The sequence below is a fragment of the Candoia aspera genome, chromosome 10, assembly GCF_035149785.1.
Source record: "Candoia aspera isolate rCanAsp1 chromosome 10, rCanAsp1.hap2, whole genome shotgun sequence".
Taxonomy (NCBI): domain Eukaryota; kingdom Metazoa; phylum Chordata; class Lepidosauria; order Squamata; family Boidae; genus Candoia; species Candoia aspera.
This window is the reverse complement of record NC_086162.1, coordinates 11015120-11134052: the sequence shown is the minus strand read 5'-3', so window position 1 is coordinate 11134052 and position 118933 is coordinate 11015120. Positions and strand designations below refer to the sequence as shown.

The 118933-nt window shown below is 42.1% G+C and overlaps 4 protein-coding genes across 6 annotated transcripts; 1 reads left to right on the top strand and 3 right to left on the bottom strand.

Moving 5' to 3' along the window:
* Nucleotides 1-10717: 10717 nt before the first annotated feature.
* CEP85 (centrosomal protein 85) lies at nucleotides 10718-64176 on the bottom strand. Of its 2 annotated transcripts, XM_063312110.1 has the most exons (12): nucleotides 64088-64176; nucleotides 62411-63096; nucleotides 60708-60841; nucleotides 59911-60028; nucleotides 59280-59465; nucleotides 58380-58532; nucleotides 58056-58210; nucleotides 56446-56563; nucleotides 55329-55379; nucleotides 55130-55237; nucleotides 53164-53389; nucleotides 51527-52536 (listed from the first exon to the last, which is right to left on the bottom strand). In XM_063312110.1, exons 1-12 carry the CDS (start codon nucleotides 64137-64139, stop codon nucleotides 52376-52378), a joined length of 2148 nt encoding a protein of 715 aa, XP_063168180.1. In that variant the 5' UTR covers nucleotides 64140-64176; the 3' UTR covers nucleotides 51527-52375. The 2 variants fall into 2 exon arrangements, 1 of the variants encoding a protein (XP_063168180.1); XR_010068531.1 differs by lacking the exons at nucleotides 58056-58210; nucleotides 58380-58532; nucleotides 59280-59465; ... (2 more) ...; nucleotides 62411-63096; nucleotides 64088-64176 and adding an exon at nucleotides 10718-10732 and having other exon boundaries at nucleotides 51950-52536; nucleotides 56446-56577.
* On the top strand, nucleotides 16063-42113 carry UBXN11 (UBX domain protein 11). The gene is made up of 14 exons (XM_063311816.1): nucleotides 16063-16154; nucleotides 16653-16690; nucleotides 17479-17589; nucleotides 19532-19632; nucleotides 20597-20651; nucleotides 20997-21079; nucleotides 22165-22279; nucleotides 23224-23441; nucleotides 28685-28762; nucleotides 38064-38184; nucleotides 38909-39012; nucleotides 39265-39335; nucleotides 39992-40138; nucleotides 41847-42113. Exons 1-14 carry the CDS (start codon nucleotides 16090-16092, stop codon nucleotides 42013-42015), a joined length of 1476 nt encoding a protein of 491 aa, XP_063167886.1. The 5' UTR covers nucleotides 16063-16089; the 3' UTR covers nucleotides 42016-42113.
* SH3BGRL3 (SH3 domain binding glutamate rich protein like 3) lies at nucleotides 45107-85753 on the bottom strand. Of its 2 annotated transcripts, XM_063312112.1 has the most exons (4): nucleotides 85749-85753; nucleotides 48634-48689; nucleotides 47692-47859; nucleotides 45107-46031 (listed from the first exon to the last, which is right to left on the bottom strand). In XM_063312112.1, exons 2-4 carry the CDS (start codon nucleotides 48679-48681, stop codon nucleotides 45966-45968), a joined length of 282 nt encoding a protein of 93 aa, XP_063168182.1. In that variant the 5' UTR covers nucleotides 48682-48689; nucleotides 85749-85753; the 3' UTR covers nucleotides 45107-45965. The 2 variants fall into 2 exon arrangements, with proteins under 2 accessions (XP_063168182.1, XP_063168181.1); XM_063312111.1 differs by lacking the exon at nucleotides 85749-85753 and having other exon boundaries at nucleotides 48634-48747.
* CNKSR1 (connector enhancer of kinase suppressor of Ras 1) lies at nucleotides 72847-102791 on the bottom strand. Its single transcript, XM_063312109.1, has 21 exons — nucleotides 102671-102791; nucleotides 99341-99498; nucleotides 99021-99223; nucleotides 98002-98086; nucleotides 95099-95140; nucleotides 94185-94304; nucleotides 92839-92898; nucleotides 92229-92297; nucleotides 89931-90062; nucleotides 88973-89049; nucleotides 86020-86153; nucleotides 85439-85623; nucleotides 84131-84161; nucleotides 82088-82260; nucleotides 80183-80256; nucleotides 79298-79369; nucleotides 77888-77961; nucleotides 77399-77463; nucleotides 76918-77044; nucleotides 75572-75753; nucleotides 72847-73630 (listed from the first exon to the last, which is right to left on the bottom strand). The coding sequence occupies exons 1-21, from the start codon at nucleotides 102720-102722 to the stop codon at nucleotides 73430-73432; spliced, it is 2316 nt and encodes a 771-aa protein (XP_063168179.1). The 5' UTR covers nucleotides 102723-102791; the 3' UTR covers nucleotides 72847-73429.
* Nucleotides 102792-118933: the final 16142 nt, after the last annotated feature.

Here is a 118933-nt window from a genome sequence, read left to right as displayed (position 1 = left end):
AAGGAGTTCCTTCCTTAAATCCAGGTAGGGTTGATGGACCTTCATGGTTGATGGACCTTCATGTTCTCCCTTCCCAAAAGTGAAGCACCAGGTTTAATACATGTGAAGGAGATGGATCACCATCAACACAAGTGGCACCAAAAAGAAAATTGGGCCCTCCAACACCATTATGTGACTAGAATTATAAGTACTATTTTCCTGCTGAAAGAGAAATTGAGAAAGATATTTTATATTGGGTCAAATAGGGTGTCAACAACCTGAAGAGACAAACTGTTATTTTATCCACTGACATATGTCCCCATTCAGGGATCTGGAGCAGGTGTTTAGCCTGTATCTACACATGATTTTGACATCTGTTTATCTCTTCAGGGTAGAGAGGTAGACCTTTGGATGATATATGCAAAATAGAAAAACATGGAGCTTATTCCCAAATACTGTTAACATCTCTTCCTCCTCCCCTCCTGGCAATACCTATAAAATTCTAATACAGTTAGAGATGCAAAAGTCTAAAAAGAAAAAAAACAGACAAGAATTTTTAAAAGGAATTATTTGGAAAGGATACTTTTTAGGGTTCCCTTTAATCTGTTTCTCTAAAGCTAAAGGTCTAGGCAGGCATTTGACTGCAGGATGGATGGATCCAAACCACAAAGAGCAGATGGGTATGCCAATCAGCTCAGAGTTCATTGTGCATTTTAAGTGAGGTCTGAAAAAGAATGTCTACGTGTATTCAGGCTTCAAAAATCCCTGTGCTTGGCACTCTCCAAATCTCTAGAAAATGCATAAAGTCTTCAATGCAGTTGGATGCATGAAAAAGTTGTGAAAAAAGCAGATAGTTGTGCATAGCCCTTACCCTGGGGCAAATGGCTCCATGAATTGTAACTGGAAGCTGAAAACACACATGGTTCTTTTGGGAAGAAATTCTTAATGGCAGTGTTTCTCAACCTTGGCAGCTTGAAGATGTGTGGACTTCAACTCCCAGAATTCCCCAGCCTGCCATGCTGGCTGGGGAATTCTAGACGTTGAAGTCCACACATCTTCAAGCTGCCAAGGTTGAGAAACACTGCTTTATGGTGAAGAAGCTGCAAGGGAGATGCCTGCTTAAGCCATCCTTTGTCCCCATTGTGACCATGCCATTTTCCCCCAGACCTCTTAACTTTGTCTCATTGGGTTCCAGGGGGAAATTAAACTTTTGTCTATACTTTAATGTGTTGTCCCGTTCCCCCTCCCCCCACACCAGCTGCTTAAGTTATCAGTTAAACCAATACAACCTTTGCAACTGACAAATTAGAAACTTTAAGAAATCTGTTGTCTGTGCTTAAGAAAGAATGGTTTCCTGTTCCTGCAGGAGCTCTTATTTTAATGCACTGAAAAGAAAATGCAGAAATAGCTAAAAGCAGTGTTTTAAGACCTGTATCTGCAAGGAAAGGAACGTCACCCTAAACCCAGTAGAATTGTTTGGTTCAAAGGAACTGGACTGTGAATTAATTTGAACGGACCTTCTCTAAAACGTTAAAAGATGCTCTCAGGTGAAAAAGAAATGCGGAAATCTCAGACCACACTGAAATTAATGAGATTTTGGGAGAGCAAGAGGTATCTTGAGGTGGTGGGAGGTTGCACAATTGAGCCTGAATTCCAAAGATGTTGGCCAAACTCTTATAGATTATATAATCTTGGATCTGAGCATGTATATGATTAAATGTTTAGAAGTTTTAGATTTGGATTCAATTTAAGTGTTAGGTTAGGTGTCCCACACTCAAATCTCTACAGTCAGAAAGTCCAGCTGGAGTGATCCCTACTGTTGAGTGGGTTTGGATTCAGCCCAAAGTACCTCACAAGGTTGTTTGACAATAACACAGAGGGACATAAAGGTAATAATCATGACGATAATGATGATTTTAAAAAATAGGCAACATTCTGGTGCAGGGCAGCAGAACAGCTAGGATTTAAGACCTTATAAATGTGTCCTTTGGGGCATCCACATGGTTTGGTTTATTTGTACACAAGTAACATTTATCTCCTCAGTTATCACTCCATGCTTTCCCGATGTGGAGGAACTCTGCATTGATTAGACTTAACCTCTAGAATGGTAGCATTTGGTCATATTGGTAGAATTCTAGGAGTTGAAATTCAGCAGATCTGGAAGGTCCCACATTGAGAAAGCTGCTCTGCAGCTGCTCCTTCCTTCCCAATATTTTAGGGCAAAACACAACAAAATCATGCTAATTCTGATAAATTAAATACTGCAAGCATGTTGACTTTCGAATTTATAACTTAACAATAACAGCAATGGCATTAGCTTCTGCTCTCCTGATGCTAAAGGGCTGTTTCTGAAGAACCCAAGGGAATAAACACATTGGCTTGTACAAAAAGGAAGAAAAACCCACCAACTATAACCATGACTGCTGTGTTTAGCTGATTCTAAAGGAAATTTAACGAATTAAAAACATTTGAATTATTTAAAGAGGTACCTCTGATTTTAAAAGAGAACTTTATAAAGAACTTTTCTTTTTTTATTCAAGTACTCACAAAAGTAATTTTGCTCAGAACAGATAACTGTGTCATGGGTAAGAAAGTATGGACGTGGGTGTGAGTTGTGTATTCTTAGATATTGCCTATCATGGTTTGTAGTTTTTAATGTTTAGACCAGTGTTTCTCAACCTGGACAATTTTAAGATATGTGGACTTTAACTCCCAGAATTCCCCAGCCAATTCTGGGAGTCGAAGTCTACACATCTTAAAATTGCCAAGGTTGAGAAACACTGGTCTAAACCTTTTTTATTAAATAATCTCAGTAGCTTACAAAAAAGGTAGAAATAATACACATCCGTTTAAAATAATTGCTCCAAAGTAAAATTCATTCTTAGTAGATGACCAATGCTTGGCTGTCTTAAGACAGCCAAGGCACGTCAAGAGAGGACAACTTTAACCTCATGGATGAATAATAATAATGATAAGGAAATCATACAATTACATAAGATCCACAATGCAAAAATCAAAAAGAGAACGATAAAGAAGGGTGTTTTAGAAGCTGTGCAACCTTAATACACAAACACACGTATATGAACCAGTGTGGCCTCTGTTGCCTCACATGCTTTTAGACAGCAACAGGTAAATAATCCGAGAGAGAGCACATGAGGAACTGGGAGCTGGGTGGGTTTGTTGCACAAGGGAACAGAGAATCCTTCACAATTTTAACCGAAATAATGCAGGAAAGGAAGCCGATATACCTTGAATCTATCTGTCTAAGATGAAAATGGGAACTGGTGGAAATGGGTGGGGGCACGTGCCTCCACCTGAAGGTCTAACAGTGCAGTTGTGAAAGAAAGCAAATAGCTGCAGCAATGACAGCAACTGTCTCCAGTTTTTATCCTTCTGTGAGTTTGAAACTTTATGTTATCATAGCTAGTTTGAGAAATTTTTAATTGGGCATTTATTTTTACTTTAACATAGCATAGCTGCCAATACAATAGTTTTTAATAGAAGACAGGGTGGGACACAAACTTTTCACCTTACACAGGATGCCCCTCTGCCTTTAATGACCTAATTTCTAATTTTTTTTTTTAAATCCAGGCCAAGGGGTTCCTCTCTCTCTCTCTCTCTCTTTTCTTTAATGGGATCAAAACAACTTCAGAGGTTAAAATAAAATTACAGTAAAATGAACAGAAGGGAAAATCTTGTGAAGCCCACCTGTTTATCACACCGGCCTTCCACCTGAAATTTAATTTAACGAATTACATTAAGAATGGGTGAGAGCTAGTTTGGTGCCGTGGCTAAAGGCACCAGGCTAGAAACCAGAAGATCATGAGTTCTAGTCCCATCTTAGGTATGAAGCCAGCTGGAAGACTTTGGGCCAGTCCCTCTCTTTCAGCCCTTACTGGAGAAGGCTCTTCCAAAAATCTCACCAAGAAAACTGCAGGGACTTGTCCAGGCAGTTGCCAGGAGTCAAGACTGACTTGAAGGCATCATCATCATCATCATCATCTTGCAGCCCAAATCATAAAGTCCTGTTCTCTAATTTGAACAGTCCTCTGCAAGGGGCTAATGCAAGCCAAGGACCAGCAGCCATAAACTGCTACTTCTCAGTCAGTGTGCTAAGCAGAAGAAGGTGAGAGAGAGCAGAAGACAAACATGCCTTCCTCTTACTTTGGGTTCTGGTCTCACCTCCACAGGATTCAACCCCACCCAAGTAATCAGGCAGTCTGGTCTAGTGGTTAAGGTGCTGGGCTAGCAACCAGGAGGCTGTGAGTTCTAGTCCCGCCTTAGGCACGAAAGCCGGCTGGGTGAGCTTGGGCCAGCCACTCTTTCTCAGCCCAAAGCCAATCAGGCGTGGTATGAGAGTTCTAGTCCCGCCTTAGGCACGAAAGCCGGCTGGGTGACCTTGGGCCAGTCACCTTCTCTCAGCCCAACTTACCTCACAGGGTTGTTGTTGTGGGGAAAATAGGAGGAGGAAGGAGTAATACGTCTGTTCGCTGCCTTGAGTTATTTATAAAAATAATAAAGGCAGGATAGAAAATAAATAAATAGATAAATAATCCCTGACACTTGAAGGGAATGTGGTTAATAATAATAATAATAATAATAATAATAATACAACATTCCTGACTTAGGTTTGGCTCCCCTAAAGGCCCCCTAAGTAATTTTACAGCATGAATGTAATATTTTGATGACAACTAAAGAACTGATGAAAGCCAGTTTGGTGTACTGGTGAATGAATCAGGCTAGAAACTGGGAGGCCATGAGTTCTAGTCCCGCCTTAGGCATGAAGCCAGCTGGGTAACCTTGGGCCAGTCCCTCTGCCTCAGCCCCAGGAAGGAGGCAATGGCAAACCACTTCCAAAGTCTTGCCAAGAAAACTGCAGAGAGAGGCAGTCTGTGAGAATTGGACATGACTGAACGGATTAAAAAAAACACGATAAAAGTGCTTTCAAGTGTACAGTTATTCCATCATTGGATTCTTAATGCTTTTTTACAGAAAGATGGTGATGGAAAGAGGGCAACAAGTGGAAAATGACGTAAAATCCTGTGAATCAGCACAATATGAAAGCCTTGTCTGAAATAAGACAAAACAAGCCCATCAGGTGAATGATTAGTACTTAATATTGTGTATTCCACACTGAACTGCTATAGAATAGAACAGAAGAATGGAATAGAATGGAAACCAGATTAAATAAAATAACCTTTAAAATCTTGTGAGATGATGCGATCAAGGTAATGCATGCTATATGCCAGCAAATTTGGAAAACACAAGAATGGCCATCAGACTGGAAAAAATCAACTTACATCCCCATACCAAAAAAGGGAAACACTAAAGAATGTTCAAACTATCGAACAGTGGCACTCATTTCACATGCCAGTAAGGCAATGCTCAAGATCCTGCAAGGTAGACTTCAGCAGTTCATGGAGCGAGAATTGCCAGATGTACAAGCTGGGTTTAGAAAAGGCAGAGCAACTAGGGACCAAATTGCCAATATCCAATGGATAATGGAAAAGGCCAGGGAGTTTCAGAAAAACATCTATTTCTGTTTTATTGACTATTCTAAAGCCTTTGACTGTGTGGACCATAACAAATTGTGGCAAGTTCTTAGCGGTATGGGGATACCAAGTCATCTTGTCTGCCTCCTGAAGAATCTGTATAACGACCAAGCAGCAACAGTAAGAACAGACCACGGAACAACGGACTGGTTTAAGATTGGGAAAGGAGTACGGCAGGGCTGTATACTCTCACCCTACCTATTCAACTTGTACGCAGAACACATCATGCGACATGCTGGGTTTGAGGAATCCAAGGCTGGAGTTAAAATCACTGGAAGAAACATTAACAATCTCAGATATGCAGATGATACCACTTTGATGGCTGAAAGCAAAGAGGAACTGAGGAGCCTTATGATGAAGGTGAAAGAAGAAAGTGCAAAAGCTGGCTTGCAGCTAAACCTCAAAAAAACCAAGATTATGGCAACCCGCTTGATTGATAACTGGCAAATAGAGGGAGAAAATGTAGAAGCAGTGAAAGACTTTGTATTTCTAGGTGCAAAGATTACTGCAGATGCTGACTGCAGTCAGGAAATCAGAAGACGCTTAATCCTTGGGAGAAGAGCAATGACAAATCTCAATAAAATAGTTAAGAGCAGAGACATCACACTGACAACAAAGGTCCGCATAGTTAAAGCAATGGTGTTCCCCGTAGTAACATATGGCTGCGAGAGCTGGACCATAAGGAAGGCTGAGCGAAGGAAGATCGATGCTTTTGAACTGTGGTGTTGGAGGAAAATTCTGAGAGTGCCTTGGACTGCAAGAAGATCAAACTAGTCCATCCTCCAGGAAATTAAGCCAGCCTGCTCACTTGAGGGAATGATATTAAAGGCCAAACTGAAATACTTTGGCCACATAATGAGAAGACAGGACACCCTGGAAGAGGTGCTGATGCTAGGGAGAGTGGAGGGCAAAAGGAAGAGCGGCAGACCAAGGGCAAGGTGGATGGATGATATTCTAGAGGTGACGAACTCGTCCCTGGGGGAGCTGGGGGTGTTGACGACCGAAAGAAAGCTCTGGCGTGGGCTGGTCCATGAAGTCATGAAGAGTCGGAAGCGACTGAACGAATAAACAACAAAAACCTTTAAAAATGACTTTAGCTGCAGTGTGTGTAAAGGTAATAAAAAAAGACAGGCATTGCATGCAATAAATCTTGAACATTTAGAATAAAAATGAAGAACTTGTAGGTTGGAGCCAAGTGAGTCAAATGAATAAATTGTTAACACTGGGAGATTAGTGTTTTCTCAGGGTGTGATCTAGTGGGTTAAGCCTGGGGAACTGAAACTGAGTGAGGCCAATGGGGGTTTAAAAGCTTCAACTTCTTGTTCCTCTCTAAAAGTTAAATGCAAACCATATATAAGTTTGTGTATATCAGAATAGGAAGTAGAAGGCCATTTTTGTTTCTGTTTTATTGTTCATGAATGCCTCTTCTTCCTTCCCCAATCTTGCCACACAACACAGTAAACCATGATTCATATTTTATAAATTACTACGGCTTAGCCAAACCCAAATGATCACATTATGTCTTAGCATAATGGTTATATAACCCTGTGACTCAGGACTCTGCCTTCAGCTGTAAGAGAGCTTATTTCGGCTGAGTGTGCTATCGGAACACAGCCAGTGTGATTTTTTTTTAAACCACGGCACATTGTGCAAGTAAAATAATTATCAAGACAAAGTGATTTCCAGTGTGCTGTAGATACTGCATTCAGTTGCTGGAAAAACAGTGCACTAGAAGGACATTTTGGTACAGGTTTCTCTGAGGAATGAACTTTGCGTCAGGATGAGTTTCTAAGAAGAGTTTATTTGCAGTCAGCTGAGCGGGCATACTTTTTAAATAGGAATGTGTGGCTGAGAAAGAGTTGGGTGATGTTTTATACATCTTTACATCCTACCACACATGCGCACTTCCAGCCAGCACTTTTACAACCCTCTGGAATGTTTCTTACCAGTTTCTTTTTCCAGATATATATAGTCACCCCCTCTTTCTAAGCCCTGCTGAGTATGTGCCTCTCACACTTAGGAGAGACTTAGGAGATTTCTGTGCAAGTGTATTTACAAAAGCACGTGGCATTTAGCAGATTTAAAAATTTCCTCCTTCAAGGGCAATAGTGTCCCCAGTACTGTGACCTCTTCATGTACCTTCCATGTTTTGCATGTAGAAAATCTAGTGCATTGTCAACTCAGAAAGATGTAGACGACTGCTATCTCAAGGCACTGTAATTTTTAAAGGAAGGACCCTTTCTAAGCCTTGGCCTCTACAGTGCCTGCAAGGTTCAACTTTGCAGAAAATGACTGTCTGCTTCCAAAAAAGGTTTGGTTCCAGATTTAGTCAAATCTAAGAACAAAATTATGTAAATCAATATGGTATATATAAATATAAATATTTTAAGACAGAAGATAAAAACTAGCAAGAACTAATATTTGGAATAAAGAGAGAAGGCAAAAGGAAGAAATAAGAAAAGAACAAAGACAAAAGTACAGAAAATGGAGGAAAAAAAGAATATAAAGAAACAACTTCTGATTTTCTTTTTATAGCAGTTATAAGTATAAATGTAAATTAACCTCTTACTCTATGGTTACAACATTGCTTACATTTTTCCTATAATCTCTGTATTTTTTTCCTAATCATCAAACCCATGCATCATAATTTCATTTTCTTCTGTTTCATGCAAAAATAAGGGGTAATAAGGGATAAGTCAATATGCTTTATATGAGTTATGGCTGACTTTAGGCACAGAGGCTTAAGGGGGCAACTCTTAAAATATGACCATTTCTGGAAACCGCCTGTTGTAATGTTGTCGGAGGATGATTTGGATCCAAAGGAATCTGCATTAAAAATTGGTTAGGATGATGGTAGATATTCCTTTATAAGCAGCGCGGAGTGAGAAAGTTATCATGGTTGGGCGGCCCTCCAGCGTTCCCTGCTAAGCACCATGTATTCTATGTAACTCCTTGTGCAGTTATGTATATTTGGGCAGACTGAGAACAAGGCAAGACACATGCTATATTTATCAGCTATGTTAACCCAGAAAAAAAGAGGAAGAGGGAACGTGGTTAGCTAGTTCCAGCATGTTGCTGTCTTAGTCCACATTGCACACAGAATTTTAACCAAAGGTTGACCGTGTCAGCTAGCCTCCAAAAGGCCAGCATTTGGAGTTTATAGAAACCGGAGTACAATATGAGGCATTAAAATGGCAAGGCACCTATGGTCAGTGCTTTAACTTGGATGGGATGTGAAACAGCCCTAGATAGCTAAGTCTGAGCTCAGTAAGTCAAAACTGAGTACTAAGTACTAAGTACTAAGTACTAAGTAGTAAGTCAAGTACTAAGACTCCCACCATTGGAATGACCACTAGGTGGCAGCAAGAAATAGAGAAAACCCCTCTGCTGTAGCGCGTTTCTGTGCCCAGCCTTGCTAGACTCCTTGTAAAAACCCACTAGGGAGGATGCTCCCAACAGCCCATAGAGGACAGATATAGAAAACTGGAAGTAGGAGCAGAAACTGGGGCAAGGAAGAATGGAATAATCCGATGGGAGAATACAATGTGGTTGTATATATTCTGTAAATATTAAATATTAAATATTTAATATTCTGTAAATATTAAATTTGCAGAAATTTAATATTACTCACTTTAGAATGAAAGGGTTAAGGTTGCCAATTTTTTCAACTGACTATGGTAATTATCTTAATTACCATAAACGTACTCTTATTTAGAGTACGTTTCAGAGGATTATACTAGTTTATCTGCAAACCTTGAACAGTTTTACAGGCTTATTTTTTCCTGAAAGACATAAAAGAAGGAGGAGGAGTTCTGTCTATATATCTATATCTATATAATCTTAAATAAAAGTACAATTTATGTCAGTACAAACCACATCGTGGCACATGTTGGAGAAGCTGCTTGGGTTAGCAGCGTTTTTGGATGCTGATGTTCTCTGAAGTCAGTTTTGAAGCATGTGTCCTTTCAACTACATTCCTATACTTTGTTTTTATCAGCAGGTAAGTTCTGTGTAATTTAGGGAGTCTTAGTTACAAGTACAAACCCAAGGATACCAATTACAAGGCATAAACCAGTTAATTCTCATGGATTATTACTTAGAAATAAGCACTTCCATGTTTAGTAGAACTTCTAAGAAATATATCCCTCATTGAAAACCTGCACCCAGTTCACAAACATATATTTCCTTCAATAAAAGCCAGGCGTTACTGTTCTTTGAAGTAACCAAAGACATTAATTTGACTCACCAGTGGATGTTGATTAACATCAGGTGGAGGATTACCATCAGCCATCACCAGGCTCATCAAGAGAATGGCACCAATAAGCAAACTGGCCTTCATGGTTAAGCTTGCTACAGCTCTTGAGGTTGGAGCGTCTAGGAAAAGCAACTTCTTTCTTAGAAGAATGCAAAGGGTTTTCTGCTAAGGCTGGCAAAAGCAGAAGGAACTCACCCATCACAGTCAACCTCTTCTGATTTGCTTTTGTAGAGGGAGTGGGTGATGATGGGTGGGGATTGTGGTGACTGGGCCTCTGACACCTCCAGAGTTTATCTGCTCGCCTAGAAGAATACAGTGGCAATAGATGTGTTTGCTGAAGTGCATCCAAGGGACAGCAACCCTTTGATGAGTCACAGGACAGATACCCATCTTGTAAACCTTACTGCCCTGAAAGGAGGGATCTGCATGCATGACAACTGTGGATTACTCAAGTAGACCCCTTTTTTGGAAACATGACCTCCTCCTCCTCCCTCTTTTCCTCCAAGTGAATGTCACAGTCTAATGGGGTTGGACGCCAGTGATTTTGGCTCTATGTTATTCCAGTCATGCTTTGCAAAACTAGTGGGGTCAAGTCCAGTAAGTTTAAAATTCCTAATATTTGGCAAGTTGTTTTGGTACGCACCAAAAGCTCCAATTCCAATCCATGTGACAATTAATTATTTTCCTCCATAACCTTTTTACCTCAGTTTGTAAATCTTGGTATGGAGTCCTTGGTGCTTTCTGAGCCTTGTTGTTTTCTTGCAGATGTTTCATTGCCAGACTAGGTAACATCTTCAGTGCGAAGAGGGAGTGGGCCTTGCTCTCAGTTTATATACCCTGGTTTGCCCTGCTTGTGTTGGTAGGAAGATGTTGCCTAGTTTGGCAATGAAACGTCTGCAAGAAAACAACCAAGTTCAGAGAGCACCAAGGACTCCACAGTTCAACCCTGAGCTACAAATATTCACTTCGAAATCTTGGTATTTTGTTTCTTTCTCTGGTGGTTTTTCATCAGTTTGACTATCTCTAGAGCAGTGTTTCTCAACCTTGGTGACTTTAAGATGTGCGGACATCAACTCCTAGAATTCCCCAGCACATCACTGAACTACACTTTGATTATAATTTTCTCTTCTGAAGGCTGATTTGGCTGTAATTTTTTTCTCTGAAAGTCAAGTTGGATTTTGTTTGCCTGAGCTGCTATGTTTTAAGTACTCAGCCATCAGTGACAGTATGAATGCTGCCACAGGGCTGGTCTCATCATTTGGCAGACTGAGGCAGCTACTGAAGGAGCAGAAGTTACAGGACAGCAGCTGCGATGCCCAGCTTTTTCTCTGTTTGGAAGGCAGAGATGCACATGATATACAGCACGGTCTGTTTTCATCCCCTGAACTGGCCTGTTGACCTCAAATATGGTAGAAGCTATCAAATGACAACCCGGTTAGGTTTTGTAGGCAGAATGAGGAAGGGACTCCATCTTGCTCTTGGCTTTAGGCTGCAAAGTATCTAGGGAGGATCCTGAATGCTTTGAGTTTGCATATTGGTGAGATGGAGCATCCAGTGTCGATTGCCTTGGGCAGCAGTAAGAGCTGCTTGATGATTATAGAAAAAATGTGAGTCACATATATCAAAGTAGCAGTCTGCTTTATATATAGATTTGAGAAATGGAAACTGAGTACATTCATCTCAAAAAGGCGAACCAAAACAACTTCTCCCCATTCTCTATTGAGCACATTTACCAGGAAGGACATTCTACCAATCCTCTGCCTTCTTGATGGAACTAATCTTTGAAACAGGACATCAGTTGCTAGTTTGAACATTTCAAGATGTTTTTATTGAAAATTATGTTTTAAGATACATCTGATTGGAGTCACTAAATATATACATTGATGCTTCGATGCATATACTAAATTATTACATTTTAAATGCTTATCCCAGTGGGTTGTTAATGAACTGTTGCTTGTTCCCAGTTCTCTATGATTTTGCTATAAGTTTTTAAAAATATATCTAATGATTTTAGGCTGTGTCCATGGTGGTGATCAATTTAAGTAACCTGACAATATATTAAAGGAATCACCTCCATGGACACAGCCTAAAACCATTTGGATGGGGGATAGGATTTATGGAAACCCCCTATTTGTTTGCAGAGTCCTCTGATGGGAGGAGATGGGCGGGGACAAATTGGATAAATAAATAAATAAATAAATAAATAAATAAATAAATAAATCTGCTGGTTGCTGTTGTTTCTGGTATTCAGGGTACATGTGCTAATGCTCATACTGCCCAAATAGCAGAGTATGAACCAGGAGACTGAGAGTTCTAGTCCTGCCTTAGGCATGAAAGCTGGCTGGGTGACTTTGGGCCAGTCCCTTTCTCTCAGCCCAATCCACTTCACAGGGTTGTTGTTGTGGAGAAAATAGGAGGAGGAAGGAATATTTGGTATGTTTGCTGCCTTGAGTTATTTATAAAAATAATAATAAAGGCAGGATATAAATTAAATTTAATTAAATAATAAAATAAAATAAAATAAATACAGAAAAGTTGCTTCAGAATGCCAGGGAGTGTGAATATAGAACCTCTTCTGAAAAATCTTGCCAAGAAAACTGCAGGGACTTGTCCAGGCCAGGGCTGCAACTAGGGGGGGCAACTGGGGCATGTGCCCCGGGTGCTGCGCTGGGGGGGGTGCCAAAATGAGTGCTGGGGGGGCGCCAAAATGGGCGCGGAATCCATGTTTGCCCCGGGTGACACAGACCCTAGTTGCGGCCCTGGTCCAGGCAGTCTCAGAGAATCAGACACAATTGAATGGGAAAAAAAACTACCCTCCAAAGTCAGTGTGTCCAGAGCAGCAGCCTAAATCTTCCTTGAAAGAAAACCCCTTGTTTACAGCATTGCAGAGAAAACACATAGGTTTGCACAATGTCAGTCTAAGGAAGAGGGAAGAAGGATTTTCCCCCCAGGCTGTCATGTAAATCCCTCCTCACTCCATCACACTGTGGCTAGTTAAGCCACACAAGCTTAACAACCAAACACTAAGCCATTGCAAATCATAATGCCCAGATTTATATAAAGCCAGAATTAAACTGTTTATGGCATAGTACAGTGAGTGAATATACATCAAGCAATTGGCTTTTAGGGCTGTCATCAGGGATTGGCAGCTTGGCACTTTCCAGATGTTTGGCACTGCATGGTGCGAGCTGACTGAGACTTATGTGAATTGGAGTCCACCAAATACTGTAGACAGCCAAGAAAACAAACCGATGGATCATCGGACAAATCAACCCAGAGTTCTCACTTGAGGCACAAATGACCAGGCTCTATTTATTTATTTATTCAATTTCCATCTCAGCAAGTGACTCTGGGCGGCGTAGAACAATAAAAACCATAAAACAGTTAAAACAATTATAATTAAAACAATTAAAATACAAAATAAATATACATGGCCGCCAAGTAAGCAATGTATGGATGTTAATATAGCCAAGAAATGGGGCCATTCCCACGCTCAGGACCCCAGGCCTGGGCACATGACCAGGTCTTCACAGCCTAACCCTAACCCTTACAAAAGGCCAACAGGTTCAGGGACACCCTGATCTCTGAAGGGAGAATATTCCAGAGGGCAGGGGCTATGGCAGAGAAGGCACGTCTTCTAGTTCCTGCCAACCAACATTCCTTGGCTGACGGGACCCGTAGCATACCCAACCTACCAGATTGAATTGGGTCAATAGAAACAACTGGGAGAAGACAGTCTCATTATGTGAACACCCAGCACTCTGGGAAAAGCTCTAATACTGGGAAAGGTGGAAGGAAAGAGCAGAGGTTGATCAGCAGCAAGATGGAGGGATTCAGTTACAGTGGTGATGAGTGAAGTACCAGGTTAGGGATGGATTGTCATGAAAAAGGTGTAGCCATGTAGTCTCCAATTCATGGTACATCTTTATCTATCCATCCATCCATCCATCCATCCATCCATCATCTATCTGGAAGGGGACAGATCGCATTCGAGGTTGCATTGATACCTCTCTTTTCTGAGAGGACAACGCAAAACAGCCACAGAGCTGCAAGCGACGCGAGAGACGGAGATCCCATTCGCGGAACTCTGCCCGGGCTCTCTGCAAAAAACAACAACCCAGAGAAGTCCAACCGAAGAGGGAACAGATTGGGCGGCTGGCCGGGCGTGGAATGTTGGGAAATGTAGTCTCGGGAGCTCGGGCTGAGGCGGTAGCCTAGGCAACCGCCGGTAAACAAGATGGCGGCGCCTGCCTGAAGCGTCCGGAGGGGCCGGTGAGTCCAGGCTGGGCGCGGGTGGCCTTCCTCGCTTCCCGCCTGTTCTCCTTAACGAGGCCGCCTCATTCCGGCGGGGGGCCGTCAGAAAAACCCGCGGCGCCCCCCAAGACTAACAGGCACGTTGGCTCTGGTCCCCGCGAGGGGCTTCCCCTGGGCTCCGTGGGGCTGCGCCTCAGGCCACGGAGTGCGGGGGAGGCTGCAGCTGCGTGGGGCTTCCCCTTCGGCCTACAGGCCGTGGGTGCCCCCCCCCCGCAAGCTTGTTTGGCAAGGTAGGGCTAGCTTCACACCATACACTGAACTGTAAACCTGGGTTAACAAAACCTGGGTTAACTGTAAACCTGGGTTAATGAAAACTGGGTGAACTTTGTTTATTCGATTTATATAGCTGCCCCTCTCACTTTTACGTGACTCTAGGTGGTTTACAATAAAATACAGGTAGGTCTTGATTAGTGTGGTCAGTGAATTCCCCAAAATGGTCATATCATTTGAAGTCGCACGATTCAAAGTGATACTTCTATGGAGAGTGGGGTAAGTGGTTCCAGTTGGATGGACATAGGCAATGAAAATTGTTAAACAGAAGTGTTTATATGTTTATGAATGAAATGCTTGTAACAGTAAAAGAGGATAATCCCATATCCAGAGTGTACCTGCTATCCTGTATTCTGCTGTAGTTCATGAGCCTCTTTTTTTTGAGCTTCCTTAGAAAGGAACCTTCCTTTTCTCTGTTTTGCACACACGATTAGTGTCTAAAACCCCAACGGCAATTGCGTGCACACTAGCCTCGCACTAACTGAATCTTGGCTCACATTAAATATGATCTGGTATCAATTTATAGATCACACTAAATTGAATTTTGCACTATTCGAACTTGCACAAATCGCGACCTACCTGTAAGTAAAATACATAAAATAAAAATAAAACATAGTAGCCGGGCATTATCCAACCAATCGTCCACACATCCAGGAGATGGGCTCTGTCCTGCGCCCAGGGCCCCAGGCTTGGGCACAAAACCAAGTTTTCAAGACCTTGTGAAAGGTCAACAGAGACAGGTCCAATCTAATCTCAGAGGGATGATGTTCCAAAGGGCCATGGCAGAAAAGGCTCTCCTTCTGGGCCCCGTCAGCTGACACACCTTAGCCAACGTTACCCGGAGTTGCTGGGTTTGCACAATGTGGTCTGCTCCCATAAAACATCATGGCTTCACGAGGCTCAGGCCATGGCTGGGTTCCTAGAAACACTTGCTGAAGCTTGAATTCCTCCATGGCTTTCTCGCCTAGCCTAAGAGGTTGTCTGAACCCAGCCAAGGAGTTTCCCTGGTCTTAATGGAGAGCTTTGTCTCAGGAGATATTTTGAATAGGGCTGATCTGGTCTTCCCCTCCAGGAGTTCTTTAGAGGTGTTGGAGCATGGGAACCTATGGAAGTTGAGGTCCCACATTTGGTGAGTGCAAGGGGGGAGGGTTGCATTCACCTGCAGTCCTACGCAAGAGCAAGTCCTAATGTCTTCAAGGAACCAAGCAGCTTTCCCCAGTTTGGTGCTGATGGGATAAAGCTAACTTCTGAATATGTGGATGGATTGCACTGTAATAGATTTCTTATGTGGACTGGAATGGCCTTCCACAGTCCAGTGCTATCCAAATGTGTTGGAATTCAGCATCCATCATCTGCAGCCAGCATAGCCAATGATGACCTGAGGGATGATGGGAGCTGTCATTTCACACATCTAGTAGTTGCCCATTTGGCAAAGGCTGGAGTCAAGTCTGCTTCTCAGTAGGCAGACACTGCATCAGAGAGAACATGTCTCATGTTTGTCGTCTGCAGAGTCAATTATACTTCAGGATTGCTTGGCACTTCTGTATTCTCCTTTGCATTCCAGTGTGTGTTCATGTGTTATAATCACGATATAGTTCACTTGGGGATATTTTGTCGTTAGAGCAAATGGGCTATAATTTTGCACGATGGTCTCCAAAAATAAAGCATTTTTATTTGCTCTTTTCTCCACCTAGGAATTAAAACTGTTCAAGAAAAACCATGTCATCTCCTTTCTCCTCTCTCAGCAAGGTTCGCAGAATGCCACTTCAGTTGCAGCCAACAGAGTAAGTGAGAGCTTATGGAGGAAACCATCTGGACCTCTGGTAGGAAAATATCCCATGTTTTTGCTTCCAGCTGTAACAACAGATGGACAATCCTGCCTCTTTTGAATGAACAAAATGTCCCTTAAGCTTCTTCCAGCAGTGAAACCGTTACATAGCAGAGGTTAAATGGTTCTTATGTTTCTGATACAAATAGACTGGGGCCCTTGACCTTTCAGTTATATTATAGTTTGAAACCACTAGCCATGACTTTTGCTATCACTTTCTTTATTTCTTCCTATTTTAATGTTCCTCGTTCATACCAGAAATCCTAAGTTCTCGTTTGATGTATGCATATGGGCTAACTTCCTCAAAACAAACAAACAAACTAACTAAAACGTTCCAAGGAATAATTTATATTGTAACATTGCAAGCATGTGATATATTTTAGACCCCAGTGTGGTGAACGAATATCCTCTTTATTTTTTGTTTCTGTTTCTCCGATTTGTTTCTGAACTTTAGGAAAAAGGCAGTACCACTCCAGATAAATATCCAGAATGGTAGGCCTCACACCTTTTATTCTAACTATTGATTTATATAACATTGTAAGCTCTTCTTATAGCTTAATGATCCATAGGAATATTTTCAGATCCCAGTTACTCATAAAGATTGCTTGTGTTTAAATACCATATCATTAATGTTACATCTGCTGGAAAATAAACTATAGAATGCTATGGAAAATAGCCTTTGGGGCACATATAGGAAATATGAAACTAAGGAGGGTCTGCTTGATCTGACCAAAGGCTTGTCTATTCCAGCCATATAGATGACTATTTATTTATTTATGTATTAATCAAATTTACCATCAGAAGGGACACTGGAATGAGTTTGATGGAACTAAAGGAAGCTGTAAGAGATAGAAAGGCATGGAGAGCATTGATCCACAAAGTGACCGAGAGTTGGACACGACTGAACAGATAGACAACAACAAATTTATATGGCTGCCCATCTCATGAAAAGTGACTCTGGGAGGCATACAACAATCAGATAAAACAACACATATGTAAAACAATCATTTGAAAAATATAAAAATCAGTATTAAAGATTAAATTTTATTACAAACATGATAGATGCAGTTAGTAAATGTAGTTTTAGTGTATAGTACAGCTGCCCTGGGAAAAATCTGCTTTGAACCAATCTTCCACTTCGTTATGATAGTCTACATGGAAAAATGATACAACTGATATCTCGTGGCAATGGGTATTTCTCTCTAAACACTCAGAATGAAGATGGCAAGAGGAAATCCTAGGCTTGCTCTTGATAATAGGTTTATCCCTTTGGTTCACAGAAGATGAAGCTGCTATGATGGATGAAATTCTGGGGCCAGGAGCTCAAATGCCAGTACAAATTAACTTGCCTTCTTGCTCAAATGGAGCTACAGCACAATCAGCTATACCTGGTACGAGGGAAAGGATTGGCGATAGAATTATGTTACTGAGTAATGCCAGGCATTTACATTAGGCACACACAGTCTCGGTCTGCAGGGAATAAGAGCCCAGTCATAATTCACTATATAGTTTAAGTATTGACCCAGACTTAATGTGTCCTATGTTCTTTTGCTAAGAATTCTTTGTGGTTCCTCATATATAATCAGTATTTGGATCAGAATTTGGATTCCTAAAAACCTCAATTTTGGGTATAGAACACACCCAATAAACAGCCCCTCTCCCCACAAACCAAATTGCTTCTTCTCAAGGAAGTGGAGATACATACCCAGGCCCTGAATAGGATCCAAAGAATTGTGCCTCAAGATTCTTCAGGATTTTTCTTTTTCTCATGTAGCAGAACCCAAACCAAATAGCAACCTATTTTTGAAGTGAGTACAGGTAGTCCTCGACTTGCAACCACAACTGGGACTGGAACTTCTGTTGCTAAGCGAGGTGGTTGTTTAAGGGAGTCATGCCTGGTTTTACAACCTTTTTTGCTGTGCTCATTGTAAATCATGCAGTCAATAAGCAAATCACCATGGTCATTAAACAAATCTGGCTTCCCCCATTGACTTTGCTTGTCGGAAGCCGTCTGGGAAGGTTGCAGATGGTAATCATGTGACCCTGGAATGCTGCAACCATTGTAAGTGTGAGCTGGTTGCCAAGCGCCTGAATTTTGGTCATGTGACCGCAGGGACTCTGCTACCGTTGTAAGTGTGACAACCAGTCATAAGTCACCTTTTTCAGCACTGTTGTAACAGTTTGAACAGTTGCTAAATGAATGGTCGTAAGTCAAGGACTACCTGTACAGAGGAGAGAATAACTGTTCATAGGTGGGAAATATTCACCTTGGTTGACCCAAACCTTTAGGTGAATTTAAAGTCTTTTTTTTTGAAACCTAATCATTTTATGTATGTTCTGCACATTGGGGATTTTGGAATAACAGCTTGCGTAATACTTGTTTCCTGTATGTAGTCCTTAATGAATCCTTCTCTATGAATCTGCAGCCATCAACCTCACTTTTTGAGTTTTTGTCTCTTTTTGCTCCTAAACCATCCTTAGTAAAAAGAAAAAAACCCAAACCCTCCATACACTACACAGACTGTGGGCTTGTTCAGAAGTATGAGCTCCTCTCTTTCCTGATTCATCTGATGCTCCACAAGCATCCTACCTTAAGGGAGAACAGCCAGAATTTTAAGGACTTTTGGAATGTCATCGGGGTGGGAGCCCAACAGATCTCTAGGGAAATAACATTCCAGAGGGTGGGCACCATAATAGAGAAGGCACGCTTCCAGGGTCCCAGGGGATGACATTGCTTCATCGATAGGATCCAAAGGCACCAGCTCCACCTGCTCTTACTGGATGGGGAAAAAGAATGGGAGTTAGGCCATCCCTCAGATAACCAGGCCCTCTGCCAGGGAGGTTATTAGGGATTACCTGGCAACTCACTGACAACCAGTGTGGCTCACGGAGCAATGGTGTCACATGCTCACACTGCTGCATTCTGAACCAGCTGTAGCTTCTGAGTATAAAATCCTGAATTTGATTTAAGTTCATTGAAATGTAATGAAAATTAAGTACAGTAACATCATCACTCTCCAGCCAGATATTGAAGAATTTTCCTTTGAGTCACATTTTGGAGGTCTCTTAGTGCCATACTGGAGGGTTTAGGGGGTCTGCATGTGGCCCCAGATCTCAGTTGAGCTCCTTGACTTACGCACTCTTCCTGTGCTGGTGCTCTACCCATTGGCTTCTCTTACTGCTATAGATAAAGAGCCAATGCAGACAACATTGCAAGTCTTCTGGAAGTATGTCTCATTTTTGAGCAATACAAAGTGTTCTTGTGGAACCAGTTGCTGGCATGAAGGTTTACATCCAAATTGTCCTCATGTTCTGTTGATTTCATATCTTCAGGAAATGCTCCTACAGATATGGAGTTGATGACTTCCATGATGCAGAAGATTGCTTTTTTGGAGCAGAAAGTCAAGAGCCAAGCACAAGCCATCCAGCAGAAGGTGACAACACAAGCAGTGCAGGAATTGCCGTTGAACTGTTTGTAACAGTTCAGATTGGAAGCTGTTGAAATTTTGTTAAGGCTTTAAAATTTTTGTTTGCTATTTATAATTTCTTTATACTATTTTTTAGGCCAGCTTTAAGTAGGTAGCTCATTTGGAGCCTATAGGATAAAACAGCAAAATTAAATAGAATCATAATTACAATAAAAATAGTATAAAACAAGTAATATAATAAGATCAAAACAATACATTAAGAGAGAGCAGAGGACAATAAATATAGAGAGTTGAACACAAGATGTGCAAGGAAATTTAAAAGATTTAAGAAAAAAAAACCTGTTCTAAAAGGGCATTATAGTTGCTGTTACACAGGCATGTTTGGAGAAGATACCCAGAAAGACACATTTCCTTTGACAGGGCACTCAGAGAAGGTTGCAGTCTTAAAACTTGAATAGATACACATGAAAAGAGGAATTTCTTCAGGTACTAAACTCCGATATCTTGAAAGGCTTTTGAGAGTGAAACTGAATTAGGACTGGAAAACAATTGGGACCATAAAGATGGAAAATAATATATGCATAATATATTCAGCCCCAATTTGCACATCTTCAGCTTTATTCTCTACGAGTTGAGATTTCTGGACAGTTTTCAGAGGCAACCCCGTTTACAGTACATTTGGGAATAGAAATAGCCAAGGCCAGGAGCATTTTCCCAGTCCAGATAATGAAGTTGTGTATGAATGGAACCAGATGAGCCTAAAGACAGGGGATTAATATGCTTTCCAAGTTTCAGAAAATTGTCTGGCTCAATTCCTATAATAATCAAGTTGGCTTCACCTACAAATGATTGCTAACAATGCTAACAAATGATTGCTTATACAAGAGGATAACTGTGCTTGTTTTATAGAATGTATTTTATTGGTCAATGACCGAATAATTTTATTGCTTTGTCTTTTGCTTTTGGGCAGAATAAGAAGATCAGAGAATTTGAGGAGCAGATCAAAACCCTTCAGAAAGGAACAGGTAACATCGTACCATCCTTCCTTTTATTTCAGTCCTCAACATTAGGCAGTGACAATGTCTTGGTAAAGATGGGAAATGCAAAAACAAAAGACCATATTTCACCCTAACCATTAATAGAGAGATGGATCTTTATGAAGTTCTAGAGTATTAATATCTGAAACTGATGAAATGTGAAAAAATGATTTGAGGGAGGTATATCCCGAAGTAAAATCTGTCTCTTTTGTGTTCTGAATCAGAACATGTATTGATAGCAGAGAGCTCATCTTCTTTCTTTTGGTATAGTTTGATATATATTTATATTTTAAAAGAGGAACTCCAAATTCTTTTTTTTCCCCTTTCCTATAGAAAAAACTTCATCAGAGATGACCCAGGTTGAGGAACTGGAAATGATATGCCTTCGGCTGCAACGTCAGGTTTGGGAAATGGAGGTTAGCTATTTAATGGAAAGAAATAAGTATTTCCTTTTTCCCTCCAGGAATCTGCGCTTTTCCATTAACTCAAAGATAACCACCCAGAGTTGCTCTCTGAGTGAGATGGGCGGTGACTAAATTTGACAAATAAATAAATAAAAAACTGAACTGGAAAACTGGTGTGCCTAATGCAGGCAATAATGGAAAGAAGATGAGCAGCAGACAGACACACCCTTTTTGCCTTTCAGGGTTGTTGCTGTTAAGAAGGGAAGGGAGGGAATAGGCTTTGCATCTGTAGAGATGGCTCTGTATCAGGACTTCCTTCCCAAACATGTATTTTAAAGTTTGGGATTCCAGTTTCTGTTCCATTGGGGTTTGCCTTGCAGAATTCATGGTGAAAGGTGAAAGGTCCCCTGTGCTAGCACCGAGTCATATCTGACCCTTGACGCTGCTTTCGTGACATTTTCTTGGCAGACTGTAGCAGGGTGGCTTGCCATTGCCTTCCCCAGTTGTCACCTTCCCCAGCAAGCTGGGGACTCATTTTACTAACCTCGAAAGGTTGGAGGGCAGAATTCATACCCGTACTTGAAATGGCTTTAGCTGACTTGCAGAAAAATTAATAATTTCAATCTTATCTTTCCTATTCCATCTTATAGAGCCTCATGTGGCGCAGAGGGGTAGGCGGCAGTATTGCAACTGAAACTCTCCCCACGACCTGAGTTCGATCCCAACGGAAGCCGGATTCTCGGGTAGCCAACTCAGGTCGACCCAGCCTTCCATCCTTCCGAGGTCAGCAGAATGAGTCCCCAGCTTGCTGGGGAAGGTGACGACTGGGGAAGGCAATGACAAACCACTCTGTTACAGTCTGCCAAGAAAACGTCGCAAAAGCAGCGTCCCCCCAAAGGGTCAGACATGACTCGGTGCTTGCACAGGGGGCCTTTCACCTTTCACTTTCAAATTCCATTTTAGCAGTCTTAGCTTTCCTATTCTATCTTAGAATGTACACTATTTTGCACTGGAGATAAAGAGTAATATACAAATTAATAAATATTATTAATTTTCTTGCCACTCCCTCTAAATTTTCTATTCCCTCTCCCATATAGCAGTTTCTGAACGACTATGGATTGATCTGGGTTGGAGAAGACCCAGTTTCTCTGAGAGTTCTGGAGTCACTAAAGGAAGAAGGGAGTCCAACGTCAAGGGCTTTCTGGAAACCAGGTTAGCTGGGAAGAATGACTGCCTTTTTAAGAAGCATGAAAATATACTGTATCTTTTATTTTAGTCTCGTCTTTTTCTCCCCTTTCTCTGTTGCTTTTATGAATATTGGAAGGTATATTATCAGCTTTGAAGAGGAAACAGTCTTTTTTTCTTTGCAAAACTTCTTAGAATAGCTAAGTATTTTGATAGCGCTATATATATATGTCCTCCCTGTCAATGTTCATTATATAATTCTGCTAATAGTCAGACCAGTGAACAAAGTTTTTATTAACTGCTCCTATCAAGCTGAGTTTTTTTCTTTTAGGACACAAAAATTTGGCCTTTTTAGTCCTCAGGGAAATTGTTCTACTCATTCTTCTATTCAGGCAAGCTCTGGAAATTCTTCTCCTGGACTCCTGCATATTAAATATTTTGTTTTTATTGTTTATGATTTAATTGAATGTTGTGATTATTTTACTTAAATAATTTTAATTATATTGCAGATCCTTTGGAGCAGACTTTACAGTGAGAATTACTGTATAAATTACTGTATAAAATATTTTAAAAAGCCATAAACATATCTTAGTTTTCAGTCTGTGCTAATCAGTATATTATGTATCTCTCTCTAGGGGAAAAATACACTTGCAGCATAAGATGAGAAATCAGATAAAGCAATGCCTTTATTATAGAAATGCAGATAATACCATTCCATTCATTTGCCACTGTCCACCAGAGCAGTCTTCCTCAAACCAGTGCCCTCCAGGTTTATTTAGACTACAACTCCCAGAATTCTGGCATCTGGAGGATATCATAATTGGGATTGGGAAGGCTGCACTGGAATGCTGGTGTTGCTTCAGCAAAGATGCAGTTCAAATAGAGAGTTGCACTGAAATTCAGAGCTAAGCAGTTTGGGCTGGAAGGTGCCTAACCCTTGCCCTCCCATCGTAATTTCTCCTTTCACATAGGTGATGCCATTGTTTCAGAAACCCCAGTCAGTTTTGATTTGGTTTTTGAGAATCTGAAAGATTTGAATGTGCTGGCTGGAGAAGGTGTGTCCCAAATCAAACACACTACAGGTGGAGCTCGGTTGAAGCGGTTGGATTCCGTTCCTATCACCTTCTATCAGAATGGGATTGTCATGTTCAGTGGACCTTTCCGGTCATACAAAGATCCTTCCACACAGGTAGGGATCAAGTTCTGAAGAAATGAAATCACTGACCGGCATCTAATCTGGAAGTTATTACTACATGTACAAAATAAGCCTTTTGTGGCAGTAACGTTCTCCCACAACCACCGCCAAGCCCCTCCCATTCCTTTATACTGTGGCAGAGAATGGCAAGAATCTTACCTTTTTAGGGGGTCACAGGGCATCTTGACCATTGCTTTTGAAAAGACTGATAAGAAACCACAAATACGCACTATGCAGTTGTCCGACTGCTGTGGAACTGCACTTACTCCATTTTGGGCAAAGACATACAACTGAAAGTTCAGCCTTGGAGTAAGCAGTTCTATTTGTTTCCAGCATAAATTGTGTATGGTGTGAATTATGTAATTTCTTGTTTCTCAGAAAACATGATTTTAAACAAGGGAATTGTAATATTGATGATGATGATGACAACGACGACTGGTTGTGCTTGAGTATTGTGGGGGAAGAAAAACCAAATGAGAATATGGAACTTGGCAGGGCAGAGATGAAACAAAGGAAGCAGTGGAGGTTCAAGGTAGCAGCACATAAGTGGACGGGGAAATGGCTACTGGATGTAGTATTTCATAGGGATAATAAGATGTGGGGAACTTAATCAAGAAGAACATTTAACTAGGTACCTGTCCAGTTAGAGAAAAGAAAGAAGAATGATTCCATCTCAAGTGGCCTGGATAACAGAGATATTCTGGAATCGAAACCAGAATATGCCATTGGCCTAGCTTCCAGGAGACAGTTTCCAAATGTCTGGTAATGTCTGGTTGTGAAATTCCAGGAAAAACTCTTGGACTAGAGGCTTTCAAGATTGATGTCAGTCCTTCAAGGTAGGCAAGGTCAAGAAACAGAAGCAGCAGAGATTCCACAAATGTTCTTCATTTTGAGTAGAAAAACAGAATCTTGATAGCTTGTCAGTTTCTGCCCCATCTTATACCAAACAAAATCAAGGCAGGGTTATTTTGAGGTCCTTTCCTATACTTTCCATTTTTTCAGGACTGAAAAGTCTGTTCTCCTCTCAATGGTTTATTGCTCCCTTCCCTCTTCTCAAGGCCAGATCTATGTTCTTTTACAGCTAGCAAGCTGACCCAGAGCTAACTTAGATCTAGCCATAGGCTGTTTGAATGCATTACAAATCATGAAAGAACTGCGGCTGTGGTACTGATTTTAAAGGGGCAAGGTGGGAAAAAAGCACAATCTTTCCCTTCCACCTGTGGCTTATTTCTCACAGTCTTTCTCTCCAGTGACTTTTCTGAAAACAGGGATTCAAATATTGGGATGTTGAGTCTGACTGAGAGAAGAGTGGGCTTTATTTCTCTGGTAAAGAACTTGACTTGCAAGAAGAAAAGCTGTGGCAAAACAAAATGTTTTAGCACTTCTCATCTGTTTTCTCCTTTTAGCTAGAAAGTGTGTTGGGTGTTTTTTTGTGTGTGTTTAAATAGCCACGTCCTGTTGTCACTTTGGAAGGGAGTTACAAGTTGGAGGAAGTGAAAATGAGCAGTTAGGTGCTTCCTCTCTGATGGCAAAAGTCATTTGGCTTCCATTTTCAAACAAGCACAAGATTCTGTGTGTTGCCTCTATAGCATTTCAAGGTCACTTTTTGCATATCTGCCATGAATGGAAGCTGCTTCTTATTTCGGCCTGTTGCAGTTCCCCACGCACAATGACCCAGCTGTCTAGAGCCTTTACCACATGCAAATCCTGGAATTTGGTGTGACCTTTTAAATCCCCCACATATTATAGCAACATATGCAAATGAACACTTCTCTTATGGTGAACAAGTCGCACAACTATTGGCTGAAAATTGTAGTTAAGATGTTTGCTTGAATACTCCATTTGATAGCTTCCCAGATTTTGCAGTTTTATACAGAGAAAATATATTCTGTGCTCCTAGTCCTCTCATCCTATATTCACCAAATTTATTAAAGAGCCTTGGAACATTTTTGAAAATCTAAGTATACAGTGTTGACAGAGACACCTCCATCCATGTTCCCGTTGACTCTCAATAAACTAAAAAAATTGATGAGGCAGGAGTTTCCTTTGTGTTCTGATTTTCCTTCGGCAAGGCTTGGTCTTCTGTATGCTTAGTTTTTGTTTTTTTTTAATTATTACCACTTCTGCCAATTTACCTGGAATGGATGTTAGGCTGACTGGCCTATACTTTCCTGGATCTCCACTTAATCACTTTTTAAAAAGTGATGTGACACTGACCTCTGGCACTGACGCTGATTTGAGTGAAAAGTGATAATTTTTGCTAGTAAGTCAGAAATTTCTCAAATTTAAGACCTCTTAAGTGGATGCCATCAGGACCCAGTGATTTGCTACTACATAGTCTCTCCAGACCTCCTAGAAGAGATTTTCTTGATACCCCAATTTGCTTCAGTTGTTTCAGTTCCCATCCTGAGAAAGTCAATGCAAGCTCATTTATCTAGTCTATATTTTCTGTGACAGACAGATGAAATAATTCAGTTTCTCTGTAATCGCTATATCTTTCCTTAGGATCTCGTTCACACCTTGGTTGTCTAATGGCCCCTGAGTAGTTTTCTGCTTTAAATATAAAGCTTTTGCATTCCTTATTATCAAGACTTTGTGTTCTGCTTTATTCTCCTAATTAGGATAGTCTTCTCATTTCTTGAAGGGGTGGGATAGTACCTGGAAGGGGGGTTATATACTTAGGCCTACTCTTTTTGAGACTTGCCTAAGATTCTCAAGGTCGACTCACTGACTACCTGGTTTCTTTGTATGTTCTTGATCTTTGAATTGAGATACTATACATTAATCTTGTCTTACTTTATGCCTTTCAGGCAGTAATGGACTTTAGTACTTTAGCTATCATGGCCAATGGATAAAATCCAAAGTGTCCAAGAGCATGAAATTGGGGAAAGGTTCCTGTCTACCTCCCCCCCAGATTGCTGTTTCATTGGCTTCTTTTGGGCTCTGTAGTGAGCTTATCTTTGCCAGGAATAAACATGAAGCCTCCCCTCCCCTTTCCTCCTTTCCTCTCCTGCTTTCCCCTCCCCAGATTATAAACTTGTTCTACAATTCTACATATTCAGTTGAAGCTATGGTTTCACATTTAAATCTTGGGATTAACATTTCACTGTTAGAATAATTGAGAGCCACTTCGGTGCAGTGGTTAAGACACCATGCTAGAAACTGGGAGACCGGGAGTTCTAGTCCCACTTTAGGCATGAAACGAGCTAGGTGACTATGGGCCAGTCACTCTCTTTCAGCCCTAGGAAGAAGGCAGTGGCAAGCCACTTCTGAAAATCTTGCCAAGAAAACTGCAGGGATTTCTCCAGGCATCACCAGGTGGCAAACAATAGATAGACAGATAGAAAAACTATAATCAGTCTGTCTTCCTTGCACCACCCATTGAGGCACATGTAACCCTGTCCCCACTTGCAATGCTCTGTGGCTCAGAAACAGCCAGGAATGGACATTCTGAGATTGCTGGAGATGCAGGCTTGATCAATGGTGGGAAGTTTATGCAGGGAACGCACTTGCACAACTTTTGGGGATATATCAACTCACCGAGTCAGCAAGGGATTCACACTAAATGACACAGAGGATGCAAACAATTCTATGTTAACCTCTTAGCTTTGTTGAATACAGCGAATTTTGCAATATTGTGGGTATACAGTAGCATATCCCTATTGGGCATACCACACCCACCCACCCTTTTCATTCTCACAAAATCAACAAACCTCAACAGAATAACCAATGAAAAAACCTGAAAAGATGAATTATAGTCAAGATAGTTGATGGAGTATCTTCCAAGCAGGTCCCTGTCTAGCCCTCCTTTTTATGTACTTCTTTTCCTCTTGGCCTCAGCTGTGCTGTCATCGGTTGCTGTCACTGCTCGGCCAGGTAGGTTTCACTACGTGATGTGCAGTTTTCACCAGGTGGTCAGCATCCAGTCTGGTCTAATTTGAACCTGGGCCACTCCTTGGTCTTCGCATGTCCAAGTCTGCATTCTTTAGATTGCTTGGTTGCTTGGTTTTGTTTTTCTCAGGCCATTGCCTACCTTCCATGTTACTAAGTTTAGATGGAGTCCATAAATTTTACACTAGAAAATGTTGGCCCATTTAATTTAATTCTTTTTTTTTATGGTTGTTGTTTATTCGTTTAGTCGCTTCCAACTCTTCGTGACTTCATGGACCAGCCCACGCCAGAGCTTCCTGTCAGTCGTCAACACCCCCAGCTCCCCCAGGGACGAATCCGTCACCTCTAGAATATCATCCATCCACCTTGCCCTTGGTTGGCCCTTCTTCCTTTTGCCCTCCACTCTCCCTAGCATCAGCACCTCTTCCAGGGTGTCCTGTCTTCTCATTATGTGGCCAAAGTATTTCAGTTTGGCCTTTAATATCATTTCCTCAAGTGAGCAGTCTGGCTTAATTTCCTGGAGGATGGACTGGTTTGATCTTCTTGCAGTCCAAGGCACTCTCAGAATTCTCCAACATTACAGTTCAAAAGCATCGATCTTCCTTCTCTCAGCCTTCCTTATAGTCCAGCTCTCGCAGCCATATGTTACTACGGGGAACACCATTGCTTTAACTATGCGGACCTTTGTTGTCAGTGTGATGTCTCTGCTCTTAACTACTTTTTCGAGATTGGTCATTGCTCTTCTCCCAAGGATTAAGCGTCTCCTGATTTCCTGACTGCAGTCAGCATCTGCAGTAATCTTCGCACCTAGAAATACAAAGTCTTTCACTGCCTCTACGCTTTCTCCCTCTATTTGCCAATCAAGCTGGTTGCCATAATCTTGGTTTTTTTGAGGTTTAGCTGCAAGCCAGCTTTTGCACTTTCTTCTTTCACCTTGATCATAAGGCTCCTCGGTTCCTCTTCGCTTTCAGCCATCAAAGTGGTATCATCTGCATATCTGAGATTGTTAATGTTTCTTCCAGCGATTTTAACTCCAGCCTTGGATTCCTCAAGCCCAGCACGTTGCATGATGTGTTCTGCATACAAGTTGAATAAGTAGGGTGAGAGTATACAGCCCTGCCGTACTCCTTTCCCAATCTTAAACCAGTCTGTTGTTCCGTGGTCTGTTCTTACTGTTGCTACTTGGTCATTATACAGATTTCTCGGGAGGCAAAGCCCTAATAAAAGGGGAATACATAAACAGAAATAGGTAAGGTGCCAACAGCCAAATATTGAGTTTCTCTCCATTGTGGTTGCTTTGTCAATGTGAGGGAAATCTAATGAGTTGGCTCTGCTTGTGGTTTCAGCGTTGCCTGCAAGATATCATGGATGGCTTCTTTCCTTCTGAACTGCAGAGGCGTTACCCCGATGGTGTTCCATTTCAGGTACGCCACTACTGCTGCTTTACAGCTTCCTGTTTTTGCATTCTTGGTTTGTTGAAATGCCAGAATTGAAAATAATGCCTAAAAAAAGATATTCTAGTACAACTAAATGTATTGGCCCTGTGGGTTTATGATTTTGGATCCTTACTCATAATCAGCACAGCTTCTATGAGGTTTCTTGAAGTGTCACTGGCCTGTGGATGGAATAGCTTTCTGTTCAAGTTATTGTACTTAACTTCTGTTTAATTCAAATAACTGAGAATTGACTTTTATAAGCAGTTAGAGTTTTTTTTTCCTTCTCAATCTGAGGAACTGAGAATGCTTGTTGCATTGGAAACTGGAACAATTTTTCTCCTAAAACCTTCCTTCATCCTCATTTCTGTATTTCTGCTTTAAAGTAACTATACTAGTGATAGATTTTTTTTCTTTTCCTGCTTAGTTTGTGTTTTTATTTTTAAGTTTCCTTTTTTTAAAAATTGTTTTGTTACAAAAATAAAGATAGTAAAATAAAAAAACTCTACTAGCAATAGCAGTTTCCACTAATGAAAATTAAAAGGTGTTTTTAGTGGGTAATATGATTTTTAAGAATGCCACTGGATGTATGGATAAAATTCTCTTGGAAAAATTAGTTCATATTTCTATTATGTGACTCATGAAAGCAAAATGGAAAAATAATAGTGGAAAAATGAAATTTACTGATGTTTTTATTTAGCATTCCAGCTTTCAAAAAAAGAGCTTTACCAGGGCAGCTTACAACACTTGAAGATCAGAATGTAAGTTAAAAAAAAACCCTAGAGCAGCGAATAAAAATACAGTTTTAACTAGAGGGTATTAGGACAGTTTCTTTAAGAAGTATGGGAAAAAGGTAAATCCACAAGCTGGAAATAGAAAAAGTTAAATGACAAATAGAATTTTTTAAAAAATGAGAAAAGACAAATTTAATTGAATTGTAGGAATTTATATACATTAAGCCTTCAGTTTCTTAATGTAGGAAATCTTGGGATTTTCTGATGGTCTCTCATCCAAATGTTATCCAGGTTTACTCCTGCTTAATTTTTTTTTTTTAAGATCAGCCAAGATTGACAAAGTGCTACTGTCTAGCTAGATATTTGCCAATTTAGTGATGAGTAAAGCAAGCAGCATGAAATGTAGTTTCCTTGTTTTACAATGATATCCACAAGGTAGATAAAATATAATTTTATTATAAGAGATTGGAATCAAACCCAAAACAGAAGTAAAATGACATTTGGATACAAATGGTTTTAAAAATGCCTAAAGAGACCCATTGGAGGCTGTTCATCACATGACACCAAAGTCAACAGCTTACAAATATTAAGTGCTGTTGCCCTACAAAGGCAAGAATTTGTCAGACTGACCTGGGACAGGTAATAACAAAAAATATGAAGCTGTTTTGCCTGTCGGTATTAAAGGAGTAACATAGCAACATGAATAGGATGAATTCAGCAGAACTGGAGCCACAAGGGCAAAATTGGCAAGCTATATGGATTTTATTACATTTCCTATATAGAGCTGCTGAGGATAAGATGTTAAACTGGCTCTAAAGAAGAAACTTTGTTGGAATGGCAGAGTGATGTAATACAACTAGTTCCTCTTCTTCTGTGGTGGGCTCTGAGAACAGGCTACAGTAAGTCTCATTTTGATATTCAGCGTCTCAGAGCCTTCTGCTGATGACTGTCTTAAGCCTCAGTAAATTCTGAGAGAGAGAAAATCTACAGAGGCCACACAATAAGGACTTTTCCCAGAATTGCTTGGGACCATGGAGACAAAGGATCGCTTCAGCAAAGGATCGTTACCTTGTCGTGGTGCTGGAGCTAAACTGTGAAGGGACACCCAAGAAGGGAAGGTCATGACAGAGAGGTCAGACTAAACGCGATCCCTGGGGAAGGTAATGGCAACCCACCCCAGTATTCTTGCCGTGAAAACTAAATGGATCAGTACAACCAGAGATATGTCAGTATACCACTGGAAGATGAGACCCCCATGTCAGAAGATGGTCAAAATGCTACTGGGGAGGAACAGAGGATGAGTTCAACTAGCCCCAGATGTGATGACACAGCTAGCTCAAAGCCGAAAGGACGGCTAGCGGCCGACGGTGCTGGTGGTGAACGGCGAATCCGATGTTCTAAGGATCAACACACCATTGGAACCTGGAATGTAAGATCTATGAACCAGGGCAAATTGGATGTGGTTATTGGTGAGATGTCAAGATTAAAGATAGACATTTTGGGCGTCAGTGAACTGAAATGGACTGGAATGGGCCACTTCACATCAAATGACCACCAGATCTACTACTGTGGACAAGAGGACCACAGAAGAAATGGAGTAGCCTTCATAATTAATATTAAAGTGGCTAAAGCAGTGCTTGGATACAATCCAAAAAAATGATAGAATGATCTCAATTCGAATTCAGGGCAAGCCATCTAACATCACAGTGATCCAAATATACGCCCCAACCACAGATGCTGAAGAAGCTGAAGTAGAGCAGTTCTATGAGGATCTGCAGCACCTACTGGACGACACGCCTAAAAGAGATGTTATTTTCATCACGGGAGACTGGAATGCTAAGGTGGGCAGTCAAATGACACCTGGAATTACAGGTAAGCATGGCCTGGGAGAACAAAACGAAGCAAGACACAGGCTGATAGAATTTTGCCAAGACAACTCAATGTGCATAACAAACACCCTCTTCCAGCAACCTAAGAGACGGCTTTATACATGGACTTCCCCAGATGGACAACACCGAAATCAGATTGACTACATCCTTTGCAGCCAAAGGTGGCGGACATCTATACAGTGGGTAAAAACAAGGCCTGGAGCTGACTGTAGTTCCGATCACAAACTTCTTGCACAATTTAGGATCAGACTAAAGAGATTAGGGAAGACCCACAGATCAGCTAGATATGAGCTCACTAATATTCCTAAGGAATATGCAGTGGAGGTGAAGAATAGATTTAAGGGATTGGACTTAGTAGATAGGGTCCCGGAAGAACTATGGACAGAAGTCCTCAACATTGTTCAGGAGGCGGCAACAAAATACATCCCAATGAAAGAGAAAACCAAGAAGGCAAAATGGCTGTCTGCTGAGACACTAGAAGTAGCCCAAGAAAGAAGGAAAGCAAAAGGCAACAGTGATAGGGGGAGATATGCCCAATTAAATGCAAAATTCCAGAGGTTAGCCAGAAGAGATAAGGAATTATTTTTAAACAAGCAATGTGTGGAAGTGGAAGAAGACAATAGAATAGGAAGGACAAGAGACCTCTTCCAGAAAATTAGAAACATCGGAGGTGAATTCCAGGCCAAAATGGGTATGATCAAAAACAAAGATGGCAAGGACCTAACAGAAGAAGAAGAGATCAAGAAAAGGTGGCAAGAATATACAGAAGACCTGTATAGGAAGGATAACAATATCTGGGATAGCTTTGATGGTGTGGTCAGTGAGCTAGAGCCAGACATCCTGAAGAGTGAGGTTGAATGGGCCTTAAGAAGCATTGCTAATAACAAGGCAGCAGAAGATGACAGCATCCCAGCTGAACTGTTCAAAATCTTGCGAGATGATGTGGTCAAGGTAATGCATGCTATATGCCAGCAAATTTGGAAAACACAAGAATGGCCATCAGATTGGAAAAAATCGACTTATATCCCCATACCAAAAAAAGGGAAACACTAAAGAATGTTCAAACTATCGAACAGTGGCACTCATTTCACATGCCAGGAAGGTAATGCTCAAGATCCTGCAAGGTAGACTTCAGCAATTCATGGAGCGAGAATTGCCAGATGTACAAGCTGGGTTTAGAAAAGGCAGAGGAACTAGGGACCAAATTGCCAATATCCAATGGATAATGGAAAAGGCCAGGGAGTTTCAGAAAAACATCTATTTCTGTTTTATTGACTATTCTAAAGCCTTTGACTGTGTGGACCATAACAAATTGTGGCAAGTTCTTAGCGGTATGGGGATACCAAGTCATCTTGTATGCCTCCTGAAGAATCTGTATAACGACCAAGCAGCAACAGTAAGAACAGACCACGGAACAATGGACTGGTTTAAGATTGGGAAAGGAGTACGGCAGGGCTGTATACTCTCACCCTACCTATTCAAATTGTATGCAGAACACATCATGCGACATGCTGGGCTTGAGGAATCCAAGGCTGAAGTTAAAATCTCTGGAAGAAACATTAACAATCTCAGATATGCAGATGATACCACTCTGATGGCTGAAAGCGAAGAGGAACTGAGGAGCCTTATGATGAAGGTGAAAGAAGAAAGTGCAAAAGCTGGCTTGCAGCTAAACCTCAAAAAAACCAAGATTATGGCAACCCGCTTGATTGATAACTGGCAAATAGAGGGAGAAAATGTAGAAGCAGTGAAAGACTTTGTATTTCTAGGTGCAAAGATTACTGCAGATGCTGACTGCAGTCAGGAAATCAGAAGACGCTTAATCCTTGGGAGAAGAGCAATGACCAATCTCGAAAAAGTAGTTAAGAGCAGAGACATCACACTGACAACAAAGGCCCGCATAGTTAAAGCAATGGTGTTCCCCGTAGTAACATATGGCTGCGAGAGCTGGACCATAAGGAAGGCTGAGCGAAGGAAGATCAATGCTTTTGAACTGTAGTGTTGGAGGAAAATTCTGAGAGTGCCTTGGACTGCAAGAAGATCAAACCAGTCCATCCTCCAGGAAATTAAGCCAGACTGCTCACTTGAGGGAATGATATTAAAGGCCAAACTGAAATACTCTGGCCACATAATGAGAAGACAGGACACCCTGGAGAAGATGCTGTTGCTAGGGAGAGTGGAGGGCAAAAGGAAGAGGGCCGACCAAAGGCAAGGTGGATGGATGATATTCTAGAGGTGACGGACTCGTCCCTGGGGAGCTGGGGGTGTTGGCGACCGACAGGAAGCTCTGGCGTGGGCTGGTCCATGAAGTCACAAAGAGTTGGAAGCAACTGAACGAATAAACAACAACAATGGAGACTGAAATTGGTTGGCCTGGATAAGAGGCCCTGTAGGAAAATAATGGCATAATGACAATAGTTAAATGCCCTGCTCTTACCTTGATTGTCAACTGACCAGCCTCTACTCTTAGTATTGTCCTGGAGATGCATTTAGGTATTCAAAACACCACTGTTAGAAAGTTACAGTATTTCGGATTATTTCTAGCGACTTATAGTTAGGATAAGAAGGGGACATCTGTGAACAATAGAGCAACTGAGCTGCAGTCTAATGGCAAATAACTTCAAAACTGCAGGAATACAGGTAGTCCTCGCTTAACAATGAGGGACTGGAATTTCCATCACTAAGCAATGCGATCATAAAGCGTGATGTCACATGACCACACACCGCTTACTTATGGCAGTCCATGGTTACTGTCATTAAGTGAGGACTGTGTGGGTTGTTAAGTGAGGATCTCATGACCGCAACTTCCAACTTCCTGCCAGCTTCCCCATTGACTTTGCTTGTGGGAAGGTTGCAAATTGTGATCACATGACCACAGGATGTTGTGAGGGTCAGAAATCCAGGCTGGTTGCTGAGCACTCGGTTTGCGATCACGTGACCGCATGGGTGCTGCGATGGCCAAAACTTTGAGGACCAGTTGTAAGTACCACTCGTTCAGCACCATCACAAGTTCAAATGGTTGCTGAACGAGTGGTCGTTAAATGAGGACCACCTGTATATTCTCTGCCTTTTGTATGGAAGAATTTTAGAATCTCTACAAGCTTTTTTGAGCTGGTAAAATTAGAAAAGGCATGTGTGCTTTCCAGGATCCTAAATCCTGGAACACTACACCAGGTTATTTAAAGTACCTCACTTTCTCGATCTCCTGCCTTTCTATATATGCTCCCTCAGTGCTATAACCAGGCCTGAAACCTGACTGAAAAGGGTCCAGATAATCTGCTTCTTCTGGGGCTCTCTTGCTGTAAGCCAACAACCTTACCTATAAAGGGGAAGTTGGAGATTAGATGAAAATTGTCCAGATCTTTTGGGTCCAGTGATGGTCTTTTAAGGAGTGTCCCTGAGTTTTTCCTGCAAAAGAGGTCTGAAAATTAAACTCAAATGCTGACTTGAAATCAGCAAAGGTTAGACCTGGGAAAGATTAAGGTTTATCACTATATTTCTCAGGTGACCCATCACATACACAGTTTAACAGGTATTGTCTTAGCATAGACATTCAGTTCTACAGGGGCCAATGCCTTTTTAAAAGCAATTTTGGTAACCTAATAGTTTTTTAAAAATATAATCTGCTGCCTGATTAATTAAGCACCTTGTATGAAGTCTGCTGTGGTGTCTTATAGCTGCTTCGTGTTGAAGGCACGTCTATAAGCAGAGGCAGACTGGAATCCTAAAGGAGAGGTCTTCAACTGTTTTGTTGGGGGACACATTGGCAATATTTTGGAACCTCTCACAAGATGACTGGCCTGCAAAGACTGTCCTGTATATGAAATGACTGCCATGAAATCTCTTGAAAGCAGACCCATGAGGTTCTTCTCACCGCTCCATCTAACCACCTGGGGATGTTTTCCACCCCCACTACTTCTGTCTTTCTTCAGGGTGGCTGGACACACTTCCAAACAGAGCCTTGGGCTACAACCACTTGCCGTTTCTATTATGCCTATGGGGCTCAAAGCCGTAGCTGGAAACAGAAAATAAATACATTTGCTTTGCATTATGCCAGCTTATCCTTTAATTTTTTAAAAAACCTAAAAGCAACTGAGGCATGTAATTCAGAGAGCCTGGTAGAGGCCAAAGGAGGTGTTTTCAGATATATGATTGCCTGAAGTGCCATGTAGGGGATCCAAACCCTAAAGCACCATTTCTTCAAGATGTTGGCAAATCACGGCAAATAATTGGTTCAACTTATTATAAGGATTCTGAGATTTTTTTTCTAGGACTCAAGGTGGTTAAGCATAGTATATGGGTATATTGGGTAAGAAATTAAACTTTGATCCCAATTCACATGAGAAACTGACAACGTAGATGAATACTTATTTCAAAATTGCAGGAAGAATGTTTTAAAAAATGGGTGGAAAGGGGGATATTTACTGTTAACTAGTAATGCTACTTTTCAGACTTTTGAAAGAATGCAACATAAATAGCTGAATAGCAATATATACAGTTAAAATATGTATTGAGTATGTACTGAATATGGTTTGGTCTGGATGCTTTGGCAGCCCTGGAAAGTCCTTGAGCTTTAAATTTATTGGAAAAGGTTTCTCTAGAAGCTAAAACTACTGTTCAATATTATCAACAGCTGTATGTGTGCAGGGCCAGGAGCTTTTGAGTTTCTTTCTGGCTTAGGGATTGGGAGAGTTTTTATTTTTTATACTGCATTAAGTCTGTGTTAGATCTTACTCTACCAGTTTTGTGTTTCCCATCTCCAAATGGCAGGAAACCATCCTGTTCATTTTGGTCACAGCAGATCTGGGGATCCAACAGAGCTTTGAAGGGGCTCCTTGTGGTCTTGAAATTCTAGATAGTCTGTCCTAGCTTAAATTAAGAAATGCGTGTCTTACACCAAGTTAGGAGGGCTGGAGATCTGAATAATGCCCTAGTTCATGTCTTATTTAGCAAATCTACCCCTACCTGCCTCTTGATTTTGGGAATACCTGAAAGACACAGTACAGTTTAGACTCTTAGCAAGCTTCAGGGGAGAGGAAAATTATAAGGCCATTTACTGATGACTGAAATTTATTTTTTTAACTTTCTTGAATATATTATCAGATAGAACATAACTCCTAGCACATTATTTTACTGATCCTTGTCAGGGGACAAGCCTCATTAAGATAGGGTATTTGCTTCATTCACAAGGATGGGGGAATTTTATTATATTTTAAAACTTTCATTATTTAGAGATACATGGAAAAGTCTTGTAGAAAGAAAGAAAAATGTGGGCCACTGTTTCTAAAACCAGCTTGTGCGCAGTTGGGCTGCGTGACTGCTGGGGAAAACACCTGCTCCTTTAGCAGTTGAGGGTTGGGGCGTGGGCCCTAGAAGTGAATGGTTGGTTAGTTCTAGAGAAGAAACACAGGGGAAAATAGAGAGGGTGGCAAGGTCAAAGCCCAGCATTCTGGTGCATTCTTGAGGTGTTGGACTACAACTCCTGTTATCCCAGTCTCTCCAATGGATGTAGAGAGCACAAAGTGAGGTCTTTTTCTAAGAAAGGCCCTTCAGAGCTGCATCAGATCAGCAAACTGAACACATGACAGTTGGGTCTCTAAGCTGCAAGTTTATTGTGTTTTTTTATTTTAATGAATGAGGCTTCCAAGTATGCAATCCCCCTTCCTCCCAGAATGGAAAGTGCAGTCAGCCTGGAAATATATATTACTTCTGTCATGGAGGGCTCTAGTTATATCATGCCTTAGCTCAGGAGAAGCCAAAGCAATAGCTGGTGTGTGGCATGCAAGACACAAGTTGATCATGGTATGACTGCTGCAGATACCTGTCAGATAATTAACTATTTATGAAATGAAATTTCTTTCTGTTCATAATATCTGGAACATATTTCCATGGTCTTTTCTCCCCAAAAGAACCTGAAAAAGAAAGATAAATGTTCACTCAACAGTAGCTGAAAAATGTGGGTGATCTATGTCATTTCCTATTGATCCCATTGATTTTATCAGGTTTGGGGGTTGTATAAGACTAGTGAAAGAAATTAATTAAACTGATGTTTTCCCCTTTGAGTAAGCTCTCTACAAGTTTACATTACAGTAATCATCATTCATTTCTAAGCATCTGACTCGGAAGGAAATTTGAGTTGAGTTCAGGGAGACTTGTTTGGAGATGTGCCTGCAAAGTATTACAGTTTCAGTGATCAAATATTGATAGTTGTATCAGAATAAAAAATCTAGTGATACATCGTCTGAGATATATGAATGAGAATTCCTTTTTTTAAAAAAATGGTAGAGAATGCTTTTGATATCTTGATTATTTCTAGACTTCTGCCATTCTTGGCTTGTTAACACTTCATACTTTGCATTCGAAGTCATTCTGTAGCTTCCCTTGTAAAGACCAATACATTTATTGTGGCATAATCTTCAATTCATTATATGCATGGTAACTCCTCGATGGGTTCCTGTAATGGGGTGTTACCAGGCATGCTTGTGCTCTGTGTGTCTGAAGTGTGCTGGCTATTTCCTTTGCGTTTCCACAGAAGAAGGAGGGGGGTATCTTCATAGCCCATTTGTTATTACTGCTAACATCCAATTTCATCTGCTTCTCAGTCTAACAGTGACCTCTGGAGTCTGGAATCAAGCAGGGTACTTAACAGCACCGGGGTTTATTCAACAGGTCACCGACAAGAGAGATGTCTTCTTTCAGGAAAGGAAGCTGCCAGGGTGTTTTCCTGGCTCTGGCCGGGCTGTTGGGCGTTCCAGACCAAGTGGAATAAAGGAGACAAATGAGATCTCAGGTGATGGTTTATTTGTTTTTTTATTCAAATTTATTAGCCACCCAACTCCAATGGTTATAACTGTTTATTGCAGATTCTACTGTAAATGCCTGTTTCTTTATTGGGTCTACTATTCAAGCTTATACCAGCCTTCCCCACTGTTGTGCCTTGCAGTTGTGTAGGGGATTGCAACTCCCATTAATTCCCAGATGCCAACACATCTGGAAGGTACCAGGTTCCCAAGGGTTGTCCTGCCCTCTGCATGGAACCATTTCTTTTATGCTTGGATCTTAAATGGTTTGTATCCAGATAATATAATGCTAATTGTAACCTGGGCTCTCTCATTCATGAGATGAATACTGACTTAAGGCGTCCACTTAGATGCTTTTGTTGGTTTGTGCAGATAGCTATCATAGTCAGAAGTCTGAAAAAGAAAAGTTACAGATAACACTGAGCAAGAATTCGACCACGTGAACACTGGAATCCCCTTTGGTGCTAAAAAATCCATGATTCTGTATTAGATTTATATCCCAATTTTTATTCAGGAGCTCTGAAGCTGCCATACATCGTGCTCCCTCCTCCTGCTTCCTATATGAGTGTGGGTGGTTTTAATACAGCTGTAATTCAGAGGATTTTTCCCAGCAAGGAAGCCTGCAGATATTTAAGTTAATTAAAACAAAATGTCAGCATGGCTCTGTCATTTACCCCATAAAACATTTGCTTGTGAAATACTTTCTTTTGGCAGGTCCCAAGCTCACAGTGGAACAATTTTTGAACAAACTTCCAAAATCAGTGGTTCGAGATGGACAAGTGATAGATATCCGGGAAGATGTTAAAAAAACCCTTCAGGTAAAATGTCTCCCCCTCTCTAATTTTGTATCCCCCCTTTGAAAACCAACCCCCCCAAAAAAACTGAGATCTCAAAAGGTTGTTTAGAATTATTATCAAGCCCTCTTGTTCTTTTCTAAACATATTAGTAGAGATAGCTTTCTCCCTTCTTTATCTTTGAGTGTGTGGGTTGTATGAGCAAAAGAGCACCATCTGACCTAATGTCCCTTGGGGCATCCAGACTTGGACCCGCATTTCCTTCTTTGCTTCTAGGGCCTGGGTGGAACACGAAGCCATGAAGTGGTTCTGGTGGAGACGCCCAGCCTTGCAGCACTGAAGAAGAGGTAAACAAACCTCTACAGTCGTTACTGGTTCTCTTCCTTTGAGGATGTCTGGTTATGGCAGAAATCCAAACCTGGAGTGAGCTGGAGTAAAACCAGGAACACCTCTTAGCCTTGGTGTTTTGAGGATGAATCCTAGGCAACAGAGCACATGCTTCGCATATAGAATACTCTTAGCTATGATTCTGGCACGTCCATTAAAATTGGATGAAATGGATGATGGAGAAGTCCTGCTTGAGACCATGGAACGATGTTACTAGTAAACATAGATAAAGTGGATTTAAATCAATCAGTTTGCAGATCCAAATGCATTCCCTCCAATATCCCAAATTTTATAAGAACATAAATCTTGTGTGAGATTCCCGAAATCTTTTTTTGTGAGAAATATTTATTAGTGTTCATTTTTGGGTTTTTTTTCTTTTGCTTTGAACTGTAGATCACCCTCAATTATTTTGAGAGGGCAGCTTATATCAGTCAGTCAGTCAGTCAAACACATCTGAAAGAATCAGAGGCACCTTTAAGAAAGCTTGGCTCCTTGTCCTCAACCGTTTGAGGTGTTAGCATGCAAGGACCAACATCCAACCCCTTCTATGTTAAGTAAGCCTAGGATTGCCCACAAGAAGTCATGGTTCTTAACATCATCTCCCTTTAACTCTTAGACTGGAAGGAAAGCAAAAGAAAGAGAGGTCTGACCCCAACACTTCAACTCTTCGGATAAAGTCAGAGGATGGCGAGAAGACATACATTGTCACAATGTCATTCACAGAGACTATTGGAGACCTGCGCCAATATCTTGCTCAGAACAGGTATGATGGTTCCAGCAAAATTTGAGAAGGACGATAATTGTGGCAAACACTGGTTTGCCCTGAAGAGCAAGCTCTGTCCCTATTTTTGCACTTTAAACTTCCGATTTGCCAACTGTAATCTCAAGAAATAAAGCATAAGTTCCCAATGGGAGCCTTGGGAACATTTATTAAGCATGGGTTCAGATCCATGCCTGAAACAAACTGAGTCTCCCACAGCTTAGTCTGTGTTGTTCCCGAGTGCTGATCATCTCACTATCTCCTGGCTTCCTCCCCCTGCAGTCACAAGATTTGGAGCAAATGAGAAATACCCAGTTGCAAGCAATAGATACTGCAGAAGCAGCTGTGTTTTGCCTTCTCCAACCCCCACCCCTGGGTTGCACAGGATGGCCTTCGTAGCTACCATAGGGGTCATCAAGGTCATGCTGTGATCCAGTCCCTGGTGTCCTGGCATTCTGGCTTGTGAGGAAGACAAGGGAATGGGACCTGAATGGGAACTTGTCACATTAGAAGATATGCAAAATAAATGGTGGCATTTTACTGCAGCTCACTATTTTGGGGAGAGAGGAAGGGGATTTGTTTTCACCATGAAACTGAGGAGGTGGAATAATGTCCTCTGTTCCTGATTAAGAATTGAGTGCTGGTTGGCTGAGATACCATTTGCTCATCATTTGACCAGGAAGGGCAAGCTTTGATTGGCTGTCAGATCTCTGTGAGTGCTCCAGATTAATGTAGAAATAATTAAGTCTGTTCCTGTCACATCCTGGAACTTAAGTGCAATCTGTGAAGCTCTACATTTCAGTCATGAATCAGAAGACTTGGGTGATGCGAAGACAGAAATCTTCATGGACTCTACAGAAAGGAGTGGGGAACAAATGTCTGTTGACCAAGGGCTAAAATAAAGGCTTCCAAATTTAGAGGATGCTGTAGGGTATTTACTTACGAAGTCTTGTGCTTCAGGCTGGTGATTTGCCTCGGGTGGAGATCTGGGTTCCTCATATTTTCCTAATGTCTTGGAACTGCAGCTCCCAGAATTCCTCATCAGCCTAGCAAAGAGGTTCTTGGAAATGTAAACCCAACTCTTCTGGGTAGTGTTAGGTTGGAGAGGATACCTGAAGGCCTATTTACTTTCATACCTAGTAACTATGGCTGCCCTGTTGAGAAACACGGATTGATTATTCTGGTCATCAAGGCTCTCAGCCAGCATCATAAAGCACTAGCCATTGTTTGATTGTTGCCCCAACTTCTTTGGCTGGCCTGACTCTGCATGAATCTCATGATCTTTCTTGTTAAGCAAGCCTCCTGTTCAAAGGACGGCCCGCTGTCCTCTTTTCTGACTTTACATGTGCCTACAATGGCACAATATTATTTCTTTTGTTTGATGACTGGAAATAAACTGCCTTCCCAAATGTCTCTTTTACAAATAAAGTTGCATTTTCTCGGAAACTGGGCTACTTGACAGCAGATCTCCAAAAGGCAGTGACGTTACTTGAAATTTGACATGCAGGAGAGAAGTAGCATCGAAGGGATACTATTGATCTCATAATCTTTTCCCTCAAACTGATTAAGAGATACCAGTAAGTCTGGAGCATTTGACTTTTTAAGTAAAAAGCTCATTTTCAAAATCTGCATTCAGAAAGGTCATTGGATTGGAAAAGTTGAGTAGGTGTGAAGGGAGTCCATTTACAAATCCTGTTGTGCTCTTTCCTAGGGGCGAAGCAGTGGAGCCATATGAGATCCTCAGCACTTTCCCCCTTCGAGTGTATAACAACGATGCTGTGCGCCTGGAGGAATGTGGGCTGGTCCCCAACACTTTCCTTCTGCTGAGGAAAAAACTCCAACAAAATCAGGAGGGGAATAGCTGTAATGGTTCACAGTAGATGATGCATCAGACTTGGCTGCCGCTCAGCTAGGGCGTTGTGTGCCTTCTTCTCCTTCCCCAAGGTAGCTGCTCAGATGAGAGCAAAAAGTCCATTCGTATGAGGGCGTATGGAAACAAGTAATACTTGTAGTTCCAGCTACACAGGTTAGAACCAGCCGCTATGGATTATTCCCCCCACCTCACCCCATTCCCCAAGTAAGACAAGCCAGGGCAAACTCAGTGAATGTTGAACGGCTTAAGAATATTGCCCTTATGCAACACTTTCTTTCCTATCCTGACAGAGGTTAAGACTTTAGCCTCACTTGTCCCATTTTACACAGCCCCAAAGGAACAAAAATACATTAGCCTTTATTGCCATTCCATTAGGAATGTCGGACTATTTCCGCAAGAAAAAACGGCTGGGCTGTTGATGCCAGCTGGTGACTTCTTGAGCATTGCAAAGCTTTTGTAAAACACAGTACCAGTTTCAGGCCTGCATAACCTCCACCAAGATATGGCATCACCTTCTTTATACTCCAACTTTGTAAATGATAGGTGGGCAAATCTTATGAAGCAGGAAAGGCTAAAATTTCTGGATCCTGTTCTAGCCTATGAGGTCATCCTAAAAATAATCAAAAGGGGCATGGGGGAGAGCGCTTTCTGTGTGGGCGGATTAATTTATGGAGCAGAAAAGTACCTAGAGTGAAGGACGACTGGAACAGTCCAGCTATACTTTCTGGAAGAGCTCTGGCTGCTAACTGGAAACTCTTGCAAGTTTTCCCCAACCTGGATGTCATGAAGTCAGCTCCCAACTGTCCCCTCCCAGTGTGGAGCTGGGAGATTATGGGAACTGGGAGTCGGCATATCTGAATAGGAGTTGAGTGGGAGGGATTGAGCACAGTAATGCAGCCAGCTGCAGCCAAACCCCTTCTCATCAGGAGTTTGCCTTGCTGTTTAGCAGAAAGTGCTGTTTTAGGACTGAAGCATTTTATTGCTAATTGTGGCTTTTATTTCACATGAAGTACCCAGGTTGTTTGTTAATTTGGGGCCCAAACTAAGCTTATTTATGTTGTCACTAGTTTTGTGCCTACTGGGTCCCATTTTTTGAACGGGTTAATTTATCTGTCCCTTTCTATCATCTGTTTGGATGAAGCATTAAGTAAATGGCATCTTCTCAGCCTTTGTAGAGGTTCAGAAGAAGGCAGGCTGGATTTCTTCAGCACGTAATTCTGCTTGTGTTCAATCCTTCCTCCCTTGGGGTTTGGACCTTACAGAACTGTACCAGGGTAGGAATGGAATTATGCACTGGAATCCCGCCCCCCCTTGTAGCAACACTTCCTTTCATGAAGAAAGCCAGATGAGCAAGTAGGGCTTAATAATGAAAGCACATTTTGCCAGCAACAGCATCTGTAGTGGTATGATGTTATATTAGCCCAGGCTTTCCATGTGCAGGGCCTTTCTGACAGGGAAGAATACCTTAAAACATCTACCATTCCTCCTAAGCCTGCCACAAGTTGTGAATGTGTATTCATTATATGAAAGGTATGCTAGAAGCTTTTTCTGAACTTTAAAAATCAGTTCTTGGTGCTACTAATCCATGGTTGTTTCATCTACTTTCGCTGGCTACATGCTACATGCGTAAGGTGCTTGCAAACAATTCAAGTGGTAGCTTCACTGCAAGAGCTGTGATGTGAATGCTTCGTTGTCCACAAGAATATGTCTTTAACTGCTAAAATTGCCTACCACAAGTCCATGAAAGTTGACAAATTGTGGTAGCCATTAGGGCTATTGGTTTAGGGCTGATGGCTGCCATCTGGCAGTCATCTGGATTTTTACAGAACAGATGTGGTAACCCTAATACTCAACTGAGGGCGATCTCTTTAGGGAGATCACACCTAGAGTCTGTAAAGTCTAACATGAATGCTGGAACAAGTACCTTGCCATTGTTCCCAGTTGCAAAAAGCAGTAAGTTGGCTTCCAGTTTCCAAGACTTGGTGCCAATCTCCAGATAGTTAAAAATAGTGATGCTGGGTTTTCACCGATTTTAAAAAAAGTATTCTTTATGGTGGCATTTGGACCATAAACACCTCGCAATACTCCCATTAGACAATGCCTTGATTAATACAATATGCTCAGCCAAAATTTGTTTAATCATGATATACTGGTTAAATATATTTAATTGATTGAAGTTATATAACAAGCCAAGCCAAAATATGGTTTAGGGTTTTGGTTTTGCATGTTATGTAAATTCAAATGTACTTTTTTTCCATTCCTCTACTTGAACAGTAAACTCATTCTCCAAACGTTTATCTGTACATAACCAAAACAGCATTATCTACATACAAGAGGGCAGTTGTAGTAAGCCCAACATAGCCATAGCCCAACTGAGTTTCCCACCTGCACTTAGTATGTGTGGAGAAAAAATGAACGACATGTACCCTGAACAAGGGAACTCCACTTGGCAACTTGTTGTACAATTGTGAAGTGCAACAGCAGCTGACATTTATATTTATTTACTACCTTCCTCTCTGGGAGGCAAAGAGAATGGTGCTGATTGGCCCTTAAAGCAAGAGGGCAGGATGCATTAAGGCCCTATCATCTTGAGAAATGGTATCAAATCTTTACCTGCTTCTTGTCCCTTCTGCATCACTAAAAGGCAACATTGCACATTGCCTCATACTTCAGCGCTAGAGAAATGTTGTGGAGCACTGAAGTCTCTTTCCTGGAAACAAAAATGGCTACTGAACTCTAGAAATGGGGGACAATTTTAATACCACAAAACAGTGCAATGTCCTGGCCTTACTTTTATAGTACATTCTATGTCTCTTGTCCAAAATGCCTGCAAAGAACCAAAACACTGTCAAACACTGAATCCCATTTCAGACACTCATTGCTGTAGAAGGCCATTGTGCCAAAAACTTCCTTGCACTACTGAGAGTTCTTCTGACACTTAGGATTTTTTTTAAAGACAACATTGCCCAAGTATAATAATGAAAGTAACTAACTGAGTTGCTAAGAATTAGAAAAAGATTTCCAAATGAATGAACAGAACGGCATCCAATTTCTGCATCCAACCAAACCAATTTAAAAAACAACACAGAACACTATGATGGAGGTTTTTAGCAATATTTAATGGCATCTCAACAAAAAATGGCTGTTTATAAATTTTGCTTTCAGAAAGAAAGAAAAGAAAATGCACTTGGTCCATGTTTGCAAAAAGCCAGTTCCAAAAGGGGAAGCCCGGAACAGCTGATGCAAGAACAGCTGGAATCGCCTTCCCTTCTTGGGGAGGGGGGAAGAGTTTTCCATGGTCACGTGGAACACAAGGAAAAAGCACTAATGGAATGCGAGAAATATTCTTGCCATCCCCTTGAGAACCACTTCCTTAAGACGGGCAGAGCTACGTCACTACGTTTAAGACAGGTACATACACGACCTCACCCCCCCTCCCTGGCAGAGAAGGGAATGGGAGCACCAAACCTTGTGCAGTGCTTTTTGCATTGCTGGGTAACCGTAATCACAATAAGAGCAGATGTCTGCTGCTCTCGTTTCCTGGGTTCTTAGAATGAAAGAGGAACTACAGAAACTGACATTTGCACATTGGAGGAGGTGTGGTGATGAGATGGGAAGCAACCTGCTCCCCCTTTAATTCTCAAGGACAGGCTAAGCTTCAAAAAAAAAAGGGGGGGGGGAAGGTTGGGGAAAGCTCTGCTTTCCAAGGTTCTTAATTAGAAGATTCATCAGTCTACCCCCATAGGCACGAGGAGACAGGCCCAGCTGCATTCAAAGGAATGAGCCAGTCTTTGGAGACCATACTGAAAGAGGGAACACAATTCAGAGGCAGTTGAGAAGAGGTTGGTCGCATAAAGCTGACAATCACTTAGGAGGTGATCCATCTGGAATGCAGAATTTCAAAGTCCTGGGTGGTTTTCATGTGGGGAGGAGGGATGGGGCAGGGAAGAAACACGCTCAGGCTAACTTCAGGAATTCCTGCAGAGTGTTCTGTTCCACTGCTTCCACAAACAGTTCATAGTCCTGCCAGGTGGGAGAAGAGCAAACTAAAAAACAGGGAAATATACAGTGAAAGGCTAAGAATCTCCTAGCATCAGACCAAAACTGTCTCTGCAGTCAAGGCACAAAATAGGAGAACAACAGGTTTCATTACACAGTGTTCAAAGCCTAGCTAAGGACTTGTTCTTGTGCATCAAAACTGATTATATAGCCATCTCCTTTGTAATCCTCTCTAGATGCTTATCTTCGCTTACAACTGAGAGGTTAATGAGATGTCAAAAGTAACCTTTGATGTAACATAACAGTTTGGTGGCAACATCTGCAGGATCCCTTGGAGAAATATCTAAGACTTTCAGAGACTAAGTGGCTTGTTGGTGCTCTAGCTCAGACATCAGCCTGGGTGCATATCCAGTCTCAACTGCTGTGAAAGCCACAAGTACCTTATATCTTCTCTGCTGATCTTCCTTCCTTTCAGAACTATTCTGTCTCATGTAAACCGAGTCACTCCCCACTATGAGCTTTTACTCAAGATGTGGCCCAAGTACCAGGGACAGGACTGCAACCTTCATGATTAATACAGTCCATAAATGCTAGACAATGGCCAAAACCCCTTTTTCACAGAACAAGGCTACCAATCACTTTGGCATGATGGAATTTTCACAAATGACAATAAATGCCTTTTAACCTGAAACATGTCACTTGTCAGTATCAAATGTCATAAAATTAAGGCACATTTCAGAGATACTTCAGGTGGAGGGAAAACAAGAGAGTATTCTTATGCCCCACAGGGCTACCTCTGCAAATGACCCTCTGACTTTGTCAGGAAATGGCTCAAGAACATAATTCAATTTAGTCAGTATTCATTTTCTTCTCAAAGAGATGCATCACCAGAGTCTGTTATATTTCCTCCTGCTGTCAGCAAGCCAAAAAACTCATCACCTTTAAACTAATGATTCATTTTATATTCTGAGACATTTTGTAATAAGCACCTAAAAGAGTATGGAAGTGCATGGAAAAAGGAGATTTTCCCTCCCTGCCTATCAAGATTCGCTGTCTAGTTTCAGGCCAAGCCCAGCAAGACAACAGCTTTCCTTTAACTTCTTCAAGGGGCTTGCATTGTAGCAGGTGCTATTTTTAAAAAAATGTTTGGGAATACCAAGTGTCGCCCTACCATTTCATGTATGAAAAAGGACTGTTGAAAATCCAGCTATGCATTTGTCAGAGGAGCCTAAATCCCCAGATGCAGACCCCCTCCAGATGTTGATGAACTACAACTCCTAGCAGCCCCAGCCAGCCTGGCCAATATTGAGGGATGCTGGGAGTTGTAGCTTAGAAATATTTGGAGGGGTAGAAGTTTCCCTTCCCCATTCTAAATAATACAAAATGTCACAAGCAAGCATGCCACCCTGGTCTACATATGACACACAAGCAGTTGTTACTCTGGGCTGCTTCATACACAGCCCTTGTCATGCAGGCCATTCATTCATTCAGCATGAATGCTGAAATCCAGGCCTAGTCACAAAATGAGGACTGAGAGTCAATGTTGCATCCTGTGAATGGTAGACCAGCCTCTATAAACCACAAGTTAGTTACTAAAAACTAAAAGTTCCTATTGTCCCATGGAAAACTCTCCCAAACTGTGATGTAAAATACAGCATATACTACCATACCAGTGGCCACTCACCCCGCAATAGTGGTCCCCATTGAAAATCTGGGGAGGAATGGCTTTGGGGTTGCCCGATTTGGTCCTCATTTCTTCCCGAAGGGCATTGTCTTGGGAGATGTCCACCAGGTTGTACTTGATATTCTTTCCATCCAAGATCCTGGTCACTTCGCTCTGCTGGGATTTGATCTGTGGGGCACACGTATCAGCGGGGGGAAGGAAGAAGAGGAAAAGAAAAGGGAAGAGGAGGAAGCATCCTGCACTGGGATATGCAGGGAAGGCAACTGATCCTACACATCAAGGCACACTGTAATACCAAGAGCCAGAGGCAGGGTGGGACGGCGGCAGGTGAGTGAATCCAATCCTGGCTAAATACAGGCAGAACCCGGGAGGTGCCAAGGCCTCCACTAGTGGTATTTCCTGCACCAAGGAGGCGGCAGGCCCTCGACAGGGAAGCAGAAGAGGACGGCTGGCTGGCTCCCGCTGGGAGGATCCGCGCCTGGGGGTGGGGAAAGAGCCTTTCCTAAAGGAGGATCCTCCCTCCCTTTTGTCACAGGATTGGAGTTCTTCCCGTTCAGATTTTCCTCAAATTGCTCAGATGACTCCACTGGCGTGGGAGGGAATTTGGAACCGAAAAGGAGTGCTCCGTTCTTGGAAAACGTAAAGGGAAGAGAAGCCCATCTAAATCTAGGAGGAAAGACTCGCAGCCCGGCGCGTATTCCCGCCCTCCAGATGCCCTGGCCGGGGGATGAGCACATCTGGGAGAAGACCTGACTGGGGGGCCGCGAGAGGCGGGGAGACGAAAGCGCAGCCAGAGCAGGATCGTTTGGGGTGGGGGGCGCAGGCAGCTGCCCCGGGGGAGGGGGGAAGACCCCACCCCCGAAGGCAGCGCACACCGCAAAGGGGCGGCACCGACCCCTGGCACGGGGGGGGGGGCGCTCGGAGGGGCCGCGCTGCGCTTACCTCCCGAGAGCCGGTCACCGAAGTGCTGTAGACCGTGAGGCAGGCCATGGCGCTCGGCGCTCCCTCTTCTTCGGCTGCCGGAGGGGTGGATAGATGGAGCGGGAAGGAAGCAAAACGCTGGGCAGGGCTCCGCCGCCGCCCCAGCCAGCATGTGACCGCAGCCAGGCCAATGGGGTGGGCCGCCGCGAGCATGCGGAACGGGCGGTCCGAGGCGGCTGGCTGGAGGGTCGGCGCGGCCCCGGAGCCCGCCCCGCTCTCTTTCCGTGCAGCGCTGCAGCCGGGTCCCGGGCTGCGCTGCCCTTTGGGGCCCTCGTGCCGCGGGCGACCGCTCGGCAGTCGCTCGCCAGAGCGCAGCTGGGGGGCTGCCACGTAAGGGGGCGGCTGCCGGCGGGGGAGGGCTCGGACTCATCCACCGGCAGCGCTCGCTTATGCCGCCGCCGCCGCCTCTCTCCGGGCGGGCATAAATTCAGTCGCAGGCGATACAAAGTAATGGCTTCACTAAGTCGGTAAATGCAGACTTTTTGCTTTTTTACAACAAGCCCTTTATGCTTGCTTGTGCTCCTCGCCGCAGCGGCTTACGAGTCCCCGACCTTCGTATTTTCTGCTCGTTTTATTAGCAAAGATGGAAAATGGCAGCTGTAGAAAAATTCACTGTGGGATCTTTTTGCTTCCGCATTAAAGAAAATGAAGAAAATAGCGAGGCAACTGTTAGGCTCCCACCATTAGTAAAAGTAGAATCGACTGCCTTAAGTGCCAAATGCATTCCCAAGGGAACGCGTTTGGCCTCCATTCTTCCAGTGCTTTGCTATTTTAATAAAACTTTTTACAATTTTGGATCTGATTTTATTTGCAGCAATTTTATTGTTACGTTTTATATTTTGTAGTGTCGTAAGAGGTCCTGAGTGTTTGCATAAATAAAAGTGTGGAGTATAATTTCAATAATAAAGTTTGGATTTCTCATTCCAGCGTTGGAGATTAGAACTCCAGCCCAGTTTTTTTGGACCCAAACAGTCCATGTACTTGGAGTTACCAAGTTGTAACTAGGTCAACTCTACCAAAACAAAAGCAACCAATAGAACAACCTAGTTTTTAATTATTTTTTTAAAAATAAATTTAACTTCCTTTGGAAGGAAGAGATGTTAAAGCAATGAACGCAGTATAGTACCATAAAATATTGCTAGATTGGGGTTGCTAGACATTGTGTAAAAAACTACAATCCTAGAGTGAAATTTAGTGCAATTCTTGTGTTAATAGTATACTTTTAAAAAAGAAAAAACCCACTTTTGTGATAAAAATAACCAGCATATAAACAGATTATTCTTGTTTACAAGCAGCAACAAAATGTTATACCCGAGTTTTTTTCCTTGTACAGAAACTTCAAGTCATAATCTCTGCCAAATGCTGAGAATAAAGCAGCTACTCCTGTCACAATCTCTGATCACAGCTTTACAAACTTTCCCTATTTTTTTTTTAATTAAATAGCCTAAACTGCAATGAGTGTACCAGAGTTTGGGAAACAGCTGTCTACAAAACAACAAATCTTGAATACTATGTGGACTATGACAAGGGTGTGCAGAATCACCCTTGCTATTTATTATGTATTCTGAAGCTTTAGAAGAATGTCAAGAAGGTATAAAAATTAATGGCATAAGTTTGTGTTGTGCAGATACTATTCTATTAGCAAATAACAACCAAGGGTTACAAATGTTACTCAATTAGATTAAATGTAACTCAGAACAAAAACATAGTTATCAGCAAAAATAAAATCTGTGAAAAATAGGAAAATAAATGCAGAAGGTGCAGCAGTATAAATACCGGGGCTCTGTTTTTAATGACAGATGGAACCAGAGCATGGACATAATAAAAGGGTAGGTTTGAAGGGGCAAGAGTAGCTTTTTGAAAAATAAGTGAACCTGTTGGCTGCCAGGTTTTAAGAAAAGAACTTTGCTGATGGATTGTATGCTGATAGGTTTTGCTTTTACTTTTTTTAAGGAGTAGAAACATGGAAAATAATAATGATGATGATAATTTATATATTGCCCGACTCTCAGCAACTCTGGACAGTTAAATAATGATCAGGAGTATAGAAGGATGTTAAATAATGGACTTAGGAAAGATACTTAAAATATCATGGGTTGAATGTGTTTGAGACAGGATGGTCTTCCAGACAATGGGCAAAGATAGGGAAATTGTGGATTCCATCCAGAAAAGGAAATTGGAATATCTAGGACCCTAGTGCAATGCGAAATGTCTACTTTGATTAATTATATGAAGAAAAATTCAAGGGGTTGTCAAAAATATGTCCTTGTTTCAAAAGAATATTGCCACAAACCTCTTTACAGGAGACAGCACTAAATGAAGTAGTTTATCATAAACGGCTTGTTTACTAAATTGCACAAGTATTCATATACTCTGTTAAGTACACACATCTGCAGCACTGGGATCACTGCAAGGACTGTATCAATAGAATAGAGAATGCTTGATTTAGCGTTCTCTCGTTTGAGTAATATCCACCAGTAAGCATTTGATAGGTTGCAGGGACACGCTCAACTTTCTTTCCAAGGTCTAAGAGCAAGGTTAGACCATGTACCTGCCTTCACCACTGATCATGCTACATACAGCTGACAGAAGTGAATCAACACCAGTAGCCACCACTGAATATGCTTGTCCTAATATAAGGCCTTTTTGTAAAGCGCATGCAGGACCCCCCTCCTTCAGCTGCCTTCTACAACCTCATGGAAAAAGGCGCATTAATCTGTTCAGTCGTAAGGACTAACCAGTTAAATTACTGCCTTCCTGTTTCATAGAAGGGTTTGTTTTAAGATCCACCTGAGAGCTTACAGCCTTCTTTCCATTCCAATGCATAAACATAACTGCCAACCTTGCAGCAGTATCAGAATTCAGTTTCTCTCTTTCCAAAGGTTTATTTCTAGGAGAATTAAGGCATTTCAACATTTGAATTCATACATTCTAGAATGTCAAGTTAATGTCTGCATAGAGAACAGTGATATGAAAATACAGTTTAAAAAGTGCATCCGCATAAAAACATGTTAACCCATAATGGCACCCTGACATTGAAAATGTCCATGCCACCAGCAGTGGTCATATCCTTCCACATGAAGTTAGACTTATGAGGAACCAGCCATGGCTTTTGAAGATCCAAATCATTTAAGGAGAAATGCATTAAAGTATTTTATAATTTCAGCATAATAATTCTGGTTTCAGGAAGGAATCACAAGAAAACCTGAGACTACTGAACAAGATTATCTTAGAAATTTCAAAAACCTGTTACCAAGACAGATCTTTCTCCACGGACTTCCTTCACTATACCCAATTCAGTTTTTCTACATATGTGCTGCCATATTATATTCAATCCTAACTCATAAAAGCTTTCACAACCTTGCAGAAACTACATTACAAAGATAAGGAGCAGTCTCCATGATTGTAGTGTTTGGGAAACGTTCTGCCATAAATTACAGAAACGAATGCTGGCAACGCTTTTCTGAACAAAGACTGCAGCTGTTAACAGGAACCAGCTCCAGAATTGTAGGAAACAAAATTAAGTCTTTCTCACAACCTTACAGACTTGTTTTCCTTAGAGAGCTTTCCTATCAGGAGAAAAACTTTGATTTCCTGCTGTGGGAAATCACCTGAAAAGATAATAAAGACATTCTGAAAACTCACCCTGTAGCGACTTTCCCTGATCTACAATCTTAGTTCTCATCCTCCATTTTTTTGGCCTTCACTGTGTAATGCAGTTATCACCCATATCTTGAGCGTATCTGTCTGAAATAGCAGTCCGCAAATCTTCAATCTCTTTGTGCAACTGTTTTACATCCTCCAGCTTCTTTGCTAGCGTGTCTGGTTTCAACAAGTCCTTTTCTTTAACAGAACAATGCACAGCTGTGAAATCAGACAGGAGATTCTCAGATTAACAACAGAGTCATTTTCCAGTGAAAAATCAGTATTGGGGATTTGGCATCTACTCCATATAGAGCTAGAAAGTTGGGTTTTTCCTTTTTTTTTTAAAAAATGCAGTTTTTAAAACTGTTATTAATCATCATGGAGACCACTTCCAAATAGTCTGGAGTTAGTTAAGATGTAACAGTTACATCACAACCTTGAAACTCTACACAAGAAACATCTAGGGAGTTCCATAAGGAGCAATCATGCTTGAATAAAGTGGAGGAAACAGTTTTCCTCAGCACAAAATGTTATCTTCTCCTAACCTCCATAATGTACTGTTAAAGAGCACCAACAGGCAAGGCAGGACATACGAATGTCTGCATGAAGGGCGAGGAAGGGCAAGTGACGAAATGTACATGGTGACATCATCAGGCAAGTGCCACGACTTAGAGACTCGAGCCAGACATCGGGACCCAAGTAAGTAATGGGAGCATTTGCACGAGGGTGTCATGGTTTGCTGTGGACACCACGCAAGAAAAGCTACAAGACTATTACACTCCCCAAGTGTTAAAAACAAATGGACCATCATCTGTCACTATGGAAAAAAGGCCCCATATGACTTACTGTGAATGCCCAACAGCAAAGACAAATTGGGATCTTTTCCTTGTGCCCGCTGAGTCACCACACTATAGACAGAGTGCAAGTCCTGTAGGCAGCTGGCCAGCTCACTATGCAGCTCTTGGGTCAGGCTGGCCGTTTCACCTGACAGTAACTGGCCCAGCTCCATCTGCCGGAGGTGCTCCTGGAGAGTCAGGTTTTTTTCCATCAGTTCTTGGTTCTGGGCAGACAGCTGAAAATCAATACCAAAAAACAGGGCCTTCACACATCATTCCTGGTTCTTCACTAGCCCCTAGTTCAGCGTTTCTCAACCGTGGCAATTTGAAGATGTGTGGACTTGAATTCCCAGGATTCTGAGAGTTGAAGTCCACCCATCTTCAAGCTGCCAAGGCTGAGAAACACTGCCCTAGTTGCAATTCCACAGTACTGGGTCTCACAAGCATGTTTGGGAGACATCAGGTACATCCATGTCTTTTCTCCTCAGTTCTGAGATCACTCGTAGCACAATATATGCTAACACACACACTGTGGGGAGAAGGAAAAATTAGATCTGCAGCAGCTTGATACTTGGCTTTTACAATGAAGGAAAGCACATACTTCAGATTATTGCATTTGTGCTACCAGGGGAAATAGTGCCCTTACAAACAAAACTGGAAATATGTAATTATTCTGCCAGGAGACATTCCAATACGTTTACGCCTTGCTGCATAGAACAGAACTTGCGCCGTGGAGACAGGCCAGTGTTCAAGAATTGTCCTCTTTTCCCCACCCCAAGAAGCAAATGCAGTCGATCTTTGATTAAGACAAGGGTAACGAGATCAAAGACGTAGATAAATTCAATTTCTATAGTGAGAAAGATCATCTAGCATACCCTTTAGTAATACTCCTTAGATACCTCTCAGCGAAGTAGGAGCCTGTATAGACCAGTATTTCTCACAACTTCAAGATGTGTGGGCAACTCCCAGCATGCTGGGGGGCGGGGGGGGGCAGAATTCTGAGAGTTGAAGTCCACCCATCTTCAAGCTACCATGGCTGAGAAACACTGGTATAGACTGCCTTAGCTTACAGAGTCGCTACTGTGTTCTGTTGGAAAGCGAAGGAATACAAGTTGGTTTACCTACAGAAATTTCTATGGATCTCTGTGATTGATTTGCGTTTCATTTATTCAGACAGTTTCAGCTCTGGATGGATGTTAGCAGTCCAACCTCCCCCTCCCCCAACCAATTCAGAGCAGAGGGGAAAAAACAAAATGTGGATTGTGCTGCTTCATCACAACGTCCAACTTGTGACAAAAGAGCTGTACCACCACATCTCCAGGAGATCAAAAGAATCTCCACTCAGCCTCCTTTTACCACAATATGTTTTTTGTATTGTATGCAAGGAAGGAAATTGAATAGCTAGATGGTTCACAAGCAGCACTGCAAATCACATCCCACCACGGTAACTAGGTTGTGGGAACCGGCCCTAGTAAAAGCAGAGCCTTACTTACAATAACGCAAAAGGCTGTTAGCATATGTGCTGGGCAAAAGAATTTGAATCATGGGACTACTTGCAGTCTCCAAGTCTCATGTAATCCCTCTAACCCATGCTGACTTTTATTCTGAAGTAACAGAAAGGAGAATTGTTTGATACATGGGGAGTAATACCCTTCTTGTTAACTTAATTCTGTTTTAATTAAATTTAAATCAAATGGAATCTTTTTCCCTTGCTTTCCTTGCTTTTCAGAGTATGGCCCCCAACATCCTACTCAAAGTCAAAGGGCAGGCCTCAATCCAAAGAAAGATTATGCACTTCTGAACTAATTAGAGGGAGGGAAGGTTCAAATCAGGCTATAGATTAGAACTGGGAGAAAAAAATAGATGGATTAGGACACTCTGTGCAAAAGAGAAACTACACTAGTGAACTAGTATTAAGAATCAGAAAGCCTAGTAATTGGGATGGTTGAACTGCCGACATTTAAAAAAGAAGCTACCTCTTTCACAGCTCTGCGCAGCTGCTGCAATGCATTTTCCTGCCTCAAGGCTTCTGCTCTCAAAGCCTGGGCTGTACCATCATCCTGGGCAATCTGTTCCTCCAGATCCTGGAAGACAAACAGAAGACAAATTGAGATTATGTTACTGGTGATGTGGAACACGTGTGTGTTGTACCTAATGCTCCAACAAGAAGCTCACCTTTACTTGTGAAGATAACTGATCCGTTTTCTTCTTCTGATTTTCCACGATCTGAAAAGAATCAAAGTGATCAAATGTTCCCATACATCTTCCATCAGATGTACCTACTGCTGAATGAATGTGCTCACAAGCATTTGTACCCTTGTGCATGATCCAATGTAAAGGCCTGGAAAAGTTTTACTCCAAGGATCATCCCAAATACTCAAAATGCTAAATAGCATCATTTATGGGTTCTTTCAGAGAAAATACTTTATTGCAAATCTGACCTATCCCATAAAATGCAGCCTTAGTTCAAGACCATATCTGCAGGAAAAGCTGCCAAACATCTGTGTTCATGATAAAAAAAAAGGTATAAACAGTATTTATCCAAAGAAGAGACAGAACAAAATTAACCCACATCACATCTATGCAATGCCTTGCTTTCTCACTTTATTCACCTAAAGATTTTCACCTCCCCAATAATTGTGTGCATATCACACACTTGTGTATGCATATACGTGTTATCTGTATAAACATCCACCAGAAGCTACACACACACACACACACAAAAAAAAAGGCAGGACAAAAATTGAACTAATTACTATCAAAATTGCCTTAAAATTAGGTACTCTATTTATTTTGTAAATAAAATTAATCCTTCATGTGTAAATAGCAACAAAAAGATGTACAGATAGGCAGTAAGGAAAGACACTGGTGCAGTGAGAAGGAAGGGAAGGAGGAACAAAATGGGTGAGGAGGAAGAAAAGCAAAGAAATCAGCAGACCCCAGAGGAAACACAGAAAAGCCCCATTTAGGGTTTAGAAAGGGTTAAAATAAATTAGGCAAACAGTCCCACTCAAGATACTGGTTAATCTTCAAAGACACTGGGGAAATGTCTGTGTTTGTAAGTGGAGAATTAACCCAGGTATGCTTATTTTAAGTGAATGTGACTGTAAGCTTTGATCCTTTAGAATGGGATTAGAATCTTGACCAAGTACATCCCAGTCTGATCAATGAGTGTAACGTACGGATAGTGATACCCAGGATTGCACAGACCATAAAGGAAGGGAATGCTGATCTCCTCCTCCCTACAGAGTGGACATCCACATAGGAGCTCTAATTTCATCTTTGAAGTTACCTTCCTGAGAAGATCACGTTCTTTTTGCAGAGCATCTTTTTCTCCCCTCTCTCTCTCTCTCTCTTGGGCATAATCTTCGGCTACCGGAGGCTTCATGTGCTGCATTTTATCTTGCAAACTAGGAAACAGGATGCTTTCATTAAATGGAATGAACTTCATAAGCTCACCCTTTGAAAGTGGACTTCATAATAACACTTCAAAAGCAAATTAGAAACACTACTCAATTCCAAAGACACATGTTGATACAAAAAAAAGCCAACTATTAAAGAGACTCTTCAGTCATACCATATATGCTGAAATTCCATGTCTGTGAGAAATTGAAAAGCTAAAATTGTCTACAAGCTATGCCCTACCATTCCCACAATCAAGCCTAAGCAACAAGGCAAGTTCTCTTACCACAGTTGCCAAATCTCCACTGTATTCAAGGAGAAACATGGTGGAAGCAGGTAAATAAAAATGCCTTCAAAGCCTGCTCCAGTTGGGTCACCCCCTCTGAGCCAAACGCCCTGTTGGGCCAACTTTTGTAAGATGCCTCAGAAGGATGTGAATCTTAAAAGCTGCGATAAATACAGTATCTTCCAAGGAGAGGGACCCAGCTAAGGAAAAAGCATGTGTTGGGAGGAGAGACAGAAACCCAACCCAACCCAAGCCAAACAAATTACCCTTCCCCAAACAGAGAAAGAGATCATACGTAAGAATATATTCCATGACTGCTACTCCCAAGCTCTTTTCTAACCCCAAAGCCCATGCGCTTTTGACTCTCCAATCGTGCCAGGTCATTTTCTGCCCTCCTCTCTCTGGGCAGAGGTATCAATACGGACTGGGGCAAATTATGAAATAAATGTCATGCCAAAGCAGTGCAACTCCTGTGTACATGGGTAATAATGATGCACACATTACAAAAAGGGGCGGGGTTTGTCTCATGCCATTCCTTTCATCATTCTGATGAAACTGATGGATTCTATGGATGCCCTTGTCTAAGGACTGCTCAGTTTACAGATTCTTAGAAGTATTTGCTGCTTGTCACAGTTAGCTTTCAAGACCCTTTCCCTTCTCTCTACAATTCCTATCACTAGAATCAGGGTTGAAAGGAGCCATTTGGCCTGCTTTATGCAGGAATCCAAATTAAGGTATCCTAGACAGGTGGGCTGTCTAGGCTCTGCTTGAACACATCCAGTGAAATGGAGCCCACCAGCTCTCTGGGTGATCAGTTCCATTGTCTAACAGCAACTACTTTTAACAAGTGTTTTCTAAGATTCAGCTGAATCTGCTTTCCTGTAACTTAAAACCATTATCCCACGTCGTACACTCTGGAAAGGGAACCAGTCTTGACCTTCTTCTAACTGAAGGTATTTGAAGAGTGCCATCGTATCTCCTCTCACTTGTTTTTTCTTGAGGCTAAACATACTTCAGTCTCCCTTCATAGGAGTTTTCTCCTGCCAAGACCTCTCTCTCTCTTACTCCCACCCCCTTTTCTGACTAACCGTGATACTTATATACCTGCTGTGCCTGCTATTTGTAGGAAGGCTTTACTGTCAGCAGCACAATGCACGCCTAGATAATCCTGGAAGCCAACATTCCCTTGTTTTCTTCCACTTCTCTGGTGTTACCTGCGCACCGTGGAAAGCAGTTCCATTTCCTTGTGTTTCCCCACTTCTAGCTGCAGCGCCTTCTCCCGGCAGTCAGTGCGAACATCTCTGAGCTCCCTTTCGAGAGAAGTCACTCTTTCTTGCAAAGTATTAACTGCCTGCTGAGATTCCTTTAACTAAAACATTGGTGGGGAGAGAGAACAAACACGTACGTCAGACTTCACTGAATCCTTTCTAGCAAGTGGACTATTCACAAAGCTCATACATTTATTCTGTTCAACCTTGCAGACCTACACTATCCAGCTATTCTTCCAAGCCAGCTGCATCCAGAAGATGCCCTTCTACCTGTTGATTTTGTTTCCGATGATCCTCCAGCACTGGGAGGTCAGCGACATAGCGCTCCAGAGTCTCAATTCTCTGCCGCTTCTCCTGGTTTTGGTCCAATTCTTTTTGGCATTTCTTTTTCAGATGATCAATGTGCTTGTCTCTGGACCTGACCTACACAACAGAACAACATATACCAGGGGTAGGTAGCAGCATGTTCTATTATTAATTTCAGATGCAAAAGGGCATTGCCTATAACCCACAAATACTAAAGTACAGAATGGACTATTATGTAGAACAAAAGGAGGTGATTCTGGGGCATAGCCTACTTTAAAAAAAAAAGAATATTTTGCAGAAACATAGTTATGGAAACCACTTCACATTTTAGAGAAGACAGGGAGCAGAGATTCAGTTTTCTACTGAAGACCTGAAGCACTGTAATACTCAGAAATCCAGCCTAATGATTTTGGTGCAATCATTTTGGGAAAATGTCTGTGTCTGCGTGTTTGTATGTACAGTATGTATGTATGTGTATATTCCTAAGGGAAAATCTTAATGCTTTACCTTTTCCCCCTTTCCTAGCTCCTAAAAACATCAGTTCCCATAGCACTTTATTACACAATAGGCCGTGAAAGGAATCAAAGCTTAAAGTGTGAATACCAGAAGAATCAAGCACTACAACAACAAATATGCTCAGTTCTTCTGCAATAAAACAGAAATATTGTTTTACCCTAAAATGTATTTAGGATGGGCATACACATAAGTCTGTAGAGGAAACCATGGATAGGCTCATTCTTTTCATGATCAGCAGCATTCACTGAAGCAAACGATTCCATGTTACTTATGTGAATAAGCACACATTCCTCTTTTTGCAGATCATGAAAAGGGAAACTGGGAGTTCAGTTCATCCAAAAAACCCACCCTTTCTTCTTGTTTCTTGAGTTCTGCTGAATGCTTCTGCACGGTCTCTCTGTGAGCCTCCTCAATCTGTTTCATACCAGCTTCTGAGGCAGCCAGTTTCCTTTCCAATTCAATTTTTTCCTTATTGAGTGACTCTGTTTTTTCAGTAAACTGAGCCCGTAAAAATATATTCTCCCGCTGTAACTCCTGCAAGAGATATTAAAGGAAGATCGTAATAGCCAAAGCGTCTCCTAAAATCCATACCCATCATCATAATCATAAAAGAATAATTGCTCAAACAATTTTAAATGCGAGCTTAGTAAACATCGGGGACAAGAATAGAAATGCATCAACAGTGAAGGAAGGAGAGAGTAACTGATTTTCCTCAGTGCTCAACGGAGAATCAAGCAGGCTTCCATGCCAAGAGAACAAAATCCAGTGAATTGCTATTAGAAAAAAAAGAGCAGTCTGCATCCCTGTCAGCAGGTAACTTATTTACAAAATTTTAGCCAATACTGCAGGGAATTAAAGGTTCCTGAAGTAGCAGATACAGAGCACGTCTCTTCTCCATTCACACCTCCTCCAATCCAACACTGCATTTAAAGTTCTTTTCCCGAGAGCCCATTTCAAGCCACTCAGCTACAAGGGCTACCTGCATTCTGAGCAGACACATGTCTCCGTAAGCAGCAGGATGGCCATAGAGGGCACTGTGGACTTGCAGCTCACTTTCTCGTAGTTTCTTCTCCAGCTGAGAAATGTGCTGTCTCTGCCTATGAGAATAAACCCATACAGTACATTAACACTTACAAAACGGAAAGTCTGAAAGAGAACATGAGAGGGCTTTCAGCAAAATGGTTAAATATCATTTGTTTCTCCATGTTTGTAACTGAAAGAAATCAATAAATGGGCTCACAGACGGATGTACAGGGAAAAGCTGACAGAGATAGGTTATCCACCTCCATGATCCCTCTCATAAATCAGTAAAAGCCACTTAAATGCACGCAAGAGAAATCACAACTCACCTTAGAAGCGAAACCTTCACCATCCTAGTTATAAGACAAGCTACATCTTAGCATAACTAGAAGAGGCCACGTAACCCAATTTATGCACTTTTTGTCCTTTTTAGTTAATCAAGAGAAGGAAGAAAACCTCATTTAAAAGATGAGTGGTCTTCCCACTAATCCTGTACATTTGACACAGACAACACCAAAACTTTTGTTCAACTGTTTGGGCAAAAATATTCTTGAACTATTTAATTTCTTCCTTAGAAATATACAGCCTAAGCTTAGCCATTCATAAGTAAGTTCAAGAACATGCAACGAATCTTATTTTCTTACCAAGGTGCCTAGGATGACAACGTTAGCCTTTCTATCAATAGGAAATACAATCTGAGCATTGTTACTTTCTAGTGAAAAAACCTGCAAGACAAACTCATGTTTGATCTCCTACCTGTCAATGACAACTTCTTTCTCCAGGAGCAAATTTTCATTTGTGTTCACAATGCCGATCCACTGAGCTGGATCAAGTGTGTGCACTGAGGTGCTGTTCACCAAAGGATAGTAACAAGTAGCTTTATTTTGCAGCTGGAATCATGAGGTTCAGAGACAAGGCATGAGAGTCAGTTCTCAAAGAGAAAGTCAGTGTTAGAGTTTGTTCTCTGTTCTCTCCTCAGTTAAAACATGGAAGGCTCACATTTCAGCCCATATCCAAACACCACGGGACATAGATAGGTCTCTCTGTCGTAATTCTAGATCATTGTGTGCCACTACAGAGCACCTAGTTGAACTAACGAAACAATTACCTTGCATACCTAGAAGACAATGCATATTTTATGGCAAGGCTCCTTAAAACAAATCAGTAAGTCAAATCACTCCATTCAGAAAATAAAAGTCAGTTTATGATACACAGCAGCAACATTTAGCTCAACAAGGCAACCCTGAACTCATTAGAACTACCTCTAATTCTCAATAGTCTGGCTCTGGCTTATTACTGTTGCACTTGTGCTGACATAAACAATGTAATTAAGATGACTCTGGATCAATCACTGTATACTGCAGATACACAGTCTCCCTTGGCTGTATCTCCAGTATCTGGTATCTATATATGAAGTTGGCTAAAGTAATTATTACTGGTAAAATAAATCACCTGATTTGCAGTGATGGACTGTTAATATTTTCTCAATATTTGACTTCATTTTCAACTAAGGGGCAAGGAAAAAGACTTTCAAGCTACATCATAATAGTGTTTGGAGTTATTTTATTTATAACTTAATTTTAATTTCTTCCCCCTCTCCCAATTTTCTTTAAATTGTTATCAACTTCGAGGTTGTGTTATTCTTGTAATGTTGTAGTACGTACTTGTATTTTTCTTTTGATTAATGTTTAATCAAATTTTATTGCCCATGCTTTATACTATACCTTTTACCTGCAACCTCTCCTTGAAAATGTGCACAGTGCCACCACTTTTCAAAACCCTGTAAACTCTATAAAGCTAAAACTACAGCATAGTACTAATAGCCATCAATTCCTTGTTTCCTTTCCTATTCTGTAATAAAAGCACTTCTGAAGATTATTTCAGGGGAAGGGAAGAGTCATTCCTGGGGTTGGCTAGTGCCTTGAAGTACCCCTCCCACATGAAGACTGAATAAAACTCAGCCATCTGGACTTTACTTTTATTTATATTATTAATGATATATAATTTTATAAGGGATTTTATATATTTATTGTTTTATTGAGTATTTTGTTGTAAACTGCCCAGAGTCCCAGAGGAGATGGGCAGTAACAAATCTGATAAATAAATAAAATTTTGGCAGAGTACTGAATGTCCCTACAGAGTACACCAGGCTTTTAAATTAAGACACTTCTAAGGATTTTCCCCTCTTTCAGCATGAGAATTATACGCAACAGCCCTAGTTGTGATCTATACACTCCTCATGGGCCTCGTACAGGGAGAAAGGCTGACATTTAAAAATGGAATGCCAGAGCCCTACCGTCTCTATGGATATTCATTTCTATTTTCCTAAAATATATTGCAACAATATACCTAGCTAACATGCTACTGTGAATTACAATATTTTGTTCTAGAATAAAGCCATTCTCCTGTGAATACACACATGCAGACACTCCCTACAGACAAAGTTTAAAATAAATTACCTGCATCTGTTCCAGTTGCAGTTGAACACTATCCAGATGTTGTTTCCAGGCACTGTGTGCACAGTTCTCAGATGGATGTAGTGTACAAGCTTCCTGCTTCCATGTCTGAGATTGAGCAGCTAAAGGGGTGGAATACATACTAGCAGGATTAAGTCCCAAGGATACTTGCTTCCCACAGACTCTATTGGAATCTATTGATGGTTTAGCATCCTGGAATATTTTATTTGATTCTTTTTCTAGGCCAGCAGCAGTGCTATTTGAATTGCCTGAAGTGTACATCTGGAGTTGGGACCAAGGACCAATAGAATGCCTATCTAGAAAAGAAGAGTGGGTGACTTCAGCATCTAGGTTGATGGGTTGCTGGACACATTCCACACTTGACTGACCAGAACTACGAAACAAGGCATGATCGCAACCATTTTCCGCCAAAGTCCGATTCAGACAAAGAGGATTCCAGTGGACTGCCTGAGATTGCCTCAGAGTATCAGAATCATAGTTGGACATCGGTCCTCCTGTGTCACCCAGTGAATTTGGCAGGGAAGAAGCCACAGTGGTCTGAGGAGCGCTTGATTCACTTGCTAGACAAGGTGATCTGTCCAGCGTGGAGGGCATGACATGAGCTGTAGGAATGGCCACCTGGGTTTTGATGGGTTGAAATGAAGAACCACAGTTGGAATTGCTGGATGCTAGAAAAGAAAAACAACCTGGGTATTAAAACCAAAACATAAACCAGCTGATATTTCTCTTACCCTGGTTCTTGCATACACCGAGTATCTAGAAAATTGCCCAAAGTAGACAACTACTGCTTATAGTAGAAAGAGCCAGACTCCTAAAAAAAAAAACCCAGATAGTTAGCTTTTCTAATGTACGAAGTGTTGTCACTAATAATAAAATCTAGATAGGCAACCAGATTAAGCCTTTTTGACTAAATGAAACTTTGTAACCATAGAGCATTCTAGTTGCTCATAAAACACAATTTAAAGCCTTGAAAAATGTGAAAACTTACTTAGGAACCGGGACCTGAGTTCTTAATTATATTCCCGTCCACTGAACTGAAATCCTCATTTGTTTCCAGATACTTAAAAGAGCAGGCTGCTATTCCAAGAAGCAGTTAACTAGTTACTGGTACAAAAATGCAGTAAATGGTTCCATGTTGGCACTAGGCTCTTCTGGAAACAAGTGCTACGCTTTTGCCAATAACTATATGGAATAAGGAGGAGTTGAATACTGAAAATACTGACGTAGAAATACCAGAGCTAACTAGATGGACGTATGAAGTTATTCTTAGTAACTCTCAAGTTTCAATACAGGAAAAACAACAGCAGCTATGCTAAACTGCAAGGAGCATGGTCTTTTCACAATGTTTCCTTCTCACAAGATGCTTGGCTACTACCATATGCATTTCAAACTTATATGTAACACCAAATCAGATTATTCGGAACGCAAGTTGAACAAGGAGGATACAAAATGGTGAGGATGGATTTCTGAATGGGATTCACCTAACTGATTAGACTAACCTGTAGCAACCCGCACAAATTGTTATGACTGTTCTTAATTTATTGGTCCTCATCAAGTGCATTATGTTGTTTCAAGTCTTTTACAATTTCATCTAATAAGGTGAGGAGAAATTTTTTTAAAGGGACTCTTAAGAATTAAGATATTAAAATGAAAATTTACCATTATTGCTTGATGAGGAGACTCCAATAAACGTTCCTCCAGAGGCAGCCATTTGTGATTTATGACCAGAGCTTCTCTCTAGAATTTCAGACTGAATTTTCAGATCTGTACCTAGGGAGTTGAACTTAAGAACAAAATAAGACTTGGATAAATATAAAAAGGTAAAGACCCTCCTGAGTCAAGCTTCAGTTCTAGTGACTGCTTTCATGGATTTCTGTGTGGATCAGCTCTTCAAAGCTGTGGTGCAACCAGAGCCATGTAAAGTCTCAGCGGCACCTGGTTCAAAGATCTCCCACTGGTCTGAAATCTTCCCAAAACTTCATGTATGTCCAGAAGTCACTTCGACCAGAATAGCTTTGGAAAAATGTATTATTTTGTATATTATTATGTCTATGGAACCAGAGAAGTCTTCAGGAAGAATCAATATCAGTTGACTTCTGAATTAAATTCTGGTTTGTTACTCTACACCAGAATTTGCAAATAGCAAACCCTGGTTTATAATTCTGCAAATTGTTTTAGCATATTTAGCAGCCACACTAACAGAGAATAGCAAAACAGAAGCCAATATGCAATGCAGGCCAATAGGCAGCATCATGAACCAAGATACTTGCTTAGTCTTCTATAAAAAATGGCTGAGCTTATAAAGACCAACAGATTTATTGTATCATTATTGCAGGTTTTTTTCCTCTCAATGCTATCTACTCAGTATTACACCTTTTGGTAACACTTCTGAATTCTTTCCCTCTTATTCAGCTAATTATATACAGAATAGTTATGTCTCCCATCTAAGGATGAACATTTCATGAACCTGACAACAGAGATCTAATCCATGAAAGCTTAGTATGTAATGAGTAAATATTGCATGTGCATTACCTTGAAGTGCCAGAAGATTCTGTTGTCTTCCAGCCTAGTTTGAGCCTGCAATTCTGTCCAAACTTAGCTGGAATCAAATCCTACTCAACTCAAAAAAAAATACTGGCTGTGTTCATACAACATATTGACCTAGTTATTGAGTTCAGGCTTATACAGTAGAATAAACCAGTGGTTCTCAAAGTGTGGTCTGCAGACCCCTAAGGATCCCTGAGACCCTTTCAGGGGGTCCATGAAGTAAAAAAATAAACATTTTAACATTCCTCTGCTTTAATTTCTAATACAGCACATACAGATAGATGTAACCCACATAAACTGAAGTTCTTTGGGGTCCTCAACCATTTTTAAGAATGTAAAGGGGCCCTAAGACCAAAATGTTTGAGAACCACTACGCTAAACCATCAAACAACCAAATTACTTGTGTTGCCACAATCAAGTCAAACAAAAATAACCCAAGCTTAGCATGTACAACCATTAGGTTAATCACAACATGCATGGACCTAGCTGCTGAGTAATTCATGTTTCACAATAGATGCACCTTAAGTGATGTGTAGCATGTGCTATGGCCCCAGAAAAAGTTATGCGGCGGGGGCGGGGGGGGAGCACCAGAACAATAGCAGCGAATATGGATGATTGCAGGGAGAACGTTAACAGTAGGGGTCTGGTTCCCGAAAGAGAAATGTTCTAAGTATGTACACCCATATTTTTAGCCATTTTTATGTCTTTTTCAGCTTTGTGTGCCACCTATATGTGTGTGGGGCTTCCGTGCTGCCCCAATGCAACCGACTGCATTGGGGAGCAGAGGACCACTTCTAGCACCAGCTCTGCGCATGCTCCAAACTAAGCAGCCTTCCCCAACCAGGAGCCCTTTCGACCCATCGGACATCAACTCCCATTACCTCCAGCCAGAAAGCCAGGGCTAGGAAAGATGGGTATTGTAGTCCGCTCTGTCGCGAGCGCTCCCGTCGGGGTAAACATGGAGCCGGCAAACCATGCCACTTCACACCCGCCCCCCTAAGAGAAAGCACGGTGGTTAGTTCCAGAGGTTGAAGCACTGCGGGGAGGAAAAGGAGGAAGTCTTCAGGGCGGGAGCTTTTAACCCAGAAGGAGAAAATAACTTTTGATTATTACCTCGAGGGACCCGCGAGCCGCCACTTAAGAGAACTTTAAAATGGAGACTAACGGCCGCCACCGGGGAAAGCAGCGCCCCAGAGACCGCGGCGATAAGCCGTCCCGGTGGCCACCGCGCATGCGCAGCAACCGGTGCCAGCAGGAGGTTACGACGCCCCTCACGCGCGGGGGCCGTTAACCACTCGCGGCGTCCCGCCCGCTGCGTCTTTATTGGTCTTCAGCCTCCAATTAGAACCGGCTGGTGGGTGTCCAATAGAGGCTCTCTTCTGGCAACAAGCCCCGCCCTCGCCCCAATTCAAATTGAGAGCGGAAGAAAATTGTTCTCTGCCGCTGGCCGTAGAAAAGGTATAAGTCGTGTAAGAACGGGCGGAAGTTAATTAGATGGTGAGGTTGCTACCTTGGGGCTTGGTGGGATGGTACGTGCGATCGGGAGGCTGTTGCTTGGTAGGACAAAGTCCTCTTCTTTCAGGGTCATCAGTTCTCCCCGGAGAAAAGGCAGAACAGATAATTTAAACAGAACAGTTTTTTAAATTATAGGATGTTCAAAAGCACAAGTTAAAAAGGGGCAGTGTGACAAGGACAAGCATAAAAGAGTTTTTGGAGGGAGGGAGGAGGTCTATAGGTGAGTGATTCCATTAATCTGAATTATTAGATTTTTATCCTGCCTTTTTACCTATGTATATGGGTTTACACACACACATATACACAAGATATATGTACAGTATATGTTTGTTAACTCAAGGTGGCAAACATGCCTAACACTCCCTCCTCCTCCTATTTTCTCCCACAACAACAACCCTGTGAGGTGGGCTGGGCCGAGAGAGAGGGACTGGCCCAAAGTCACCCAATCGGCTTTTATACCTAAGGGAGACCTAGAACTCACAGTCCCCTGGTTTCTAGGCCAGCACCTTCACCGCTTCACCACACTGGCTCTCTTCCATTAGATAAAGAAGAAATGCGGTTGACTAGTTGAAAAACTGAGCAGCTGCAAATCAGACATTTCTGCCCATTATTGCTGTCAAGAACCAACAATACATTACAAGCTATCTATACTTGTATGGATTTGTACCTAGGCTGTGTTACACAGGATACTTAGCCAAACTTTACATGACATACTGAATGCATGCTGATGAAGGTTCCAGAAAGTATGTTTGTGTTGTGTATGGGTTTTAATTTTTATTATATTTCCCCTTACGGCACAGTATTAACATTTTGTCAGGTCCCATGGCCAGGACTCCAGTAAACATACAATATATTTTTATTTATTTATAACTTATATATATTTATAAATTTATTACTTATTTAAGTGTATATACAGTACAATGTGCTGAGAGGGTAAGTTCACCCCATCAGGTCACTGAAATGTGTATTTATTGACTAGATTTATATCCTACTTTTCATTCAAGAGTACAAGGCATTCTACATAGCACATCCTCCTCCACGTTTTTCTCCACACCCGTCTTGTAAGTAGGTTGGGTTAAATGAGAGGGACGAATCCAAAGTCAGTGAGTGAGCTTCCCTAGACCTAGTCCACACTTTGATCAATATACCAAACTGGCTTTTGTGTGAATCAGGTGTTTATGAATCCTGAAGAATACACCTGCAGATCCATCATGTTTGTGATGGCCTCTAGAAGGGTTAAGCTAGAATCCCATCACCTCAGCAAGTTTCTGGTTAAGGATGATAAAAGTTGTAATACTGTATAGTAGATCTGTAAGTTTGGTGACAGCTGATAAATTACTGAACCAATTGACAAAATGTAATTAAAATGGACATATTCCCCGAGTTATTTGGAGGGGGGAATGTTATTTGGTTATTTATTTGTATTTACTTTTTGTATTTTTACTGTGTGAGCCACCTAAAGTCAAATATGTGAGATGGGTGGCTATACAAACGGAACAAAATAAAATAAAAAATAAAATGTTTTATTATTTTCCCCCTTACTATAGTACTAAAATATTTTTTTTCAAAATTCCTTACAAATATTAAGCATCAACAGAATGCCACAAAGCAGCCTAGGTCTCAGAGTTTATTACAGTCTGTAAATACTTGCTTTCCAGTGTGCAGGTTCATCTTCAGGATTGGAGATCTGGATTATTAAGATTATGTGGAAGGAGAGAAAAATTAGGAAAATATGAATTAAGGGATATTTTCAGAAACTCTAACCCTAACCCAGTCCCTTCACAGGTGAAGTCTTCTATTTGGCTCCTCCGAAAAAAAGACAAGTATGTCCAGTATACTAGGGTTAAAACAAACAAAGAGATAACATAATATGCAGAGCCAGTCTACGTACCACTATTCTACTATTTTTGCCTTGCACATCTATCTGAATTTCTCTGTCTCCAAAACTAAAAACAATAAACGTATAGAAGAATGCTCTTCTATGTTTCAGTGCTTATAAGACATCTCATAGTTCAAAACTGCATGTTTTCTTCCAGTTCTTTTGTAAAAGCACGACAGCTTTAATAATTTCAATAAAAGCATTGGTTTTGATGATGTGACTACTTCAAAGGTGCTCAACATACCTTCTGCATTTTCCTGCAGCAGCTTAGAAATAAAAATAGCCTTTTTTGACTTGCTAATGCCTTTCATGTAACACAACCGAGCAACGTCGAAGCCAGGATCACATTAGGTTAATAGGTCATTCACAACACGTTTGTATTTCCGTTGCCAGCATGTGGCTTTTTAATGATTAAAGGTATTCATTATGACTGGCCATGAACAGGCTCCAGAAATAGAAGGAGCTCCACTGTTAACATGTTATTAGATAGAAAAAGCTTGGTTTGGTCAAGCCATAACATTCATACTTTAGGAAGTTGATTTGTTTGTAATTAGAATTTGAACATGCAAGTGTGTGCAAATGCATTAAGGTGATACAGCTTCTGAAACTATAAAAGGTAACCCCTTGGATTCTAACTTTAGTCCCAAATCAGGAGATAAGCAGGATTGAAGGAAGTTCTTGTTCTTTAGGAGGAAAGGGTCATTTTGCTCTTTTAGAAGAATCATTTACTCCTCTCCTCTTAGCTCTTATCTAGAAGATACATCTTCCCCAGTCTTCAGCCAATATGACAACAGGTGCCATAATATTTGGACTGGTGGTTGCCCCCGTAGGCTGGATCCTGATGTTGGCCGCTACTGTAACACCACAATGGTGTGAATTCTCCCAAAGACCTGGCTTTCCTCCAGATGTCTCCTTCAGTGATGGCCTTTGGGAGAGCTGCATGGAAGTGACCAGTATACAAGCCGAGATATGCCAACCTATCCCAGAGGAAATGGCCGTTTCTTGGCCACTACAGATGATGAAGACTTTGACTCTTCTTTTGGTGCTGGTTGGCTTCCTGGGTTATGTTTTTGCTCACCTGGGAGCCCACTGGTGGTCTCACCAGCCAAACTGCTGCCTTACAAGAGGTTCTGGGCTTTTTCTCACGCATTCTGGAGTCTTGTATCTCTGTGTTACATCTTACATGGCATACAGAGCTCTAATGAACATTGCCAATCCACAGAGCCCAACCAAGGACAGCTATCGTCTTGGCACCTGTCTTTATTTAGGTTGGACTGGAGGAGCAGCAGAGACCTTGGCTGGCATGTGTCTGACGGCCACCAGTTTCCACAGCAGCAGGTTACAGGGTTGGCCTTTGCCGTATATTGTTGATTATTAAGGTACATAAGAGTCTGGGGACAGCAAAGCAGTAATGGGAACAAAATATGCTGGCGTTTTTCAAGCCAATCATTTTAGCGTACCCGGGCTTTGTACATATAATAAAACAATTCAGTAAGTAAATTTAGGTTTAGTAACGTAGTAAGTTTAGTAAATTTAGTAAACTCAGTAAGTAAAATTTAGTAAATTCAGTAAATTCACTAAATATACTTACTTACAATTCAGTAAGTAAATTTACTTACAATTCAAATTTTACAATTTACGAATTTGCTTACAAGCTCTATCTGTGATAGATAACACCTTCCCCAAAAGGATTTGCAAGATGTGATGCTGTGCTAATTGTAGACATACTGTTTTGTCGAGGACAGTTCTCTACTTTAAATGTTTCCCCACTCCAAGTTCTGTTTGAAAGGTTAAAAAAAAACATTAAAAAGCACAGGGTGCAGCGGCTGAATGTTGGCCATCAGCAGTACATTTAGCAAACGATTGACAGTGGTTCCTCACTATGGAGAGATGTCTGTATGTAAATAACATTATTTCTAAACATTTTTGTGTATATCTATCAGCATGTGCACCTTTTACTCTTTTGATTATGTGCCATCAAGACAGTGCTGACTGTCAGCAACCACATAGGTAAGATTTTCTCCATGAAAATCTATTACTCTAGTGAAAATCTGTTACTCTAATCCAGGGTTTCTCAACCTTGGCAACTTTAAGATGTGTGGACTTCAACTCCCAGGATTCCCCAGCCAGCTGGCTGGGGAATCCTGGGAGTTGAAGTCCACACACCTTAAAGTTGCCAAGGTTGAGAAACCCTGCTGTAACCCATTATAATTTGTGTTTTAAAAATAAAGAATAAGGAATAAGGAATGAATCTGACAAGACAAAAGAAGCAGACCATCTTTAGGTAGTGTGGATACATGAAACCTGTTCACAGCATTTTCCCACAATAAACCAGAAAGAAGAAAAAGATACTGAACAGAGGTAGAACTGTCTTCATTAACTGGTGTCTTCTAGTTGTGTTGAGGCTGCCTATTCTGGCTGGACTTTTTGAAAGGGGTAGTTCCAGTACATCTGGAGTCATTCTTTAGGGCAGTGTTTCTCAACCTGAGCAACTTTAAGATGTGTGGACTTCAACTCCCAGAATTCTGACTGGGGAATTCTGGGGGTTGGAGTCCACACATCTTAAAGTTGCTCTGGTTGAGAAACACTGCTTTAGGGAATCTTCGAGTAAAAACAGGGATTCAACATCCAAACTCAGCAAATATTCATAAATTGAGGGTGTATAACTAGAGGCACTGCAAGCCACCCTAAATCACTGGGCACATGTGGCCCCAAAATCTTGGGTGTGACCTCCCTCCAGAAGTTGCCACCCTATTATATAATTTTCTAATGTGCAATGTTTAATGTGATATTGAATTCACGGGAAGTGATTTTTATGATTGTATCGTATGTTCTTTTGATGGCATTCAACTGTATTAAATGTAGCTGGTTTAAAATAAATATAATTGTTGTTCTGGCTTGTTTTGGAGTACATTTCTGATGCTACTTAAAAGCCAACTGAGTCCATAACTCCTCCCCCCCCCATCTGCATTTTCCTGGTATAAAATAAAGATAGCGCTGCCATTATCCAAAGGTACACAGGCATTTTTGAGAGGAATTGGTTATTAACTCTTGAGATGCTACTTGTAGCTCTTCCAACATATGTGTTGAAGAGTTTTTACATTTTGAATGATTGAATACAGCTGAGTTTCAAATTCATCCTCAATTTACAAATCAAAAAAGATAACTTAAAGAATCAACATGGTAAAGGAGGAAGAGAAATAGATCTAAAGGACTGAGGTTAATTCCCTTATACATCTGTTTCTCAACCTTAGCAACTGGACTTCAACTCCCAGAACTCCCCATACAGCCTACTGGCTGAGGAATTCTGGGAGTTGAAGTCCACACCTCTTAAAGTTGCCAAGTTGGAAAAACAGTGATTTAAAGCATATACAGTAGATGCAAACCAACACTTAGCATGCAGGTCCCCTGATCAAGGTTTTCCCAACTCTAGAGAATGTCTTGCATTTCTATGTACAATATAAACTTTGTCCAATTTACACACATTCATATTTACCAGCAAATAAACCTTGCAAAGGTCTCTTTTTGATGGTGTGTATGTAAACTCAAGTCAGCCATACCTCATTTGGAAGGAAAACAAACCAGGCATTCTAGTACAGAAATAAACCATGAAAGGAACTTCCAGAGCTTAAGCTACTCAGCTTCACTGCAAATGATTTGACCAAAACTAATTGGACAGGTTGACTGGGGAAGGCAATGGCAAACCACTCCACTATAGTCTGCCAAGAAAACATCACGAAAGCGGCGTCCCCCCAAAGGGTCAGGCATGACTCGGTGCTTGCATAGGGGACCTTTCACATCACAATTGGACAGGTCATGGCAAAGATGAGCTTCAAAGGAACTCTGCTGCTGTATTAGGTGTGATGGCTCAGAATCCAAAGAGAAGAATGGTGCCTATTTATGGGATGCACCAAATAAAAGAAACAACTTTTGAGTGCAATGCACTCAGTGTACCAACACACTCAAGAAGGCAATGCACAACTCACCACACAAGAGTACCAGCCCTTTTCTCTTCTACATTTTATAGACAGGTTAAGGAGGCGAAGGTAAAAAAAGAGGCCCAGAAGAGGTTGATCAGGTTTCCTTAAAAAAAGGAGGGGGGGAGGTAGAGAGAGAAAAAGAAATATTTTCTTTTAAAAGGAAATTCAGCTGTTAAGTAGCAGCAGGATTGCAACCCAAACAGCCAAGTTAATGAGATATGTTGGTACATTTAGGGGAAAAAACAGTTTGTAGCAGTACAATTTATAAGACAAAAATAAGAGTTAGCCCCTGAAAGAGTGAGTATTTTCAGTAACTGCAGGGATTTTTTTAAAAATCAAAACGTGAATATTTTTAAAAGTTAACAGTTCTTTCTGGACTAACAAGCCGTTTTCCTCTTGCTATTCATTCTGTTGTATTGCAGCTAGATCACTGGCAAATGGTCATTTTGAAAATGACTATAAGGGAAAATAATGTTTGACTTATCTTTAGAAACATTTATTTATATAACTCATTTCTTATATGTTTACAGTATTCTGCTTCTAATGCAAGCTGGTTTGCAATGTAAGCTATCATCGTTGAAAACCACAAACTGTGGTTTACTGTGTTGTCTCTCAGTTACTCAATATACCCAAGAGAAGGTTTCAACTTGAAACATGTTGGAGGAGATGGCTTGTTTTGAAGAAGTCTGAAGGGCACAAAGTCTGTGCTAGTCAGTGCCAGCTCTTTCCCAGATGCTTAGCCGTCTCCTGCTGTGTTGATCTTCCACTTTGCATAGTCAGGAAATTTCCATCATTATATAAAAACCGCCTTTCTCAGAAACCACCTTTCTCAGTTGCAACTGCCTTTGTAATCCATCTCTCTAGAATGAGAGAACCCTTTGGGGCCAGTGTTGCTGTCTGGATAAAACTTTGGGGCTGCCCCAAATGTAATCCCAACGCCATCTAAAGATGAAGCTTGTCATAAAATTGTTCGTGTCCAGAAGTCAGAAATGGCAAAACTGCAGCTCTGTCTGATGCTGCATAAGTGGAGCTGGGGCGAGGACTTTTTAGCCCCTGGGGCACAGGTCCTACAGACAGATGTCACGGAGCTGCACCTGCCTCCAAGATGAGGTTGAAACTTGAGTCTATTGCGTCATTGTCTTGGCTCAGCTTTTTATCCCACCACATCTGTATTTCCTGGTATAACTCCTGATGTTGTTCTTTCCAGCTCCTGAATTTCTCAGAGGTCAGTTGGGCGTCCTCGAGTAGAATATCAAGTAATTGGAGCTCAGCAGTTTTGGCCTGGGGAAGGAAAGGAATGTTCTGGCTAATGCTGATGCATGACTCACTTTTACAAGGACAACAGAGGCCAGAGTAGCACAGCAGTTTGGGGTGGCTTTTAAATGTTTTGCTAGATCTCTTTCAGCAGAGACAAGTGCCCACCCCCATTACCAGTTTGTCTCAAAATATTTTAATGTCTTGAGCAGCAGGACACCAATATAGTAACGACCTTCCAGTTACAAACTGCTCTCCCTTGAGGTAGTATCAATTTTATTCATTATATTTCTAATCCATCCAAGAGCCAGAGGTGTCTGGCCAGATTCCAGTAAGATTTAAACTACTGAAATTTTCTAAAATTCTAAAAGGAAAAAACAACAATAAAACGCCATTCAAGAACAGCACAGGAAACATATAAAGTCCACTATTCTGGAGAGGGGCAGTCTCTTAAAATTCTAAAATTAAAAAAAAATTCTAAAAACTCTTAGACAGTTTGGCCTAGTGGTTAAGCTGCTGGGCTAGAAACCAGGAGACCGAGAGTTCTAGTCCCGCCTTAGGCGTGAAAGCCGGCTGGGTGACCTTGGGCCAGTCCCTCCCTCTCAGCCCAAGAGCCAATCAGGCATGGTATGAGAGTTCTAGTCCCGCCTTAGGCATGAAAGCTGACTGGGAGGCCTTGGGCCAATCACTCTCTCCCAGCCCAACTCACCTCACAGGGTTGTTGTTGTGGGGAAAATAGGAGGAGGAGGGTGTATTTATTTATTATTTTATTTATTAAATTTATCACCACCTTGTTCCCCGCCTTGAGTTATTTATAAAAATAATAAAGATGGGATAGAAAATAATTAAATAATTACATAATTAAACTACAGAAATGCTTAGGAGAAGAGGATTGTCTTTCCCTGCAGTGAAAAGACATTATCATGGGAATCCTGCCTACACAGTTGAGGAAGTCCTTGTAGCTACCTGCCTCACTTGGCCTGGACACCTGGCCTGGATACCAGACAAGAGCCCAGATGGACACCAGACAAGAGCACAAGAATCGCCTTTGACAGTCAAGATACTCCGGTCCCAGGTTGATCAGGGTTATCAAAGGTCCGCATCAAAACCTTGAATTGGACCCAGAAACAATTCGACAGTGACATATCGACAGTATGGAAGCTACTTCTATTGAATGAGAACTTTCATGACTCTCCATGGTACTTTCTGCATTTAGTGGCAACAGCTCTGCAGGGCTTCAGACATGTTTATTTTCCCTACCTGGAGAACCCAAGAACCGAACTTGGGGTCCTCTGCTTAGAACAAGTGCTATTCCCATCCTCTCACTGATACCCCATCTGCAGCCAATTCTCACAGCCTTCCTACTGACAGGTTTGGCCACATTCAGCATAGGACCTTATAGACATGGGGCTTCAGCTCTTGTTAAGCCCCATAAGATTTCAAAAAGAGGATTCCCTATGTGGAATCTTTTCAGAAGCTAGCCCGACACACAGCAGTTAGTGTGCGGTATGGGGCTCGGGGAGATCCTCAGTTAAATCTTTATGTAGTCATGATAGTGAGCTAATTATGCTCTGTCCTCCTTACCTCTCTAAAGGATTATTGTGAGGCTAAAGTAATCAAGAGATGGAATCATTTATGCCGCTGTCTTTGCCAAAAGGTAAAACATGATACGATAAAAATAAAATCCATATTTCACACATTTTCCCTTTTGCATGTTAGGATTCAAGGAAAGTGGCCATTAAGACTAAAATAGGAATTTAATCTGTGCCTAGTTAGTGAAGTACATCTCGAGAACTATGTGCAACCTGCAGCTTGGCTTCTTTACCAGCATCTTCCATAACTCTCTTTCAGTAAGCCAAAAAACCCAAAAGAAACCCTACAACACACACACACACACGCAAACACACACCCTGAGGTATCTACCCCCAAACAGAGTTGTTTCCCGGCACAAAGTTATGTTCCACCTGCCTTGAGTGTGCTTTGAAGAGTCCGAATCAGATGTACTTTCTCGTTGACCTTTGGGTTCTTGTTCCGTTTGACAAAGGATTTCCGGTAATATTCACGGGTGAACACCTGTTGTTCCCCAATAAGCGATACTCCCCCTTGTTTCAGACACTTGATCAGCGACTCAAGTTCTTCTCCTGCTGGATCTTCATAAGACACAAGACACCGCTCTGAACTAAAAGAGCTTTCAGGATGCAACTGGACAACAATCCAAAGAAACAAGGAAGGTCCCCGCAAGAAAACCAGTTTGGTCTAGTGGTTAAGGTGCTGGGCTAGAATCCAGGAGGCTGTGAGTTCTAGTCCCGCCTTAGGCATGAAAGCCGGCTGGGTGACCTTGGCCAGTCACTCTCTCTCAGCCCAGCCCACCTCACAGTTGTTGTTGTGGGGAAAATAGGAGGAGAAAGGAGTATTAGGGATGTTCGCCGCCTTGAGTTATTTATAAAAACAATAAAGGCGGGATAGAAAATAAATAAATAAGTAAAATTGCACTCTGCAGCATGGAGTTCAGCCAACTAATAGCAGAATCCTGAGAGATTTCATTTCAGGTGCCTAAGGACCACCGACTAACATTGCAAAAGGAAATGCGGTCTATGGAGGCTCAGATCCTTCCAACCTGTTATGCTTTGTCAGGGTTAAAATTTCTCTTCTAGCTTTCTCTCTTCTAGAGGCTATTTATTTTCAATTCAGGATCAAGCAACTTGCAGCCCTCAGGTTAATTTCTGTGCAGACTAGCAATTCAGACCCTGGCAAGAGCCACGAAGCCAGCCTGCTACTTGGGGAAAGAGAGAAGGTCAGAGAGAGAAAAAGGGTGACAGAAAGAGGAAGAAAGGGGAATTTTCCAGAACAGAATGGCACCATCTACTCACCTGTACTGGCATGTGGGTGCCCTAAATAATTGTACCAATGGAACACAGTCTCGACAGGAAAAAAAAAAGATTGCCAAGTCTTCATTGAGCTACTGACACATGCATACACATGCATGACACTCCCTGTCAGTTTGGCAGGGGAAAAGGAATATTGTAGTCTGAAATATTTGGATGAGGCCAATTGAAGGAAGCTGGCCTAAAGTTTTATACCGATAATTCCTCTGTCTCAGTCCATTGGCTTGGATGTTGGTCCACTCAACTGTTCTAGCTTGCCTTCCCACACTTAGCTGCCTTTGTTCAGGGAACATTTGAGAAATCCTACAGAGAAATCTGCACTATTTGACCCTTCTGTTCCTGGAATGATGAACAATTATAGTTGACCTTTGTAATATCTCACCAAGTTCTTTCCAGTGCAACTTGGGAAGGTACGAAAGGTGAGCTCACCTGGAGAAGAGGGAGACGCTGTTTTCTCATCTCCGTTGTCCTGGACAAGTGGGCTGGCCGGAGGGTTTTGGCTACTCCCCACAGCTCCTGCCGGCAACTGAGCTTTCTCCAATTCCTTCTGCTTTGGCTGCAAGAAATGAAGGGAGAAAATAATGGACACAGAAGGAATGTGAGTATAACCCCCTTGACGTCAACCTCACTACATCCACCATTCTTCTGCAGTGATCTCTTTAATGGTTGCATTGCAGTCCCTTCCAAACACAGCCAAATGCATGGAACAGGATGCCCATCCTTAATTTTGCATGCTGGAATCAGGGGCATTTTGGAAATTTCAATCTGTTTGTTGTATTTACCTACCGCTTCGCATTTCCCCAAAATGATAAAATCCCAAATGAGTTTATGATACTGTAAGCATCAAGATACTTTAAAGTAAGAACAACCCACTGTTTTTATAATTATGTTCCATCATGAAGATACTGACCTGGTCGAAGCTCGGCCTAGGAGAGTCCTCCTCAGGATCTTCTGCTTCTGTTTCGCTGTAGCAATCTGGGCGGGAACGAGCCCAGAGAAAAATATTTGAATGGAAACTTTGAAATGGGATAAATAGCACCACACCACCCTCCTGCCCCCATCCTAGTCTCCTCTGGATGTGCTGCATTACCACTCCCATCATCTCCAGCCACCATGTTCCTCCTTTGTATCTGTGGGTGCGTGTATTCCCACCACCACTGAAGTCAGGAAGGTGAAGACTTGGAGAAATTATCCATATCCAGGTTGACATCATGTTGCTGAAACCAGGTGGATACCAGGCAGATGGTTTTTTTTCTTTTTTGGTGGGGTATGGAACTGTCTTAAATTCAAGGTCATCCTGCTTTCAGGTGAATAGCTTACTTAATAAATTTGATGCAGATGTGTCATGTCTTATGTACCTGGGCCAGTAGGAAATGATATTTTTTCACGAGGCACTTACCTTCTTGGTTAGGTGGCACAGATTTATGGGGTACTGTATATTTTGTCATAGATGTGATCAAATGGCTGACCCACCTGGGAAGAAACGCAGCTTGTTATTTTCCAGATTCCAAGATGTTTTCCTCACAACCTTGAAAAAGCTGAAAACAAATCTGTCTCCAAACCAATTCCCTTTTATGGCTTCATTCCCAAACCTTTATGCCTCTGGAATTTGCCAAAGGCTTGCAGCTTCAAAAAGTTGTCAGCAAAAACCGCTGATAATGGATACTCCCTAGATTTCTTTGTGTCTTTGGTAAATCCTGGCTGGAATAAAATTAGCAAAGCTTTCAGAGAAAGCTGCCTATTTATAGTGCCTCCCTTCCATGTTTTATCTCATCAGCAATAATCCATTTAGATAGGAAGACACAGAATGAAAATGCCATTCAAGTTGGGGAAGCACTTTGGCCCTTCTTCAGGTTTTGATGGAGGTAGCTTCTATACCAGTAGAGATGGTCAGTTCTTCCTAGATCAGTCCCCCCATCATCCCCTCCTGTAGCTGAGCACAGACACTGCTTCAGCCCACTCTCTCATGAAATACAATATTCCAAACTTCCATAACTTTGAATCAATCTAAAAAGGAATTGTGCATAGAGATGAACTAATAACTCATCTTCATGTTCATAGGTACTGCCAGTTGGGGAAAGGGACAAGAAGAGGTCAGGATATAAACATCTTGATGAGAATTGTTTAAGATCCAAACAGAGATGTGTTTGGTTTTTCAAAAATAAGAAGGAACAGCAATGAAACATACAGACACCTTGCAAAAGGAAGAATGGAGGGAAAACAGCAATGTTTGAGAGCCAGTTTGGTGTAGTGCTTAAGGTGCTGGCCTAGAAACCAGGAGATTGTGAGTTCTAGGCATGAAAGCCGGCTGAGTGACTTCTTTGGGCCAGTCCCTCTCTCAGCCCAACCCACCTTGATTGATTTATTTAACTCGCTCTTAATATATCTCTCATACACATATACATATAAAGAATGAATGAATGAATGAATGAATGAATGAATGAATGAATGAATGAATGAATGTATATATATATCTACACACACACACACACACATTTTGATTGGATGGTTCAGACACAGGTCATTTTTAGATAGATATCAGAAAATGACCTATCTATCTATCTATCTATCTATCTATCTATCTATCTATCTATCTATCTATCTATCTATCAAAAAATGACCTGACCATCCAAGCCCTACTTCTCTGCTCCTATGACCCTCTATGATGGAGTTGCATTCAAGCCTTTGGGATCCGCTAACATTTCCTGAAGACACTCAAGCTTTTCACAAATGTCTATCAAATGCATTAGAGGCTATTGACTCAGTCCCTGGGGTGGCTGGTAGGGTGGAACACAAACTGGTTACTCACATGCTCAGGTCAGCCAGGGTTTCTGCTGCAAAGATGAAGGGCTTGTACTTCTCATGTGTGAGTTGGAAAACACTGGGGAGGAAAAAGAGGTGGCAGTAGTGGGATTTCTCACAATTCTTTGCTGTTGGGAGTCACGCCTATACCCAACTACCAATGTACATGGGTACAGTTGCATATCAAGGCTTGGAAAGCATTGTGCAACCAGTGTGATTTTTGTTCTTCTTTGCTCATATATGGATAAGAAAACTACTCCAATCAATAGGGAAAACTCTTGTTCAAAGTTGCAGCCAGCCAACAGTGTCCTTTCTTAGAATAATTTATTTCATCCTGCCCCATCTCCTTTCCAAGGCCCTCTCTTCCTTCCCTGAGACAGTCAGCCAACACTCCATGCCAGTGCATTTGCTTCGTCCGCAAAGTGCCATTTTTGAGCAATTCTACTGCAGAGCTCCTGCCTCCCAACTTTTCCCCCCTGAATTCTGCAAAGCTTAGGATTCCCTCAAGCCTACCCATAGTGCCCTTGGATGTACAAATGGTAACCTACTGGCTCTGTAAGGATTTAACACAGAAATCAAGTTTGCTCTTAGTGTATATGCCTTGTCAGTTTACAAACCAAATGCATTTGGAGCTCACAAACTGCTGAAGAGCTTAAAACATTTGGAAGGCTCCAACATTGGAGAAAGCTGATTCAGGGCTTGTTCCTTCTAGGACAGGGTTTCTCAACCTTGGGAGCTTTAAGATGGGTGGACTTCGACGCCCAGAATTCCCCAGCCAGCCATGCTGGCTGGGGAATTCTGGGCGTCGAAGTCCACCCATCTTAAAGTTCCCAAGGTTGAGAAACCCTGTCCTAGGAAAAGGGCTCAAGGGGGCCATTCATTTTGGACTCACTATTTCTTTTTCTGTTCCTTGGTGCTCTCCAATCTGTAGGCAGACACGTTGATCAACCCCACAGCTTTCTCATCCTAGTTTTCAGAAAGAGGAAGAGGGGAGAGAACATTGAGAAGAAGAGAGAGCTTGCAGTATTAGTCCTCTGTCACAAACAGAAAGATTAGGGACATTTTAAAGGCTTTTAATCTATCACAAGTTTTCCTAAATGAAGCCAGTCTTCACTGAATGAACGGAACAGACTGAAGTTCATCCCATGAAGAAGCTTGTGATACAACAACAACATAGGCTAGTCTTAAAGGGACAATAGAGAAGCATTCACGTACTGAACTTCTCCCTGTGCTGCCTCTGGTACAGAAAAGCTCTGAAACATTTGGTGACCCAGATCAGAAAACCAGAAACACCTTTAGGGAATACATATAGGTAGTCCTCGCTCAACAACCGTTCACTTAGCAACTGTCCAAAGTTACGACAGCGTTGACAAAACTAACTTACGACCGTTCCTTGAATTATGACCGTTGCAGTGTCCCTACAGTCACAAGATCATGATTCGGGCACTTGGCAGCCATTGTGCATTTACGACGGTTGCAACATCCTGCAGTCACTTGATCGTCATTTTTCGACCTTCCCAGCCAGCTTCCGATAAGCAAAACCAATAGCAAATCATGTGATTCACTTAACGACCCCCACAAAATGGTCATAAATCGGGTCCAGATTCACTTAATGACCGCATTGCTTCCAGTCCTAATTGTGGTCATTAAGTGAAGACTACCTGTATGGCTTTTTTTTTTTTAAGTTCATTTAAAAGTTCACTTGTTTCTTTTTTAGGTTTGTATCCCACCAGGAACTCAGGGCAGCAAACATAACATTTCCTCTCCATCTTTCCCACAACAGCCTTTATGAGCTAAGGCAAAGTGCCCAGCTTAGTCACCCAAGGAACTTCCATGGCTGAACAGAGACTTGAAGCTGGTCTCCCAAGTCATAGTCCAGCAGCTTAACCACTGTGCTGCACTGGCTGTGGGAGGAAGCCATGCTGGCTAGCCAGCAAAAAGTGTGGATGTTTTGCAGTCCAGCATAACTGGAAGTCATGAGGCTGGTGAAGGCCAGGCTAAAATAATCACTGATTAATTGACTGATTGATTACCTATCAGACTTATATCCCACCTTTATTTTTGTACAACCCTAGGCAGCATTCATAATGCTTCCATCTACTTTCCCCACAACAACTCTGTGAGGTAGGCTGGGCTGAGAGAGAAGGACTGGCCCCAAGTCACCCATCTGGGTTTTCACGCCGAAGGGAGGACTCGAACTCACCGTCTCCTGGTTTCTCAGCCCAGCATGTGTGCCACTACCCCAAACTGTCTTTCTCCTGTAGTTTCCTCAAACCTTTCTGGAAATGGAAGGGCAGCATTTTGATTTGGGTCTTCCAGGCCACATGGTGGGGACATGTCAGCTGACATCAGGACCACACGAAACGGGAAAAGATACCCTTCCCCTGGCCTTGACATTTTTCAGGGCTTACAATTTCCTGGGTGTAACCTCAATCAAGTCCTCAGCCTCCAGTGTGATAAAAGTGTGGGATCTTCAGAATAGCGCCTCTGCTCATTTGCCCTGGCACTCACTCGCAAACTTATGATCTTGGCCTATTAATGCATTGTTGTTGCTGTTGTTTATTTTTAAAAGTTTTTAAACATAAATGGAAATCTGATACACTGAGTTTACTGGTTGCCATAAGGCAGTGTTTCTCAACCTTGGGAACTTTAAGAAGGTTGGACTTCAACTCCCAGAATTCTCCAGCCAGCATGGCTGGCTGGGAAATTCTGGGAGTTGCAGTCCACACATCTTAAAGTTCCCGAGGTTGAGAAACACTGCCATAAGGTGTCGATGTTAAGTCCTGAATGCACTCACGTTGGGATTGCTGTACCAGTAAAGGTTGTGCCCCTTCAGCACAAACCAAAACCGTTTCCATTTCTGGGCCATGAAGCCCACATGGTCTTTCTTTTTTAAGAGCCAACCGTCACAGTCCACTTTTCCCAGTTCCTGGCAGGAGATGCGCCGTCTGCTTAGTCGGGTAGTGACTCCTCATTAAAGCAACAGAAGAAAAAAAATAATTGCCTAACACATTTTTAAAAGGCCCTAAAGGACACACACACACCACAGTTAAGTTGAATTGATGTAATGAAGGAATGGAAGGTATTGAAGGAATTCCTGATCTCCCCCCCCACCGTGCATACTCACGCATGCACACATAAGGCAGTGTATTTAATCTTGCTGACTTTGGAAATCTTACTGCATTTAATCTTGCTAACCAGTCCCATCCTCCTAGTCCCATCCTTCTCAACCTTGGTAACTTTAAGATGTGTGGACTTCAGCTCCCAGAATTCTCTAGCCAGCAAGCAATTCTGGGAGTTGAAGTCCACATATCTTAAGGATGCCACGGTTGAGAAACCCTGTTCTATAGACAGTGCTACCTGTGGAACAGAATGAGGCATGAGAAATCTCTAACAAAATGTTGCAGTGAGAAGCATTCTCTCTACAAGGCTCCATTCCATACGTGAAGTTGTTGTTTCTACAAATGGGTCCACGGTCCAAAATACTTGTAGTACTTTTAGAAAAAGCAAGGAGATGCTTGGGAATGTGGAAAACCATGTTATGTGGGAAAAGGCTGAAGGAACCAAGGATGGTTAGCATTGACTGAGATATCTGAAAGATATCTGTCACACAGAAGAGAGCATAAATGGGAACTGTCGTATAGGCTAAAGAGCCGAAAAATACAAATGAAAATTAGGCAAAAGATGTTGACAGCCAGAACAGTTGGATAGCAGAACCAATCTGCTAATGGAATGGTGGCATTTCCTTCAGTAGTTATAAACCAGAATCTCAGAGCCTTTAAGAAGTGTGGACTTCAACTCCCAAAATTCCCCAGCCAGCATGCGACTTCAAGGTCGCCGAGGTTGAAAAACACTGATGTAAATAAATTGAAGCCTTAAAGCCATCAGCTGGGAAGGCTGAATGTTTCCTCTGTGAAGCATCCCTTCAGGGTTGAAGGCTAGGTTGAATATCTGATTTTCTGTATGAACTTCTTTGTCTCTTTTTAGCGTGAGAGATCATTGAATCATATGAATATAGTCTGCGCATATATCTTATCAGCTAAGAGACATGGCCTCCTTGACAAAGCACTGTCCTCTCTGAAGTGTCGTCCCATTGAAATCTGGTAAGGTTTAAGGCCTGTAAGGAGAGAGAACCTAAAGACTGCCTTTCTCATTGGCTTTGCAAAGTGACAGACCCTCAGATTTTCTAGTCACCAATCTTCCCTCTAAAGATTAGATTGTCTGCATTGCTAGCTAGAAATCAACGCATGAAAAGTTGAAACTCATCAGTGCCTTCTTGGATCTCCATTTGGGGGGTGTATGCATATCTTCTTATTTCCTGATTTAAGGGAACTGTCTGTCTGTCTGTCTATCTATCAAATTTATACGGCCTCCCATCTCACAAGATGTGACTCTGGGCGGTATACAGCAATATATATATATTAAACATGTCAAATAAAAAAGTTAAAAAAGCATATAACACACAAGAGATTAGATCAGCAAGGGAGCCACCTCAAGGTTTCACCGGTCCCCTGAGATCTCCAGGCCAGATGGCATAGCCAGGTCTCAAGGGACTTCCAAAAAATAAGTTGGGATGGAGATGACCTCACTGGGAGGTGGGAAATATTCCATAAGGCAGGCGCCATAGCAGAGAAGGCCTACCTCCTCGAGCCTGCCAAGTGTAGCTTCCTGACTGACGGGACCCGTTGCATGTCTCTCTTGCTGGATCTGATGGGACGGGCAGAAGTAATTGGGGAGAGGTGGTCCCTCAAATAACCATCCTGCGAAGGGTACTGTGCCAAAAGCATAGTTTGACATTCACACAGCCTGCCCACAGTGAATACAACAAGGTACCACTTACCTTTTTGCTTCTGTCGAATTTCAGTGCTGCCCTGAAGGGATCACCCAAGGAAAAGAAAACATGGTGACATGGTTGACGAGGGACCTGAAAGATGCTAGCAAATCCCCTTTCAGGAATACAACTTTCCATTCCCTTTCCCCCCAAACCCAGTTTTTCTCAGGCTGGGTGGCAACAGGTTGGGGAAGGCAGATATATGGATGGATGGATGGATGGATGGATGGATAATCTAGAGCCAACAGAAGAGAATATCTGTAGCTCAGGGCTGAACTCTGGAGTCCTTGGTATTCTCTAAGCTTGGTTGTTTGCTTGTAGACATTTCATTACCCGGCTAGGTAACAACCAAGCTCAGAGAGTACCAAGAACTAATTAATTAACTAACTAACCAACCAACCAAATCCATCTACTGTATGTATATCTATCTATCTATCTATCTATCTATCTATCTATCTATCTATCTATCTATCTATCTATCTATCTATCTATCTATCTATCTAAAATTTGCCTAGTATTGTTCCAGTACTGTTGTTTGAATATGAATGGATGATTCTTATTTATCTTACGAGACACACCAAGTGCTTTTCTACTATAATTGACTAATATCGGATAAAACTAGTTCCAATAGAAGAGAATCTCTGTAGCTCAGGGTTGAACTGTGGGGTCCTTGGTGCTCTCTGAGCTTGGTGGTTTGCTTGCAGACGTTTCACTACCCGACTAGGTAACATCATCAGTGCTTGGACTGATCATGCACTGCACATGCATGCATTGATGATGTTACCTAGTTGGGGTAGCGGCCGCCCATCTCACAAGAAGTGACTATGGGCAGCGTACAACAAACAAACGAACAAACAAACGAACAAAGGACTCCACTAATTAAAGTCTTGGTGAAGAAAACAGATGGATGTGTAAGTATAATATATTAGATGTATAACATTTTTGGATGTGGTGAGTTTTTGCTTAGAAGAATCTTTCAAGACAATTTGATTGAATCCCTCAATCAAGCTGACTCTCTGAATCAAGTTAGGAAGTGGATTGAAATGAATGATACTGAATTGATCTTGATGGTTTTGCACATTTTTGCCCATGTCCAGAGACAATTTTTCTGGATGTGAACTTATCAACCTAATTAAATGAATTGATTTGGATGTCTACATTCAATCTATTTTGCAAATCAGATGTTAAAATTTAGCATTATTTTCATAGTCCTAGTATACATGCATCTCATATAAAATGCTTCTTATATAGGCATCTTAGCCTGAAGGTGTTAAGTCCTAAACAAATCTGTTAAGTTAGTACAAAAGAAAGCCTTACCTCCTTGGAAGCTGCTGATGCCAGCCGCTGTTGTCCTCTGACAAATCCATTCTCAGGCCTTAGAGAGTCTCCCAGTTGATGCTCCTGCTTCCTGGGATTAGAAGGGATGGCAGCATCTGGAGATGTATGTCCCATGGCATCTGCTCCAAAGTCCTGCCTCTCCAGGGCAGGGTCAACTAATGCCTCTGGAAAAATCAGGCAGAACAAAAGAAAAGCGGTCAGTAAATTAGACCATTTTGGCAGGATGCTCAAACAATGGGAATATACATGGAAAAATGATCTCAGCAGGTGTGAGGACCAAATCCACTGGCTGCTTCCAGATGTTGTACTAAGCTTGAGAATGCTGTAAGTGGCAATGACCTTTCATATAGCACCTGCCCAGTTTTCTGTTCCATTTGAATGTTTTTTTTAATGTTATTTTAGGGATTTGGGGATGGAGAATGATAATGGATGATTCCTGAGCTCCATGGGAAAAATATATGTATAAAAGTAATATATAAATCAACAGCTGGATGGAAGAGTCCAGGAAGTTATGATAATTCAGCAGTTCTTCACTAGACCCAACAGGTCAGGGTCCTTACCTGCTCCAGAAAGGACCTCCTCCAGGCCACAGGTGTTACCCACAGGATGCCTGCAATCAATTCCTTTCTGTTCCTCCTGAGCAGTGGGGAGATTGAGCGCAGAATTCTGGGTTCCATCGAATTCAGCTGTCATGCTTTGACGTGAAGAAAAAAAATATATAACCTTTGATCTGCTCTATTACATAACAACTACATGTTGCTCACCAGAAGCCCCCGTGCCAGATGTTCTATGGCATTCCATCAAGATGAATGCATTTAATGCCAATTAGGGAAAACATCTGAGTATTTGTGGGCACTGAGAATTAAAAGATTGGCTGCTCCCCCTTTTCTTGGCACCAAACATCATGAGATGCTGGATCTCCATTTCAACATATCAATCCTAGTTATTCTCTAACCCAGCCTTCCCCAACTAGATGTCCCCCAAATAGGTTGAGACTGAAACTCCCATTATTCCCCAATCAGCCTCCAGCTATGCTGGTTAGGAATTCTGGGAACTGTAGTCTCAGCATATCAGACAATGCCAAGCTGTGGAAGGCTATATAATCATAGGAATGAATCTGTAAACTTTATCCCAGTTTCTTTTAACAAAACAAGCAAACAAGCAAATGGTTGGGTGCTTTTCCACCATTCTACCTCCCAAATAGCTTATGTATTTATCAGCAAGAGAATTTAAAAAATCATGTGTAATTCAGCAAGAGCAGGATCCCACCATTTTTGGACTGGTGGGCAAATAACTGTTGAGAACTGTTGTGGACAAAATGGCTGGTGGGGCAGGCTTTCCCACCAGCTGTAGCTGTATTGGACATAACCAAGTACAAAACATCAATTTACCAGGATGTTACTGTAGCTCCTACTCTGTCCTGTATGCCTACTTTTATTCCTTTTCTGAAAAGGGGGGCACATTTCCAAGCTCCTGGTTGAACCATCCCAACCCTTGAATTGTATTTACCCTTTCAATTCAACCCTTGAATTGAATTATATTTATATTTTATGCCTAATGTTTTAATTGACTACTTTTACTGTAAACCGCCCAGAGTCCCTCTGGTGGGAGGAGATGGGCAGTGACAAATTTGATAAATAAAATAAAATAAAATAGTCTAAGAAAGTTCATGATGCCTGATTGGAGACCAAAAGCATTGCTGGATTTGATAAAGATAGAAGTCAAATGGATCATGGAACTGGGCCAGCGTCCCCAGAGACATTTAAAACCCCCTCCCGCTCCCCACATGTTATTTTGGGGACCCTGTATAAGAAGATGGAAAAAAAATAGAGGAAAAATGCTTGATTTTATTATTGGAATGTTTAAAGTGCAGCCAAGCTGTAGCTTGAGCAACAGGAAAGGGGAAGGTCACCGATTTTTTTCAAGAGATATTCCATCTGTTCATTGAACCAGAGCATGTCCTCATGGGACAAGTTCCAACTTCTTCCTTTGTGGTTTGGTTCCAACTAAAAGCTGGAGTGGAAATGGCATTGTATGTTCTGTTACATTGACTAAGTCACATCTGCAGGACCTTCATGAAGCCAGCCTCTTCTAGGAAGCCCGTAAACAGTTTCTGGAGCCTTCTGACCCTGCTATTTTCATCCTCTCCTATTGCTACCTAGTTCACTAGGTAGAAGGAAAGCAAGAAGCCATGACTCGCACACACCACACCCTCTAACTCGGGGGAGGGGGGTAGTCTGAATCCAGAGGAAATGGGAAACAGTCCCAGCAGCTGAGCAGCCTTACAGATTTCAACTCTCAGGATTTCTACCCCCAAGGCTTATGGGAATGTAAAGCTGACTCATTGGAGGGCCCTGGTTGGAGAAGCTGGCATTGGCCAACTGAAGTGTCCGTTTCAAGTCCTGATTCTGAACACCGTGAAAAGGAACGGGTTGTTGGTGGTTTGATTTATCATTATTGTATCTGCTTGCCAGGAGAGAGGGAGAGAGAAAGAAAAATATGTGCATGAGGGGTATACTGTATGTGCATGTATGCACATAACTGCCCTGAGACGTTGGGAGTCAGGTGGCATATAAAATAAATAAACGAATGAATGAATTTTAAAATAATACATATATGCATGCATGGTTCAGGGAGAACTCTGCCTGGGGTCCAGCCTAGGATATGATGTAGCATATTTTAGAGAGGGTAGGAATGCTGCTGCATTTGTTGGTTAGGATTTATATCCCACTTTTCCTCCAAAAATTGAAAACACCTTATAAAGTACTCCCTCCAGGTTTTTCCCCAACAACAACAACCCTGTGAGGTAGGTTGGGCTGAGAGTATCTGGCCTGTTCATTTAACTTAGACCTTACGCTTAACACAAACCTTATTTTTTGGAAACGCTCAGTAGGCAACCAGCTTTGTGAACTGGACAAAGAAGCCACACTAAGCTGCGGGCTGTAGGAATTCTAGCTAATAAGCTGTATAACAGGGGAGATCAGAGTTAGTCCATCTAACTTAGTACTGTCTGTGTTTGCACAACAAAATTAACTATATTATTCACAAATCTGGTGGCTCCATTTGTATAAATTAAATGGAACCCCAGCATGGCTAGCTGGGGAATCCTGGGAGTTGAAGCCCACCCATCTTAAAGTGGCCAAGGTTGAGAAACACGGCACGATACATTCAGCTCCTAAATAATTATTGGGAAGATGCCAGCACAGATGAACAATCATTGGATTGAGCATACAAAATTCTCACACATATTGTGCAACCAGGAGAAAACATCTCAGGCATTAGACCAGCAAACTCTTCTCTCTTCCCCCCAGAGAACACCCCATCTGAGTCAGGCCCAGCTCTAAGCATGGCCTTCTCCCCATCACATGGATGCTCTGTCTGCTCTAGGCATTCTCCCCACCAGGCCAAGTACCAAGACCAGGACTCTCACGCCTTCCACAGTTCACATCCCACACCACCATCCCCATCCCAATCTTGCCAACAAAAAAATCCTGCAGTTGGTGAATGCCTGACCTGGATGTTGGTGACCCCGAGCTGGTTGAAGGGTCATCCTTTCTTGAGCTAAGGGCTTCTAAGAAAGCATCTGGCTCCTGGGGAGCAAACAAAGCAAGTTAAGCACAGTATCTGACTCAGGTGAGGAGCAAGGCTTCCTGCAGCAAACTGTTCTCCACTATCAGCTTCCCGTTGAGTCAGAAATGAAACTCCTGGGGAATCATACAAGTAGGAGATGAGTCACAGGTATATTTGGAAACAGAGGACTATGGAATTTCCAAGGTGCCTGCCTTGCTTTTCTAATTCAAATCCAGGATGGTGGTGGTGGTGGTGGTTGTTATTTTGGGTGGCCTAGGGCCACATCGCTTGCTTTGAGGAGATAGGCCAGGGAAGGGTGCAGTGGTTGAGAAATGGTAAGGGGGCATCTAAGGAAGGAGGATGAGGCTAGATAATGATGCTGGGGGTGTCTCCATTTTTTTAGGGGGCGATTTAAAAGATGCCAACCTATTCCATGGCTCACAAAATGGGGGTGGGAACTGACATCCCTGATTTTAGGAAACTGTCTTGGAAATTGGATGGTATGAGATTTCCAGGGATGCCATGGGATTTCCATACTGGCTGGGGAATTCTGGAAGCTGAAGTCCACACATCTTCAAGTTGCCAAGGTTGAGAAACACTGCTCTAAAGATAAGAGATGCCCCCTCTTCTATTGAAAGGGGAGAAGAGAGCTGTGGTCGCTGATTTTGTACATGAAAGACCACTTTGGGCAGACAGATACGTGCTCTTCCATATGCAGTGGAATCTTGGATCAATCAGGTTCTGGCATTGGTAGACATTGCACCAATGTCATGATTGGTGCATTGATTGTCTGGACATTGCAACATATGCATAAAAAGTTGTGCTGGCTGAGAATTGTGGGAGTTGACTTTTTTCCACTCTGAAGCACCAGGCTGGGGAAACCGATCTGGATCAAACTTACTTGCTGGTAAGGAGGAGATCCTGGGGAACTGGGAGTCTCTGAAGAAACCAGTGGGATTTTCTTCAGCACCAGCGTCACTTGGCTTGATGATTCCAAAAGCTTCTTGACAAGATTCATCTGGGTCCATCCCACCTGCGCAATCAACCATTTGCCTTACGTTTAACAATAAGAATGGTGCTATTGAGTGGTGTTACACTGACTCTTTGTATCATTTGTTAAGCACACTGCATTGTGACGCAACATAGAAAGGCAGCATTTTACATAGATAAATATGGTTGCCACTTTCTCCTTCCAAATCAGTTGGGTGGCCATAAAAGAAAGAATTGCTAGTGACCCCCATTTGCGAAATACCCTCTCCGACACATCTGCTTGGTACTTACTGCATTATATCTTTCAGGTCAGAAAGGTGTAATTTGCTTTCAAGGCCTTTGGGGCAACCTTTGTAGAGCAGCTGAAAATGGCTTTTGTAGTTAGTTTTATTCTGATGCTATTTACTCTATTTAATATTATTTCTGTGGAGGATTTTTAAAATCTCTATTACATCGCTGTCTGTACTGTTTGATATGGGTGCATATGTACAGAGACAGCTGACAGCAGCCTCCCACAGCAATCATGGAAACCTGGAAGACATGGTTGCTTTCATGCATCAGTGAGAGGCGCTTCATGCATGAGCCTTTGTGTTAAAAAGCATCTTTTAAAAAATTTTTAAAAAATTTAAAAAGCATCTCTTTTTAAGGATTTGCCCAGCCCTATATTCTAATCAGGGAGTGCTCACATTTTGGCCCATGTGGCATGTCATTTTGTTAAGACTTTAGTGTATTCTGGACTTCCCCATGTGACAACAGCCTCATGTGGCACAGAGGGGTAGGCTGCAGTATTGCAACCGAAACTCTCCCCACGACCCAAGTTCGATCCCAGCGGAAGCCGGATTCTTGGGTAGCCAACTCAGGTCGACTCAGCCTTCCATCCTTCCGAGGTCGGTAAAATGAATACCTAGCTTGCTTGCTGGGGAAGGTGACAACTGGGGAAGGCAGTGGCAAACCACCCTGATATAGTCTGCCAAGGAAACATCACAAAAGCGGCATCCCCCCAAAGGGTCAGACATGACTTGGTGCTTGCACAGGGGACCTTTCACCTTTTTTCACCATGTGACAAACCTAGTGACACAAACCCACAGAGTCACAAACACCCCAACACTATCACAACTGGACAGAGTCAGAAGGACCATTGGCATATTAATCACCTTTGCAATCAGTGCCCTCCCCCAATTACACATAAATATGAACACCTTTGGTAGGAAAAAATCATCTGCCCTAGACCGTGGCGAGTCCCTGCAGAATCTGAAGCTATTATCTGGGCAGTGCACTGTCTGTTAACTTAAAAGTTAAAGCAAGTGAGCTCATGCAGAGACTATGCTGGTCAGATCGTAGGAGAGCTGTGCTAGTCTGTGGGAGCAAAAAATCAGAAGAAGTCTCATGGCATCTTTTCTGACTAATGAATTTTGTTGAAAGGCATCAGCCTGCATGAGCTGCAGCCAGTCAAGTCTCCTATTTTATAGAGGATTGTTCTCTTATTTGAAGAGTTGCCCTGTCTTCAAATAAGAGCTAGTTGGGTGTCGTGGTGAAGGCACCAGGCTAGAAACCGTGAGGCTGTGAGTTCTAGTCCTGCCTTGGGCACAAAGCCAGCTGGGTGACCCTGGGCCAGTCCCTCTCTCTCAGCCCTAGGAAGAAGCAGGCAATGGCAAACCACTTCTGAAAAACCTTGCCAAGAAAACTGCAGGGACTTGTCCAGGCAGTCTCTGAGAAAAAAGATACACGGTCACAGGAAAAGAAGGCAGGAAAGTTGGAAGTCACCCATCACCACTTAGCAGGTGGGCAATACATAAACAAAGTCTCTCTCACAATAAGAAGCTAAATCCTATTTTAATTATATTCATTTTTATGTTTATATACATATATTACAGTGTTTCTCAACCTTAGCAACTCTGATGTGTGGCTGGCTGGGGAATTCTGGGAGTTGAAGTCCACACATCTTAAAGCTGCCAAGGTTGAGAAACACTGATATATTAGCACATGGAAACTTTTCTATCCCTTTTTTCCTTTGGAAGTATGGAGAGATGTTTTTCTTGGCCATAAAGGATCTCCCTATCGTACAGCAAAGCAACTTAATACAGCAGAGAAATTAAGGCATGTGGTAATTAAGGTCTGCCCCATTCAGCCAGAGCTCTCCCCCATCACTAGCTCAGCATCATGGTTCATCCTGCCCCTGGAACCAAGCAGAGAAGAAGCCCTGACTTACCACCACCTGGTCATTGACTTGGACTATTTCATCGCCTGGGAAGACCCTGCTGCAGTGCTCAGCTGGAGCCTAGAAGGGGACAAAACAGGACACCCTCAAGGCCATGACTACTGTACTTTTGCTGGGAGGGAGCTGAAAAGGCAGTCCGGACCCTCTCACAGTTTATATAATTCAAGCAAGAAACTTTTTGGATGGGGAAAGTCAAAGTCTTGAGGGTGGAGGAGGAGAGATTCCTGCACAGGGGATTAAGTATTAACTTCAAGCCTGACCTTTTGGTTAATTCCAGCTCAATAAAGAATGCAAGGGAATGAAGGAACCAGCAGTGCCAAGGAGGGGAGGAGAGGGGAAGGAATAGATGGTAATTAGCCAAGTATGATGCAGAGTCCCCATGGAGGGGAAGAAGTAATGACAGTTGGACTCAGCCACATTTTCACAGGCAAGAGCTTGAAAGATGATGAACTCTTCCTGCCTGCCTGATCCTTGCAAGCCTGTTGCAGAGGAAGGTCTATTTTAAGGACCTGAGTTACGGTGACCTGGCTAGGCCTGGGAATGTGCATGGGATGGGAAAAACCAGAGCTATGCATTGTACCCACTCCCACCGCACACTCACCTCTTGGGCAGTCCCTGATATCAAATGGACACAGGAAGGCAAGGACTTAATCTCCAGGCCCTGCAGAGAGAAGATTTAGGAGACACGTTTATCAGCCCAACTCTGGCTCGGCAAGAGACAGCTACTCCGCTTGTAAGTTCAGTTCCTGCCATCTCTGTTGAGTCACTGGATAGCAATGGCTCATCAAAGGAGATCAGTCTTCCCTAACGCAACACCCTTCAGATAACTTGACTGTGTTCATCCCAGCCAGTCACCAAACATCTGAAGTATGCCAGGTTGGAGAATGCCAGATGATGCAGTGCTGGCCAAGATGGTCCAACCCAGTGGAAGGCAATTTCATACGCAGACAAAAAGGGGAAACTTTGCTTTGAGGCTGTCTTAGGGACTTTTTTTAAAAAATCAATCATTATAAAACTATCCAGGGATTGACAACCCCATCGCCCATTGTTCTTTCAGCAAGGAACCCTAAAATAAACAAGGGGATGTTCACATACAGGTGAGCTGCATAGGCTGAGAATGACAGAAGTTGGAGTCCAACAACAACTGGAAGAAGTTGCGGAAGGTTGACATGGATACATATATAAATAAGGCCTTTAATTTAATGGTACAGCTTCTGCTTTATGTGGGGAAATTCCTGTTCCAACCACAGCAAGACAAGATTGACCAAGATGCCCTCTTCTGAAACCCTGGAAGAATGACTCCATAAAGGCATTTATGTAGGTTCTCATTGTATCCATCACATGATGGGACCTGGAACAAGATGTTGCAAGATGAAGTTGTTCAGGAGGTCAACTCCTCCAAGCCAAACTCTTCTCTCCTTCACCCCATTTTTCATCTGCCCTGGCAACAGTCCTTCAGCATTCCATGTCCCTTGAGCACACTCAGTCTTCCTTGGGCTGTTTTGGCTCTTTCTCTCTCCCCGTTTATGTTTTCCCTCTTTAAACATTTCAGGCACTTCCTCAAAACTTGGGATTCCCCAAAGACATCTCCGACCTCCTTCTTTGGTGTGGGAGCTTACAGGATTACTAGTATTTCCCAGACCCTTCCAGATCTGCAAGGCAAGCATTATTTATTATCCAAGATTTGTGTGGAACCAAGTTAATTACATGGAGGAGAGAAAAAGATGTGTCAGAAAAATAAGAAAAGAGCAAACCACTAGGGCTCTGCTCACTAATGGTTTGGATCCTGACCACTGACCATAGTTAACATGCCCAATGATTTCCCATAAGCCAGGAAAAGGGTATTTGTAGCCTAGAATTGAGTATAGGTAAAGTATCAAGTTGGAGGGCTTTGCCTTCAGCATTTTTTGTCCAGAACAGCTGTAGTACAGACAATGCCAGGCTCACCAAACTATCTTCTGGACCTGCAGGTTCAAGTTCTACTGTTTCCAAGATGGCTGTTTGATCCAGGAGGTTAGCTGGGCTGCAATGCAAGATGTGCTCACAGATCCCAGAGATGTGTCTTCCCTGCAGAGTGAAAAGGCAAAGGGTATGAGAAAACACAGCTTGAACTGCCCTGTAGTATCCTCAAGAATGACCACTCTAAGAACAAGCCAGATCCAAGGAGCTCTGACACATAAACTATGGAGCTGCGAAATGTGCTCAGCTACAGCTGGGGAAATGCTTCTGGATTATTTTTATAGATCTTCTGCAGATCTTTTCAGATCACTTAAGAAATAGGCAAAAGGAAAATCTCCTTACATAGCAATAAACAATGTTCCCTACTAAGGATATGGTGATGGCCATCAGCTAGAGGGCTTTAGTTACATCATGGGCCTGCTATCCATTTGTGGCTCATAGCAGTTTAGTACTGTATATGTTTTAGCCCACTTAAAATTGGCCCCAAAATTAAAGTCCATCCCTTCTGGTAATGTTACTATGACACCTTAGGACAGCTTCTTATGACCCCCATCAGGTCAAGAGGTACAGCTGTGGCCCTAACCTTTAGAATTGCCCATGCCTGCATGGGAGGTATGTATGGATGTATGTAAATGAAGTATTTCCAACAGACATTTGGCTGGCCAGATGGTCTAGGATAGAGGACTAGATTATCTTTGGTCTGATCCCACAAGTTTGTTCTCTTGTATGCTACTGGGGGAAGAGGAGGAATTAGGAAGACACCTGCATCTCCACTAATAACTTCAGATGGAGCCACTTAGGTCCTGTATGTAAAGCAATTATATGGCTATTAACCCATGGAAGGTTGGGAAATTTGTAGTTTTCAACACTGTGGTGGGAACCCAGATCTTTTCAGTACTTACGATCAACAAAATCCGGTCCTCTCTTTCAGACACAGTGTAGTCCTATAAGGACAAATGCAAAGAAAAGTACATTGATAGAAGCTATGGTAGAACCCTTCACATGATCCCAGTTTGAACTGTTAATTCAAATTAGACAACTTTTCTAGCTTCACCAAGGACCAGAGACATGATGAAATCACAGAAATTCAGGTGGCATTCCAATCATCCTCCTAACTGGGTTCATCCCAGTTCCAGTTGAGAGTGGCAAATAGAGTTTTGAGACCCCAGGCATTGCCCAAATCTTTAAACAGAGTCAACAAGGAATGGAGTTTAATCTTAAGATAGTCACTTAGCCTATGAACAAGAGGCATGCATCTCATAACAGTGGGAAATATGTATATGAAGTTTTACACAACTATTTCAATAAAAGATTACCATAGTTCATTGCGATAATCCATATATAATCTATGTCTGTAAGCAACTCATTCATATATACATGTATGAGAAGCCTTTATTTAATCTTGCTGTTACTGTTATTTTGCTCTTTTTTCCACTTAGTTTCTTTGCCTTTGTTTTCTTTACTTAAATAAAGGCACAAAAAAAAAGCCACCACCCAACTGTGGGAGATATAGGAAATTCTAAAAGGCCACAAAGTTTTGGCACCCAGCAGTACTACAAAGTCAGGCCTTAGCTGCTACCATACTTGTTTTTAAGCCCAATTTGTGATCAGCTAATGTCACATATATGAGCAATTTTTAAAAATTAGTTTTTGCCTGTTCACCTGGTTTTTGGGAAAAGCAAAAATTTGAGGACAATGCTCTTCCCATTATGTGGATGGACTAGACAAGATGTTTCTACCATCTCCAGTTTAAAGATTAACATCCAAGATTAAGATGTCAACTTGGGGTTTAATGCCAAGGAAGGAAAGCCAGACACTTCCCATTCCATGTTGCGGAACCATTTACCCAAAGGATGATTTACCAAGAGCAGATGTTAAAAAATAAAGTAGAGTTTCAGATAAATAGGAATAAGTAGAGGATGTGTAATAATCTTGCCCTGAAATCTTACAATCTTGCATTCTCTTTCTAAAGTAAACATTGAATTCCAAAGGCATTGCTTCCCCACCCAGCAGGCACTGTCATTGATGGTCCAAGATCTGACCTGTCCTCCTACAGGTACCATCTTCAATCTCCCAGGCTCTATCTTCCTGGTCCAAAAGGCATCATCACTGATCAACCAAGCTCTATTCCTTTCAGACACCAACCTAGAGGCACCATCCTTGATCTCCCAGGCTTTACCTCCCTAGTCCTACAAGTATGATCACTGAGTTCAAAATGAAGGATTCAGGAAAGGATGAGGGCGGAGAAGACAGCAGTGGCCTGCAATATTGCTAAGAATGTCTAAGTAGGCATATGAACCTCAGTGTACTTTACTCTGCCCTCTGGTATTGCAAACTGCAGCAAGACTGCAGACTGAGTAGAGAATGGCATTCAGCAGCAAATGCCTTTCCTGCTTGTTTCTGATCTATGCCTTTGTTCTTTCAAAAACATGCAACAATTGAAAATGTTTGCATGGGTGTATAAGGCTCAGACCATTTCACCCACTAATACACGAAACAAGGCAAGTTTTATAGCATTGGACAAAAAGATATCTGCTTTGTGTCATTCTGTAGATAAAGATGCACACAGCCCTTTGTGCACCACAATATGTACCCCACTCTCTCTCTTCCCCACCCTCCCCCATTTTAAGCCACACATCCTGCATTTGGTAATTCTTTGTATTTTCTCTATGCACACTCCTATCCTTTCTCATGCTTTCTTCCCTAGGTTGAATGTAGTTTCCAGCATGGCTATCTATCATGAAATCTCCCCAGCTCATTCCACAGATTCCATTCAAGAATAACATACTATATATATATATATATATATAAAGCAAGCGGGCAGAACACCCAAGGAACATGTTCTAGAATGGCTACTGAAGAACCTACCTTCAACTGTTGTCCTCCCTCCTCAACAGGTTGCAACTTTCAGCATGTTTGTTCCCTTTTAGTAGGAACAGCCAGCTGAAAACTCCAGCACCCAGCCCTGACCCTGATCCCACAGTGTGAGTCACAGGATGGTTTCTATAACAGACAACTGGCTGGTTCTCCCCTTCCAACTTTGTTTACCCCTTCTCCTGGCCTTATTCCTCCCACCCTTCCTGGTCAGCTGCCATTTCTGTCAGTTCATTCAAGTTCAGATTCTGTGTTTTCATTTTCAGTTAGCCAACATTAAATCATGGGGTTTATAAGTCCCAAGTCAGGCATGGATGGTTTTTCATCACCTCCCGAAATAGATTCTACCGCCATCTTCTCTAGCTTTTCTAAGAGCCGGTGGTAATAAACCAGTGGCGTTCAGATCTTGCTCAACAACAACACCCAACAGCAGCAGCCAGCTGTCAAAGATGAGAGTTGTTGGGGGCCAGAGTTCAGCAGCATAAGATCACCTGGATACACAGTAATTATGAGAAAACTTTACATTGTGCCTTTCCCCAAAGAACGTTTAGTTGGGTTCCATCGGTTTATAAATGGAGTAGTTTAATACACAGTACATGGAGGAAAGATATTGGCCAACAGTTTCCAAGACATGCAACACGATTATTTTTCCCTTTTAAATACTTCTAACCTGTAAGAAATACTTACAGATTTTATTCTTCCCTATGTTAATGTGGCATATGAATACTACTGCAGAATAAAGCAAATTACCCCATTAGCCACACAAAATAGAAATAAGTACTAAACAATCCATATAATCACAATATCTACTGAAGATCAGTAAAAAGAGATTTTTTTAAAATGCCGCTGTACCAATTAATTTGCAGGGTGGGCACAAGCCATCTCTGGGCTGAAAAAGTCTTCCCTGGTTGAATGCTCCCCAGCGACCTACCTTCTGCACAGTCTCTGCCAGATCGCCACAAAGCCAGATGATGTCTCGGCTGGCTGAGTAATCATGCAGGTGGGACAAGAGATACCTGCAAGAGTAGACTTGTAAGCCTCCCGGTCGGATTCTGTTGCACAGGCAAACTACTACGGGCCAAATGAAGGGAAGGCATCATTGAAGTGGACATGGCTACAAGTTTTTTTAGTTCCTATGTTTTTCCAGCAGGAAGACTCCTATTTACATGCACTGATTCACTTCGCAGGTCAGCGTAAAACAACTGTTTTTCTAGGGCACTCGAATTCAAGTATGCACCCTCTTGAATAAGCATATGCATAAAAACAAAGCAATTAACCAGCCTTCTTTTGGGTTTCCGTCGATAAACTATGCAAACTGTACTAAAGGCCAGATTCCAAGTCCACAATAGAACACTTGGACAATTTATCAGATTTTTTTCCCCAGACAATTATATGTGTGGTGGTGGTGGTGGTGGAGAAGAAGAGGAGGAGGAGGAAGAAGAAGAAAGCTAGATCTTGAACTTGATTGGGTTCACAGGAAACCAGTCTTTCTCAATCTGGTGCTCTTCAGATGTTTTGAAGTACGATTGGATGTTCCTACTTGTAATCCAACAGATTCAGGGAGCATCAGGCTGGGAAAGTTTTCCTAATCCATAATTTATCTCAGGAGGGTTAACTACTTTTTTCTTGTGGGGGATCTATAGACGGCGCATGTCAGTAATGGGTGAGCATAAGAAAACAGGGGTCAGGGCCATAGCTAAACATTGACAGAGCTATCTGTTCTCTCTTTCTCTGACATCCCACTTTGGACCTTCTGTTACATGCATGTCTCCCACTCACTCAACAAGAGACTAATCAGATTGCGCTTTCAAGAGGTTGAATGTGATTATTGAGGGCCAGAGGAAATTATGAGCAGCCACACTGCCCTCTCACGTTTTATCAAGATGAGGGCAACCTTGGACGTGTGCACCCTCCCCAACATGCTCTCCATCTGAGTAAATAAGTAAGTACCTGTTGAGCCATAAAAAGAGGCCTTTGGCTGCACTGATCAACTCCACCACAGAAGCCAGTAGATCTAAGCTGGACTTTTCGGTAGCAGCTCCGTCATAGGTGCTGACTTTCCTGCGACTCAGAATGCAGACCTCAATCGTCTGAATGATCCCTTGCAACTTCTCTGTGAGTTTCCTCAGGTTGGAGGTTGTCAGCTCATAGTTCTAGAGAGAGGGGAACAGTCCCACATAGTCTGTGAGGAAACCAATGCTCCACCTTCTCTCTACCAAAGCTATTGGCCTTCAGCCAAGGTTTGCTGGGACTTTTCTCCAGGCACCCACCAAGACACAAAGCTGCTCTACAGCTTCCAGAAGGAGCTCCTGATGGCCGATGCAGCTCAACCCCAGATTCTCCAAATCCTGATAGGATAACCGGAGCAGCCCCTTCCCAGTCAGCCCCCACGTCTCAGTGGGGTAGCCTTGTAATACTGGATCCAAACCTAAACAGAGGGGACAAGCAAAGCAATTGATTTCCTGGATTTCATCAAACTGGTCCGAACGTTTTGAGAAGAGCCACGGCTTGGGGTCATCACCCACACATTGCATCCAGAAGAGGCCTGGTTCAACCCTGCAATTACTGCTTTTCCCTTTCTTTTTTAATTTATTTCTCAATTTAAAAATTGCTTTGGGCTTATGTGGCTTTTTCAAGACCACCATTGTTTCTACTTGCCCCACCAAATCTAGCAGAGAGAACATGCGCTGGGTCCTCTCTATTAAATAATGTTATCTTGTTGGACCGAGGAATCATGTCTTCTCTGTGGCAGCACCTGTCTTGAGTGTATCATCAAGCCATGCTAAAATGAGGTTGGGCAGGCTTGTTCAGAGCCAGTCTGGTCTAGAGGTTAAGGCAACGGGCTAAAAACCAGAAGACTGGGAGTTCTAGTCCCGCCTTAGGCATGAAAGCCGGCTGGGTGCCCTTGGGCCAGTCCCTCCCTCTCAGCCCAAGAACCAATCAGGCGTGGTAGGAGAGTTCTAGTCCCGCCTTAGGCATAAAAGCTGGCTGGGTGACCTTGGGCCGGTCCCTCCCTCTCAGCCCAAGAACCAATCAGGCGTGGTAGGAGAGTTCTAGTCCCGCCTTAGGCATAAAAGCTGGCTGGGTGACCTTGGGCCGGTCCCTCCCTCTCAGCCCAACCCTCATGGTTGTTGTTGTGGGGAAAATAGGAGGAGGAAGGAGTATTAGGTATGTTTATAAAAATAATAAAGGTGGGATAGAAAATAAATAAATAAAATTGTCTGCCTTGAGCACCATGGTTTATTATTTATAACTGTTAGTTTTAATCTTTGTACGCTGCCCAGAGTCACTGTTGTGAGATGGACGGTCATAATATACTGTTTATATAAATAAAAGTTAAGGTTTTTTATTTTTAATTGTTCCAATTATTAGACCCATGGTTGCAAGTCCATAAAATGCTCTCAAAAGCTTAAGAAACTCTCGTGTCCAAGCAATCTGCAAGTCCACCTGCCTCTCAGGCACTTGTTTATGCATCAGAAGTTGCCTTTCTAGCTGAAGCCAAGAATTCATATGCATAAACTCCTGCTGATTCTTTAGGTGTTCATTAACAGATCCCATTTTGATCCTCTTGGGTTAGCAGGAAATTTCTCTGTGTCAGAAAACTGGTCTGTTGGTCCAGGAATCAAAAGACTCGTGGGCATGATTTTTCCTACATGGCCAACAGAAAGATTGCCCCAAGTTTTTTCATCACTGCCGTTTCTAATTTGGAAAAAGGATAAGAGAGCAGATGAACAGAACTCTGCTAGTTATACCAGAGAGCATGATGCTTGATAAACCAACATTTGATTTAATACGAAGCAAGTGGCATATCCAAGAGTCAGGTTTAGAAGCCCTTCAGGATTGCTGAACTCCAGCAGCAGGCAGCAAGACCAATGTGAATCAGGCTGAGAACTGTAGATCATCAGTATCCAGAGGACCATAAATTGTCCACCCCACCAGTCATCCACTGGTACTGTCTTCGGTTAGGATTGGCACACATGAGTTTCCTTCTTCAGCTGCTGCCATCATCTGTCATTTCTATCCTTGAAAATGCCAATAGACTGCTCAGAGATGTTCACGGGGTGTGGTCAAAAAAGTCAAGATGGTGGCCACGATGGTGCAGTTGAAGCTCCTCCCATTTATATGTACCCATAAAAACTTTGATTGCACCGCCGTGGCGGCCACCTTGACTTTTTTGACCACTCCCTGCAGACAGCACAACTCTTTGAAAGACCATCTGCAATTCCATGAGCCTATCTTAATTGTAACAGCTGTATGAAGGCCCATTCACTGCCCAGCACCAGGATCCATTAGACAGAGGGGCAGAATAAGAACAAGCTTTTTGAGGGCCAGTCTCCATTCTATTATTAGCCAGAGCAACCCAATTGTTTTTATCGTTGTTTATTGGGCTCCTCTCTTCTAAAGCCTCTGCTGATTTAGATCGCTGGGTTAAGATCTGCAGTTTTAAATTAGCTGAGTTTGTGGCTGAGCCATGGATGTGTGTGTGTGTGTGAGCTTTCTGCCTTGAAAGATAGCAGAGAATGACTGTCAGTAAATAACAGCACACAGAAACTGTCAGAGGATGGTGGAAAGTGGTGGATGAAATATAATACAGAAGCCAGCTAGCGACATGCCAAAAGTATATACACACCCGTGCTGTATATACATACCCCTAGGTATTATGTTTATATCCTTTCCTTTGAATGCTCACGGGAGATATATTTTGTCTTCCAAACAATACTACAAGGTAAGTTAGGTTGACAGATGGCAACTGCAGAGTGACTGCTTGAATCTGGGTCTCCCCAGTCCTGATTCAATACTAGAAGGGTATGGGGTGGGGTGGGAGCCAGAAGGGAGGGTATAGTATCTTTGTTCTCTGCTGTGCTTTGCTCCCTTGTGAATTGAAGCATCTCAGAGAACATGTGGTACCTTTCCCTTTCATTGTCCTCCTCCAAGATGCATTTAGGGCCTCCTTCTTATTGGGCAGATGATCAGGAAAACAGATGAATCTCTGGGCTGCCAAGAACTGGCCTGATCTATTTTCAAGGGAGCAAGCATCAACCCTCGCCAGGCCACTTAGAGCTCATCGTTCCATGAAATCTAACATCTTGGGGATTTAGAGTCATGCCTTCCAAGAAAGGTAACTTCAAAGTGTCTGCCCTAACTTTCTTCTCCAGTTCTGCCGCAGAAGTCCTCAGAGAGCACCACTGTGTTGATGGAGCTGAAAGGGGACAAGGGATGTGGAGGGGTGCCTGTCACTGCCAAATTCTTGGCTAAAGCTCCTCTCCCCCCCCCCCCCCCAGCCCTCACATCCCATCAATACCTGGAAACTTCAGCTGCGTTTGGACAGTGACAGCCCTTCCTTCAGTAAACCCAGTCGGGCAGGGCCAACCTTGCCCTTCGCAGGAATGCAGGGGCACCTGGCTCCTCTCCGACTGCCGCCCCGCCCCTGGCAGGTGGGCAGTTCTCACCTGGGGGCAGCAGTGGGTTAGCCACAGACCCCCCACAACTCCGTCCGCAGTCGGTGAGCGGGCGGGCGGAGCCGATCCCGTCCAAACACAGCCACAGAATCTTAACCCTCCCCGCAAAGATCGCCAGGTCCTGCCGCCGCTGCCCCCTACCTCGGATCCAAGCAGCCACCGTCTGGGGACTCCAGAGAGAGACAGGCTCCATGGTCGGGCCCCGGGCCTGGCCCCTCCCTTTGGGGACCCTTCTGTTCCGGGAGAGGCTTCCGCGTTAGGAGAACCGGGGCGAGCGCCCGAGCCTAACCTGCACGTTCCAACAGGTAGTCGTCAGCTGGCCGGCTGGTTGGCCCGGCCTCCTGTCGATCACGGGAAACATCCGCCCACTTCTCTCGCTCTTGAAAGAGAGAGGGAAAAAAAAGCTGGACTGGAGATGTCACTTAGTTGGGCGGGGGCATTTGCCCCCTTTATATGAAGCCCTCCTTCGCCAGCAAGCAAATGCGGATAATTCGAGGTCGCTCAGGTGATCCCCTTCCTTTATTTTCCCCAACGCCCGCCTCACCCGAACCTTGCTGGGCTTCAACTGAGAAAGCCACTCGCTCAACTTTAAAGGGCCAGGGCCATTCATCGCCCGGAGGTCTGGCAGGCTCGGGCGGCGATCCTAAGCGCGCTTCAAGAGGGAGGGAAATTCCCCGGCCGGGAGCAGAAAAGCGCTTCGGGGATTTTTTGGGGGGTCGGGGGTCTCTCGGCCGCCTTCCGATTGGGATCTTCCCTAATAATCACAGCACAGTTTTCACAGTCTTCCCAGGTCTGTTCAGACGATGCAGCTCTGAGTTCAAGGAGTTGAACTTCTAATAAATTTAGGCTAGTTCGGCAGCCAGAAGAGTGAGTTTGGGCTTCTGGAAACTTATAATTTTTTTTTAGTTTTAGTTTTTATTTTTAACTTCCTATAATTCCAGAAATCCCAGAAATCCAGTCACATGATCCTGTTGCAAAATGTGGTCTGCACCCTAAAACACATTTGATGCAGTATAAAAAGAACCTTCCTCCTGCAATAAATAAATAAATGCCAAACCCCAGGAGAGGAAGAAAAAAAAAATCAGACAATTCTAGGTTGTCAGCCTTTTGAGGCAGGCCAGACCAGGAAACTGACACTTCAGATTTGATTAAAACTATATTTATTCATCTAGGTCAGTGTTTCTCAACCTTGGGAACTTTAAGATGGGTGGACTTCAACTCCCAGAATTCTGTGAGTTGAAGTCCACCCATCTTAAAATGGCTAAGGTTGAGAAATTGTGATCTAGGTGTAGTAACAGGATCTTGAAAGCCTATGTTTTTCCTTCTCTCCCTCTTATCCCCCAGGGAATTAGGGTGGAGCCAGTCTGAGTTTCTTCCTAATGTTTAGTTTCCCAGGATTAAAGCCTGTTTTTATGTGTGTTGCTGCAATCGCCTCTGTTTTGTGTCTCCAAGGTCATCTCTGTAGCTCTCTGCACATCTGCTGAAGTCCTCCTGCCTTTCCTGCGACTGGGCTGCAAAAATTGAGATGAACACTAGATAGCAGCAAAGTGTTGCTGTATTTCTTTGCTGTCATCTAATGCTCCTCTGGATTTCTGCAGACCAGATTTGGTAGCTTTCTATCATGAGATCTGTGACCACAAATAGGGTGCCCACCTCTACTCTGAATCATTTATAGTGTCCTTCCAATGAAGTGAAAAGAGAAACGTACATGATGCTGGTTTTTCCATGCTGCTTTGAATGGCCCATCAATCCAGGAAAATTTAAGAACCCATAGGGTTACTCACTTGTTATGTTCTTCTCCAAAATCCAATACATATACCAAGAATGCTGTATAAATATATGCATGATCCCTATAAAATTCATTTTTAAAAAAATAGGAAATAGCACAGTTTGTAGGCTGTTTTAATGTTACATGTGTGTGTGCATGCACACATGAAATCTAGCCAGTACAAAATGCAAGTCAGCAGGAAAGTATTGTTAGCAAGTACTGTTCCACAGCATAAGAGAGAATGCTGCATTCCAGAGTGCTCACATCATAGTGGAGAGATTATTATGCATCATTGTCAAGGCACTACAATATTGGGGTTTTAGCCACTCTAATAGAAACTCATGAGTCTGACAGGAGACGATCCTGTGCAGCTCCTATTTCAAAGCTGCAGGCATGCACATGTTAATATTTTTAAAAGAAAAATATTTGCACACTAAGTTATTGTCAATACATTACTTGTGGCCAATATAAATATTTATAGTCCTGTCAGGACTACAGCTTTCAGAATGCCTGACCAAGCATTGGCTCAGTGACATATGCATGAAAAACAGAGGATCTTGTTTGGGAAATGCTGATGTGAATGTTCACCACCACTAGAGGGACATAGAAAAACTAGAAAAGTTAATCCCTTACTATTAATTAAACATTTAGTAAGCTTTTCCTGTGTCTTTTTTAGACTTGTATTCTGTCGGTCTTGTATTCTACATTATGTGTCTTAATTATATCTTGAACAATTACTAATTAATAAAAAAAGAAAAAAAAATAGAAAAGAATGCCACATCTGACACATGCATAGCCATCTCCGCTTGGGCATGGATCTGTTACAGGATAATTTTAGGACAAGGTGAGATCCTTAATAACCACTTCAGGAATTGTGTGCCTATCAGTTTAGAAGTGAATCAAGAACACCCACAAGCAAAGCTGAAACTTTTGTACACATTTCAGAAACTTAGAAGTGTGTAATACAAATGTAAAGAAAGATAGGGAAGCTGAATGCAGGGGAAGCTTTCGTGACTTGAAGAATTCTACAGGAATAAATATTTGAAATTTTTAGAATAATTCAGCTCCTTCCTCAGATAGCATCCTTCAGAGATAATTTAGACCACAAAGACAAGACATTCTGACTTTCCTGTCATTTTTAAAAGTTGGATTCACACAACATACTTAATGCTGTTTTTTAATTAATCCATTTTGGAGGACTGTACACAACATTAAACCCTACAGGAACCGGAGAGACTCTGTACAATATTAGAAGCCACCAAAAATAAATTAATACAAACTAATAAAGCTTTGCAGTTTTAATTATTTAACTGGCTTGGATGGGTGGGGTTGAGAAAGACAACACTCTGCTCTCTCTCCTGCATACACAGAGCAGAGCAGACTGTCTTCACACCTGGGGGAATCTATCTCTGTAATTTCAAATTACACCCGTTTGTTCAAGGCATGCTTTTACAATTCCAAGCATTTTGAGCCCAAGGATTTGATTCAGCTAACAGAAGTGAACTACAGCAAGGGGCAGCAACTTGGAGAGACGCAAAATTGGGGAAAGAATCACATTTGATTGACCTATCACTCTGGGAAAGTGATCTTTTCGCACCAGAATTCACAAAAAAATGATTACCCCAAGCTCGTGCTTGGTAGGATAGGGACATATGAAACCAGAGCAGTTGGCTGGGGAATTCTGGCAGTTGAAGTCCACACGTCTTAAAGTTGCCACGCTTGAGAAACACTGATCTAGAGGTTAAGAACCTCTGAGGATTGAAGATGATTGAAAAAGTGGCGGGGGGGGGGGAAGCAAAGAGAATGATCAAGAGGTGGAGCTGGAGCAATTTGCTGTATCATATGAGAACACTTTATAGCAAGGATTCCCAATTGTGGCCCAGAAATCATATGAGGATAGTATAGCTGGCACCTTTATACATCTACTATAGTTCAAATTATAAGAAATCACCAGATCAGACAATATATTGGCAACCTTCACAACCCTCCCAAGATTTTAGATGGGAACATCAACATCTCTTGCAATGGCTAACTTGAAAGATTTTGGCCCTTTTATTAAATACTTTAGATAGCTCCATTTCATTTTGGGAACCTGTAGATACCATTAGGGATGGAGATACCATATGTACTACCAAATGTACATAGTACTATGTACATAGTACCCTATGTACTATGGTATCTGCAGATGACCCATCGCCAAACTCTAGCTTATGCTGTGGTCTTCAAAAGCTTCCAATGATAATCTTGTGATCCACATAAAGGAAAAATTAGGAGCCACTGCCTTATAACAATTGCTAAATCAGAAATAAAAAGACAAAGAGGAGGAGATATGATGGAGGGATAAATAATGCATGATATGGATGGAAAAAAGGCTTTCTCCATTTCACATCATACTAAACCAGTGAAGCTGAACAGTGGGAAGATCAGGATAGATAATAGAAGAAATATCTACGTTCCTGCACATAATTAAACTTGGGGATTCAGTGGTACGAGATGTAGTGCTGGTCTCAGTCTGGAAAGGGAAGGGAAGGGAAGGGAAGGGAAGGGAAGGAAAGGAAAGGAAAGGAAAGGAAAGGAAAGGAAAGGAAAGGAAAGGAAAGGAAAGGAAAGGAAAGGAAAGGAAAGGAAAGGAAAGGAAAGGAAAGGAAAAAAAGAATTTGAAAGGACATAAAGTATTACATATAAACGTTTGTCAAAAATATGGAGTCATTTAAAAACAAGAATAAGGCCAGCAACCTCACCATTAGCCTCACCAGCAAATGCCTTTTATTTCAAGGATAACTACAGCAAGAAAAATGTAATCACTTATGCCAGTATGGTACATCGAGACTCAGAAAACAGATTAAAGACACAGCAAGAACTGCTTTGTGAAGGTAGGAATTTACCTTGATGTACAGCAGTTACAAACTGCTAGAAGAATAAAAATTGATCTCAAGAAAAGAGGGACTTTGAGAAGGATGACAGAATTTGGAATACTTATACAAAACCAAGATTGCTTATTAGGGCGTATCTGCAAATGGTTATTGAAATATGACATGAAGATGGAACAAATCAAAATTTGTTTGATAAAGCTGATGCCAAACAGAGAAGTAATCAGAGCACAACAATGGGAAATACTATGGGGGAAAAAATCAATAAAATTTACTCCAAGTTACAATTTAAAGGAAAATTGGTATAAAATGTGTTATAGATAGAATAGAACTCCATCAATAATTACCAAGATAAACAAATCATATATTTATTTATTTACTAAACCAGTTTATATAGCTGCCCATCTTGCAACAAGCGACTCTGGGTGGCATACAACAAAATTTAAAACAGTCAATAAATACACTAAAAAATAAACACCAAACTAAAAAAATAAAAGGATGTTAAAAATAAGGGAGCCACCTCACTAATTATATAATTACATAGATAACAACAATTGCTGTTATGTATACATATAACAATAAACGTTGGAAATGCTACAACAAAAAAGTAACATTTTATCATAGGTGGTAGTGATGTAAAAGAAGCTCAAAAGTACTGGAAAGAAATACATTAAAATATTCAGAAAATTCTAAAAATAAACTTTGAACTGAAACCACAAACTTTTTTATTAGTTATAATTTCAGAAAATATAAATGAAAAATATCCCAATTTACCAAGATACATGCTGACAGCTGCAAGAACAAACTGGACACAACATTGGAAAAGAGAAATTTTGCCAATGATACAAGACGGGGAGACCAAAAAGGGAGAATATGCAGCAATGGTAAAAGTAACAGTATGTATCCATAATACTGTGGAAGTCCAGCCAAAGTTAAGCGGTAATGGCTCCCTTATACACTACACATCACGACAAGGTAACTTTAGACATTGGAATGTGGTTTCTAGGGAAAAAATTATGAGATAAATTAAAAATAACAGACGACATCACTTAAAACAGATACGAGCAATAACCTTCAGTATAAAATATAAATACTTAGGTTGTGGTTAGTGGTCGTGGAAACAAATGGAGAATGCATTGCTTAAAACTTTTTCTGTAATGTTTCTAAAAGGTAAAGGTAAAGGTTTCCCTTGACATTAAGTCCAGTCGTGTCCGACTCTAGGGGGCGCTGCTCATCTCCGTTTCAAAGCCGAAGAGCCGGCATTTGTCCGTAGACACTTCCGTGGTCATGTGGCCGGCATGACTACACGGAATGCCGTTACCTGCCCGCCGAAGCGGTACCTATTAATCTACTCACATTGGCATGTTTTCGAACTGCGTATCTTTATTCTGGTGTAACTTTCTTAAAAATTTGTTAAAAGCTTAAGAGGAAAGGAAAGGAAAGGAAAGGAAAGGAAAGGAAAGGAAAGGAAAGGAAAGGAAAGGAAAGGAAAGGAAAGGAAAGGAAAGGAAAGGCCCTGCTATAGGAGAAAGGACCAAAAGTTGATAGAAAGCAACCAGAGGATGTTCCGTCTAGGATTACACCCCATGCTTATGCCTGGTTTGTTGAATACACCACAGTTAGCTGAATTTGCACGATAAGCAATAAATCAATGTTTGCTGAGCACAAGGACTGGGTGGGGACTGCATTAGCCAAACCCAACAAAATTATGCCTTAACGTTTCATGAGAACCTAATCCAGACATGTTGCCATGAAATTGAGTCCGAGCTATCCAGATAGCAAGTAGGAGACCCATGTTTGGAAGGAGAAATGGGGAAATTTTCTTCTAGAAAACTTGTAGCTGCTGAACCAACTTCCTTCCCTGATTCACTCTGAAATTATTGGTTGTTTTTGAAAAGTACTTGATGATGTTTTTCAAATGCTTTTTTTTGGTGATATTTGGGAAAAATTCTTTTCACTTTTTTAATTTTTAATTTTTTTTTTGCATCTGGTCATATAATTAATATTTGCATATCTTACATAGAGTTGCATATCTAGAAATACTGTAATCATTTAATAGAAATACAATACTGCTCACCATGGTGGACCTCCAAATGAACTTCAGCAGTTGGATTTCAGTTGTTGGACTTCAGCTCCCACCATACCCAACCATTAGTCTGGTTGATTGGGCTGATGGGAACTGGAAGTCCAACATCATCAGGAAAGTCATGATTCTCCCATATGTTTATAGTGGACTTGGACTGAAAGACCCTTGAGTAGTGGATTGTCCTCTGTGATCTCGAATGCCCTGTTCTCCTATGGAGGCTTCTTTTGCAACATCACAATGGAAGTTGGCTCTCACAGATTGAGGTTCTCATGATGTAAATTGCTCCCAAATTTTGTTTCCCCAATAAAAGCCAGAGAAAACCTTCCTCTTGACATGTGGATAGCGTGCGGTCAGCGGAGCAGGAAGCGCTGAGTCTTTGTGACAGCTGCTTCTAAGGCAAGCAGTGGCAGGCTCATCATTGGGCAGGAAGGGAGGAGGGCAAGATGAAAAAAATCTCTCTCACGCAGACACCCAGCGATACTGCTGATGATACGCAAGGACCAGGATCTTGAACCCCATAAGCGGTACGTGCATTTATGTCCATCGCCTTAGCCTCGGAGGAAGAAATGAAGAGAGAGAAGGAAGCAGGTTGGAAAATGCTGAAGTTGGTTGGAAACGATGGGGAACCAGGGGTGTTCCATCAGAGAGAGTGATGGCGGCATTCCACATACCATACATTTCAGGGAGTTGCCCTGTTGCAGACAAGGACGAGCCCGAGATGCTCATTAATTTAATGAGCAATTCAAACAATAACCCGTGTAATTAGTGCCACGTCTTTGCAAGAAGAAGTTTGGGGTCACCAGAACAGTGGTCTACAAACAAGTCCTGCAGACCATTTCGCTATCAGATATCAAAGAATGTTCTGTGCAGCTCTCTTCTTCCTGCCATGTCCTAAGCTTCTCCCCTTTCTTCCGACAGCTTGATTCTGCCTAAATAACTAGAAAACCCACAAGAAGAGAGTTGGGAAGAGGACATCTCTCTCTCTTCCTCTGCTATGATCTTCCGCCTTCGACATCTGACCCCAGGATACTTCCGACTGTTGCAGGTAAGCAGAGTTTCCTCCTCTATTAGACACCAGAATGACAGACAGACGGATAACAGACAGGAATGATCTTGCTGGAAAGTTCTGAATAATATATTCAATAACTGAGATTGCAAGTCAGAAGGAGCTCAGCAATCCAGGAAAAGAGAACAAAGAAAAAAATAGGTAGGATTCCCTTTTTATCTAATATCCAGGCTGTAAGGACAGATCCTACTGTAGCCTAAAAGATCCATTAACAAGAGGAAAGTCTTCAGATCTAGGGAAAGACCAAGGTTTGTAGAAGTGCAAACCTTGTTAAGTGCTTGCTTAGGAAAAAAAAATCTTAAATACGGCTCGGGGTGGGGGGGAACAGTCCAGTGATGACTTGGTGGCTAAGGAAGGTTGACATCTGAAAGTGGAATGAAAATCTCATGAAAAGAGGCGATGGAATGGAATGCCTGGAATTTAGAACAGGGAGTTCTCTACACTGCAACATTTTGTTATGGAACCTGCTATGTGCCAGTATGTGTTATTTTACCGAAGACCCTTTGCTATTTGATGGAATTCCCTATTTAAAGGGCTGGTCAAATCCAAGTCTAGTTTGAAGATAAGCAGAGCAGAGGTTCAGCCATGACTATCCAGACATATCAGTACCGGGGTCAGGACTGAGCAGGGATGCAGGACACCTGGTCCTTGTCTTTCTACTAGGAAGTGTAATGGTTTTTCTTTCAGTTATTTAAATCATTTCTACATGGGTATGTCTGTGTGTCCTCTTTTGTGAAGATGCCTACAGGGGTGTCTGCAGAGTGTGCTCAAAAAAGTCAAGATGATGGCCACAACGAGATCAAAGCTCTGCCTGTCTTTTATATCCATCGTGCTGTCATGGCAGCCATCTTGACTTGGTGGGCCATACCCTGCATATCCCCTGCAACTATAGGGGGTCAGTTTATGCTATTCTTGCCTTTGTAACTGGATGCCCTTCCTTCAGTTGTGTTGGATTACCAGGGCCGCAACTAGGGGGGGCAACCGGGGTATGTGCCCTGGGTGCCGTGTTGATGGGGCACCAAAATGAGCGCTGGGGGGGGGGCAAAATGAGTGCTGGGGGGTGCCAAAATGGGCGCAGAATCCATGTTTGCCCCAGGTGACACAGACCCTAGTTGTGGCCCTGTGGATTACAGCCAGATTTGGAATGGCCTGGAAAAACAAACATATATTATACATTCCATTCCATTCACTGATTCATTAATTCATTCAATCTGTATGGCTGCCCATCTCAACAAGTGACTCTGGGTGGTAAAAGTTAAAATAAAGTAAAAACGATTGCAACAATACAGAAATTAAAATACACAGCAACCAAGGAAATGTCATATCTCATAAGCAGTAATACAAGCAAGAAGCAGGTCCCTGAACACACTTGGGGCCCCACGGCCAGGCCCAGAGCCAGGTCTTTAGGACCCTATGAAAGGCCACCAGGGTTGGGGCCATCCTGATCAATGGAGGGAGAATGTTCCACAGGGCGGGCGCTACAGCAGGAAAGGCATTGGATCCCATTGACCCTTGCAGAAGAAAGTCAGTGTACAACACAAACCTGAGTGTGTTTTCTTACAAGCAGGTCCTCCTAAGTACAGTAAAACATCTTTCCTAATAAGGAGGAGGCAAAACTGGCCTGTTTGTATTTTAATTTAAAGCTACTAAAATCACAACTGCTGAAACTTTATGCAATTTGGAAGGCAATTATTCCTCATGATTTGTTGCACTTTTCAAGACTTTTGAATGCAGTTTGGCAAACCAAAAATCATTCATTGCATCCCCCAATTTTTCTGTTGGTGAAAATAATGTACACATCCCTATTACAGTGGGAATACTTGCTTGCAAGGAAGTGCTGATTAAGTACAGTAAAGTGGATGTAAAAGAAACATGCCTGAAAAATCTGTATGAAGGTTCACCCTGCTTTGAGAATCTGGGCAAAGCTGAACGGTACAGAAGTCCATCCCACCTTCCTAATAGCAAGTGTGTGGTGGCCAATTGTAATTCTTCATCCTGATGAGGACACTCAGGCTAATAAAACCATCTAAAATACAAATCATATAGAGAAGGAGGAAGAAGCCCATCACATATGAAAATTGCTTCCTGTAATCCCAAGTTCTCTTCTCATTAACATTGGTCTGCTCTGTGTGCTTGTGTTCAACCTGCATCCATTTCTTCAGAGCCAACTCTGTGCCAGCAAATGTCATTTGTTTCTGTGTTGCGTTAGATCAAGCAGCATGATAAACAATGGATGTTTCCTTACTTTCAAATGATAGCCACTGGAAATTGGCTAGGAAACACTATGGAGCTATAGCCCAGGGGGTAGAGGACTTGCTTGCAAAAGCCCACAAGTTCACTCCCTGGCATCTCCTGGTGGTAAAAGGAAAAAGGCTTATTATGCCTGAAACCCTTAAGAGTCAACATAGGACACAGTGGTCCCATACAGTCCTCAGCCTTGTCTCAAAACCCAGGGGTATGAAAGCAAAGCACCACCAGCCTCTAGCAGAACATTTCTTTACAATAACCCAGTGGGACCCATTCAGAGATGGAAGAAAGCACCCAGAGGTCTATTTTGTCTAGTGGTTAACAGATGGCTTGTCACTGGACATACTAGTTTGGTGTAATGGTTTAAGGCACCAGGCTAGAAACCAGGAGACCATGAGTTCTAGTCCTGCCTTGGGCACAAAGCCAGTTGGGTGACCTTGGGCCACTCCCTCTCTCTCAGCCCTAGGAAGGAGGCAAGGGCAAACCACTTCCCAAAACTGCAGTGACTAGTCCAGGCATTCACCAGGAGTCAACACTATGAAGGTGTGCACTTGCGCACACACACACATGGCCCACCATGACAGCTCTTGGAAGACTGTGCCTATCATGTGCTTTCTTAAAACCCAAAATGTGCTTTGGTGTGTCAAGTAAGTTCACCCCCAAACAGTTGCCTTCCTCCATTTTTAAATTTTGATGTACTTTCCATTAATGTACTTTCGTATAGATGCAGCTGGCCAGCGGATCTGAGTTGGAGTCTGAAGATCGGCTGGTGAATCACTTGGCCCTGCTCTTAGCAATTATGGGATTGAGCCTTTCTTACTACAGTGTCCGGCAGCTGGCTGAAGGGATCAAGCCTCCCCCAGAACCTTTAGACCCAGCTACCAAACAGGAGTGAGCCAGACCACAGAAGATGGTGGAAAGGAGGAAAGGCTGGAATCTCCGGCATTCATTGTGTGGACTCAGCAACATATTTCTGGTGGAGTTTGTATGCAGCGTTTAGTCACTCGCATTACAGTGAGCATTGCCCTCTATGTTCTCCTCCTGTAATGGAAGGCTGGTTCTTGGTACTCTTTTCATCTGTGCTTACCTGGCTTTTCTCACCTAAAAGGGTAGACCCAGATGTTTTCAAACATACCCCGTTCCCCTTCAGTGGGGTCATCACCATCAAGGCTGGAGGGTTTCACACAACCGTCTTGGCTGCCACCTTGTCTGAAGATCTGGTTGGATCGCAAGGTTCTCACATTGCTCCCTTGGCTCATAAAGAGCTTTTTGTCTGGCTGTGTCACTTTTCAGGTAACCTAATCCATAGGCAACATTAAAACAAACAAACAAAATCTGGTCTGTACAACAGGATGGATGAAACGGAGTTGAGTAGCTTGTGGTTCAAGCATCCTGCAGAAACCCAGTTATTGCCTTAGCATGTTGCATGAACAAACATCATATTACTCCATAGATGTCATTTTGTTTGGGCACAGCAGACCATATGAACACTGGAACTGTTGTTCATTAATCTGGAGTTAGGATTTAGAGTTTGTGTGAGTCTAGCAAAGAGGAGAAGAAAGATCTTCAGATTATGGGAGGTCAACATACCACAGAAATAGTCTGACACTGACAGAGGAGGGGTAGATGGATGAAGGACTCTTGCAGATCCCTTTAGGAGGCTGATCCTGTCCCGCATTGGTACTGGCATCCCAAAGCCTCTATGTGAGCTTGTTGTCTACATCACCTCGTCAGGCTTCTCCATGACTTTTAGGGATGGATAACCTTATTTCAAGGGAGGACCACTTTCTGAGGTAGGGTCTGCAACTCATTCCTGGAAGGCTATGAAGTCAAGTCACTGGAAGGCATGGTCAAATTTGGGGGACTTCATTTTGTATTTCTGGTGAAGGATGGAAGTTAGGATATCTATGGGGGAGGGGAGTCAAAAAGGTCAAGATGGTGATTGTGCAATCTAAGCCCTGCTCCTTTTTTACATGTACTGAAGGTGCAATACTCATAAAAAAGGGGGCAGGGCTTTGAGAGTCACAGCCACCTGCTTGACGTTTCGACCAACCCCTTGGACACCTCTTGTGGGAACAGGAAGCCCTTAAGAAGCAAACCACTTTCCCATACAGTATGTGCTTGTAATGAGCTCCCAGCTCAGATTCCCCATTCCTCCAGATAGCATGGGCATCTTATTCCAGCACAATATAGTGACTGCTTCATTAAACTCTTTCTAAGCAGCGATTCAGACACACTATGTCATGTTGCTGCTTTACTGCATTAGTCTTCAATAGGTGGATTGAGAACTACTTCTCTGCCCTGCGAATGGCAGCCTGGCCACAACTGTGCTTTTGGGCTTCCCTTGAGATTGTTTGGAGGTGGCCTTACTTGACCTGTTGCCCTCTAAGTCCATCTTTCTTCATTTCCTAGCCAACGTGTCTAGCCCACTTGAAAGGCAGAAGGTTGTGAAACATCATCCAATGAGAACTGATGAGGAAAGGAGGGGGAAAGAGGGACAATTAGAAAACAAAATCAAATAAAACCTGGCTTCCATGTTACAGATGGGAACGGAGAACTCCAAGGACAATGACTTTGGGGGTTTTAAAGAAAGGGGTTTCCAATGGGCCATTCCCTTCTTTCTAATTTACAATGGTGGGAGCGGGGAAGTTGGGGAGAAGGGAAAGAGAGTTATAGTGCCAGAGCAAGCAATTGTGTAACGGACATTTCTTCCTGTGCCTTTGGGCAGAAAAGCTGCTATATGGGAAGCTGCAGACTGCCATCATTACATAAGAGAACATGTGTCCAGACATCTGTGACCTACATAATGTTAAACTAGTGCTTAGAACGAAGACTGGGGATTTGGGAGAATATTCTTTTTCCATTAGAACAATGCATTAACGGGGAAAAAAAAAGAATGTAAGGTTGGGTGGCTGTATATTTCTCCTCCTATAAGGAGTAATAAACACTCCCATGGGGAACCTATCAGGACAACCACATCCTAGGTCAGCTATGATCCAATTGGTCCAGCCATGCCAAAGATTTTTCCAAAACTTATGCAGAGGTTTCTATCGCCAGTGATCGGCTACTTTTCAGTAGGAACTGCTGGGGATCAATCTGTCTCCTTTGCAGGCAAAGCAATTGCTTTCTCATTGAAGTTATGATTCCTTCCTAAACACTTTCATGCAGGATCTTCTGTGATACCTTTCCATCTCAGGTTCCTACTAAACACGTCAAGATTCCCAAGAATCTACAGCCACATCTGTTCAGCTCACTTACTGCACCTAATGTCAGTAATATTGAGATGAAGCATTTTGCACCTGTTTTGCAGTAAGGGGTCTCTACCCCCTACACAAAATCTGTTTTAAATATTCTGTGTCACTTGGGGATAGCTGTTTGGCACCTCTCAAAAGTTAATGTCCTTTGTTCCAGGCTGGATTCATGTACCTAAGAATTGCAGTTGTTAAAAGCTATTTTTAAAATAGATTTTCTAGCTTATGTGAGTACAAAGTAATGTTTGAAATGCCTAATAAAATATTTGAAAGCAGAGGCTACCACCAGGGATTCTCTGTCTTGTATAATTCCTTGCCTATCTCAATTCATGACTCACAAAAAAAGAATGATGTCTAATAAAACAAGAAATGTTTATGAGAAGAAGGGTTATGTAATTTTGCATGCTTTATACAGGGTGCTGGGTTCTGTTGTACAGCTAAATGCTAAATATTTTACTCGGAGCAAAAGCTACGTGCAGTGGAAAACTGGAACGCCATTGTTTTCTGAGTTCACGCCAAACTACGTTCTAAAAACAAAAATCAAGAGCAAATGATGTTTTGAGTGTTACATTCCAAGAGCTCCATTTTGCATTAATCTGACAACTGCAGTATAAACACCAGCATTTAGAGCATGCTATAATTGCCTGTTTGGCCCCCAACCCCACAACAGGGAACATGCCCAGTAAAATCTGCGTAGATCATACCCAGCATTTGTACATGGCTGGTCAAATCTGTAGCCTTAAGACTGCATCCTACTGAAAAAGAAAACAATGTTTTGCTTCAAACTTGATTCTTGATTACTTTATAGTCATAGCTTTCTGGGGAGCATTACAGGAGGGGTTTGCTAACTGCCTTCTTTTTGCAGTATCTTGCTGAATTCTCAGACTGGCCAGCAACCCTGGGGTTTCCTGGTGGATTTCTCTCCAAGTACTAACCAGGTCAAACCCTTAGCTGTTCGAGAACAACCAAGCTTCGGTGCTACCACCTAGCTGGGTGCCTCATGCTGCCCTGTTCTTAATGTTATGTGGTCTGTTAATTTACTTCTACATTTCCTCTGCAGGAGATCAGATTAAGCTCCCGTCTCTTGTAATGAGAGCTTTGTAAAACAGAATGGAGATCCCCAAATACGCTTTGGCCTGCCCCCTCCCACTGCTTGTTTCAGCCTTACTTCCCAGGCAGCCTCTAATAGATTAATTCTCATTTGGTTAAAAAAAAGAGGGGGGGCTTGTTATAGGTCAGTGTGCAGCAGCCTTCAAGGGAAAAGCTGTGCTCATAAATTGGGTTCCTGCAAATGCCAGATAAAGAAATTTACATAGATTTGTCTTAGCATGTTGTGTCATCGTGGTAAGCCATAAAGGGTTGGTTTGGGCATAGCATGTTATGTGAATATAATTGTGCACTCTTAACCCACATTTAGGGTTACAAAATCTCACCCAAGGATCTCATGCAAGATTTTGATGTATTCATCTGAGAGCATTGTGATTTTGCAAGATAAGGCCATTTTCAATTTTATTTATCCATTCACTCAATTTAAGGGGGTTGCAAGTAGCATTTGGTGGTAGGGGTGGGCAAAAGATGCCCTCATAGGTACCACATTGCTAATCCTTTTAAAGGTTTCCCTTGACATTAAGTCCAGTTGTGTCCCACGCTGCTCATCTCCATTTCAAAGCCGAAGAGCCAGCGTTTGTCCGTAGACACTTCCGTGGTCATGTGGCCGGCATGACTACACGGAACGCCATTACCTGCCCGCCAAAGCGGTGCCTATTAATCTTCTCACATTTGCATGTTTTTGAACTGCTAGGTTGGCAGGAGCTGGGACTAGCAACGGGAGCTCACCCCGTCACGCGGATTCGAACCAACCTTCCGATCGGCAAGCTCAGCAGCTCAGCGGTTTAACCCGCAGCGCCACCGCGTCCCAGCTAATCCTTAAATCAATCTTAATACTCACTGTGGTGTGTTTGGTTGTTTCGACTATCAATAACAATGACCTTCATCTCTGAAATAACATCTCCTAACCATGAGGACTAGGAAATTTAAAAATGCAGAACCTTAGGAGTATAGAGGGGGATAACAGAATTCATCATTGGAAGCAATAACCAAAATTCAATTTAGCACTGTCTCTATCACAGTGGAAGGAGCCTGCAGTGATGATTAAAAACATTTCTTTCATCTTCCCAAGCAAAAGCCTTTAGCGCTGCTGATTCAGAGCTAATTATATGCCTGAGTCAGCAGATGTCAACAACTAAATGCACATCCTGGGATATGTTTGACTAATGTATCAAGGGATTAATTCTATTCCCAGTGTGCTGCTTAGATCATCTAAATATTCTAATGGAACAATTTCCCCGTTCAATAGAAATGTGAGATGTGATCTAAACTATAATCTGGTTTGTTTTTGGCTTAGCTTGATGTGCAAATCCATTCCTTTGGCTTTGTGTCATTTGAAAACCATCTTAGTGCTCAACATGCCACACTAGAAAATAGTCTGTATTTATTAACAGCCATTGCAATACAACAAGCACAAGAATTGTTGACAAGATTGCAAGGATATTTCCACATGGCCTAGAATAGGAATGAAAAGAATATCCTGGGGAAAGGGAGGATGCTTCAGATGTGTGGAATCTTTCCTTGGATGCTGTTAGCTCTTTGATGTAGGACTGGTTAAGAAGCAGAGAATTCATGGAATCTTGAAAGCCTGTCCAAGTATTTCTCTGTCTTACACCAAACAAAATCAAGGTGGGGCTGAGTTTCTTCTCATCCTTTCTTCAGTTTCTGAAGTTTTAATCTCCAAGTCCCTCCTTAATGGTTTGCTCATTAATGGCACTCTCATACCTGGCACAAAATCAGTTCTAAATTTCTTTACAAATCCCAAGATTTTACCAGTTGTAAAATCAAGGCAGTGGAAGCTGGATATGAAATGCTGACTGAAAAATACAGACAATTATTTAGTGCAACTCTTAAGCCACAGGCTGGGATGACCTGCCCAGAGAAAGCTTCGTGTGAGTCAGTTATGGATGACAAATTTAATACAACTCTCAAATTTATCAGTAGACTACAGAACTACTTTATAAAGGGCAAGTTTAGCCATGGCAGATCACATCCCACATCTTGGAAAA

Coding starts and splice junctions, on each gene's coding strand:
- CEP85 (XM_063312110.1), bottom strand. CDS start 64,139: ATGGCTGCCTCTGGAGGAACGTTTATTGGAGTCTCCTCATCAAGCAAT. Junction 58,533..59,279: donor TCAAGAAACAAGAAGAAAGG/GTGGGTTTTTTG, acceptor TCTGTTGTGTAG/GTCAGGTCCAGAGACAAGCA. Junction 52,537..53,163: donor TTTGCTGTTGGGCATTCACA/GTAAGTCATATG, acceptor CTGATTTCACAG/CTGTGCATTGTTCTGTTAAA.
- UBXN11 (XM_063311816.1), top strand. CDS start 16,090: ATGTCATCTCCTTTCTCCTCTCTCAGCAAGGTTCGCAGAATGCCACTT. Junction 39,013..39,264: donor ATGTTAAAAAAACCCTTCAG/GTAAAATGTCTC, acceptor CTTTGCTTCTAG/GGCCTGGGTGGAACACGAAG. Junction 39,336..39,991: donor CTTGCAGCACTGAAGAAGAG/GTAAACAAACCT, acceptor TTTAACTCTTAG/ACTGGAAGGAAAGCAAAAGA.
- SH3BGRL3 (XM_063312112.1), bottom strand. CDS start 48,681: ATGGCCTGCCTCACGGTCTACAGCACTTCGGTGACCGGCTCTCGGGAG. Junction 47,860..48,633: donor CGGTGACCGGCTCTCGGGAG/GTAAGCGCAGCG, acceptor TGTGCCCCACAG/ATCAAATCCCAGCAGAGCGA. Junction 46,032..47,691: donor ATGGGGACCACTATTGCGGG/GTGAGTGGCCAC, acceptor CCCACCTGGCAG/GACTATGAACTGTTTGTGGA.
- CNKSR1 (XM_063312109.1), bottom strand. CDS start 102,722: ATGGAGCCTGTCTCTCTCTGGAGTCCCCAGACGGTGGCTGCTTGGATC. Junction 92,899..94,184: donor CAGGTCCAGAAGATAGTTTG/GTGAGCCTGGCA, acceptor TTCTCTCTGCAG/GGCCTGGAGATTAAGTCCTT. Junction 90,063..92,228: donor AAGTCAATGACCAGGTGGTG/GTAAGTCAGGGC, acceptor TTGATTGCGCAG/GTGGGATGGACCCAGATGAA.